The sequence below is a fragment of the Microcebus murinus genome, chromosome 5 (genome assembly GCF_040939455.1).
Source record: "Microcebus murinus isolate Inina chromosome 5, M.murinus_Inina_mat1.0, whole genome shotgun sequence".
In the NCBI taxonomy this organism is placed as follows: domain Eukaryota; kingdom Metazoa; phylum Chordata; class Mammalia; order Primates; family Cheirogaleidae; genus Microcebus; species Microcebus murinus.
The window spans coordinates 78,572,711-78,703,182 of NC_134108.1; the positions used below are offsets into that span (position 1 = coordinate 78,572,711).

Below are 130,472 nucleotides of genomic sequence, written 5' to 3' on the forward strand. Positions count from 1 at the left end.
ATAGATTTGAGGCCAGGCTGGCGCGGTGGCTCACGCCTGTAATCGTAGCGCTTTGGAAACCGAGGCGGGAGGATTACTTGAGGTCTGGAGACCAGCCTGAGCAAGAGCGAGACCCCATCTCTATAAAGAGTAGAAAAAACAAAAAAAATTAGCCCTGCGTCGTGGCACGTGCCTGTAGTCTCAGGTACTCAGAAGGCTGAGGCGAGAGAATCGCTTAAGCCCCGGAGTTGGAGGTTGCCGTGAGTTATGATGACACCGCCACACTTTAGCCCATGCGACAGGGCGAGACCCTTTCTCAAAAATAAAATAAAATAATAAAGTAAATTAAAATAAAATGACTTGAGAGGAGTTCAAATATATTTGTGGATGAAAGATTCTTGAGGGTTATTTAGGAGAATTGGACGATTGGAGGTTAAGCACATTTGACTGGATAGTGTAACAGTGACAGTTTTATTGTCCTGATTATTAAAATTATCATGTAAGTAACAGTGGCAGTTTTATTGTCCTGATTGTTACAATTATCATGTACATAAATTTTGTTGTTATTACATTAGTAATAAACGTTCTTTACACACAATTTAAGCCTTACATAACAGGTTAACCCTCTAAAATAAATAAATAAATAAATATATATTTTACAGAAAAGAACCTATAACTTCCACCATGCCTTCCATCCCCACACCATCAGCAGCCGCATCTTGTTCCTAACACCTCCTGATTTTCTAACACTAATGCTACTATTATTTTGTATATATAATGCTGTGATTATACTGTTTTGCAATTTGCTTGTTTCCACACAATGTATTTTTTGATGGCTTTCCATGCCATGCCAGTATACATGAATCTCACTTTTTAATGTTATATAGTATTCAGTTGTATATGTGAACCATGATTTATTTAATCAACTACAATTAATGAGCATTTGGATTGTTTCTAATTTTTTGATACTAACATTCTTATACATCTTTTTAAATTTATGGAACTCTACAAGTGGAAATACTGGGTTAAGGAGCTTTTTTATTTTTTGCGACAGAGTCTCGCTTTGTTGCCCAGGCTAGAGTGAGTGCCGTGGCGTCAGCCTAGCTCACAGAAACCTCAAACTCCTGGGCTCAAGCAATCCTGCTGCCTCAGCCTCCCGAGTAGCTGGGACTACAGGCATGTGCCACCATGCCCGGCTAAATTTTTTTTCTATATATATGTTAGTTGGCCAATTAATTTCTTTCTATTTATAGTAGAGACGGGGTCTCACTCTTGCTCAGGCTGGTTTCGAACTCCTGACCTCGAGCAATCTGCCCACCTCGGCCTCCCAGAGGGCTAGGATTACAGGTGTGGGGCCCGGCTAAGGGGCTTTTCTTTAACTGATTATTTTTTATTGAGATGTAATTCACATACCACAAAGTACACCCTTTAAAGTCTTCAATTCAGTCACTTTTAGTACATTCACAAAATTGTGCATTGATCACCACTAATTGCTGTTTGACTGATTTATTACTTTAAAAAATGGAAAAACAGGCCGGGCGTGGTGGCTCACGCCTATAATCCTAGCTCTCTGGGAGGCCGAGGCAGGCAGATTGCTCAAGGTCAGGAGTTCGAAACCAGCCTGAGCAAGAGCAAGACCCCGGCTCTACTATAAATAGAAAGAAATTAATTGGCCAACTAATATATGAAGAAAAAAAAAATTAGCCGGGCCTGGTGGCGCATGCCTGTAGTCCCAGCTACTGGGGAGGCTGAGGCAGGAGGATTGCCTGAGCCCAGGAGTTTGAGGTTGCTGTGAGCTAGGCTGACGCCACGGCACTCACTCTAGCCTGGGCAACAAAGCGAGACTCTGTCTCAAAAAAAAAATGGAAAAACAGAAATGTAATTTTTGTCCAATAAATACCACTTGATCCTCATGCAGTTTTCTTGCAGAAAGCAAAGCCCATGATTTTAGAATGATGACAGGAATTTAATAATCAGTTTTCACACTATTTCAATAATTTCAGCAATTTCCTTGCATTGTCTGTAGGAATTCTGGAACTATGGAATTATCAATTCAAAGGACTTGTTCTTTATTTGGCCAGAATGATCTGCCACTTTTAGCATCACTGCAAGGGTTTGAACTCACAGCCACACCCAGTTTCCACTGCAAATCTACAAGCTGGTTGGTCAACTGGAACTTAGCATCTAGCAGTGGCTCAAGAACCCCTTCCATGACAAGCATCCAGGAATCCCACCGCTGACTAGAGAAGATGCCAAGAGGATTCTCAATGGTTAAATTTTTAATAAATTGCTAAATTACTTTCCAAAAACTTTGTATCAGGTTGCAATAACAGTGTATAAGATTATTTCCCCACACTGCAGCCAGTATTGGATATTGGATTTTTTTTTTTTTTTGAGACAGTCTCGCTCTGTCACCCAAACTGGAGTGCAGCGGTGATGTCATAGCTCACAGCAACCTCAAACTCCTGGGCTCAACAATCCTCCTGCCTCAGCCTCCTGAGTAGCTGGGACTGTAGGAGTGTGCCACCACACCCAGCTAATTTTTTCTGTTTTTAGTTGCCCACCTAAATTTTTTCTACTTTTTTTAGTAGAGACAGGGTCTTGCTCTTGCTCAATCCAGAACTTCTGACCTGAAGGGATCCTCCCACCTGGGCCTCCAAGAATACTAGGATTATAGGCATGAGCCACTGTGCCAGGCCAGTATTGGATTCTTTTTTTTTTTTTTCTTTCTTTTGAGACAGAGTCTTGCTTTGTTGCCCAGGCTAGAGTGAGTGCCCTGGTGTCAGCCTAGCTCACAGCAACCTCAAACTCCTGGGCTCAAGCAATCCTCCTGCCTCAGCCTCCCAAGTAGCTGGGACTATAGGCATGTGCCACCATGCCTGGCTAAGTTTTTCTATATTTTTGTTGGCCAATTAATTTCCTTCTATTTATAGTAGAGATGGGGTCTCACTCTTGCTCAGGCTGTTTTTGAACTCCTAACCTCGAGCAATCCTCCTGCCTCAGCCTTCCAGAGTGCTAGGATTACAGGCATGAGCCACCACGCCCGGCCTTTTTTTTTTTTTTTTGAGACAGAATCTCACTTTGTTGCCTAGGCTAGAGTGTCAGCCTAGCTCACAGCAACCTCAAACTCCTGGGCTCAAGCAGTCCTCCTGCCTCAGCCTCCCGAGTAGCTAGGACTACAGGCATTCGCCACCATGCCCAGCTAATTTTTTCTATATATTAGTTGGCCAATTAATTTATTTCTATTTATAGTAGAGATGGGCCTCAGTCTTGCTCATGCTGGTTTAGAATTCCTGATCTTGAGCAATCCTCCTGCCTCAGCCTCCCAGAGTGCTAGGATTACAGGCGTAAGCCACTGTGCCCGGCCCAGTATTGGATTCTTATTAAACTTTAAATATATTTTCTATTTTTTTTAATGAAAATGAGACCATACTATATATGTTGTTTTGTAATCTATTCTTTCACATAATAATTAATCATGGACATTTTCATATCCAATAAATACAGATCTATGTCACTTTCAGTTTGCTTCTTATACTATATTATTAATAAATATTTTTAAATCAATAGCTTGAGGCTTTAATTAGAGAAACACAAGCCTACATTTTGGATTTGAGAGCTATTCATTAATCCCTTCACATGATGTATATTCAAGTGAGATCCTTCTCTTTCCAATAGAGACATAAATCACAGACTCAAAGATAGAGTGTTTAGGCCGGGTGTGGTGGCTCACACCTGTAATCCTAGCACTCTGGGAGGCCGAGGTGGGCGGATTGCTCGAGGCTGGGAGTTCAAAACCAGCCTGAGCAAGACCCTGTCTCTACTAAAGATAGAAATAAATTAATTGACCAACTAAAAATATATATACAAAAAAATTAGCCGGGCATGGTGGCGCATGCCTGTAGACCCAGCTACTCAGGAGGCTAAGGCAGGAGGATCGCTTGAGCCCAGGAGTTTGAGGTTGCTGTGAGCAAGGCTGATGCCACGGTACTCACTCTAGCCTGGGCAACAGAGTGAGACTCTGCCTAAAAAAAAAAAAAAAGATAGGGTGTTTAGGCATAGTATAGGTATTAACCAGATTTTTGCTGTAAAAGAAGATAATGTAAGGTCTGGAAGGGAGACAGAGAGAGAGAGAGGAGGAGAAGAGAGAGACATGAAGCCTCATGGGTAGCAAAATGCTGTTTATTTTGAGCATCTGGGTGCAGATGGCTGGAGGCCGAAAAAGGCATCCATGAGAGAAAAGGGGAGAGCCCTGTGTTTTATAGAGGGGTTTTTCTGGGGGGAGTAAATTAATTCTTTTCAAACAACTGGGAGGGATAAGGAAAGTAAGTTCTCCCTTTGCATTCTATTTCTTCATCTCCATAGGGAACACCAGGAAGGATAAGTGTAGTCCTTATTAGGAGGGATAAGGAAAATAAGTTTCCCTTTGTTTTTGTTTTTGTTTGTTTGTTTGAGACAGAGTCTCACTCTGTTGCCCAGGCTAGAGTGCTGTGGTGTCAGCCTAGCTCACAGCAACCTCAAACTCCTGGGCTCAAGCAATCCTCCTGCCTCAGCCTCCTGAGTAGCTGTGACTACAGGCATGCACCACCATGCCCGGCTAATTTTTTCTATATATTTTTAGTTGGCCAATTAATTTCTTTCTATGTTTAGTAGAGATGGGGTCTTGCTCTTGCTCAGACTGGTTTCGAACTCCTGACCTTGAGCGATCCACTCGCCTTGGCCTCCCAAAATGGTAGGATTACAGCTGTGAGCCACCGCGCCCAGCCTATTCCTTTTGTCTTGATGTTAAATGTTACTTTGTTTAATGTGGAAATTTTAATCCATAACATTTATATATTAAGTATACCACTATGTATGGTTTGCAATATTAACTGACTTATGGAGTGGCTTTTTTTTTTTTTTTTTTTGAGACAGAGTCTCACTTTGTTGTTCAGGCTAGAGTGAGTGCCGTGGCGCCAGCCTAGCTCACAGCAACCTCAAACTCCTGGGCTCAAGCAATCCTCCTGCCTCAGCCTCCCGAGTAGCTGAGACTACAGGCATGTGACACCATGCCCAGCTAATTTTTCCTATATTTATCAGTTGGCCAATTAATTTCTTTCTATTTATGGTAGAGACGGGGTCTCGCTCTTGCTCAGGCTGGTTTCGAACTCCTGACCTAGAGCAATCCTCCCGCCTCAGCCTCCCACAGAGCTAGGATTACAGGCGTGAGCCACCGCGCCCGGCCTTGTGGAGTGGCTTGAGCCTGTGTATTAGCAACTCTGACTACTGAGCGAATGGACAATATTAAAGAGAACTGCCTCCTTAGGGACTCCACATAGCTAGTGGCTTTTATGATTGACATGTTATCAGTAGAAGTCTGACATTAAGTAGGGAGCAGTGGTTCACCCCTGAAATCCTAGCACTCTGGGAGACAGCAGCGAGAGGATCGCTTGAGGCCAGGAGTTCCAGACCAGCCTGAGCAGGAGCCAGACCCCGTCTCTACTAAAAATAGAAAAATTAGCTGGGTATGGTGGTACACATCAGGTAGTCCCAGCTACTCAGGAGGGTGAGGCAGGAGGATCGCTTGAGCCCAAGGAGTTTGAGGTTGCTGTGAGCTATGGTGAGGCCACTGCACTCTAGCCAGGATAACAGACCAAGACTGTCTCAAAACAAAAAAAGTCTGATATTGTGGGAGTCTGCTTGCTCAAGGCTTCTTGGGCATGGCTTCAGGTAAAAAAAAAAAAAGTCTGACATTGTGGAAAGACACAAACGTGTGAACTTGATGATCTCTGACCTCGCCCCACTCAGGAGTGAGTTATTTGTACATATGTACATGTGGTAAAGAGCTCCAGTTTTGCAAGATGAAAAGAGTTCTGGTGATGGATGGTGGTGATGGTTGCACAACAACGTGGATGTGTATCATGTCACTAAAATGCTCAAGATGGTTTAACGAAAGTAACGAAGGCATTCTTAACCCAAGAGGCTCCGGTCTGATACGTATTTCTATAAAGAGGGAAGATTGACTTTAGAAATGGATATTTGAAAGCCTGTATTGAAATACTCTGGAATCACAACAGCTGAAGCAGTACGGATGATTTAAATTAAGTGCTGTTTTTTGACAGGCATTTTATTTTATTTTTTTGAGACAGAATCTCACTCTCTTGCCTGGGCAAGAGTGTCATGGTGTCACCCTAACTCACAGCAACCTCAAACTCCTGGGCTCAAGGGATCCTCCTGCCTCAGCCTCCCAGGTAGCTGGGACTACAGGCATGGTAGGGCTAATTTTTTCTATTTTTAGTTGTTTGGCTAATTTCTTTCTATTTGAAGTAGAGATGGGGTCTTGCTCTTGGTCAGACTGGTCTTGAACTCCTGAGCTCAAGCAATCCTCCTGTCTCAGCCTCCCAGAGTGCTAAAATTACAGGCATGAGCCACCGCTCTGGCCTTTATTTGTTTAATTGTCAGATGGTGGGGTGATTTAAAGTCCCATGTGGTGACCATAGTTCTCTGCTGTCCAGCTTGTACTGTGGCCAGGTGGTTGTGCAGAATAAGATCAAACATTAGAGCATCTGCATCAAACTTGTCCCAGTTTGAGGGAAAAGGTGGAGGAAAGAAAACAGGAGCAACTGGGGTCAGTCAGAGCTGGGTCTCCCCAGGTGAGGATCTGGACCACACGGCCAAGGTGCAAACAGGGAAAAGGGGAGAGGCTATACCCACTGGGGTCTGTTAGAGCTGGGGGTCCCCGGGGTAACAGCCCAGGCCATGTGGCCGAAGTACCAGTCCAGATGTCTCTTTTCCGAGTGGTCGGAAGAGGGCATGTGCACAACCCCTCAAACCTAGGAGTCTCTCATTATTAAGCACCAGAACAACGATATCTGTTGGTATAATGACTTGGTTTGTTTGTAAAAGCACCAGTGATTGGGTGGCCAGCCACAACAAGGAAGGCACTTCCTGGGACAGAGGGAAAGAAGCTGCTAGAGGGTGACGGAGAAAGACCCAGTAAGACCAGGGGTGTGGTCTCCCACTGGGAGAGACACCGTAGGGACAGGCACAGAAGAGATGCCTCAGTGTAACCCAGGCCTGTTCATGTACAGGCCTATCCACGGGCTGTATAAAAATCCTCAGGGTCCTAAATGGCACTAAGTCCTGCTGTACTTATTACTGGGCGTACAAGTTCGCTCTGAGCGAGTGAGTCAGGAACTAAATGACTTAGTGCCATCAAACCAGGGAGAGGACGGTTTAGCTTTAATATGGGAAGGGGCCACATGTACCCCATCATCGGAAAGAAAAATGCTTTACCAAAACCAATGCAAAGCCTGGAAACACAAAACTTACAGCACAAGCCCTCTTCTCTAAAGAGAAACAAAACGAAAGACCTCTCCCCTACCACAACGGACACATTCCCAAACTCCTTATCACACACCTGAGTTTAGCCAAGAACTCAATCATGCAGTCTGAGAAATGGTGAGGGTCAAAAAGCAAAAGCAAAGGCAGGAAAATCCAAAACAAAGCACGAGAGAAAGGTGAGCTGGTTTGCCCAAGGAGAAACATACAAGTCACGGAAATGGCAAGGGTGGAAAAGCGAAAGCAAGGGTAGGAAAAGCGAAAGCAAGGGCATCATGGAGAAAGGGTTGCCGAGGCAGAAAGATCCCAGTTGCGAAATGGCGGGGGTGGACAAGAACAAAAGGCAGGAAGGTGCAGAGCAAGGCTTGCTCAGAGAGAAACATCTGAGTCACGGCACCAAATATGTCAGTTTTTAGTCTGAAATGTCAGTTCTTAGTGCCCTCATGGCAGACGCGCCAGACATGGCCAGACACGCCAAAGTAAGGCAAACACGAGAATGAAGTTTATTGAGGAGAGAAAACTAGGATTATAAGGCAAGTGCCAGATATAGGTTTACAGAGCATGATACATACGCAGAGATGATGACTGGACCCATTGTCACAGCAAAGGGAGAGCAAAAGGAAGGGTGCAAAAAGGGACTTTGATGGGCTTTAAAGAACCAACTGATAAAGCTCATGGATACTTTACACTTCTTTAAGCTTTTGTGTGCTTTTTAATTTTTATTAATTAATTTATTTTTTGAGACAGAGTCTCACTACCTTGTCAGCGTTAGAGTGCCATGGGATCAGCCTGGCTCACAGCAACCTCAAACTCCTGGGCTCAAGCAATCCTCCTGCCTCAGCCTCCCGAGTAGCTGGGACTACAGGCATGTGCCACCATGCCCAACTCATATATATATATATATATATATATATATATATATATATATATATATTTTAGTTGGCCAATTAATTTCTGTCTATTTTTAGTAGAGAGGGAGTCTTGCTCTTGCTCAGGCTGGTCTGGAATTCCACCTAGGCCTCCCAGAATGCTAGGATTACAGGCATGAGCTGCCATGCCCGGTCTTGTGTGCTTTTTTTTTTTTTTTTTTTGAGACAGAGTCTCGCTTTGTTGCCTAGGCTAGAGTGAGTGCCATGGCGTCAGCCTAGCTCACAGCAACCTCAAACTCCTGGGCTCAAGCGATCCTTCTGTCTCAGCCTCCCAAGTAGCTGGGACTACAGGCATGAGCCACCATGCCCGGCTAATTTTTTCTATATATATTAGTTGGCCAATTAGTTTCTTTCTATTTATAGTAGAGACGGGGTCTCGCTCTTGCTCAGGCTGGTTTCGAACTCCCGACCTCGAGCAATCCACCCGCCTCGGCTTGTGTGCTTTTTTAAAAAGTCAAATAAAATGAAATATTCATTCCAATTTCAGTTAATCCTCATCATGTTCCATCTTGTAAAACTTCAATATTTTCTCTTTCTTTTCTTTCTTTTCTGTAGAGATAGTGTTACCATCCAACCAGGTTCATTGCCTACTGCTCAAGGGCAAGCCAATACTCTGAGGCAGCAGGGTTTACAGCAGAGAAAGCATTTAATATTGCAGGTGCCATGGAAAGAGATGGTAGGAATTTCTCAAATCCATCTCCTCGAAAGTTTGGGAGGAAGGTTTTTAAAGACAGTTTGGTAGGCAAAAGGCCAGGGAATTCGGTCTGCTAATTGGCTGGCTTGGGTGGAACCATAGGGGTGTAGCAATTGTCTTCTTTGCTGAGTTAGCTCGTGGGTGGAGCTCAACACCAGTTGAGTCTGTTCCGTGGTATGGGCCACTGGTCTGGGTGAGCCATCCCTTCTACAGGAATGCGAGGCCTGGAAGATATCCCCCAAACTAGCCTTAGGTTTCACAAGGATGATGTTACCTATGGAGAAAATTAAGAATCTTTACGATCACCAGCTATGTGACTCTAGAGGAGCAATTATATTGAAGCAAACATGGAGACAGTGGCTGTTTACTATTCAGATTTTTAGCTAGGCCTGTGCCTTCACAGAGTTTTAGGCCTTTACCACACAGTACTCACCTTGCACCCCTTTACTGATTTGTAAAGTGCGATTTCAAGGTGGTCTTGCTATGCTGCCCATGCTGGTCTGGAACTCCTGGCCTCAAGCGATCCTCCCACCTCAGTCTTCCAAAGTGCTGGGATTAGAGGTATGAGCCACCACCCCTGGCCTAATTTATCAATAAGAAAAAAAAAAGCCCTTATCGAAACCTATATTGAGAAAGGCTCTCTGTCAACCACAAATGTGGGAGAAGGTATAAATAGTTTTTCAACACAGTTTTAGGTGGCACAACATCAAACGCGTTTGGCGACCAAGGTTCTCGAGAGCGTTTCCTGTGTCTACAGCTGGCCCAGCCAGCTCGCGCCGGAGCGTGAGAAAATCAGCGACTCTGAGGGCGCCGGGGGTGGCCGTCGCCACCCGGCGGGGGCGTGGCCGCCAGTGACTTCCCAGCCTGGACTTCCTCTTGGGGGCCAGCTCCGGCGACGCGGGAGCCGCTAAGTTCCCGCCAGATTTTTAAGTTTCGTTTCCAACCGCCTCAGCTGGTTCTTCCTCTCGCGGCCTTTCTCCAAAGCTTATTCTTCTTTCGGGGAACAGAGAGCGCCAGCCATGGACCCTCGGCGCGGAAGGGCGACGCGGACAGCTTCCAAGGCCGGAGCCTCGGCCCCCGGGGTTTCGGCGCGGAGCTCGAGGGGCGCCCCGCCGGAACCCACGGAGTCCCCGGCGGACCCCTCGACCGCCCAGCCGGGCGCGGGCAGGCGCGGCTCCGCCAGGAAGTCGGGATCCCAGCAGCAGAAGAGCGCGCCGGGCTCCGGGGACGGCACGCGGGTCCGCGCGCCCGGGGCCCGCGCCAAGAAGGCGCCTCTGCGCGCCGAGGACCCGGGCGGCGCGGCCCTGGCGGGGGAGCAGGCGGTTCCGGCGGAGAGGCCGGCACCTCCCGCGGTCTCCGCGCCGCCCCTGCCCAGGGCCGGATCTCGCCGCCAGGGGGGTGCGCGCGGCTCCGGGGAGCAGAGACCCCCGCCCAGGTCCGCGAAGGTTCCCAGCGCCGACGCACCTGTTCCGGCCGCCAGCCTCGCCTGCCGGGATGCCGCCGCGCCTCGGGGCTGCAAGCTGCGGGCGGTGCTGGATAAGTTGAGGTTGAGCCGCCCGGACACCTCCGCGGCGGCCGAGGTAGTGAACAGGGTCGTGGACCACCTGCTGCGGAGACTGCAGACCTGCGAGTCCGAGTTCAAAGGCGTCGCGCTGCTGCGCACCGGGAGCTACTACGAGCATGTGAAGGTGAGCTGCACCGCGCCTGCTCTCCGCATCCTGCCTCGGCCCCTCCGTAGTCGGCCCAGTAATCCTCACCTCGCCCCCTAGCCTCCCCAGTAATCCTCACCCCACTCCCTAGCCTCCCCAATAATCCTCACCATACTCCCCTAGCCGCCCCAGTAATCCTCACCCCTCTCCATAGCCTCCCCAGTAATCCTCACCCCTCTCCATAGCCTCCCCAGTAATCCTCACCCCTCTCCATAGCCTCCCCAGTAATCCTCACCCCTCTCCATAGCCTCCCCAGTAATCCTCACCCCTCTCCATAGCCTCCCCAGTAATCCTCACCCTGTTCCCTGGCCTCCCCAGTAATCCTCACCTCGCCCCCTAGCCTCCCCAATAATCCTCACCCCACTCCCTAGCCTCCCCAATAATCCTCACCATACTCCCCTAGTCACCCCAGTAATCCTCACCCCTCTCCATAGCCTCCCCAGTAATCCTCACCCCTCTCCCTATCCTCCCCAGTAATCTTCACCCTGTTCCCTGGCCTCCCCAGTAATCCTCCCCAGTAATCCTCATACTCCCCTATCTTCCCCAGTAATCCTCACCCTGTTCCCTGGCCTCCCCAGTAATCCTCACCATACTCCCCTAGACTCCCCAGTAATCCTCACCCCTCTCCATAGCCTCCCCAGTAATCCTCACCCCATTCTCTAGCCTCCCCAGTAATCCTCACCCCATTCCCTAGCCTCCCCAGTAATCCTCACCCCATTCCCTAGCCTCCCCAGTAATCCTCACCCCTCTCCCTATTCTCCCCAGTAATCCTTACGCCGCTCCCTAGCCTCCCCAGTAATCATCACCCCGCTCCCTGGCCTCCCCAATAATCCTCACCATACTCCCTAGCCTCCCAGTAATCCTCCCTCTCCTGGGTCACAGTCCCTCACTCCCTTCGAAAGTATCTCAGACTCTTGCTAGTTCTCGTGGTGTGCGACACAGTTCTAAGTAAAACAACAAATAGTTCATTTATTCATCCATACATCCAACAATCATACAAGCAACTGACATTGATTACCAGCTACTCTTAAGACACGGCTATTGGGGGAAATCAAATGTATGGATTCATTCATGTAAGCAGGTATGTGTCGAGTTTCCGTAACAGTGCTGTGTGGTTGGTAGTGTTTACTTGAGATCTCAAGTCAGATTCTGACTTGTATAATTTAAAGTGGTCTGTGAAAAATTCCACATTAGTGTTAATGTATCTAACATTAATGTGGACCTTTTCCTATGAGGAGATCTGTACTCCATAGGAAAAATATCTGGAGTCCTTCATCCCCCTCCCCTGTCTCCTGCTAGCCTCCTTTCCCCAATTTCTTATACAGATATCATGGGGATCATAGATATCACTGTGATCATAGCTCACAGTGTAATGCTAAAAAAAAAAAAGAAGAGAAAATTTCCCTACAGATACTGAAAGTATGCTTCCTAAGTACACATCCCATATAATTGGTTATAAGTGTGTATGTATTCCATAGCTCCATTTGTTTGTGGATGATTGAGTCATTAATCATTCCAAACCTTCTAAATTGAAGGTTTAGAAGCAGGTTCCTGACTGGAGTTTATTTGCTGACCAGTGACACATTTCTTTGGTTCTGTTTTTTGCCTTCTCTGTCAGTTTTCTGAATGCTGAGCTGTGCGCCTCTTTAACTCCATGTAAGATCTTGTGTGTAGCAGGAACAGAAATAGAGACTGATAGCATATATTTATTAAGTAATCAATATATTTTAGAGTTACATATTGGCTTTATTCAACTGACTGCTCTCTTCCTGAAGGTGGATGATTGTAAAACTTGAGATTTAGAGTTTTAGGTTTATAAACTTTTAAGAGAACAGGCAAATATTGTGCGTCTTTGCATTTCTAAGCCTTAACACATAGCAAGCATTCAAGGCAACAAATGAATGAATGGGCTCAAGAAAAAAGGATGGGTGATTTCACTGAAGACTCATGCCTTTTCAGGGCAGCAAATTCAGATTTAATTCCATAATAAGAGTTTAATCTGGAATAGAAATTAACTTTTCATAAATTTTTTTTGGCTTCCCACCAGGATTGTAAGCTCCATTGTAACAGTGTTTTATACAACTCTGTGTACTCTACAGCTACTCATTCTACTGGTGTGGATTCAGTGGTATTTATTGTCCAAAAAGGCAGTGTATGTATGGTCTTTGGATCTTAAACTCTTTCAGCACTGAAGACCACTCATAAATAATTCTGTCTAAACGTTTCTTGAAAGCTAAGTAAGCAAAATCTTCATCAGAATGTGTCTTGAGCATGATTCTTATTCCATAAATCTCAATTCACCTCAATTACCGTATAGGAGAGTCGAAGGGAAAAAGAAAGTCATCAGTTAGGCAGTGTGTGGTGGCTCACACCTATATTCCCAGCACTCTGAGAGGCTGAGGCAGGAGGATACTTGAGCCCAGGAATTCAAGGTTATGGTAAGCTATGATCACACCACTGTGTTCTAGCCTGGATGACAGAGAAAAACTCTGTCTCTTAAAAAAATATATTTGTTAGAATTAGAGAACAGTAAGATATTTCAAGAATAGTCTCCAATCAGAATCAGTCTCTTTAAAAATTATGCTGGTAGAAAGAAATTCAATGAAATTCGTTTTGCCTAAAACATTTATTTTTACTCATTATAGAAGGTATATGTGTTCATTGTGGAGTTGACCCACTGCTCGTCCTCCAGCAGGCTTCCATGATGGCCCATCAGCTCCTTCCTTCTTACCCCTCTTCTTAGCCTCTCCCATATTCACCCCTGTCCCATGTGATATCCCTAGAAAAGTCAGAAAAGCATACCAAATAATATTACTCCTATTTTATTCAATGTTATCATTTTGATATACTTTCTTCCTTTACATATATCCTTGGATTTGTTATGCATACACTTGGATTTCAAAATTTTTATAATTCCAAGCTATTTATAATTAGTTAAAAGATAGATAAAATATACTTCTCAGTAACTTTTTTTTTGGAGACAGAGTCTTACTTTGTCACCTAGGCTGGAGTGCAGTTGTATGATCATAGCTCATTGCAGCCTTGAATTCCTGGGCTTCCTTGATCCTCCTGCTTCAGCCTCCCAAGTAGTTGGGGCTACAAGGCACATCACCATGACCAGCTAATTTTTAAATTTTTTTTTTTAAAGACGGGGGTCTCACTATGTTGCCCAGGCTGTTCTCGAACTCCTTGCCACAAGCCATCCTCCTGCTTTGGCCTCCTAAAGGGCTGGGATTATAGGTGTGTCCAGAAACAGACCACATATCATATAATTCAACATAGTACACAAAATGTGCAGCAATGTAATTCAGTGGAGGAAAGGATGGTTTTTAAAAAATACATGGATGGCCCGGCGCGATGGCTCACGCCTGTAATCCTAGCACTCTGGGAGGCCGAGGCGGATTGCTCAAGGTCAGGAGTTCAAAACCAGCCTGAGCAAGAGCGAGACCCCGTCTCTACTATAAATAGAAAGAAATTAATTGGCTAACTAATATATATAGAAAAAATTAGCCAGGCATGGTGGTGCATGCCTATAGTCCCAGCTACTCGGAAGTCTGAGGCAGGAGGAGTGCTTGAGCCCAGGAGTTTGAGGTTGCTGTGAGCTAGGCTGACACCACGGCACTCACTCTAACCTGGGCAAGAAAGTGAGACTCTGTCTCAAAAAAAAAGATAGAGAAGGCTAGGTGAGGTGTAATCCTAGCACTCTGGCAGGCCGAAGCAGGAGCATAACTTTAGGTCAGAAGTTCAAGAATGGCCTGAGTAAGAGCGAGACCCCGTCTCTACTAAAAATAGAAAAAATTAGCCAGGCATGGTGGCGCATGCCTGTAGTCCCAGCTACTTGGAAGGCTGAGGCAGGAGGATCACTTGAACCCAGGAGATTGAGGTTGCTGTGAGCGAGGCTGATGCCACGACACTCTAGCCTGGGTGACAGAGCAAGGCTCTGTCTCCAAAAAAAAAAGAAAGAGATAGAGAAGTTGGATTTCATTAGAATTAAGAACTTCTGTTCATCAAAAGACACCACTGAGAGAGTGAAAACACAAGACACAAACTGAGAGAAGATATTTACAATATGTATATTTGATATGACTTATATCAACCAATTTAAAATTGGGCAAAGACTTGAACAAACAAGCTAGTTCTGCAATCCAAATAGCAATAAACATGTGAAAGGTGCTCAACATCATTAATCATCAGGAAAATGCAAGATTAGGCCCTCATGAGATTATACTACACATGTGTTCACTAGAATTTAAAATTCAGAATTTTATCCTGCAGCTAAAAAATAATAATAAAATTAAATTTAAAAATACACCTTACCTCCTGCAGTTAAAAAAATAAAATTCAGCCGGGCATGGTGGCTCACGCCTGTAATCCCATAACTCTGGAAGGCCGAGGCAGGCGGATTGCTCAAGGTCAGGAGTTCGAAACCAGCCTGAGGGAGACCCCGTCTCTACTATAAAAAAATAGAAAGAAATTAATTGGCCAACTAATATATACATATTAAAAAAACTAGCCGGGCATGGTGGTGCATGCCTGTAGTCCCAGCTACTCGGGAGGCTGAGGCAGGAGGATTGCTTGAGCCAGGAGTTTGAGGTTGCTGTGAGCGAGGCTGATGCCACGGCACTCACTCTAGCCTGGGCAACAAAGCAAGACTCTGTCTCAAAAAAAATAAAATAAAATAAAAAAGTAAATAAAATAAAATTCAGAATTTTAGAAACTTTAAAAAACATACTTGACAATCTCAAGTGTTGGTGAAGACGTGGAGCAACAGAAACTTTCTTACACTGATGATGGGAGAATAAATTGCTACTACCTCTTTAGAAAATGGATAATTTAGGCCGGGCTCGGTGGCTCTCGCCTGTAACCTAGCACTCTGGGAGGCCAAGCCCGGTGGATTGCTCAAGGTCAGGAGTCGCTCAAGGTCAACCAGCCTGAGCAAGAGCGAGACCCTGTCTCTACTATAAATAGAAAGAAATTAATTGGCCAACTACAAAAAATATATATATAGAAAAAATTAGCCTGGCATGGTGGTGCATGCCTGTAATCCCGACTACTCGGGAGGCTGAGGCAAAAGGATCACTTGAGCCCAGGACTTTGAGGTTGCTGTGAGCTAGGCTGACACCAAGGCACTCTAGCCAGGGCAACAGAGTGAGACTCTGTCTTAAAAACAACAACAAAAAAAGAAAATGGATAATTTCTTGTCAAGTTAAAGATATGCTTGTCCGATATTCAGCAATTCCCCTCCTGGGTGTATATACAACTGCTTATATCCATGGAAAGGTGTATACAAGAATGCTCAAAATAGCATTATTTGAAATATTAGTTAAAAAGTGAAATAACCCATATCCATCAATAGAATTGTAAGGGTGTGAAGTCTGTGTGGGGGGGGGGAGAAAGAATTCTCAGTGATTAGGTTATACAGAAGTAAAAGTTTATTTTTCCTGAGAAAGGAGGGAAGGAAGAAAGAAAGAGGGAGGGAAGGAAGAGAAAGAAAGAAAGAAAAGATATATATATATATAGAGAGAGAGAGAGAGAGAGAGAGAGAAAGAAAGAGAGAGGCAACGACACAGAGGAAGGGTCAGGCCTGGAGGAAAGTTTCTTGGTGCTTTTAAAGGGTAGAAATGGCTTTTGCTTTTTCCTCTGCTTTAGGGGACTGATAAAAACAGCTGTGAAGCTGCTGTATTGGCTTTTTTCTGTTTCCCACAAAGCGATTGATAGCAGAAATTAGTTTCTTCTTTCCTCTTGATAGTGGGAGGCGCCTGGTACTTTGTCTTTCTAGGAAGCAGGGGAAGCTCGCAGTCCTGCCCTCTGCTCAGGAACTTTTTCAAGGCTGAGAAAGAACTCAGAGATAACAAGTTAGGCCACACGTGTTTTAATTAAACAAAGGATAGTTGTGAGTTTATTTCTCTCACTTTCTCTTTGATAGTTTATTTTCTTCTGTTAGATAGGTTATTAGTAAGACCAACTTTCAGGAATGAGTGAATATATTTGATATATTCTATTAACTCAAGGCAATACTACATAGAATGAAAAAGAACAAACTATCGATATACACGATATGGATGAATGGAAGTGATCAGATGTAAAAGACTGCATGCCATGTGATGCCAGTTGCATGACATCCCTAAGCAGGCAGAGCTGCTGTGGTGTTAGAAGTCAGAATAGCAGCTACCTGCAGCAGAGCAGTTCCCACTCTCTCTACTAACAGCGTGGGAACGTGAAGCTTTTATGGTGCTGTGGGTGAATTTGGAATGCCAAGAAAACTCACTGTTCTTACTGGGCTTCTGCTGCTCTCTCTCTCTCTCTTTCTCTCTCTTTCTTCCTTCCCTTCCTTCCTTCCCTTCCTTCCTTCCCTTCCTTCCCTTCCTTCCTTCCCTTCCTTCCTTCCCTTCCTTCCTTCCTTCCTTCCTTCCCTTCCTTCCTTCCCTTCCTTCCTTCCCTTTCTTTCTTTCTTTTTTTTTTTTTTTTGAGACAGAGTCTCGCTTTGTTGTCCAGGCTAGAGTGAGTGCCGTGGCGTCAGCCTAGCTCACAGCAACCTCAAACTCCTGGGCTCGAGCAATCCTACTGCCTCAGCCTCCCAAGTAGCTGGGACTACAGGCATGCGCCACCATGCCCGGCTAATTTTTTATATATATATATATATCAGTTGGCCAATTAATTTCTTTCTATTTATAGTAGAGACGGGGTCTCGCTCTTGCTCAGGCTGGTTTTGAACTCCTGACCTTGAGCAATCCGCCCGCCTCTGCCTCCCAAGAGCTAGGATTACAGGCGTGAGCCACCGCGCCCAGCCTCTTTTTTTTTTTTGAGACAGAATCTCACTTTGTTGCCCAGGCTAGAGTGAGTGCCATGGCGTCAGCCTAGCTCACAGCAACCTCAATCTCCTGGGCTCAAGCAATCCTGCTGCCTCAGCCTCCTGAGTAGCTGGGACTACAGGCATGCGCCACCATGCCCGGCTAATTTTTTCTATATATATTAGTTGGCGAATTAATTTCTTTCTATTTATAGTAGAGATGGGGTCTCGCTCTTGCTCAGGTTGATTTCGAACTCCTGAGCTCAAACGATCTGCCCACCTCAGCCTCCCAGACAGTTAGGATTACAGGCGTGAACCACTGCACCTGGCCTGTTTTTCTTGAATAAATTCTGCTTGGATTGTTGCAAGCCTTTAGTTAATTTGCAGAATTCTGAAAAAGTTGAATTTGATGATTTCTGCCTATATTCTTGTTGCTTTTGTGGAAGAGCAGATTTTTGGAGCCTCCTTACCTGGCCATTCCCACCATGTCCCTTCAAGTGTTTGCTTCACTCTCATAGTATGTCTTACTCAGCTCAGATTGCCATAAAAAAAATACTATTTAGACTGGGTCGTTTAAACAACAGCAATTTATTTTCTCACAGTTCTGGATACTGGAAGTCATAGATTGCAGTGCCAGCATGACAGGTTCTGGTAAAGGCTCTCTTCCTGGTTTGTAAAAATCACCTTCTCACTGCATGTTTGCATGGCTCACATGGATTAGTGTCCTACCCGTATGACCTTATTTAACCTTAATTACCTCCTAAAAGCCCTATCTCCAAATACAGTGACATTGAGGGTTAGGGTTTCAACATATGAATTTGGGGAGAGGACACAATTTGGTCTATGACAGAGCATATCTCAATTTGGATTGACTGCATAGACATGTGTGGCTAGACTGTACCGTATTGAACAGTGTCTTCCAATAGCTGCACTTAGAACATACTCCTAAGTAATGTAAGACTTGTGGAACTTTTACTATAGAAAAAATAAATATTTATTATAATGGCTATAATTATTGTGAGGATGAAAAAGAAGAATCTTTGAAGCTCTTAACAAATGCTGTGCTTGGCCGGGCGCGGTGGCTCACGCCTGTAATCCTAGCTCTTGGGAGGCCGAGGCGGGCGGATTGCTCAAGGTCAGGAGTTCAAAAACAAATGCTGTGCTTCAGAGACACTAATGTAGTGCATGACTTGGAGCTCCCACTCGCTTGGATAGCTGGGTGCCATAAGAGCCAGCTCTGGATCAGCTGGCCAGGTCGTGACTACACACATTTTTGAGACTGTTGTGACAGCAGGGTGGCTGCAGCATATATTGGTGACATAAAAAGTAATAATCTAAAGGTGTTTAATTTTATTGAACTTTAAACTCAGGAAACAACTGGTATAGATTTTGAGAGCTTATATCATATCATTTAAAGTTATTTTTAATTAAAAATTAATGCTTAAGTCAGGCTCAGTGGCTCACCCCTGTAATCCCAGAGACTTGGGAGGCTAAGGCGGGAAGATCATTGGAGGCCAGGAGCTCCAGGCTGCAGTAAGCTATGATCGTGCCACTGCACTTTAGTGTGGGCAATAGAGTGATACTCTATCTCTAAAAACAATAATAATACTTCTTGGTCATTGTTAAAAATAAATTGAGTGTAGAACCTACAAACTAAAACCAGTAATACTCTTGTACCTCCTCCCGGTTTTACTGGTCCCATTTCCAAAGCATATAAGTATAAGGAATCTGGATGTTTTCTCCTTTTTTGGGACAGGATCTTGGTCTGTTCCCCAGGCTAGAGTGCAGTGAGGTCATCATAGCTCACAGCAACCTCAAACTCCTGGGCTCAGGCTATCCTTCTGCCTCAGCCTCCAGAGTAGGTGGGACTACAGGCTTGCACCACCACGTCCTCCTGATTTTTCTATTTTTTGTAGAGACTGGGTCTTGCTATGTTGCTTAGGCTGGTCTCTGACTCTTAGCCTCAAGTTATCCTCCCACCTGTGCCTCCCAAGGAATCTTGCTTTTTAAAGTATGGTTATAGTGGAAATTCAAGAAAAAAATGCAATTATTAGGAAAATATTCATAAGCAAACATTTCAGTGCTGTTTTTGCTATTTCTTAGATTTCTGCGCCCAATGAATTTGATGTCATGTTTAAACTGGAAGTCCCCAGAATTGCACTAGAAGAATATCACAACAGTGGTGCCTATTACTTTGTGAAGTTCAAAAGAAATCCGAAAGGAAATCCTCTGAGTCAATTTTTAGAAGGGGAAATATTATCAGCTTCTAAGATGCTGTTGAAGTTTAGGAAAATCATTAAGGAGGAAATTAAAAATATCGAAGGTAAAATTTTTGTCTTTTGATTTTTAAAGGTCTAATCATATCTACTAACTGGCAATGCGTGCTCCTCTCTTGATCTTTCTTGACCTCGCTGCAGCAGACTACTGACTACTACCTACGTCCGGAGACTCTTTGCTCTTGATTTAAGTTTGCTGCAGCTTCTTGGTATTCTTCTGCAACGTTGACTGGCTCTATTTCAGTCTTCAATGAATATTCATTGATCTGCTGCCTGTGCCACTGGGCATAACCCGTATGTGCTTGGATAAATCAGTGGGATCCCCTCTTTAAGCTCATAATCTATTATGATAGGAAGACAGAGTGTAAATAACATGTAACACAAATTGCAGTGGGTGCTCTGAAGGGAGAAGTGATAGCAATTAGGGTGGCCTGGGTCAGTGGAACCAGGCCCTGAGGCAAAAGAGCTTGGTCAGCTCCGGGAACAAAAACCAGGCCCATATGGACAAGGGAAAGAATGACATGGAATGCAGTTGAAAAGGCATTCGTGGACTAGATTCTAGTAAGGACTTGTGGATCCTGGAAAGGAATTCAGATTTTATTCTGTGTTCATTGAGAAGCCAGGTTTTAATCAGGGAGTAATGATTGGCTTTGTAGGGTTTTTTTTTTGTTTGTTTGTTTGTTTTGAGACAGAGTCTTACTCTGTTGCCCAGGCTAGAGTACCATGGCATCACCCTAGCTCACAGCAACCTCAAACTCCTGGGCTTAAGCAATCCTACTGCCTCAGCCTCCCGAGTAGCTGGGACTACAGGCATGTGCCACCATGCCCGGATAATTTATTTTCTATATACATTAGTTGGCCAATTAACTTCTTTCTATTTATAGTAGAGATGGGGTCTCGCTCTTGCTCAGGCTGGTTTTGAACTCCTGACCTCGAGAAATCCGCCCGCCTCGGCCTCCCAGAGTGCTAGGATTACAGGCGTGAGCCACTGTGCCTGGCCAATTTCTTTCCATTTATCGTAGAGATGGGGTCTCGCTCTTGCTCAGGCTGGTTTTGAACTCCTGACCTCGAGCAATCCTCCCGCTTCGGCCCCCCAGAGTGCTAGGATTACAGGCGTGAGCCTCCATGCCCCGCCTGGATTTGTAGTTTTAAAAATTAAACTCTGATCCACCTCACTGTCATGTTAAAAAAAAAAAAAAAAAAAAAAAAAATTAAACTCTGGTCCAGGCGGTGGCTCTCGCCTGTAATCCTAGCACTCTGAGAAGCCCAGGCGGGAGGATCACTCAAGGTCAGGAATTCGAAACCAGCCTGAGCAAGAGCAAGACCCCGCCTCTACTAAAAAAAATAGAAAGAAGTTAATTGGCTAACTAAAAATATATAGAGGCCGGGCGCTGTGGCTCACGCCTGTAATCCTAGCTCTTGGGAGGCCGAGGCGGGCGGATTGCTCAAGGTCAGGAGTTCAAAACCAGCCTGAGCAAGAGCGAGACCCCGTCTCTACTATAAATAGAAAGAAATTAATTGGCCAACTGATATATATATAAAAAAAAAATTAGCCGGGCATGGTGGCACATGCCTGTAGTCCCAGCTACTCGGGAGGCTGAGGCAGGAGGATCGCTTGAGCCCAGGAGTTTGAGGTTGCTGTGAGCTAGGCTGACGCCACGGCACTCACTCTAGCCTGGACAACAAAGTGAGACTCTGTCTCAAAAAAAAAAAAAAAAAAAAAAAAAAATATATATATATAGAAAAAATTAGCCAGGCATGGTGACACATGCCTGTAGTCCCAGCTACTCGGGAGGCTGAGGCAGAAGAATCGCTTGAGCCCAGGAGTTTGAGGTTGCTGTGAGCTAGGCTGACGCCACAGCACTCACTAGCTGGCTTCTATGGAGATATTAAGAAGCAAATAGGGAGATTAGAAAGGAAAACAGACCCCGTCTCTACTATAAATAGAAAGAAATTAGCCAAACAACTAAAATATATGGAAAAAAATTAGCTGGGCATGGTGGCGTATGCCTGTAGTCCCAGCTACTCGGGAGGCTGAGGCAGAACGATAGCTTGAGCACAGGAGTTTGAGGTTGCTGTGAGCTAGGCTGATGCCATGCCACGGCATTCTAGACTGGGCAACAAAGTGAGACTCTGTCTGGGGAAAAAAAAAAAATAGAAAGGAAAATATTGTAATAGTTCAGTGAAAGATACATTGTAACCCTTTTTACATGGTGGCTCACGCCTGAAATCCTAGCACTCTGGGAGGCCCAGGCGGGAGGATTGTTTGAGCTCAGGAGTTCGAGACCAGCCTGAGCAAGAGCAAGACCCCGTCTCTACTAAAAATAGAAAGAAATTAGCTGGACAACTAAAATATATAGAAAAAAATTAGCCAGGCATGGTGGCACATGCCTGTAGTTCCAGCTACTCGGGAGGCTGAGGCTGGAGGATCGCTTGAGCCCAGGAGTTTGAGGTTGCTGTGAGCTAGGCTGATGCCATGGCACTCTAGCCCGGGCAACAGAGTGAAACTCTGTCTAAAAAAAAAAAAGAACAATTCAGTAGGGAGAGAGATGGTTCATGGAGGAGAAGGAATAATTGAAGAGCAAGGTGCTTGTGAAGGTGAGAGGAAAGAGATCCAGAGAACATGTGGATATGTGTTCTTTGAAAGGTGGAAGGACACTTCCTTAGTGGTAACAGGAGAGAATAAAGATGCAATGGGTAAGGGGTGGACAGGTTTGCAAATTTCTTTAGCATTTTCTCCTTTGTTACTTCCTCACTGTGGTCCCTCCTAGAAATCTTTTTCTTTTTTTTTTTGTTTAAAACAGAGTCTCACTCTGTTGCCCTGGCTAGAGTGAATGCCGTGGCATCACCCTAGCTCACAGCAACCTCAAACTCCTGGGCTCAAGCACTCCTCCTGCCTCAGCCTCCTGAGTAGCTGGAACTATAGGCACGTGCCATGAGGCCTGGCTAATTTATCTATTTTTAGTAGAGATGGTGTCTCGCACTTGCTCAGGCTGGTCTTGAACTCCTGAGCTCAGGCCATCCTCCTGCCTCGGCCTCCCAGAATGCCAGGATTGCAGACACAAGCCACCGAGCCTGGCCTAGGAGTAGTGTTTACTGCTCAACACCAGCTCCCAAAGCCACCTGAACTTCTGACCTGCTCAATGGCCATCTCCACTTGTTTGTCTCACAGACACCTAGAGTTCATTGTGTCTAATGAAGTTCAAGTCAGCCCAATTTTTCTTCTTCAGGAAGAAAGAAATTCTATTTTAGGGAATGGAATCAACATCAATCATTTCCCAGACCAAACTCCTCGAATGGCATCCCAGGCTTGTAGTTTCGTGCTCAGGTCACAGACTCAATCTGTCCACCAGTTTTGTTGATCTGAACCTCGCGCTTCTGCCTGTGCCTTTTTTTTTTTTTTTGAGACAGAATCTCGATCTGTCACCTGGACTAGAGTGCCATGGTGTCAACCTAGCTCACAGCAACCTCAAACTCCTGGGCTCAAGTGATCCTCTTGCCTCAGCCTCCCAAGTAGCTGGGATTACAGGCGCATGCCACCACACGCAGCTAATTTTTTCTATTTTTAGTAGAAACGGGGAAGGGGGGGGTTTCGCTCTTGCTCAGGCTGGTCTCGAACTCCTGACCTCAAGCAATCCTCCTGCCTCGGCTTCCCAGAGTGCTGGGATTACAGCGCGAGCCACCATGCCCTGCCCTGCCCTGGGTCTTGATGCTCATTGCCTCTGTGCTACCATGGTACCCGACCTCTGCACTGGGCTGTTGCTGTGGTCTTCTCACTGCCTCTGTCTTCCCTGCACTCGTCTGACCTCTTCTCCAGGCTTCCCTCCAAACTGCCATCCATAATTCTAAAAAAAAAACTTAACCATAGGACTCCCAAACCTCAAGGTCTTCAGGGAACCCTCATCATATATGCCAAACACAATCTTACCAATGCCTCCCCATGGTAGGTATCAATACATATTGGTTAAATGAGTAAAACCTTTGTCTAGTGGAGCCAATTTCCATTTTAGAACTAATGTTCACCTTATACTTAGCACTTCAGAGATCTTCAGTCATAGTTTCCCACATATTTCCAGAGAAAATTGGATTGATAAACTTTCTTTACTTTCTTATGTTTAAACAGATGCAGATATCATTGTGGAGAGGAAGAAAAGAGGGAGTCCTGCTGTAACACTTCTCATTAGAAAACCTGAAGCAATATCTGTGGATATAATCCTGGCTTTGGAATCAAAAAGTAGCTGGCCTGCTAGCACCCAAGAAGGCATGCCCATCAATAATTGGCTTGGAGCAAAAGTTAAGACCAAACTAAGACGACAGCCATTTTACCTTGTACCCAAGCATGCTAAGGAAGGAAATGGTTTTCAAGGTATTTTGAATGTTATAGTTAACTTAAAGACATAAAAGAGTTGTTACTGTTATATGCTAGGGCAGTATAAGAACAACAGCTGGCCAGGCGTGGTGGCTCACACCTGTAATCCTAGCACTCCCGGAGGCCGAGGCTGGTGGATCCTTGGAGCTCAGGAGTTTGAGACCAGCCTGAAGAAGAGCGAGACCCTGTCTCTACTAAAAACATAGAAATTAGCTGGACAACTAAAAAAAAATATATCTATATCTATATCTATCTATCTATCTATCTATCTATCTATCTATCTATCTATCTATCTATAAAATATTAGCCAGGCATGGTGGTGCATGCCTGTAGTCCCAGCTACTCAAGAGGCTGAGGCAGTAGGATTGCTTAAGCCCAGGAGTTTGAGGTTGCTGTGAGCTAGGGTGATGCCATGGTACTCTAGCCTGGGCAACAGAGTAAGACTCTGTCTCAAAAAAACCCAAAAAATTAAATATTCAATTTTAAAATATCTAGTAACCTGCATTTGAATTATTTCTTTTTTTAAAAAAAATAAAGAGGCCGGGCGCGGTGGCTCACGCCTGTAATCCTAGCTCTCTGGGAGGCCGAGGCGGGCGGATTGCTCAAGGTCAGGAGTTCAAAACCAGCCTGAGCAAGAGCGAGACCCCGTCTCTACTATAAATAGAAAGAAACTAATTGGCCAACTGATATATATATAAAAAAAATTAGCCGGGCATGGTGGCTCATGCCTGTAGTCCCAGCTACTCGGGAGGCTGGGACAGAAGGATCGCTCGAGCCCAGGAGTTTGAGGTTGCTGTGAGCCAGGCTGACACCACGGCACTCACTCTAGCCTGGGCAACAAAGTGAGACTCTGTCTCAAAAAAAAAAAAAAAAATAAAGAGAGACAGTATTGGTTTTGGAGTCAGACTGCTCTGGTTCTGATTCCTGAGACCTCTTCTATTACTAACTGTAATCTTGGGCTAGTTATGAAGCCTTCTAAACTTGTTTTCTCATCTGTACGCTAAGTTAATCAAAGGTACTTGAAAAATTCTGGGAAGATTAATAAGTCAGTACATGTGAAGTCCCTGGTTCCATTCATGGTGGTCATACATTATTATGTATTATCATCAGAGCCTAGACTCTCTATTCTCCATCCTGTTTCTCTTTTTCCTCCATCTTCCCATCCCACTGTTCCCATGTACCTAGCAGACCTTTCCAACTTCAGCTGTGGTTGGGTACAGTGGTTTTTCACCTGTGTGTCTCAGCCTCACAGATCAGGATGGGTTTTCAGGCTATCCTTATAGGTAACACTCAAATTCTAAGAACCACACTGAGGTGGTCCATAACTAAAACTGAATAATGATGATTTTTTTTTGAGGTGGCAGAAAGAAAGTAGATGATTATTTTCATTTTCTCTTATAAATTTACATAGGACTTTTGGCACCTACTACTGGTAGAATTCAGGGAAATTGGAAGAGACCACAAAACAAATGAGCCAAGTTATACATGAGTATTGCTAGAAAAAAAGCCCCCAAATAGTCAATCCTACTTAGTTTGATGGTTTGCATTTTTGCAGACACACATCATAACTTTTGGTATTGCATGCATATAGGAGTCATTTTCTGCAAGAAAAAATAGTTTGTAAAGGGGAAGTACGTAAGTCATTATTCACAGTTCCACGAAAGGAGCATAGCTTTCTGCAAAAAGAGGCTGCACCCCTGAGCAATTTTTTACAATGGTTGTCCCAAGAAACCCTCATTGATGTGATAGGGGAATCTCGGCAGGATCCCAAAAGTCCCCTTGCTGGCTCCCTGTCACCCTGAGGAAGACTGGAAGACAAATCAGCTTAGGGATGAGAAAGAGTCCTTCAGTGGTCCTGAGGCCTTTATGGTTGGGTAGTTCCTCACATCTTTGCATTAAGGTGAAAGTAAGTGGAGGCTTGTGATGGGTACTCAACTTCACCTCTGCTCTCTGTTACCCTTGGCTGTTCTCACATCTCCCATCATTCCAAATTATCTATATTCATTTTTTTTTGTTTTATATATTTTTTTTTCTCCTTTTCAAGTTGTTCTCTTTAGGGTATAAATTATCTATATTCAGACAAAACCCTGCCTCTCTGGTGTGTGTGTATGCATGCGTGTGTATTTGAGTGACTGAACAGAGGGACTCATTAACAGTGAAAATACTTGTACCAGATTGGAGGCATTTGTAACACCTGCTTTAGCTTTTCTCTTTCCAAACATTTCACAAGGAATTCCCTGGTTTCTGCTAGGTGCAGTGGCTCATGCCTATAATCCTAGTACTCAGGGAAGCTGAGACAGGAGGATCACTTGAGCTCAGGAGTTCAAGACCAGCCTGAGCAAGAATGAGACCCTGTCTCCACTAAAAACAGAAAATAAATTAGCTGGGCGTGGTGGCATGTGCCCATAGTCCGAGCTACTCGGGAGGCTGAGGCAGAAGAATCGCTTGAGCCCAGGAGTTTGAGGTTGCTGTGAGCTAGGCTGATGCCACAGTACTCTAGCCCAGGCAACAGAGCAAGACTCTGTCTCAAAAAAAAAAAAAAAAAAAATTCCCTGGTCTCACAAGCTATATATTTTAAAATGTTATTTGTTTAAGCTGGAGTGCAATGGCGTGATCCTAGCTCACTGTAGCCTGCAGCCTTTTTTAACTTAATCTAACTCTATAGCTCTGTATAGAGATAATAACATTCCTTTTCAAAGTCTAATTTTATAGCTGGTCAAAGAGTAAGTCTGTATGTAATTTTGATAGATATTGCCAAAATCCCCTCCATAGGCATTATTCCAATTTGCATTTCTACAGCAACATTAGAGTACCTGTTTCACCCTTGACCTCATTGACTTGTTACACTTTTTGCCAATTGAAATTTTTGTCAGTAATCTAAAAAATGAGGAATAATATTTTTTTTTTTTTTGAGACAGAGTCTCGCTTTGTTGCCCAGGCTAGAGTGAGTGCCGTGGCGTCAGCCTGGCTCACAGCAACCTCAATCTCCTGGGCTCAGCGATCCTCCTGCCTCAGCCTCCCGAGTAGCTGGGACTACAGGCATACGCCACCATGCCCGGCTAATTTTTTGTATATATATTTTTAGTTGGTCAATTAATTTCTTTCTATTTTTGGTAGAGACGGGGTCTCGCTCAGGCTGGTTTCGAACTCCTGACCTTGAGCGATCCGCCCACCTCGGCCTCCCAAAGTGCTAGGATTACAGGCGTGAGCCACCGCGCCCGGCCTCAATGTAGGTTTTTAAAACATAAACTTTTTATTTTAGAATAGTTTTAGGTTTACAGAAAAATTGCAAAGACAGTACAGAGAGTTCCCATGTGCCCTATACCCATTTCCCTATTTTGGGGTGTGGTGGGGTCTTGCTCTGTGGCTGGCCTCAAACTCCTGGGCTCAAGTGATTCTCTCACCTTAGCCTCCTGAGTAGCTGGGATCATTTGTGCATGCCATCATGCTCTCATTTCCTGTTAGTTACATCTCACATTAATATGATACATTTGTCACAATTAACATACTGACTGCCACACTAGAAAAAAAATTTGTCCAGCAGGCACGGTGGCTCACGCTTGTAATCCTAGCACTCTGGGAGGCCGAGGCAGGTGGATTGCCCCAGGTCAGGAGTTCAAAACCAGCCTGAGCAAGAGCAAGATCCCGTTTCTACTATAAATAGAAAGAAATTAATTGCCCAACTAATATATATAGAAATAGCCAGGCATGGTGTGCGTGCCTGTAGTCCCAGCTACTTGGAGGCTGAGGCAGCAGGATTGCTTGAGCCCAGGAGTTTGAGGTTGCTGTGAACTAGGCTGACTACACAGCACTCACTCTAGCCTGGGCAACAAAGTGAGACTCTGTCTCAAAAAAAAAAAAATTTGTCCTTGGGGCTATGGTGTTTTTTTTTTTTTTTTTTTTTTGAGGCTGGTTTCAAACTTCTTGACCTTGAGCAATCCACTGGCCTGGACCTCCCAGAGTGCTAGGATTATAGGCGTGAGCCACCGCACCAGCCTGCCGTCATTATTGACATGATAGAATTGCATAGATAGAAAATACAAAAGAATCTACAAATAAATTCACAAAATTGATAGAGTCACCAAGATTGTGGATATGAAAATCAAATGCATTTTGATACGTGGCAACATTACTGGTATAAAACCCACTAGGTAATAGGGGGATCAGAGCCTAAAAGAGCTAGCCATGGTAAGCCTTGGGGAGAAATAATTCTATTTTTACACAAACTGTTACAAAAAATTTTTTAAATTTATTTTTCATATTTTTAAATTTATATATATATATATATATATATATATATATATATATATATATACATTTTTTTTTTTTTTTTTGAGACAGAGTCTCACTTTGTTGCCCAGGCTAGAGTGAGTGCCATGGCATCAGCCTAGCTCATAGCAACCTCAAACTCCTGGGCTCAAGCAATCCTTCTGCCTCAGCCTCCCGAGTAGCTGGGACTACAGGCATGCACCGCCATGCCCAGCTAATTTTTTCTATATATTTTTAGTTGGCCAATTAATTTCTTTCTATTTTTTTAGTAGAGGTGGGGTCTTGCTCTTGCTCAGGCTGGTTTCGAACTCCTGACCTTGAGCTATCCTCCCGCCTTGGCCTCCCAGAGTGCTAGGATGACAGGCGTGAGCCACCGCGCCTGGCCTGTTCACTTCTTTTTATCTGTCTTACTCTAGAATTTTTTTTAGAATGATATTTTAATGAAGGGAATCAGTTAAATAATTGTGTTGTTTAGCTATGGATGCTTTTGGTAAAATCCTATTCTATTTTTCTTGTTGAAATTAAGAAGAAACATGGCGGATATCCTTCTCTCATATTGAAAAGGACATTTTGAGCAATCATGGAGAAGATAAAAAATGTTGTGAAAAAGGAGGAATGAAATGCTGCAGGTAACATCCTTATTTTATTAAAGGGCAAATTATCTATGGTATGGTTAATTCTTTGTTCTCTATAATTCTCCATAACCCAAACCTGAAGATGATCATTGCTGGGCTGGGTGTGTAGGGCAGGGCAGGGTTGAGTTGACCTAGAGAGAGTGTGAGTATGACACCTGAGAAACTAGATCCAAGGGACCAAGGAAAGATATTGTTAGAAGGCAAGACCAGCGAGCAGTTGTCCTGAACCCTGGGTCAGACAGATGTATAAGTAGGATGGAGTGAGAGGGTATGAACAGTAGCCATGACAATTTGATGAGTCTTAGTATTCTGGTTGCTTAAAGGTAATGAATATTAATATTAATGTCATGTAATTGGAGGAGGCCAAAGGATCTCTTTTATTGAATATAGGTACTTGCTTTGGAATGGCTGCATCACAGGCTAGGGACTGACTGGCTAGACTTAAAACAACACTAAGTGGATAATTATTTTTCTCAACAGCATACACACTGTAAAGAACTGAGATTGAAAAGGGGCCAGGTGCGGTGGCTCATGCCTGTAATCCTAGCACTCTGGGAGGCCGAGGTGGGAGGATTGCTCGAGGTCAGGAGTTGGAAACCAGCCTGAGCAAGAGTGAGACCCCGTCTCTACTATAAATAGAAAGAAAGTAATTGGACAACTAATATATATATAGAAAAAATTAGCCAGGCATGGTAGTGTATGCCTGTAGTACCAGCTACTGGGGAAGCTGAGACAGGAGGATCGATTGAGCCCAGGAGTGTGAGTTTGCTGTGAGCTAGGCTGATGCCACGGCACTCTAGCCCAGGCAACAGTGTGAGACTCTGTCTAAAAATAAATAAATAGGTTTTTCCTGTAAAATGCCTAAAGTCCTTTGTTGAATGAAACAGGTTGCCAACAAGTGAAAATAAATGGTTTTCTTTTTTATTCAACAGGAAAGATTGCTTAAAACTAATGAAATACCTTTTAGAACAGCTGAAAAAAAAGTTTGAGAACCGAAAAGAACTGGATAAATTCTGTTCTTACCATGTGAAAACTGCCTTCTTCCACATCTGTACCCGGGACCCTGATGACAGTCAGTGGTGCTCCAAAGATCTGGAATTACGCTTTGATGACTGTGTGACGTACTTTCTTCAGTGCCTCAGGACAGAACAACTTGTGCATTATTTTATACCTGGATTCAATCTATTCTCTCAAGACCAAATTGACAAAACAAGTAAAGAATTTCTGTCAAAGCAAATTGAATATGAAAGAAACAATGGATTTCCAGTTTTTGATGAATTTTGAGATTTTGTTTTTAAAAATAGTCAACAATAATAGTGTTTGAAATTTGTCATAGCGATGGTTGACTAAAGTGACTGTAACTAATTATTCAGTTCTCAGTTTGTTGTAATAAACTCTAATCAGTATTCTAGGAAAGATAGTAGTCAAGGAATAAGAAGCAAAAGGAGTATGTGACATCTAAAAACATTACCAGATAGGAATGAAAAAAGGATAAAATACATATCACCTTAATGAAATTTACTGAATACTTATTGAACAGCAGTTCTTACCTAGCACAGGTGTATGGAAGGCTGTGAGAAACAGTATTAGAAATGATCCTTGGGAGGCTGAGGCCGGAGGATGGCTCAAGATCAGGAGTTTGCAACCAGCCTGAGCAAGAGCAAGACCTTGTCTCTACTAAAATAGAAAGAAATTAATTGGTCAACTAAAACATATATAGAAAAAATTAGGCAGGCATGGTGGCAGACTATAAATAGAAAGAAATTAGCCAAACAACTAAAATATATGGAAAAAATTAGCCAGGCATAGTGGCGCATGCCTGTAGTCCCAGCTACTTGGGAGGCTGAGGCAGGAGAATTGCTTGAACCCAGGAGTTTGAGGTTGCTATGAGCTAGGCTGACGCCATGGCACTCTAGCCTCGGCAACAGAGTGAGACTCTGTCTCAAAAGAAAAAGAAATGATCCTTGCCTCCATAAAACTGCTAAGCTTTATTCAACATACAACTATATTTGGAAGCAATGTCCTGTCCTATGTTAGGATAGGAAGGAAGGAATTGAAAAAGTTCTACAGTGACTCTGCATGTCTCAGGAATGACATGATCCTATAGGAAAATATAAGGTACTTTAATACATGTGACTAAATATAAAATACAAGTTATTTTCTTTTATTTATTTTTATTTTCAGTAAATTTTTTTATGTGTTTCTGAAAAGATGATACATACACATGGTGCCAAACTCAGAGAAATAGGTATAAAGTAAAACATGACTCCCTCTCTCCTCTCTGCTCAGGCAGCATTCAACCTAGAAGCAACTGCTGTTTGTTAAATTTTTCCTGTTCGTATGTTCTGCACATTTTCTTGTTGGTTAGTTTAATGCTTTCCTTATTGTTTTGTACAAGTTCTTAATATATTTTGGGTACTTACCCTTTGTTTGTTGTCTATGTAACAAATAACTTCTACCATGGGGGTTGTCATCACCTTTTTTGGTATCTTTTACAAGGCTTTAAAATTTTAATAGAGTTGAATCCGTTAGTCTTTTTTATGGTTCTTGCTTTTATACATCTTGTCTAACAACCTACTATGTTTAAACATACCAAGAGAAAAGTTAGATATTTAGAGATGTGATTTAGGGACAATTAATGATAAATAAAAACTAAAATAATCCAAGCTATTCTTAACTCTATTAAAATAGCGTGCAAAAAATGTAGTTGTAGTCTGATTTGAGAATATTACTCAGAATATTACAAAGTCATAGTAATATAACCATTGACTATTAACCTTATCAAAATTATTATCAACTATGGGGAGGATAGGACAACAGGCCAAGTGCCTGTGTGGTAGTAGTGGTTGTAGAGGGCTTGGAGATTATGTTTCCTACTGCTGTATAACAATTAACCACAAATGTAGTGGCTTAAAACAACACACATTTATGATCTCACATTTTCTATGGGTCAGGATTTTGTGCCTGGCTCCACTCAGGATCTCACAGGGCCATAATGAAGATGTTAGGCTGTGGTCTCATCTGAAGCTGGACTGGAGAAGGCTCTACTTTTGTTGGCAGAATTTAGTTCCTTATATTTGTAGGACAGGGGGATTCCGTTTCTTGCCATCTGTTGGCCAGAGGTTGCCTTTAGCTCCTTACTGCCTTCAGTTCCTTACCAGGTGAGCCTCCCAAAATAGGCACCCCACAGCAGTAGCTCCAGGGAAGCACTCCAGCGAGAGCGGTGCTGCAATCTTACTTAACACAAGCATACACACATAAAGTACATCCCATTGCCTTTACCATTTTGTGTTGTTGGAAGCAGGTCACAAGTCTCCAGGGGAGAAGAATCACTCAAGGATTTTGTGTTATTTAATAGTTTAGCCAGGCCAGGTGTGATGGCTCACGCCTGTAATGCTAGCACTCTGGGAGGCCAAGGCGGGTGGATCACTCAAGGTCAGGAGTTCAAAACCAGCCTGGGCAAGACCCTGTGTCTACTAAAAATAGAAAGAAATTAATTGGCCAACTACAAATATATAGAAAAAATTAGCCAGGCATGGTGGCACATGCCTGTAGTCCCAGCTACTTGGGAGGCTGAGGCAGAAGGATTGCTTGAGCCGAGGAATTTGAAGTTGCTGTGAGCTAGGCTGACGCCACGGCACTGTAGCCTAGGCAATACAGTGAGACTCTGTCTCAGAAAAAAACAAAAACAAAAACAACAAAAAATAGTTTAGCTGACTGTATAGTTAGGGGGAAAACAGTCCCCACAAGACCATCCTCACTTCTGACTGTCGTGGCCCATTTGCAGGACAAGATGAACACAGAACATAAAACACAAATGCAGAACACAAAGAAAAATGCAGACACACTAATGGTTGACTCAAGTAATAATACACAGGGTCTGTTTTATTTTTATACTCTAAAAGATTAAAGTTAGTTCCTTGTACTTAACCACCCAGGCGTGGCAGTGATAGCCATAAATTCCGGAATAGCCTTAGGGAAGCAGATATCCCTTGACTCAGAATTTCAAGGTGGTTGCTCTAGGCACTAGGCATAGATAAAGGACCAAGATTAGCAAGGATCCGCAAGGTGAGCCACAGGGGGCATTTTTCATCCCCAGCTTCTCTTAGGGTGACCCCCTAAGATCTTCCGCTGAACCCCAGCGGCTGTGCCTGGCTTATGTTGCCCCTCCCTTGAGGGGGTCTTACCCCTCATTGACTAACCAGCCATCTTATGGGTTGTACGCAGCAATCACAGGAACAATATGTTTATCACGTGGCTTCCAGACCCCCAATGCCGTGGGGCGGGGCTGCTCTTGCTAGTTGCAGCTCAGGTCCTTTGTTATGCCTAGATCTAGGCAACACCTTTGTTTATCACAGGGAGCCGGTCAGGAACAGATTACTTTCAAACGCTCTGGGCAGGACACGTACAATACTCACTAACTTTAATTCTTTTTTTTTTGAGACAGTCTCACTTTGTTGCCCAGGCAAGAGTGAGTGCTGTGTAGTCAGCCTAGCTCACAGCAACCTCAAACTCCTGGGCTAAGCAATCCTGCTGCCTCAGCCTCCTGAGTAGCTGGGACTACAAGCATGCACCACCATGCCTGGCTAATTTTTTCTATATATATTAGTTGGGCAATTAATTTCTTTCTATTTGTAGTAGAGATGGGGTCTCGCTCTTGCTCAGGCTGGTTTTGAACTCCTGACCTTGAGCAATCCACCTGCCTGGGCCTCCCAGAGTGCTAGGATTACAGGCGTGAGCCCCCGCGCCCGGCCACAGCAACCTCAAACTCCTGGGCTCAAGCAATCCTTCTACCTCAGCCTCCCGAGTAGCTGGGACTACAGGCATGTGCCACCAATGCCCAGCTAATTTTTTCTATATATATTAGTTGGCCAATTAATTTCTTTCTCTTTTTAGTAGAAACGGGGTCTTGCTCTTGCTCAGGCTGGTTTCGAACTCCTGACCTTGAGCAATCCGCCCGCCTCAGCCTCCCAGAGTGCTAGGATTACAGGCGTGAGCCACCGTGCTGGCCTCACTTTAATTCTTAAACTAGGAAAATATATGTCAGTCCCCTACATCTGATACCAGCTGCAATTTTTCTTTTCTTTTTTTTTTGAGACAGAGTCTCGCTTTGTTGCCCAGGCTAGAGTGAGTGCTGTGGTGTCAGCCTAGCTCACAGCAACCTCAAACTTCTGGGCTCTAGCAATCCTGCTGCCTCAGCTTCCCGAGTAGCTGGGACTACAGGCATGTGCCACCATGCCCGGCTAATTTTTTCTATATATATTAGTTGGCCAATTAATTTCTTTCTATTTATAGTAGAGACAGGGTCTCGCTCTTGCTCAGGCTGGTTTCGAACTCCTGATCTCGAGCAATCCGGCCCGCCTCAGCCTCTCAGAGTGCTAGGATTACAGGTGTGAGCCACCGTGCCCAGCCTTTTTTTTCTTTTTTTCATTTGTTAAAGCAGGAACCCAGTTACAATTTTAAGGAATTCCTAAAACCACCTCCTGTTTGATAATTCTCCAGAAAGACCCAGAGAACCCACTGAAACCATTATAGTCACAGCTGCAGTTTATTACATGGTAAGGATTCAGCTTTAAGTCAACCACAGGAAGAAGTGTATAGGACAGAGTTCAGGAGGGTAAACATGAAGCTTCTGTTGTCTTTTCTCCATGGAGTCATGGATGCAATATCCTCTTGGGATCAATGTCTGACAATACACAGGGAATATTGTCCACCAGGGAAACTCTCCTGACCCTAGTGTCCAGAGTTTTTACTGGGACTCAGTGGCTCACTGCCCATGTCTAACCTTAGTCTCCAGCTCCTCTAGAGGTCAAGTAGTATGAGTTGATATTATGTGGCCCAAAGCCCCCACTATAAATCACATTGTTATAGTTTCTGGCACATTCCAAGACCTTAGTCATTATCTCCCAGAAGCCAAGGAAGGGCAAAGGAAAGGCCTTTCTTTGGGTTAGGTTAAATTCTTTTCTACAAAGATGTGAACCTCAGGAAGTGGAGTGGGGTGGTCACAGGACCACCCTAAGAGTCTGACTATCACAGATATGAAAAAACTGAATTATCTTTCTTATAGAAAGTCAGTAGATAATATCAAATGTGAAAAACCAAGAAATGTCAATATAAGCAAGTTATTTAGAAATGGCTAAAAGATGAAATAGTTATGTCTTGAGAGTGGAAAATGAGGGCGGGAGGCTATGTTTGTTTGTTTTTTAACACCATAAAGCAAAGGCGAATGGAGACTACTTTTTATTTATTTTATTTTGAGATAAGGGCTCCCTCTGTCACCCAGGCTGGAGTGCAGTGGTGTCATCATGGCTCACTACAGTCTCAAATTCCTGGGCTCAAGGGATCCTCCTGCCTCAGCCTTCCAAGCAGCTAGGACTACAGGCACGAATCAGCACACCTGGGTAATTTTTTCTATTTTTAGTAGAAATGGGGGTCTCGTTCTTGCTCAGGCTGGTCTCAAACTCATGACTTCAAGCAATCCTCCCACTTCAGCCTCCCTGAGTGGTAGGATTACAGGTGTGAGCCACTGTGCCTGGCCAAAACTAGTTTTTAAGTCTCATAGAAACATTTGCCTCTATACAGTGCATGAAAAAATTTAAAAGTAATATATGTTCAATGTGAAAAATTCAGATGTTTACATTAAGATGTAAAGAAGGAAGTGAAAATTACTTGTAATTCCACTACACAGAGAGAGAGCATTATTAATCTAACATTTTTCTCTGGCTGATTAGGATTTTTGTCTTTAGTATTCTGGAATTTTATTATGAGATATCTGTATCTATTTATCCTGAATGGTAGTCATTGAACTTCTTGATTCTGTGGATATTTTTCATAGGTTCTGGAAAATTCTCAGCCATTTATCTCTTCAAATATTTGCCTGGCCCCAATCTCTTCCTCTTCTCTGGGACTTCTATTAAATGTATGTCAGAACATCTAATTAAATTTTCTAAATTATCTTACCCACTTTTGTATTTTCACATCTTTTTTTTCTTTCCTTGCTGCAGTCTGGATTCTGACCTATCTTCCATTTCTTATTTACTCTTCAATTATATCTAATCTGCTGATAAAAATCATTCTTAAAATCTTTTATTATGAAAATATTCATATTTCATAATACAAATTCTTCTTTGAATATGAAAATCTTACAACAGTAAAGAGGACAATATCATATTCATCTGGCTTCAACAATATCATTCCACTTTTCTGATTTCATTTGTGATCACTGTGTGAAATTTTTTATTATATATATTTCTTTCATTTCTAGAAGTTTTATCTGGTTCTTTTTCTCATCTGCTATGCCACTTTTTAGAGTTTCCTATTTCTGGCAGGTAATCTGAAGCTTGTATTTCATCATATTAAGCATAGTTGTTTTATAATCTCATAATTAATATTTGTAGTCTGCTTCTGCTGTTTCCATTGTTTCTTCCAATTCTCATTCGTGGTGCTTGGTTAATTTTTTACCAAATTAACCTTTAAAAATGATTTGTGGGGGCTAGGCGTGGTGGCTCACGCCTGTAATCCTAGCACTCTGGGAGGCTGAGGCGGGCGGATTGCTCGAGGTCAGGAGTTCGAAATCAGCCTGGGCAAGAGCGAGACCCCGTCTCTACTATAAATAGAAATTAATTGGCCAACTAATATATATATATATATATATAGAAAAAATTAGCTGGGCATGGTGGCGTATGCCTGTAGTCCCAGCTACTCGGGAGGCTGAGGCAGGAGGATTGCTTGAGCCCAGGAGATTGAGGTTGCTGTGAGCGAGGCTGATGCCATGGCACTCACTCTAGCCTGGGCAATAAAGCGAGACTCTGTCTCAAAAAAAAAAAAAAAATGATTTGTGGGGACACTTTTTAGCCAGTATGATGGTATCCTCCTTGAGAAAGGATTTGCTCACATTTGCCAGGCTACTGGGAACATTAGCAGTCAGCGAAGCACCTCAAATGAAGGTTACTTCTTGAGGCTTCCTGGGCCAAACTAGGCAGTGTGAACCTGGGCTTCACATTTATGTAACCTGAGTCTGTAAGTTCTCAATGATATTTTGACTTTTCCTTTTGACCTGCTGTTCTCAGTACCAGAGCAAACTTGCTTGCACTAAATTAGTTGGAAGTCGGTTTACTTTTGGTTCACCATTAACTTAAGGTTATATCTCCACTCCAAATGACTTCACTAAAAAAAAAAAAAAAAAAAAAAAAAAGGTTATACCCCTTGGAGTTCCTAGTTTAATGTGAAGAGGGTTTTATTTAAATTCTCTCCTAGGAGTAGACTCTAAGCCTTGTTTGTCACCAAAGCCAAAATTCAAATTTTCTGTATGGGAAGCCATAGTTTCCCCAAGTGTGGGAATGTCGGCATGTCTCTTACAGGGATGTGTGAAACTATGCCTGTGAAGTTGTTGCAAACAAGACTGGCTCATTTGGACCATGGGGCTCCAATTAAATGTATATGTAAGGTGAACATTCATTCCCAACAAGGTAGATCTGGTGTCTTGCCCCTGAATGGTCATCTGAGAGTACCAATGAGAACAGCTCCAGGATGGTTATATAAGAATTGTAAGGGCTACTCCCAGAAACACCCAATACCAATCCTCTGGCAAACCGAGTTTCCTGTCTCATATGCTCCTGCGTGTATCGGCTGCCAACCATGGCCTCTGGCCTCTGAGTCTGAAGGTTTACCACCCAACCCCTCGGTCCCCTTGGCCTGACGGAGCAGGATCATCAAACATCCTCATATCCAAAAGTGGCTTAGAGTTGCCTGTGCTGTTTTGCTCTGGAGTCTCACTCACCCTTAGATTTTGAGCTACTAGTTTCTTACTTCTTATTGCTGACTCTTCTTTTAAGCAGACTTTTTAGTAACAGCTTTGAGATATAATGCACATGGCATGCAATTCACTCATTTAAAGTGTATAATTTAATGGTTTTTAATATATTCACAGATCATTTCATCATCTCAAAAAGAAACCTTATGCTTAAGACCTTTGTATATTTAATTCTGCATTGTTTCCAAAAGGTTAGTCACCTAGCCTAGCTCACTTTCACTGAAAACCTAAGTCTACAACATATATGTTGGTTTATGTTTTTCAACACTCAGGCACCCATTTATCTTCCCAGAAGCAATACATAACCATTGTTATGTACCCTTCTATGAATATGCTTATATATATACATATAATCTAATAAAATATTTTTCACTTCAGCTTTATAGAGTGAATGGAAAAACTTTTTGAGACAGAGTCTCACTCTGTTTCCCGGGCTACAGTGCCATGGCGTCAGCCTAGCTCACAGCAACCTCAAACTCGTGGGCTCAATCAACCCTCCTGCCTCAGCCTCCCCAGTAGCTGGGACTATAGGCATGTGTCACCATGCCTGGCTAATTTTTTCTATATATTTTTAGTTGGCCAATTAATTTCTTTCTATTTTTAGTAGAGATGGGGTCTCACTCTTGCTCAGGCTTGGTTTCCAACTCCTGACCTTGAGTGATCCTCCCACCTCATTCTCCCAGAGTGCTAGGATTACAGGCCTAGCCACCTTGCCCAGCCAAAACTTATCTTTTTAAATGTTCTGGCACACAGGAACTTATCCTCTTGTTGAAGGCCGATGAGATTACTTTTCATGTTGCTTCTATGTTTTGTCTATACAACTAAACTACCTAACTGTGGTAATGTAGGAAAATATAAAGTGGTCAATTTTGTGAATTTTCAGATTTGCTGGCAAACTTATACAGTGTTTATTTTTTAATACCTCCATATCCCCAACTTCCCACTTCCAGACTTAAAATATTCATCTCACTTTTGCTTTTATGGAAGTATAAAATTGAATTCTACATTTTTAAACACTATTATTTTTAAGAATCAGTCAAGTCTCTTCATAATTGCCAGTATGGTCCAGTATTTCCATCCATATCTAGAAACATTTATCTGATTGGTCTTATAAAATCAGCTGTTGGTTTTCATTGAACTCTATGATTTATTCATTTCTGCTTTTACCTTTATTTCCTTTCTTCTATTAGGTTCTCTTGTTAAGTTTATGGGTAATGAGGAAACTATTATATGAATGAAAAAGGCAAGATGATATGAAAGCCTAAACTAATTATAGGCAAGTATACTACAGTAGACAAATTCTAAAAATTAATATATAACAAAATTAAAATGCTATATACAGAAAAAAATCAACTTGTCTTTATCACATAAATTAACATTTATTTTGTTAATGGCATCTTTTTCACTGCCATGACATCTGAACAAGCATTAAACTTTTTACAGACTGACTTTAGTACAGCAATATTATAAGAGATAATTTAAAATTTTTTTAAAATAGAAAAAGTTTTAAGTAAAAGAAAACCTCTACATGTTATATTCCTTAACAAATATCTAGAAAAAATTTAACTCACATTTAAATACTTTTCATTTTGTTGAAGTATAAAATATTGAATTCTACATTTTTAAACACTATTATTTTAAGAATCCGGAAAGTCTCTTTATAACTGCCAATATGTTCCAGTACTTCCATATCCAGTATTTCTACAATACCTTGAATTCTGAAAAATAAGTAGGAAAAAAATGTAAATTGGTGTTCACAACAGTTTTTAATAAGTTTAGTTGTGATGAAATATACAACTAAATTCACCATCTTAACCACTTTTAAGTGCACAGATCAGTAGTATAAAGTATATTTGCATTGTTGTGCAACCAATCTCCAGAATTTTTCTTGTGAAATTGAAACTCTGTACTCACTTTTGCTTGTGTTGCCCATGCTGTTATAGCCAAGAAATCATTGCCAAATCCAGTGTCATGAAGCTTTTCCTGTAGGTTTTCTTCTAAGAGTTTTATAGTTTAGCGCCTCAAATTTAGATCCAGTTCATTTTGTGCTAATTTTTATGTCATAAGGGTCCAACTTCATTCTTTTGCAATGTGGATATCCAATTTTTCCAGCATCATGAAGAAATTGTTCTTTTCCCCTTTGTTAAAATCATTTGATTGTATATGCAACAGTCTTTTAGGGTTCTCTATTTTATTCCATTGATCTATGTCTTTCTTTAAGGCAGCACCAGTTTTGATTTACAAAACAGTAGCTTTATACTATGTTTTGAAATCAGGAATGAGTCCTCTAACCATGTTCATTTTTCAAAATTGTTTGGTCCCTTGAGGTTCCCTATAAACTTCAGCATGAAATTTTTTCTATTTCTGCAAAAAAACGCCATTGGAATTTTCATAGAAATTGCATCAAATGTAGATCACCTTGGGTACTATCACCATCTTAACAATTAAGTCTTCCAATACATGAAAATAGATTGTCTTTCCATAATTTCTGTCACAAATATTTTATAATTTTTAGTGAAGTCTTTTTTATTCTTTAAGTTTATTCCTAAGTATTTTATTCTTTGTGATGCTACTCTAAATGGAACTGTTTTTCAAATTTCTTGTCCGATTGTTCATTGTCACTATATAGAAATGCAAGAAATATGTGATTTTCTATCCTGCAACTTCGTTGAATTTTTGTGCAATCTTCAGGGTTTCCTACATATAAGATCTTGTCCTCTGCTGTCTTAGTCTGTTTTGTGTTGTTGTAACAGAATACCATAGATGGCTATGTGTGGTGGCTCTTGCCTGTAATCCCAGCACTTTGGGAGGGGGAAGTGAGAGGACTCCTTTTAACTTCTGGCCTGAAGTAATCCTCCCATCTCACCTCCCAAAGCACTAGGATTACAGGTGAGCCATTGCACCTCACCTTAATTTTTGACTACAAACTAAAAATTAGATTTTATGTTTTAAACTTCCCAAGCATATTTATTAAAGCCCCTTTTGGTTTACTTTATCATCTCTGTAAATCCTTGGTCATGATATAGTTGTTCATACTCTATCTTTCATGGGTGGAATAGTCAATTTGCATTTTACCTGTTCATTGACAGGTTTTTTTTGTTGTTGTTGTTGAGACAGGGTCTCGCTTTGTTGCCTAGGCTAGAGTGAGTGCCGTGGTGTCAGCCTAGCTCACAGCAACCTCAAACTCCTGGGCTCAAGCGATCCTCCTGCCTCAGTCTCCCAAGTAGCTGGGACTACAGGCATGTGCCACCATGCCCAGCTAATTTTTTCTATGTATTTTTAGTTGACCAATTAATTTCTTTCTATTTATAGTAGAGACAGGGTCTGGCTCTTGCTCAGGCTGGTTTTGAACTCCTGACCTCAAGCAATCCGCCCGCCTCAGCCTCCCAGAGTGCTAGGATTACAGGCGTGAGCCACCATGCCTGGCCCTCATTGACAGTTTTAAAATTAATTTTTCAGCATGAGCCTGCACAGGTCTGGATTTAGTCTTCACAGAGTTTTGGCAGTTCACTCTTCCATCCTAAAGACCTCTAGCCCAGGATAAATTTTGCTAAAGTGCTGGATCATTGAGTTAGTAAATACGGACTTTTAATTATGAAAATGTTTTATTACAGAAAATTATTTAAACATATACATAAAATAAAGCCTTATCCATAACCCAGCTTTGGGAACATTTAAAAAAATACCCTATCCAGCATTTCTATTGAGTTTGAAACGTGATGTTTGTTTTAACTCAGTCTAGCATCCTAGTGGAAAATTTTTTGCTTTCAACACAGAAGATATCTTAAAGATGGTTCACATGTTCTTCAACAGCTGTGCAAAATATACCGATGTACTGTAGTCTATTCGTCTAGTTCCCCTACTATATTACCAAGTTATACCAAATTATGTCTACCAATTCCATTGTAGTCTTAATAATCTTTCTGTATAACTTTAAAAAGTTTTTAACTCTATAGTGCTCCTAAAGATATATTCATTACACTTTAGCTATTAGGTAAAAGTGACACCTAATAATGTTACACTCCTGAAGATAGTGCTGATTGCAATAAACATTTATAAAGCCTAGTTGCAGACAGGCGTATGAAAGTCCATTTGTTATTTATGTTTTACCTCCAGCACTTTTCAATGAGGCATTAATAAAACTTCTTGGGCTTTCTCTGTGGTCTTCCCACTTTTCTTTCCATTTGTTTTTTCAGCTGATAGGCCTTATATCTTTCTGACATTCCCTTAAGCTCCTCCGGGACAGTCTGAAATTATTAATAATGTTGTTAAGAGTCTTTTTCTGTTGTACAATATGCTAAAATGCTTCCAAATCATTTCAGATAATCTGTACAACTTGTTACATGGCATCTTCCAAACAGAAATTTTATTTCTCTGCCTATTAAACTCTAACTCCATCTTCAGGCTATAAAACTAAGTAAAATTAAAAACACCCATTATTATGCTACTGTTTCCCAGTGCCCTTAACATGCCCTTATCTGCTATTACTTTCTACACATCCTTTTTCTCACCTCTGCACTTGAACATGTTCCCCCTCCTGGGACTTTACCCCATCCTCTAACTCTTCCCCACTGGTTTCTTCCTCAGCAGGGCTTTCACTGCTGACCCATTAGATTAGGTTCCCCAATTATAAGCTTCCAGAGCTCCTTTGTCATGTTACAGCCCTCATAACAATTACAAACTCATTTGTATCTGTCTTTCCTGATAGCTGGCAAGCCCCACTCTAGTACCCAGCATAAATGACTTCAACACTGGAGAAGTTATGATAAGAGGTACATTACTAATGAGTTACATATTCTCACCTGATTTGCTCTTTTCAGTATATCGATTAATTCTGTTGCAATTCTCCAGTCACTCCTGGTGACAAGAGTTATTGCAATACCTGTTCTCCTGTGTGTGGGGGGAGAGAAACTCATGTAATTTCATTTATAATATGTATTCATGATTCAGTTAATATAGAATAAACCAGAAAATAAAAGCAGGAAGACAAATTTTTCACAAGCCCAAGTATGTATTGAGATTTAGCATCATTCAAACAGATTTAGAATTTGAATCTATAGTTATTTAAACAGCATAAGGGGGTATATGCATAATATTTCTGATAAGAGAAAAGGTCCTCTCATACCCATGCCAATTGTGGGCTATTTGTCAACAATGTTCAGAGAGTAAGTGCTGGGTACAGAGCTTAGTGTCATTATGATACTAGAGATAGAACAAGGAGTAGAATCAGAACAGTTTTATGAAGTGAATCATGAGGTATCTGGTTGAATCTGTAACAGGCCAAATGGACAGAGATAAAGTAGCCAGGCAGATTCTGGGGAGGAGCTGAAACTTATAGGCAAGAGACCAAAAAGTGGTTTACTAGGCAACAAGAAAACTCCCCTCTTTGAGGGGAGTAATGAGAATACAGAATTGGCCTCTTTCAGGGTGGGCTATGCTTTCTTACCCTGCTCTTCCAGTCCGTCCTATTCTGTGGACATATTCTTCGATGTTCCTTGGGAAGTCGTAGTTGTATACGTGAGTAATGTCGTGAACGTCCAGACCTCGGGACGCTAAGTCCGTGGCAATTAGTATTCTTACTTTTCCTAAAGAGTCAAGCCAGATAAATATTGAACAATTCTGGCATAAATCAACCCAAGACATAAAATGAAATGTGTATTTGCCCTTATTTAACTGCATTAATTATTACATTAATAATACTTAGTAGGCCGGGCGCGGTGGCTCACGCCTGTAATCCTAGCACTTTGGGAGGCCGAGGCGGGCGGATCGCTCAAGGTCAGGAGTTCGAAACCAGCCTGAGCGAGACCCCGTCTCTACCAAAAATAGAAAGAAATTAATTGACCAACTAAAAATATATATACAAAAAATTAGCCGGGCATGGTGGCACATGCCTGTAGTCCCAGCTACTCGGGAGGCTGAGGCAGTAGGATCGCTGAGCCCAGGAGATTGAGGTTGCTGTGAGCCAGGCTGACGCCACGGCACTCACTCTAGCCTGGGCAACAAAGTGAGACTCTGTCTCAAAAAAAAAAAAAAAAAAAAAAAAAAAAAATAATACTTAGTAAATATGAAAAAGCCATTTTTCTTTAACTGCTGGCAAATTACAATACCATGGTTCAGCAAACTGTCCCTGAACCCTCTGAACCATGCCAGAAAGATACATGCTTTTCAGGTAAATTAAGATGTATCTCCCTTTGCAAATTAGTATCTTGTTATCCCGGTTTAAAAACAGTCTTTTTAGAGTTTAGCTCGGATAGTTCTTGGAGGTGGGTTTATACTTAGAGCTCTAAACAAGTATAGTTCTGTTATACAGAAGCTGAGAACAGACTTTAGAAATGGGTTCCATGAAAAGATGTTATCATTCTGCCAAGCCCAGGCATTGGACTTATTTTAAACTGCAAAAATACTAATTATATAAAAGTACCTGTTTTAAAATCTCTTAAAGCCTTTTCTCTGTCCCCCTGTTCTCTGTTGCCATGTAATGATTCCACTGATATATGTCGGAGAATCAGGTCACTAGATAAATGATCTGCACTGAAGGAAAAGATAAAGTCAACATTCCTAAGTGCTCAGTCTATTACCACCATCAATTCACCACTTTTACTTCTATTACCAAAAGTCTGTAATAACATAATGTAGCACCTACCCCTCCCATTTTTACATATATAAGTGGAAATAATCCTAATCCATTTGACTAATTATAATGGAAGTGCAAGAAAAAATACTTACACGGCTTTTCGGCAAACAAAGACAATGACTTTATCATTGGGCGACAAATGCTCTAGAAATGTTTGGATGTGACCTCGTTTTTCTTCTTCTGTTGTGACAATTACACTTTGTTCTACTGTGCTCACAGCCTAAAGGATTGAAAAGAACACAGTACATCAACATTGAAGGGGAGACCCCATATAAGCTCAAAAATCCATCTTATTTCTATCATTGGTTAATGTTTTGATAATCTAAGATAAAGACAGCAATCCTAGTAAAATTACCTGTGCTTCTACTCAAGATGTTCAGCTTTAGCCTTTCACTTTCATCATTTATTCACCTATAAGTTGGGAATACTTGAATGTTTGGCAGAGTGTGCTGAAAGCAATTGGTTGCCATTGTAGGAAAAGAACATATGCATGAGGTGAGGCCAAGCTAACAAAGTCTATCATCCTGAATTTTGGGTATTGCCCTTACACAAGAATCTGAGTATTCTGACAATGTAATACAAAATCTCAATACTACTGGCACCATTCTTTGGCCCACGAAGAGATATCATTTTATACAATAAGTTTTATTTTATTAGCATTTGTAATCTCTAATGAAATAGGTGATGACCCAATTTCACTTATTAATGATTAAGTAAAAGGCCAACAGAGGGCACAGTGGCACCTGGCTGTAATTCCAGCTACTGGGGAGGCTGAGGCAGGAAGATCACCTGAGACCAGGAGTTCAAAGCTATAGTACACCAAGATTGCCTGTGAACAGCCACTGCTCTTTAGCTTGGGCAACATAGAGACCTCTGTCTCTAACTTAAAATAAGAAAAAAAGCCAACAGAGAACTTTATAATGGAGAGGTCCAACTAACAATATATGAACCCAACAATCAATTTCATAAAAATGGAATAGGCTCACATTTAGGCACATATAGAGATGAGTGTTTAGACCCTGATTCTACCAAGTTTAACAGGTCATTGAAATTTTAAATGAGAAATTGGTACTACAGTTATGTTAAAATTAATCTTAGAAATATTTATGGATATAGTTATATGCACCTGGGATTTACTCTAAAATTGGGCAGATGCTGTGCCAAAATTACCCACATTTAAAATGTCTATAAGAAATGCATAAAACAGTAATAAAAAGCAAAGCTTACTACAAGGTCCAACGTTCCAACATAGACAATCATTGGTGTTTTCAAATAAGACTGTGCGAGTCGTCTAACAGCACATGGCCAAGTTGCACTGGAAATACAAGATACACAAACATTAAAGATTTATTGTAAATTAACATTACTATGTTTCCTTGAGTATGCCATGAATCAAGTTATTCACAAAAGACAAATTTAGGTACTTTGTCTTTTTCAATAAGGCAGATTCAACAGTTAAGATTCCCTAAAAATCGCTCAATAGTAAAGCTACTGGATAAAAAAACTTAATAGGTTTAATAGGTTTTTATAAACCAAAGGTGAAGACGACCTACATCCCTTCAACAAAATCCTAGCCTAGAAAAAGGTAAAGGGAATTACTGTTAGTTTAGTTCTCTTGGCCCTTATAAAAGACAAAAAGTCCCAAAAAAGTTTTTTCGAGTATTACTAGGCAAAACCACGTGCTTATGCCAAATAAATCTCTTTAAATAACCTGATCAAAGCATATACCAATTTTAATGTTTCTTCAACCATTTATAAAATATATGAAAGTTACCACTTTTCATGCCTTCATAATTATAATGAAATCCAACTTTGCTTTTCTTGAAATGGGAAGATTTGTAAGAAGCAAGTAGGGGAGACTTAGTATATTTCCTCCATTATATACTATTATTGACAAAGGATATAAGACCAGGAGAAGTCAGTCTTTACAGATCACTCTGGATTCAAACAAACATTACTTTCTCAGTTTTGTCTTGGGAGAAAGTATTCATTAAATTTCTAAGGAGAGGTAAATGATCCTTTATTCCAATGTGAGACCTTTGAATAAGTAAATGTTTTTTAATAGAAATCTCCATCTATAAATGTTAGGAAACCCAAGTCATGAATGCAATAGTCTGTTACAGTTATGCTTTGTCGCTAAACTAAGTGATGAAATATTTGACCTAAAGTTCTCAAAAAATACTTTCAATTAATGCCCTAAAACATTGTTTGGAAATTAACCAAACAGAATGGGATTCGATTCCACTAATTTCTGTTTTACACAGTAATTAGGCATATACCTACCTTGTCATAATAGTCTGCCTATCTGGGCGCACATCTAACAAAATCTTCATAATCTGGGGTTCAAATCCCATATCAAGCATTTTGTCTGCTTCATCCAAAACCTACATTAACAACAAAGAATGTGGCTAGATTAGATATTGGAGGCAGCCAGAATGTATGCTTTGTTTAGGAATAGAACACTTAGCATTCTCATTTCCCTTATTACCCACTTTATTATTTTAATTTCTCCACAGTGGTCAAAATAACTAAGCCATCTGTAGTTACAAGTATTGTGGACTGATTTTACTTGACTTTCCAATTGGTTCTAAATCTATTTAATGAAAAAAATTTAGGTCTAAAATATCCAAGTTGGCCTCTTTTGTTACAACAGAGGGATTCATTCGCCATTCTGTGGCAAGCATATCTTGCACTTACTCTGTAAACCTATTTTGCCCCTCCTCAATAAAAATTTCATTCTATGCTTGCCTTTAAAATATCCAAGTAGATTAATTTTTTTGTACTTATCTGCATTTTCATAGATTGATAAAATAAACATGTATATAATTTAAATATAATTGTCTTAAATATCCTTATTTTAACATGCCAAAGGGAACTGGGAATTTTCCTAGAACCTAAAACCATTATGAAATAAATTGTACACCATTCAAAAAATATATTTTAATAAAAGTTCATGAGCCAGGTATGGTGACATGAACATGTAGTCCCAGCTACTTGGGAGGCTGAGGTAGGATCACCTGACCCCAGGAGTTTGAGGCCACCGTGAGCTGTGACTGTTCCACTACACTCCATCCTGGGCAACAGAGCAAGACTCTGTCTCAAAAAAAATGTCAGTTCCTTTTCTTCCTAGCATCCCAAAGCCCTCCTCCATCCATGATTACCAAGTAAGTTATGCTTTTCAAGTTGACAAAGTTATTCATTTGCAGATCATTCAACCTTCCAGGTGTTGCAATGACGATATCTACACCTTTTCTAAGATCTTCTATTTGTTGGTCTCTATTTCCACCGCCATATATACAAACACTTACAAAGAAAAATCCAGAAGTTTATGTTCAGGCAAAGAATATCTCATCACAACTCAAAATCCCAACCTACATAGGCATTTTGGGTATACAATAAGATAAGAAAAAACAAGACATATAAAAATCAAAGAGTATCATACCTTTAGTAGAATCTGCCCCTTTATAAGAACTATGCACACCCAACCTACAGTGGTGTGTCCTAAAGAGCCATGCCTTGTACCATTACTTGTCCCTACTGTCCAGGCTGTAATTAAATTGGGGGCTAATTCCTATCCCTCTAAATGGGGGAAAATAATGGGAAAAGATAACAAGGTACTTACCTCTTAAGTCCTTTATATGAATATTTAGAACATTCAAATTCCACTTGAATAGCTAATTCACGAGTGGGCGTGAGAACTAACATACCGGGTCTTCCTCTTTTTCCTCTAACTCTTTGGAGAGAAAACAGATTAACATTAGATTACCTATCTCGGATGCATGGTACATTAATTCAGTGCTTTCAAGATTTATAGCAAGGAGTATTGACACCAGACATAATCAGACATATTTATACCTTTTCTGAGAAGGTGTATGATTAAATGTTCCCACAGTATACTACAGACTGTAGTTTACTAATAATCATCATCCACACACCTAACAAAATAGCTGATACTATGCAGAAATGCCAAAATACTTCCCTGTAAGAACATTTTCAAAGAGTTAAAATTATTTTATTTAGTTTTGTGGTAAGTTTTTATAAACTTTTTCTGATTACAAAATCAATACACATTTACCAAAAGTGGGAAATAAAAAAACCCACACACAAAACCCTATTTCCCAATACCATGTCATTTACCATAGTCTTTTTTTTTTTTTTTTTTTTTTTTGGAGACAGAGTCTCGCTTTGTTGCCTAGGCTAGAGTGAGTGCCGTGGCGTCAGCCTAGCTCACAGCAACCTCAAACTCCTGGGCTCAAGCGATCCTTCTGTCTCAGCCTCCCAAGTAGCTGGGACTACAGGCATGAGCCACCATGCCCGGCTAATTTTTTCTATATATATTAGTTGGCCAATTAGTTTCTTTCTATTTATAGTAGAGACGAGGTCTCGCTCTTGCTCAGGCTGGTTTCGAACTCCCGACCTCGAGCAATCCACCCGCCTCGGCCTCCCAGAGAGCTAGGATTACAGGCGTGAGCCACCGCGCCCAGCCTCATAGTCTTTTTTTTGAGACACAGTCTTGCTTTGTTGCCCAGGCTAGAGTGAGTGCCATGGCGTCAGACTGACTCACAGCAACCTCAAACTCCTGGGCTCAAGTAATCCTGCTGCCTCAGCTACCTGAGTAGCTGGGACTACAGGCATGCACCACCATGCCTGTTTTCTATATATATTAGTTGGCCAATTAATTTCTATTTATAGTAGAGATGGGGTTTCACTCTTGCTCAGGCTGGTTTTGAACTCCTGACCTTGAGCAACCCACCTGCCTTGGCCTCCCAGAGTGCTAGGATTACAGGTATGAGCCACCACGCCCAGCCTATAGTCATTTCACTAATATTTAAAATGCCAAGCCTTTTCTTACCAAACAAGGAACATAATTTAAAGCAGTTTGTTTCAAATGTTGTCACTATTAAGGCTTTTAAGTAGATATTACTAGAAGTGTCACTATCCCAAAGGGAAAAAAAGGAAGATTTTTAAAAATATTTTTTCTAAAAAAAAAAAAAAGTAGGTATTACCTATTACCTCCTAAAAATGTTTTGCCAATTTATACTTTCAGCAGTACAATGTGACTATCTACTTCCTTACATCCTCTCAGAAGCTAGGCATTACCTTTTGAACAATGCAATAGATAAAAGAAACTTTAATACGGACACTTTGGGTGTTGCTATCTGTTAAATCCCCATAAAGAGAACCCAGCCATAGAAATTCTTACTTTGGTTGACCGTCTAGATGAATAAATCCAGGCATTAAATAGGACAATGTCTTTCCTGTTCCTGTTTGGGCTATTCCTATAAGGTCTATTCCTTGTAGAACTATTGGCCACGATTGTGACTGAAACAGAATTATAAACATTAAAACAAAAATTATCTTTTTGCCAACAGTTCCTCCTCTCCCTGCTCCAATCTTTCAAAGATTTTTTTTTTTTTTTTGGAGACAGAGTCTCGCTTTGTTGTCCAGGCTAGAGTGAGTGCCATGGCATCAGCCTAGCTCACAGCAACCTCAAACTCCTGGGCTCGAGCGATCCTTCTGCCTCAGCCTCCCGAGTAGCTGGGACTACAGGCATGCGCCACCATGCCCGGCTAATTTTTTTTTTTTTATATATATATATATATATATATCAGTTGGCCAATTAATTTCTTTCTATTTATAGTAGAGATAGGGTCCCGCTCTTGCTCAGGCTGGTTTTGAACTCCTGACCTTGAGCAATCCCCTCCCTCCCCCCCCTCAGCCTCCCAGAGAGCTAGGATTACAGGCGTGAGCCACCGCGCCCGGCCTAACAAAGATTTCTTGAGTGCTCAATGGGAGGTGCTGGGAGAATGCTACTAAGAGTTTCTCCCTGGTAATTTAACGAATAAGATAACACTGTTTTGGGGGAAAACAACATTCAGTGAAAAATTAGAATTATGGAAAGCATACCTGAATAGGTGTTGGCTTTTGAAAACCTGCCTTTTTAATGGTTTCTAAAATTTCAGGGTAACATTGAAAGGCATCAGCAAAGGTACACGTGGGATTAGGGATTGGACGTTTTTCACCATCTTTCAAGTCATCACACATTATATTAAAATTTTCCTTTCTTTAAAGAAAAAACAGAACAAAGATTAGTGGCTTTGGTCACTTCACTCCAAGAATATTTTCCAAAATCCGTTCAGGTCCTATCTAAAAATTCTGCTGTAACTGATAAAACCCTAACTGTAAGGTAGTTATGGCAAAATGTACTGAGAACTGCAGGGAGAAGGAAGAAAAATCTGAATATATGCATCAAATGGGCCAATGATTGTCTCATGGATGAAAAATTACAATGAGTAAAGCCTGAAAATAAGCTTAATTCAAAACCAGATTTGGCAAACACTTGAGAGCCTATACAATTTCCTATACATTTCTTTCATGAATCCACAATCCTGTGAAGCAGGAATTATTCTCATTTGACAAATGATCATACAATTAACTAGTTACCCAGGGTCTGAGCCTCATCTTAACCCCCTTTCTGCTATTCTGCACAATCTTAGTTTTCTATCGGACTTTAATAGTAAAACAGTTGCCATTAAAACATTCCAATTTCAGGCACTCTAGCCAGGGTGACAGAACTGAGACTCTGTCTCTGGAAATAAAAAAAAAAAAAAAGGAAAAGTTGAATGGAACTTGGATAAACCTCCAAGTAAAACATTCCAATTGCAGATAACAAGGATAGAGGAGTGTCAGAAATTACTCTAATACAGATATCAGATCAATTTCTTTTTCATTTTTTATGTGTTAGAGAAACAATTCTCTAAAACTGCTGTCCAATACAGCAGGCACTAGCCACATGTGGCTAAATTTAGAAATAAATATTCAGTTGCTCAGCTATAATAGCCATATTTTCAAGTGCTCAATAGCTGCATATGGCTACTCCATTAGACACAAATATAGACCATTTTTCATCATCGCAAAAAATTTTACTTGATAGCAATGCTCTATATGTATCATGTAGGATGCAAACATTTTTTCGTTTGATTATGGAAGGTGTGGATCTCTAAATGCAATCACTTTACATCTTTGCCTAAAATACTAACAACTATACAAAAACTCAATTCAGCAAGGTAATAAAGCTACTCACCTCCAATTGTCTACTTCCGCCTGTGTCATTGAGCTTGTTGTTGTTGACTCTTTGTAAAAGTTTTTCTCAATGGGAGGTAAGTCTGGGATCAACATAGAATCCATTTTTTGATAATGAGTATCTACATTTACATTTCATTAACACTTATATAGTCAAAGCTATAGAAATCAAACTAAAACATATGTTTACCATGAATACAGTTTTAGACAATTTTATTCTTTGCCAGTCAGGCTTTGTGCCAATCTGAAAGATCTCCCCTTTTGGTTTGTGTTTCAATTACATTTTACACCCAAGAGAGGGATCTCTGCCTTACAAGACATAAAAGCACCATAACTGACGAACCTGCTATCAATCTCAGTACATGATTTTGTCTTTTATTTCAAAGTCCATCCCATCACTTTTCTTTTTTATATTTTTTAGCCAGTCAAATTTAGCAGTAGGGAGTTGAATACCCATCCCATTACTTTTTAGGAGTTAAATTTATATTTTTGGTCTACTTTTTGAAGCTACATTTCTTTTGTTTTTTTTTGAGATAGTCTTACTCTGTTGCTCAGGCTAGAGTGCCGTGGCATCAGCCCTAGCTCACAGCAACCTCAAACTCCTGGGCTCAAGCGATCCTCCTGCCTCAGCCTCCCAAGTAGCTGGGACTACAGGCATGCGCCACCATGCCCAGCTAATTTTTGTATATATATTTTTAGTTGGTCAATTAATTTCTTTCTATTTTTAGTAGAGACGGGGTCTCGCTCTTGCTCAGGCTGGTTTGGAACTCCTGACCTCGAGCAATCCTCTCGCCTTGGCCTCCCAGAGTGCTAGGAATACAGAAGTGAGCCACCACGCCTGACTGGAAGCTACATTTTTTTTTTTTTTTTTTGAGACAGAGTCTCACTTTTGTTGCCCAGGCTAGAGTGAGTGCCGTGGCGTCAGCCTAGCTCACAGCAACCTCAAACTCCTGGGCTCAAGCGATCCTCCTGCCTCAGCCTCCCAAGTAGCTGGGACTACAGGCATGCACCACCATGCCCGGCTAATTTTTTTGTATATATACTTTTAGTTGGTCAATTAATTTCTTATTTTTAGTAGAGACGGGGTCTCGCTCAGGCTGGTTTCGAACTCCCGACCTCGAGCAATCCGCCCGCCTCAGCCTCCCAGAGTGCTAGGATTACAGGCGTGAGCCACCGCGCCCGGCCTACATTTTTTTTTTTTTTAAATGTCTATGATAGCTGTTCCAAACTTCAAATCCTTTTCCTGGTCCTCCATCCCAAACCTCCAACACATAGATTGTCAAGGTAGCACTGGAAACTTAAAACACATGCAGAGATATTAACCAACCCAGTGGCCTTAATCACTGTTAATATTTTGCTCACAATAGTGCATTGGTTTTTTAATTTTAAATAAAAGATGCTATATTCCTGCCCCATTCTGATAGCCAAGGTTAGGGCTTGAATTTACCTTGAAACATTATCCCCCATGTATAATGTCCTAAGTGAGAAATTTCATTTAAAATACAAATAAACATTCTGATGCTAAGTCTGACAAAAAACTTAAGAGAAAAAAAAGCTTGAAAAATTTTATTTTATTTTTTGAGACAGAGTCTCGCTTTGTTGCCCAGGCTAGAGTGAGTGCTGTGGTGTCAGCCTAGCTCACAGCAACCTCAAACTCCTGGCTCAAGCAATCCTCCTGCCTCAGCCTCCCAAGTAGCTGGGACTACAGGCATGTGCCACCATGCCCGGCTAATTTTTTGTATATATTAGTTGGCCAATTAATTTCTTTCTATTTATAGTAGAGACGGGGTCTCGCTCTTGCTCAGGCTGGTTTTGAACTCCTGACCTCGAGCAATCCGCCCGCCTCGGCCTCCCAGAGAGCTAGGATTACAGGCGTGAGCCACCGCGCCCGGCCAGCTTGAAAAATTTTAAAAAGAAATGAAATTCAAACAAAAAGAGCCCTGTCTCAAAAACTGTTATGCTTCTTGTGATTTAATAATTTATGTTTATTTCCTTTACATTTTTCCCTTGGGCCTGATTTTTTAATTTATTAACCCTCTATCAACCTTTTGCAGTGATTTACCTCAAATAAGCATAAATAAATAATCTTCCACTTACAGCATAAATCACAGCAGGTAACTCTCATGAAGTAGGGAATCACATCATTTTAAATTACTATTTTTCATATAGATTTCATTACTAAAAATAAGGCACAGATCTTTTACAGAGGACAAAAACTGCAGTTTCTAGCTGGTCTAGGTAGGATGAAAAAGAAAAATCCAAAACTAAAAACAAAACAAAACTGCAGTTCTAAGAAATAATACATGTAAATGTTAGGATGCAGCACTGACCTGCCCACTTTTTTTTTTCCCATTTCAAACCTTCCTCTCTAATTTGATCCCAGTCTATCAAAGGCCGATCTTCCGCAGCAACATTGTCATCTGTGCCTCGACCTCTTCCAACAGAAGGTTGGAAGGCAACAATATCTGTTGAGAGTATTTTACTGGATTAGTTTTCTATTGTTTCCTAGTAACCAGATGATAATATTTAAAATACCAAATTGGGGGTTTCCAAACTCAGGTGCCCATCAATATATGAGTAGATTAATAAAATGTGGTGTATATATACCATGGAATATTACTCAACCATAAAAAACAATGGGAATCTAGCACCTCTTTTATTATCCTAGATAGAGCTTGAGCCCATCTTTTGAAGTACTTCTTTTGAAGTACCACAAAGATGGAAAAACATGCACCACATGTACTTGCCATCAAATTGGTACTAACTCATCAACACTAACGTGCTCACATGGCAGTAATACTCACTGGGGGCTAGTCAGGTGGCTTGGGTGAGGCAAATGCATTACATGTAACCAAAATGTCTGTACCCCCATAATCTGAATTTTTTTAAAAAAGTATTTTTTTTAAAGTGTAGTATGCTACAGTACAATATTTAACTTATGAAAAATTTAATTTATTGGAGAGGGGAAGGAAAATGGCAAGAGTCTAGTGTGTGCTAAAATACTGTCATACACATTACTTAATTCTTACAGTAGTCCTGTGATGCAAATATTACCTCAGGTTAACAGATGAAGAAATAGGGTCTTAGACATTTTCCCTAAGAAACACTACGGGGCATTGCTGCCATCTGAACCCATATCTTTCTGGTTTACTTCCATGTTGCTTCTAGATATGATTCAATGGCTTTCTCTTCTAGCTATAGCTGAGATTTTTAAAATAGCAGACACCTAAGCAGTTTTCAAAGTCAGTCATGGATGGGGGATGAGTTAGGACCCAGGACCAATCTTTACCATTAATATTACAGTGGGCACATATTAAAAGGTTATTTCATTTTTACTCACCTGTGGCTAAAAGTAAAACTGCTAAGCTTATCCAGAGATTAAGTAGTTTTAATTTGAGGGAAAAAGTATTCTGGAATTTCATAGAAAAGATTTATAAGACTAGATTTATGGCAATCTAATAATGCTTTCTACAATGCAAGGAAATCAGGTATAATGGCTTATGATACCAAAGGAAATTTAAAAATTTTGAAGGGCTTCATTTGGTAAACATTACTTACCAACTTTGCGTTCTGAATAATAATTTTCTTCTTGTTTCTTAACAAAATTATCTATCACTGCTTTTGCTTTTGTTTGCATCGCCGTGGTGCCAAATATTTTCACTAATGATACTGGATATCCTTTTATTATCTAGATACAAGGGGGAAAAGGTGAGACCTAAGTCCCCTCATTCCCCCCCCCCACCCCAGCAACAACCACTCATCTTCAAAAAGTATAAAAATATAAAGTAAAAATAGTTTTGTTATCAACCAATGTCTAAAGTTCTAATCTGATGGAAATGCTACTTATGTCCACTCTGGGATCGATCTCCTATTTAGATGGGGAGGAGCAGGACAATCTGTAAATTAAAAAACTGACAGCTAGGCCTGTAACCCGAGCACTCTGGGAGGCCCAGGCAGGAGGATCGCTCAAGGTCAGGAGTTCGAAACCAGCCTGAGCAAGAGGGAGACCCCCCTACCTACTAAAAATACAAAATAATTAGCCTGGCAACTAAAAACAGAAACAATTAGCCAGGCATGGTGGCGCATGCCTGTAGTCCCAGCAACTCAGGAGGCTGAGGTAAGAGGATCGTTTGAGCCCAGGAGTTTGAGGTTGCTGTGAGCTAGGCTGATGCCATGGCACTCTAGCCCAGGCAGCACAGTGAGACTCTGTCTCAAAAAACAAAAAAGCCAAAGAAATCCTGACAGCTAGGGAATAAATTCAGCAAATAGCATACAGGGCAAAATTAAGGCATTAATCCGACTGGTGATACTGTGGGTCTGAGCTCTCCCTCCTATAAAATGGTGATATTTCTTTGGCTAATCTCACTGAATTGTATGGCTTACATGCATTAACCTATATGCTAGATAGGGTACCAGTTTATTGAACTGTCTGGTACTGACGTAAATTTTTAACTTGATGGATTCTAGACTTACACATGTATACTGTTATGGAGTTTACAGGGCTGACATGTCATTTTTTTTTGAGACAGAGTCTCACTCTGTTGTCCAGAGTGAGTGCCGTGGCGTCAGCCCAGCTCACGGCAAACTCAGACTCCTGGGCTCAAGCAATCCTCCTGCCTCAGTCTTCTGGGTAGCTTGGACTACAGGCATGCGCCACCATGCGCAGCTAATGTTTTCTATATATATATTAGTTGGCCAATTAATTTCTTTCTATTTATAGTAGAGACGGGGTCTCACTCTTTCTCAGGCTGGTTTTGAACTCCTGACCTTGAGCAATCCGCCCACCTCGGCCTCCCAGAATGCTAGGATTACAGGCGTGAGCCACTGCCCCCAGCCTGACATGTCATTTCGTGGATAGAATCTATAAGCAACACCTTCAAACATGCATAATTTCAGATACCCTCCCCTCATTGATTGAATATTTTTGAAGAGATGACTCTGATAGCATAGTGCCAGAAAATGGGTGGAATACTCAAAAAGGAGTAAAGGAGGAGAATGGACAGTCAACAGACCAGATCAAGACAACCATGCTAAGGAGCATGGCCTTAAGGGCTTGAGATAATATGAAAGGATTTTATGTGGCAAATGGAAATGAACACAAAATTTGTGGGTTTTTTAATTTTTAATTTTTTTTGAGACATAGTCTGGCTCTGTTGCCCAGGCTAGAGTGAGGTGGCGTCAGCCTAGGTCACAGCAGCCTCAAACTCCTGAGCTCAAGCAATCCTTCTGCCTCAGCCTCTTGAGTAGTTGGGACTACAGGCATGCACCACCATGCCCAGCTAATTTTTTCTATATATATTAGTTGGCCAATTAATCTTTCTATTTATAGTAGAGATGGGGTCTTGCTCTTGCTCCAGATGGTTTGGAACTTCTGACCTTGAGCAATCCCGCTCACCTTGGCCTCCCACAGTGCTAGGATTATAGGCCTGAGCCACCACACCCACCCCATAATTTGTGTTTTAAAAAGACTATTCTGGGCCAGGCTCATTGTTACTTGGAGATTGCAAAGATTTTTACATCCAAGAGTCACAAAAGCTTCACCTGGAACTACTACAGCTCAGGTGGGTTTTTGGAGTAGCTCCTTGAAGAGCTCCTTGAAGAGCTTTGGCAGCTTATTTAATTTACCCCAGGATGTTAATAACTGAGCAGAAATTAGAGTAGGTTCTTCCTTAGGAATGAACTATGTTCTTTTAAGAACACAATGACTTACCTGTATCTTGGTACTTGTTGTTCTCTGGATATCTTTTATATTTGACCCACCATGACCTGTTTTTAAAAAAGGAATGTATGATTGTAATTTGGAATCAGTTAACAGGGATTTACCTATTTCCTCAAAGAAACTTCTCTAGTTCCTCCCCCAAATCATTCAAGGGCTCCTGGGATCCAATAATCATTTTTTGTTTGGAAAGAGGGAAGAGATTTCTATTCTAAATTTTGGTGGTATTAGGAGGCTCCTTTTGCAGAGAGAACTGTGGGTAAAGAATTCTGTATCAGCTCACACAAAAATTGGATCAAAAGTGCTGGAGATGGCCGGCTCGGTGGCTCATGCCTGTAATCCTAGCACTCTGGGAGGCTGAGGTGGGCAGATTGCTCGAGGTCAGGAGTTTGAAACCAGCCTGAGCAAGAGCAAGACCCCATCTCTACTATAAATAGAAAGAAATTAATTGGCCAACTAATATATATAGAAAAAATTAGCTGGGCATGGTGGTGCATGCCTGTAGTCCCAGCTACTCGGGAGGCTGAGGCAGCAGGATTGCTTGAGCCCAGGAGTTTGAGGTTGCTGTGAGCTAGGCTGACGCCATGGCACCCACTCTAGCCTGGGCAACAAAGTGAGACTCTGTCTCAAAAAAAAAAAAAAAAAAAAAAGTGCTGGAGAGGATATGAAGAAATAGGAAACATTTTTTCACCTTGCAAAGGACTTGAATAGAAATTTTTCCAATGACATACAAATGTCCAACAGGTATAAGGTGTTCAAATGTGAATCAAAATCACAAGGAGATAGCACCTCACACTTGTTAGGATGACCATTATCAAAACCAAAATATAACTAGTGTTGGTGAGGATAAGGAGAAAATAGAACTCTTGTGCACTGGTGGTGAGACTGTAAAATGGTACTGCCATTATGGAAAACAGTATGAAGTTGCCTCAGAAAAATTAAAAATTGAACTACCAGATGATCTGGCAGTCCCACTTCAGGGTATACATGCAAAAGAACACAAATAGATATCTGCACTTCCATGGTCATAGCAGCACTATTCAATAGTCTAAAGGTATAAGTAACCCATGTGTCCATCATCTGATAAATGGATAAACAGTCAGGTATATAGATAACAATGAATATCATTGAGCCTTAAAGAAAATCCTATCCCTTGCTATAAAATGGATTAAGGTGGGCCAAGGTGCGGTGGCTCAGGCCTGTAATCCTAGCATTCTGGGAGGCCAAGGAGGGTGGATCGCTCAAGGTCAGGAGTTCAAAACCAGCCAGAGCAAGAGCGAGACCCCGTCTCTACTATAAAAAGAAATTAATTGGCCAACTAATATATAGGAAAAATTAGCGGGACATGGTGGCGCATATGCCTGTAGTCCCAGCTGCTTGGGAGGCTGAGGCAGGATTGCATGAGCCCAGGAGTTTGAGGTTGCTGTGAGCTAGGCAGATGCCATGGCACTCACTCTAGCCTGGGCAACAAAGTGAGACTCTGTCTCAAAAAAAAAAAAAAAAAAAAAGGATTAACCTGGAGGACATTATGTTAAGTGAAATAAGCCAATCACAAAACAATTACTACATGATTCTACTTATATGGGCAAGGTAAAAAACAAATGGTTTGCTGGAATAGGGGCAGTGGGAAATGGGGAGTTATTGAATAGAGTTTTAGTTGTACAAGTTCTAGAGATGTGGGGTACAACATTGTGATTATTAATACTGTACTGTATGCTTAACAAGATAAACAAGGATAAATTGTTTTTTTTGAGATAGTCTCTGTTGCCCAGGCTAGAGTGCCGTGGTGTCAGCCTAGCTCACAGCAACCTCAAACTCCTGGGCTCAAGCAATCCTGCTGCCTCAAGCCTCCCGAGAAGCTGGGACTACAGGCATGCGCCGCCATGCCCGGCTAAATTTTTTCTATATATATTTTTAGTTGTCCAACTAATTTCTATTTTTTAGTAGAGACAGGGTCTCGTTCTTGCTCAGGCTGGACTCGAACTCCTGAGCTCAAAGGATCTGCCCGCCTCAGCCTCCCAGAGTGCTAGGATTACAGGCATGAGCCACCGCGCCTAGCCGGCCCTGACCTTTTAAGCCTTCCTCTTCATCCCTAAGATTTAATAAATTTTCTACAAATCTCCCCAAAACATTGTCTCCGTAACAGATGAATTAAATGACACCATTCTAGCACCAGAAGGTCTTAGAAATAGCTCAGGTAGACCCGAATCAACTGATTGGAGGCGAATGGGAAGGGAGCGCCCTTGCTCAGGCTCCGCCACTGACCCCACTCAGGATCCTTCCCCGCCCCTGCCCACCACATCCCTTCTTTTGCTCACCGATCACCAGACCGACGAAGTCTTTCTCTAATCCAAAACAAAGGGGTGGATCCTGGAGACCAGTGTCTCTCCTGCCGCCACCTCTGCCGCCCCTACTTGCCCCGGGACCTGTACGCTGCGCTTCCTCCGCTAGCCTCCTCTCTGGAGCGCGCGACGCTGTGGAGCTTCGCCGGGAAGCAACGACCCAACTGGAGGCGTTGGTTCCTGTTTTTTGCCCAGACATGATTCTAAGAACAGGTGCGTCCGCCGTCGTTCCAATCCGCCCCCCTGCACCCCCACGCGCGGCTGCAGGACCACTGTGCCCAGGCAGCTTCGCAGCCGCTACTTAAGGCGCCCGCACGAGCTCGCCCCGCCCCTGCTCCCGCCACACAGACTCTCCCCTGAGCGTTGTGGGCAGGACCTTCCCGGTCTCACCAACCCGCTCTCTTAATCAGGGGCGTGTGCTTTAAACTGATCAATGCGCCTGACTTTACGTTGCTTTTCGGGCTTGCGGTTTCTCCCCAGTCCCACTTTGCGCTTCGCCCTACCAGACACCCACGTAAGGTACCCGCATCTCAGTGCCACAGAAACGTTTTTAACTGTGACTCCAATGCAAGGCACTTTTACAATATGACCCAATTCCACACATAGCAAACTTGAAACAAAAGGTTGACAAAACATTTACCCTTGCTACGTTAGCAGCTTTTTAATATATTTAAGCCTATTGCAGTTTTTTTAAATGATCGTAATCCACAAAATTTACTTAATGATCCACAGTTTAAAAATCACTGACTCGGAGGCCAGGTGCAGTGGCTCATGCCTGTAATCCTAGCACTTTGGGAGGCCAAGGCAAGAGGATCCTAAGAGGCCATGAGTTGGAGACCAGCCTGGGCAACTTAGCAAGACCCCATCTCTTAAGAAATGAACAAAATTAACTGGATGTAGCGGTGCGCCTGTATTCCCACTACTGGGGTAGTTAAGGCAGGAGAATCACTTGAGCCAAGGAGTTTAAGGGTGCAGTGAGCTATGATCCTGTGAGTAAAAAAAAAAAAAAGAAAAAAGAAGCCACTGGCTTGAGAGACATTGTTCAACTGTTCAACGCATCACACACTGTGACCTGAACGTTTGCTATGATTTTAGAGCTAAAGGAAATAAATTGCATAAATGCCTGAAACACTTCCATGATTGCAGCCTAGCTCTGTGCCTGGACATACTACTCCAGGGCTGCAAGCCAGCCGAGAGTGTCTTGTTAATTAGGATTTTCCAATTGTCGAAACAAATCTCAGTTCAATTATCTGTCAGACAGAGTGGACACCTATTATAATCTAGGCAATGTAGTCAGTACCATGGACTTTTTTTTTTTTTTAAAGTACAAGACCTCCTCCATCCTGGGTTGAATTGATTAACCTACATCCAATTTACTGTATTAACTCTTCGAACTCCTGACCTTGAGCGATCTGCCCATCTCAGCCTCCCAGAGTGCTAGGATTACAGGTGTGAACCACCACGCCTGGCCTGTGTTAACTCTTAATGCTAGCATCTCTGGAGAAATATGAATAAAAAGCTGTTGGAATACCTAGGAAATATATAAAAATAAGTGTTAAGTATTTACTCTCTAATCTTTAATCTGAAATGGATAGTATTAACAATGTTTAGAGAGGAATTGTGTTGGATTCAATTTGCTAATATTTTGTTGAGGATATTTGCATCTATGTTCATAAGAGATATTGGTCTGTATTTTGCAGAATCTCTTACAGAAAACAGAAGAAGAGGGAATACCTTTTTGTTTGTGTTTGTTTGTTTTTTTTGAGATGAGGTCTCACTCTGTTGCTCAAACTAGGGCTAGAGTTAGAGTGCAGAGGCAACAACAAAGCTCACTGCAAACTCAGGGCTCCAGTGCTCCTCCCACTTCTGCATCCATCAGCCTGGAGTGGGGAGGGAATACTTCCTAACACAGAGAGTGAACCCAAATATAAACCCTAATATAAACTAGGGATTTTCAGTGATAATGATGTGTTAATGTAGGTTCATCCATTGTAACAAATGTACCAGTGGTAAGGGATCTCTGGTGCGGGATACTGATTGTGGGGCAGGCTGTGAGTGTATGTTTGGGGAGGGATAGGGAGTAAATGGGAAATTTCTACACAGTTAGCCCTCCTTACCCCTGGTTTCACATACCTGGATTCAACCTACCACAGATGGAAAAAATAGATAAGTAAAAATAACAATACAGCAATACAAAATAATACAAACTTTTAAAGATACATTTTTTCATGGCAATCAGCTGCTTCAAGATGAAGTTGAATCTCTCTTTCCAAGCCACTAGCTGCTAGAAACTCACTGAAGTGGACGAGAAACACAGACTTATGCTTTTTATGAGAGGCCATAGAAGTTGATGCTGAAGCTCCAGATGAAGAATGGAAGGGTTATGTGGTTGGAATCAGAGGTGGGAAGGATAGTTTCCCCATCGAAGCAGGGTGTTTTTGACCCCTGTCCATATTTGCCTGCTACTGAGTAAGGGATTTCCTGTTATAGACCAAGGAGAACTGGAAAAAGAAAACTCAAGTCTGCTCAGGGTTGCATTGTGGATGTGAATCTGAGTGTTCTCAAATCGGTTATTATTTTAAAAAGAAAAAGAAAAGAATATTTATGGACTGACTGAAACTATGGTGCCTTATGCTGAAATTAAAAAAAGAGTTGTGGCCGGGCGTGGTGGCTCACGCCTGTAATCCTAGCACTCTGGAAGGCCGAGGCGGGTGGATTGCTCGAGGTGAGGAGTTCAAAACCAGCCTGAGGGCCGGGCGCTGTGGCTCACGCCTGTAATCCTAGCTCTTGGGAGGCCGAGGCGGGCGGATTGCTCAAGGCCAGGAGTTCAAAACCAGCCTGAGCAAGAGCGAGACCCCGTCTCTACTATAAATAGAAAGAAATTAATTGGCCAACTGATATATATATAAAAAATTAGCCGGGCATGGTGGCACATGCCTGTAGTCCAGCTACTCGGGAGGCTGAGGCAGCAGGATCGCTTGAGCCCAGGAGTTTGAGGTTGCTGTGAGCTAGGCTGATGCCATGGCACTCACTCTAGCCTGGGCAACAAAGCGAGACTCTGTCTCAAAAAATAAATAAATAATCTCTTCTGTGTGGACTCCCTAAAAATAAATAAATAAATAAATAAATATATAAATAAATAAAATTAAATTTAAAAAGAGTTGTAAGTAATCCTCAAAGCAAAAAAAATTAAAAAGGAAACTATGGTGCCTTGTCATGTAGGGCCCAAAAGAACTAGCAGAATACACAAACTGTTTAATCTCTAAAGAAGAGAATGTCTGCTAAAATGTTTTAAGAAAGCCCTTAAACAAAGGTAAGACATCTAGGACCAAAGCCACCCAAGATTCAGAGTCTTATTCCTCCCTACGTCCTGCAACACAAACGCCTGGAGTATTGCTCTTAAGAAACAGTTTACCAAGAAAAAAAACAAAGAGGCCACAGAATATGATAAACTTTTGGCCAAGAGAATGAAGGAGGCCACAAATGCCAGAAACAAACTGACAAGAGACACAGGCTGGCTGTCCTCTCTGAGAGCTTCTAGTTCTGAGTCCACTCAAAAATAAACTTTTTTTTTTAGTAACAAATAAATCAGACTTCAAAATAGCAAACAGAAGAGCCAAAGTAAGTGATACAATAGAACAACTACTCACATATCATTTACATTGTCTTAGGTATTGTAAGCAATCTATAGATGATTTAAAGCATATGGGAAGATCTGCATAGGTTGTATGCAAATACTATATTATTTTATGTAAGGAACTTGAGCATTCCGGTGGGTCCTGGAACCAATATACCCCTCACCTCCAATGCCAAAGGATAACTACTTTCCTGCTCAGTTTTGCTGTTAACCTAAAATTGTTCTTTAAAATAGTCTCCTTAGAAAACTTTTCTAAGACTTTAGTGTCTCAAACTTTTCATTTATTTATTTATTTTTGAGAAAGGGTCTCGCTCTGTTACCCAGGCTGGAGTGCAGTGGCCTTATCATAGCGAGGCAACCTCAAACTCCTGGCCTCAAGCGATCCTCCCTCCTTGCCCACCCAAAGGGCTAGGATTACAGGTGTGAGCCACCCCGCCCGCCCTGGCTGTTTTGTTTTTAATTGGATCAGCTGATTCCTTGAGTTTGCGCAGATGATTAGCAAATGACACTGATTCTTTCTCAAGTTGTTAGGGGTGGTGAGGAAAGGCATATCTAAACCGGTAATTAAAAAAAAACGACACTGTTGATGTAGTGTAATTAAAAAAAAGAAAAAAAACAATGGTGATTTCAGATTCCTTGTACTTTTGTGTATTTTGACTTTTTCATAAAATAGAGCAAAATGTATTATTTCCTAGAAGATAAGTCTTTTGGGATAAAAAGCGAAGGAATTAGGGTTTAGAAGGGCATTCACTAGGCAAGCAGAAACTAGGTATGAATGTGGGGATTTTAGGTCCGATCTACCTCCCACTTTTCCCCTCCAGTCACAGAAAAGGATAGTCTTAGAAGGGCGAAGTTCCAGCCCGATTTTGACCTGAGGGTTCCTTTAGGCTTTTTGTCTACAGGCAGAAAGATTTCCACTCGTATGCATTTTTGCCTCAGGTGTGGTCTGAAAGGGGCTGACCACCAGTTCCTGACCAGAAGGGGACTGTTCTCGCTTTACCCTCTTAATCTCGGAAGGCAACCGGCCTTTCTCCTCTGCCTACTGGGCGGCTTTTTCTGATTCTCTGCCTTCCTCAAAGCTCCCGCGTCCGAACTGACTAGGGAGCCGAGTGACCCGCCTTCTCCGCACAACTCCCCCTGGACTGCAAGGCGCCGGACGCAGTCTCCCTTGCATTTGCACAGTAGCGGGATTCCCGGGCGAGACCCCTCCCTGCGCCCCCGCTCCCGCCACCCCCTGTTGACTTGGCTGGGGTGGAAGAGGGAGGGTCCCGCCGCCTTCGAACTTATTCCTCCGACCCTGCTAGGCAAGGAGCCACTTTCCCACAAGGGGGCAGCAAATAGCGCGCTCTTGGCTCTCAGAGCTGGGGAATGTGCAACTTCCACTTGAGTTTAGGCAGGCACCCATGTGAGCTCAGTGGGAAGCCTGATTTTGGAAAGTACGCCCCATGAGGTTTAATTTACCACCTGGACCAGAGTGGGTGGCACTATCATTATGTTGAACACTTACAACCTGCCAGGCTCTCTTCTTATTTAATTCTTAGAAAACTGTGATGTGGGTGTGGATATCCCCATTATATCGATGAAGAAACTGAGGTCTGAGAAGACCTGCACTTGGGAACACAGGTAGATATGATGCAAAAGCTGGGTATTTTCTGTCGTGTCATTTTGTCTCAAAAAATAAAAAAAGAAAATAAATAAATAAAAATAAAAAAAAAACGCCTATTTTAGAGTAGCCAGGTAAGGAGTTGGACATATTCGATGAATTTTGTATTTCATGATTTTTTTTTTTTGAGACAGTCTCACTTTGTTGCCCAGGCTAGAGTGAGTGCCATGGCATCAGCCTAGCTCACAGCAACCTCAAACTCCTGGGCTCAAGCAATCCTGCTGCCTCAGCCTCCCAAGTAGCTGGGACTACAGGCATGGGCCACCATGCCCGGCTAATTTTTTCTATATGTATTAGTTGGCCAATTAATTTCTTTCTATTTATAGTAGAGACGAGGTCTCGTTCTTGCTCAGGCTGGTTTCGAACTCCTGACCTCGAGCAATCCGCCCGCCTTGGCCTCTTCATGATTCTTTGTACTCTGATACAAATAAAATTGCAAGAGAAAAAAAATGCACTCTCTAAAGGAATAAAATATGCTTGCGATTGTTAGGCTTAAAGAATTTGCCCTCAGCTGGGCGTAGTGGTTTATGCCTGTAATCCTAGCACTCTGGGAGGCAGAGGCGGACTGATCGGTTGAGCTCCGGAGTTCTGAGACCTGCCTGAGCAAGAGCAAGATCCTGTCTCTACTCAAAATAGAAAAAAAATTAGCTGGGCATGGTGGCGCACGTCTGTAGTCCCAGCTACTTGGGAGGCTGAGGCAGGAGGATCGCTTGAGCCCAGCAGTTTGAGGTTGCAGTGAGCTATGATGCCGGCACTGCACTCTATCCAGGGCTTACTCTGTCTTAGAAAACAAAACAAAAAAATTCCGCCCTGTCTCAGTATCTCAGCAAGCGTGCACAGAATGAGTTGATCATTTAGCTCTCTGAGATCCAAAAGAGAGAGTATGAGCGCAGTTTCACATTAGTCAAGGTTGGGAGTGCTTTTCTGGCTTCCGTGGGCTGAGGGAAACGAAGAATTCGCAAGCTGCCCCGACTTTCCACAGGACTGTCTCCGGCTGCTCACGCCCGTCTTTGTCGCCAGGATCTGCGCTCTCAGGACGGCTCTTCAGGGTCGCTGCGCACGCTGCGTCGCCTTGGCGAAGCCTTCGCCTTCGAGCATCAAGCGCCGGCGAAAGTGCAGATGCCTTGGCTCGCCCGCCGGGGGTCTGGCCTGCGCACTGGGGAAGCCCGGGAAAACTGCCCACGCCTGAGGGGCCTAAAATGCGCCTGGAGCTACTTAGAGGTCTTTCCAGGTTCGAGCGGGCTAAGGCATCCCACTTTGACCAAGAAATGCCTGCGACCTCTCTTGAGAAGGGCGGGGGAAGATTTAACGGTGCTCACAAGCCCCGGACGCATCGATTTGCACATTCTTCCCAAGAGGAGCACCTGGAAAACCCAGTGGTGTTTGACCTACCCCGTAGAACAGATGGAAAAGATCTTTGGTGAGTGTTTCGATGGGTCTGTCGTCTGCCAGGCCTTCTCAAACTCTCTCCAGCTGCACCCAGCGGCCCACATACAGTCACCGGCTGGCACCTTGCCCGGTTCTGGGCCGCCCCCCTCCCCCCCCCCGTGCCGCCCCTGCAGCCGCGCTCCCAACTCCGGAACAAAAGGGCCGCTCTGCCCGCCGCATTTTCAGCAACTGACCGAGATCCTACAATAAACAAATTCTGGACCCCAGGGAGCTTCAGACTCCCGGAAAGAGAGGGCAAAGCCCACGAGGAGCTGCCCTCCGCAAGCTGGAGAGCCAGGAAAGCCAATGGTGTAATCCAATCTGAGTCCCAAGGCTGGAGAACCAAGAGCTCCCAATTCCAAGAGCAGGAGATGTACCAGCTCAGAGAGAGTGAATTAGTTCTGCCCCTGCCTTTTGCTCTATCAGGCACTTATATACAGAAAAACCCAACTCCTTCCTGAGGTTAGGAAGGACCTCTGGGGGCTCCAGACTCTGGGTGGGGATTGTACTGTGTAAGTACCGGTGCTGTGACCTGGCCGAATACGGAAATGTGAGTATGGGTCCCCACAAGGGCCACAGCACAGGTACTTGCTTAGTCCTACCCCCACGCAGGGAGCTCCAGCTTATCTGAAACTTTGCAACTGAGCTGTTTCTGCTTCTCTGTAACAAAGTGCCTTAGGTCCTCTAGGAAAAAAAAAAAAATGGGATGTTTTGTTGTTACTAATATATAAATTCAACAGCAAAGTTTCTGATAGTCTGTAATTTTAGAGAACAAAGTTTCTTAGCAGCAATCTTTGGACCGTGATCTCAACCGGATTCAAGGGAGAGTTCACGTCTAGCACGAACCAAGTTCCGGTCACTTTTCTTGATTGCTCAGACCTGCCTGTCTGTGTACAAGAATGACTTGGGGATAAGAGGAAAATTTGGCGGCGGGGCGCCAGCTGGGCTGAGGAGGGAGCAGTAAGATTCTCAGGTGGGCATCACCAAAATCCATTTCGGTGGATTGGTTTCTGCGTTGAAGTGCAGACGTGGATTAAAGTCAGACACGCTCAGGCCTGAGTGAGCAACCAAAGCCCAGTTCGCCAAGGGTGAGCGCAACAAAGTCCTGAAAAAAGCCTACCGCGGAATTTCGGAACTCGGAGAGCCCCACCCCTAGTCGCTCACCGGCCTCCAGGACCCGACCAGGCGGGGCCATCCAATTCCACAGCCCGAGGGCGCACCGCCTCCGTCCGTCCCGGCACACCCTCCGCAGTTAGCTAGTGGATGGACGAAGCGTTTAGCGAGCAGGTGAAGAATCTCAGCACACTGCTAGGTCGTCAAGGATCCCTACTTGAAAAGTGGCTGTTAGTAGGGAGATGGCGGAGCGGCCGCGAAAGGAGGCGCGGCGGGCGCAAGCGGCGGCGCGGGCCGCTGGTCTCGGAGTCAGAACTGACTCGGAGGGGCTCCAGTCCCGGCAAAGAAAAAAAAGAAAGAACAATCCAGCCCCAAAGTTTACAAAGGGTTTTCACGTCCCCATTAGTTCGGTCCTAACTCGACCTGGGTGGGACAGTCTCTGAAAGCGCAGAGATGGCCGCGATGAGATGCAGTCCTGTGCTCGCAAGGCTCAGAAGCCAAAGCTTGTAGAGCCCGGGGGCAGGGGCAGGTAGCATGGGCTGCCTAGGTGTGAGTGCTTGGACTTCGCACCTACGAAGCTAATCCTGCGCTCCCGGAACCGGCTGTTCCTTGCTAAGGCAAGCTCTGCCCCACACTCAGACAACCTAGCCCTTGACTCCACTCCCTTGTCACGTTTCTCCCTTGCTCTGGCGTCCCCAGACATCTACGCTGTCCAGTAAGTACCAGAGCCCGTAGGCACGAGTGACTGTTGAGTACTCAATATAAAACTGGGGTCATGCTGTTCAAATTCTAAACTTGTTCTTTTCACGCAACAATAGATCAAAGTGAATTCTTCTGGGTCATTCCATTCAGTTTATTTTATTATTTTTAACACAATGTACTGTATTACATGTATTATGTGATTCAAATACTTGTTCCCCATTTTTAAGCATTTTCTTTTTTTAATCATTCGTTCAACAATTTTCAGCCAGGAACAGTGGCTCATGCCTGTAATCTCAGCACTTTGGGAGGCTGATAAGGGAGGATGGCTTGAGGTCAGGAGTTCAGACCAATCTGAGCAAGAGCAAGACCCTGTCTCTACAAAAAATAGAAAAATTAGGCGGGTGTAGTGGAGCACACCTGTAGTCTCAGCTACTGTGGAAGCTGAGGCAGGATGTTCACTTGAGCCTAGGAGTTTGAGGTTGCAGTTAGCTATGATAACTACTGCACTCTAGCCCAGGCCACAGAGACCCTATCCCCCACCACAAAAAATAAATTAAATAAATATAGTCAGCCTTTGGTATCTGTGGATTCAACAGTACATTCCAGGGGAGAAAATGGTCGGATCTGTACTGAACTTGCACAGATTTTTCCTTGTCATCATTCCCTACGCAATATGGTATAACAACAATTTACATAGCAATTTACATTGTATTAGGTATTACAAATAATCTAAAGATGATTTAAAGTATATGAGAGGTTATATGCAAACAGGTTATATGCAAATACTATGGTTATATGCAAATACTATGACTTTTTATCTAAGGGACTTGAACATCTCAGGATTTTGTTTTTCCTGCAACCAAACCCCAATGGGTACCGAGGGTTGAGACTGTAATTTATTATATGTGATAGGTCAAATCTGGGAGTTCATAATATCCCTAGGGAACAAATGTGTAGGGAAACAAGAGAGCTAAGGGATGGGAGCTTCAGAACACCAAGCTTTCAAAGGAAAGCAGTGGAGAAGTCAGGACTAGTAATAGAGGAAAGAAGAGAACAAAAAGAGGAATACTCAAAAACCAACACAGAAAAGAGAATCCTCCTGTAATCCCAGCACTTTGGGATGCAGAAGAGAGAGGATCACTTGAGGCCAGAAGTTCAAGATCAGTCTGAGCAACATGGCAGGATCCTATCTCTACAAAAAATAATTTAAAAAATATTAGTCAGGCATGTGGCATATGCCTCCCAGCTACTCAGGAGGCTGAGGCAGGAGGATCACTTGAGCCCAGGAGTTTGAAGTTTCAGTGAGCTATTATGAAGCCACTGCACTCTAGCAGCCCTGAACAACAGAGTGAGACCCTGTATCAGAAAGAAAAGAAGGAAATGAAAGAAGAGAAAAAAGAAAACAAAGAAAAACATGAAGCAGAGTTCAAGGAGAGTAAGGATGTAAATAATAATAATGTCATTGGACAGAGGTCACTGGAGACTAAGGATTCACAATTCTCAAGGTTTCTGAATAGTATCATTGTGACTTGTGACCTAGTTCTTATAATTTTGTCTAAGGTTAAATCAAAGAAACCAATTTTTAATTTTCTACTTCCATATTATGTATTGTTCTTGTTCATGTTTTTGAGCTACGTATGTTTGCACCCATAAAGACCTATAGTATTCTTTTACATGTTTTAAAATCTTACAGTTGTGTTATACTATACATACCCATTTGTAATTTGCTTTCCTGTTATATGAATGTACTGCTCATTATCCTTTGCTCACTTTTAAAAAATTGTATTCTATTGTATTCTCTGTATTTTTCCAGTTAACTTTCAGTTTTTCATGAATTCTGGATATTGTTTATTAGTTTATATGTAATGAAAATAATTTCTCCTATTCTGCTTTCTGCCTTTCTTATCTTTTTAATGATGTTTTAGTCCTATAGAAGACGTTATTTTAAAAACAGTCAAATCCACTAATGTTTTCCTTTACAGTCTGCTTTTTGTGTCTTAAGAAATCATTCTCTGCTGCGGTAATAAAGATATTCTATATTTTCTGCTAAAAGATATAAGTTGAGCTTTTCATGTTTTGTTCTTTTTCTAGAATTTTCCATTTTTTGTGGTGTAAGGTAGGATTCTAATTTTATTGTTTTTCTATATAGAGTGCCAATTGGGACCATGACTTTGAAAATGCCATGCCTTTCCTTTATTGGTTTTTAGGGCTATAGCAGGCATAGGCCAAGTTGTAATAAATGCAGGGATCTTATTTTAGCTTTTTTGTTATAATACTTTAGTCTATTTGTGTGTGTGTATACATATATATGTATATGGTTTGTGGTTTTTTTCTAGGAGACAGGGTCTCACTGCATCATCCAGGCTCAAGTGCAGTGGTAATGTCATAGCTCACTGCAACGTCAAATTCCTGGGTGAAAGGGATCCTCCCACTTTGGCCTCCCAAAGTGCTGGGATGACAGGCATGAATCACTGCTCCACCCTTGGCTCGTACATGATTTTTAAGCTCAGTATATAAAATTCCATGAAAACCACTGTCAGAGTTTTAAAAACACTCATTACAGAAAATTTTCAAAATTCACAAAAGTACAGAAACTAGAAGAATTTTCTCCATGTACCCATAACCCAATTTCAACTATTATCAATGTTTTTCCAATCTTTTTTCATCTAATCCCCTACTTTTTATTTTATTTAATGGAGTATTTTACATAAGTCCTAGACATTCTTTTTTTTTTGAGACAGAGTCTCACTTTGTTGCCCAGACTAGAGTGAGTGCCGTGGCATCAACCTAGCTCACAGCAACCTCAATCTCCTGGGCTCAAGCAATCCTTCTGCCTCAGCCTCCCGAGTAGCTGGGACTACAGGCATGTGCCACCATGCCCGGCTAATTTTTTCTATATATATTAGTTGGCCAATTAATTTCTTTCTATTTATAGTAGAGACGGGGTCTCGATCTTGCTCAGGTTGGTTTTGAACTCCTGAGCTCAAACAATCCGCCCGCCTCGGCCTCCCAGAGAGCTAGGATTACAGGCGTGAGCCACTGCGTCCAGCCTAGTCCTAGACATTCTTTACCTTGCTATGTATCTCTTAACAGATATAGAAACTTTTCAATCATAACTTTATTTTTTTCTCTTTTCTTTCTTTGATTAGTTTTTTTTTTTTTTTTTGAGACACAGTCTCGTTTTGTTGCCCAGGCTAGAGTGAGTGACGTGGCTTCAGCCTAGCTCACAGCAACCTCAAACTCCTGGGCTCAAGCAATCCTGCTGCCTCAGCCTCCCAAGTAGCTGGGACTACAGGCATGCGCCACCATGCCCAGCTAATTTTTTGTATATATATTAGTTGGCCAATTAATTTGTTTCTATTTATAGTAGAGACGGGGTCTCGCTCTTGCTCAGGCTGGTTTCGAACTCCTGACCTCGAACAATCCGCCCGCCTCGGCCTCCCAGAGTGCTAGGATTACAGGCGTGAGCCACCACGCCCGGCCTTCTTTGATTAGTTTTATGTGTCAATCAACCATGACTTTAATGCCATTATAACAGCAGCCCATTAATATATCATACCTAGGCTCTGTTCAAATTTTACAGTCCAGATTTAAATAAGATCCACTTATCACACTCAACTGAGATCTTTTTTTTTTTTTTTTGAGACAGGATCTCACTCTATTACCCAGGCTAGAGTGCAGTGGTGTAATCATAGCTCCCTGCAACCTTAAACTCCTGGGCTCAAGTGATCCTCCTGCCTCAGCCTCCCAAGTAGCTAAGACTACACTTGCCACCACGCCTGGCTAATTTTTTCTATTTTAGTAGAGATGGGGTCTCACTCTCATTCAGGCTGGTCTCTAACTCCTGACCTCAAGTGATCCTCCTGCCTTGGCCTCCCAGAGTATCAGGATTACAGGCATGAGCCACCACACCCAACCTAGATACTTTATATTTTTTACTTATTATTTTAATGGGATTTTAAATTATTATATTTTCTGTTTATTGCTGCCTACTAGTGCACTATTGATTTTTGTATGTTCTTTTATCTAGTAAACTTGGTATGCTCTTTCATTAGCTGCAATCGTTTTTAAAATTTCTCTTTAACAATCATATCATCTGCTAATAATAACAGGTATTTCCCCTTTCATATCAGGGTTTGACTTGACACCATTGTGGGAGCTGGTTAAGTCTTTGTAAGGCTTTTCTTTCTTTAACTATCAGCTCTTGATGAAATACAAATTTTCAGCTATTTAAAATTCCATTTGTGTAAGTTACTTATGCTTTGTTTCACTCTGGTGAAACAAAGGTGGGTAGTTGGTCTTTTTCTATGGAGATGTGTTTGACTTCATGGCCCATTTATTTCCTCAGATTTTTAAAAACTGAAAGCATTTAACATAAGACTTTAGAATGCAAATTTGGACATAAATTATTAGTTTTATACATAAAATATTATTTAAACCTTATATTCTATATCCAAACTATCATGTATGAAGGAAGATTAAAAATGTTGTTAAATCCTCAAACTTCTTAAACGGGAAGAAAGAAAGATGAAATAAAAAAAAATATATATATAAAAAAAAAATGTTGTTAAAAATGAAAAGCCTCAAAAAATGGCAGATTGAAACACACAGCAGTTTTCAGGCATCCTGCCAAAACCCCTCTAAAATGACAGTAAAGATTTTTTTTAAATATTTGTTAATTGTTCATTTATCAAGAGAAACTATTCCTCAGCCCACATATTCATAGCTCAGGAACACAGGTCAGTCACATACTTCTATGTAAATCAACCTAAAGAAATTTTTTTTTTTTGGCTCAAGACATCCTCCTGCCTCAGCCTCCTGAGTAGCTGGGACTATAGGCACAAAGCTAATTTTTTCCTATTTTTAGTAGAGACAGGGTCTGGCTCTTGCTCAGGCTGGTCTCCAACTTCTGACCTCAAGTGATCTTCCTGCCTCGGCCTCCTAGAGTGCTAGGATTACAGGTGTGAGCCACGTGCCTGCCAAGAAATTCTATTTTTTTTTTTTTTGAGACAGAGTCTCACTTTGTTGCCCAGGCTAGAGTGAGTGCCATGGCGTCAGCCTAGCTCACAGCAACCTCAAACTCCTGGGCTCAAGCGATCCTCCTGCCTCAGCCTCCCGAGTAGCTGGGACTACAGGCATGTGCCACCATGCCCGGCTAATTTTTTATATATATATCAGTTGGCCAATTAATTTCTTTCTATTTATAGTAGAGACGGGGTCTCGCTCTTGCTCAGGCTGGTTTTGAACTCCTGACCTTGAGCAATCCGCCCGCCTCGGCCTCCCAAGAGCTAGGATTACAGGCGTGAGCCACAGCGCCCGGCCAAGAAATTCTTTTATATTCCAAAATCACTTTGTATCTGAAAGATGCCAGCTGTCCTCATCTCCTCAAAATCTTTCATAGAATCATAATTTCTGTAGAAATGCATATGCATATGCCTTCTTTCTTGGTTCAGACACACCAAACTTATACAAAGCTGCAACCCCTAGGGATACAATGAATGCTCCAACAATATGAAACCGTAGACACCTGCCCAGGAGGTCATGCATCTGAGGTTTCGTCAAAGCACTTGGAAGCCATGGTAGTTACTGTCCTTGATGGGTATGCCAACCTCAACATGTCCTTCCTGGATGATGGAGAAATGAACTGCCAGTAAATATATTTTCAAAATACATAAATGCACAAGGATAAAGAATGGGCAGGAATAAGGCAGCAATAAAATATTGGAAATTAGAAACAGATGAAAGTAGTATTTCATTAAGACCAGAGACAGATGAAATGTAAGCCTTGAAGAAGACTGTTCTATAGAAACCCAATCTGCCTCAGAAATGAGAGGTATCAAGTACCTCTGAAAATGGGGGAAAAGGTAGGAGAATAATTAGGTGAAAATCTATATAAGAGGTAGAAAGACCTCTCCCCAACAATTCTGTCCTCATCCTGATAGACAACCTATCTGGAAAAGATAGGAAGAGCCAGAAAAATCCTAGACTCTGGGCCAACTGATGCTGTAAAAGCAGGATGCTTCAAAAGTCTGTTCTCTGAAAAATACACAAGAAAAATATAAAAAATAAAATTTAAAAAAAGCAGGATGCCTAGCACTCTGGAGGCCGAGGCAGGCGGATTGCTCAAGGTCAGGAGTTCGAAACCAGCCTGAGCAAGAGCGAGACCCTGTCTCTACTATAAATAGAAAGAAATTAATTGGCCAACTAATACATATAGGAAAAATTAGCCGGGCGTGGTGGTGCATGCCTGTAGTCCCAGCTACTCAGGAGGCTGAGGCAGAAGGATTGCTTGAGCCCAGGAGTCTGAGGTTGCTGTGAGCTAGGCTGACGCCATGGCACTCACTCTAGCCTGGGCAACAAAGCAAGACTCTGTCTCAAAAAAAAAAAGGCATGATGCAGAATGGGCGCGGTGGCTCACGCCTGTAATCCTAGCACTCTGTGAGGCCGAGGCAGGTGGATTGCTCGAGGTCAGGAGTTTGAAACCAGCCTGAGTGAGACCCCATCTCTACCAAAAATAGAAAGAAATTAATTGACCAACTAAAAATATATATACAAAAAATTAGCCGGGCATGGTGGTGCACACCTGTAGTCCTAGCTACTCAGGAGGCTGTGGCAGTAGGATCGCTTGAGTCCAGGAGATTGAGGTTGCTGTGAGCCAGGCTGACACCATGGCACTCACTCTAGCCTGGGCAACAAAGTGAGACTCTATCTCAAAAAAATAAATAAAGCAGGATGCTATAATGAAAACAGGATTAATACAACCACACTGTCACCACTGACTCACTGAATCCTGAGACACAGATTTATATCTTCCAGTAAGACAAGTGGATAAGTTCTCTAAGGTGAAATTGATTAATTCAAGAAAAAAAAACAAAACAAAACTTCTCATAGTGACACCCCTGCTACTGACATTGGGAGGAAGAGTTTCCTAGGTGATAGCAAACCTTAGGAACCAGGCCCCACCCTTGAGAAGGGAAGCATGGTTGGTTTTAGCAAACTATGTTTTACTATGCTCTCCAGGTGATTTTCCTACAGCCAAAGTTTACAAACCTCTGAGACAGATTATTTTGCAATGAAGACTGTCAGTCAACAACATTAAACATATGGCCCAAAGCTGTCAATCAAGTTTTTTAGAGATCAACTCTTAAATAGGAACAAATATATTTAATGAGCAGATATTACAAGAAAATCTCTAACATAAAAGAAACAAAACAAACAGAAAAAAAGAAACCTGTGAAATTAAAAACAATGTAATGAACAGAAGAAAACTTCCAAACGCTCATTCATAAGGCTGGGCACAGTGGCACAGTCCTATAATTCCAGCCCTTTGAAGGGCCAAGGCGGGAGAATCCTTTGAGGCCAGGAGTTCAAGACTAGCTTGGGCACGATAATGAGACCCTGTCTCTATAAAAAATTTTAAAAATGAGCCATGCATGCAGTGTGTGTGTTTAAAGTCCTAACTACTTGGGAGGCTGAGGCAGGAGGATCGCCTGAGCCCAAAAGTTTGAGGTTGCAGTGAGCTATGATAACACTACTTACTGTACTCTAGCTGGGGCTACAGAGTGAGACCCAGTCTCAACAACAAAAAAAAGGCTTATTCATATCTTTTAAAGATAAGATACTACATTCATGAAATAAGAACCACAGATTATAAAAACATATTCAAAGACTAAAAAGAGAGATTTATAAAATTGGAAAGAAAAAATATGCAAAAAGGTAGGTATGGTGGCATGTGCCTGTAGTTTGAGCTACTCGGGAGGCTGAGGTGGGAGGATTGCTTGAGGCTAAGAGTATACTAGGTGCCTGTGAATAGCCACTGCTATCTAGCCTGGACAACATATAGACCTGGTCTCTAAAAAAAAAAAAAAAAAAAAAAAAGGAAAGAACAGAGAGAACATTCTCTTTCCAATTGGATTGTTAGATCAAAAGATCCAATATAATAATCAATTAACAGAGATTTCAGAAAATAAGAACAGAAAAAATGCTGAGGAGAAAATTACCAAGGAGATAATTCAAGAAATTTCCCAGAATGAAAAGTCTGTGTTTTCACACAACAACCAACCTAGTGGCTAAAAGAAAATTACAATGATACTTCATCAAAATGCTAAAGGACAAAGAAAAAGTCCAAAACACTTACAGAGCCTGGTGCAGTGGCTTACGCAGCTACTCTGGAGGTTGAGGCAGGAGGATTGCTTGAAGCCAGGAGTTCGAGGCTATAGTGTACTATGATCACGCCTGTGAATAGCCACAGGGCAACCCAGTGATATTCCTGTCTCTAAAACAAAAAAAACAAAAACACAGAGGCAGAATAAGAAAATGACACATAAAAAGGATATGTGGATACATGTTATTATACATTTGTTAAAACTCATAGAATGTGCAACACCAAGAGTGAACCCTAAAGTAAATTATGGATTTGGGGCTGGGCGCGGTAGCTCACGCCTGTAATCCTAGCACTTTGGGAGGCCGAGGCGGGCGGATTGCTCAAGGTCAGGAGTTCGAAACCAGCCTGAGCGAGACCCGTCTCTACCAAAAATAGAAAGAAATTAATTGACCAACTAAAAAAATATATACAAAAAATTAGCCGGGCATGGTAGCACATGCCTGTAATCCCAGCTACTTGGGAGGCTGAGGCAGTAGGATCGCTGAGCCCAGGAGATTGAGGTTGCTATGAGCCAGGCTGACACCACAGTGCTCACTCTAGCCTGGGCAACAAAGTGAGACTCTGTCTCAAAAAAAAAAAAAAAAAAATTATGGATTTGGGGTGTCAATGTAGGTTCATCAATTGTATTTTTTTTTTAAGAGACAGGCTCTTGTTCTGCTGCCCAGGCTGGAGTACAGTGGCACAATCCTAACTCACTGTAACCTTGAACTCCTGGTCTCAAACAATCCTCCTTGGCTGGGTACGATGGCTCACACCTGTAATCCTAGCACTCTGGGAGGCTGAGGCAGGCAGTTTGCTCGGGGTCAGGAATTCAAAACCAGCCTGAGGAAGAGTGAGACCCCGTCTCTACTATAAATAGAAAGAAATTAATTGGCCAACTAATATATATAGAACAAAACTAGCCGGGCATGGGGGCAAATGCCTGTAGTCCCAACTACTCAGGAGGCTGAGGCAGGAGGATTGCTTGAGCCCAGGAGTTTGAGGTTGCTGTGAGCTAGGCTGACGCCATGGCACTCACTCTAGCCTGGGCAACAAAAGTGAGACTCCGTCTCAAAAAAAAAAAAAAAAACAACAATTCTCCCCTCTCAGCCTCCCAAAATGCTGAGGTTGCAGGCCTGAGCCACCATCCCAAGCCATTCACTGATTGTTAGCAAATGTACCACTCTGCTGCCCTATGTTGACAGTGAGGCAGGCTGTTGCCTATATGAAGACCAGAGGTATATGGGAACTGTGGTTCTCACTTCTGCTGGTAAAGGTAAAACTGCTCTAAAAAATAAAGTCTTGGGCCGGGCGCGGTGGCTCACGCCTGTAATCCTAGCACTCTGGGAGGCCGAGGTGGGCGGATTGCTCGAGGTCAGGAGTTCAAAACCAGCCTGAGCAACAGTGAGACCCTGTCTCTACTATAAATAGAAAGAAATTAATTGGCCAACTAATACATATAGAAAAAATTAGCCAGGCATGGTGGCACATGCCTGTAGTCCCAGCTACTTGGGAGGCTGAGGCAGCAGGATTGCTTGAGCCCAGGAGTTTGAGGTTGCTGTGAGCTAGGCTGATGCCATGGCACTCACTCTAGCCTGGGCAACAAAGTGAGACTCTGTCTCAAAAAAAAAAAAAAAAAAAAAAAGAAAGTCTTGGCTGGGTGCTGTGGTGGTTCACACTTGTAATCCTAGCACTCTGGGAGGCCCAGGTGGGAGGATGGCTCAAGGTTAGGAGTTCGAAACCAGACTGAGCAAGAGTGAGACGCCTGTCTCAGCTGAAAATAGAAATGAATTAATTGGCCAACTAAAAATATATAGACAAAAAATTAGCCGGCCATGATGGTGCATGCCTATAGTCCCAGCTACTTGGGAGGCTGAGGCAGAAGGATTGCTTGAGCCCAGGAGCTTGAGGTTGCTGTGAGCTAGGCTGATGCCACAGCACTTTAGCTTGGGGAACAGAGTGAGACTCTGTCTCAAAAAAAAAAAAAACCCCAAAAAACGGAAAGGAAAGGAAGAAAGAAAGAATCTGAAGGAAAATTATTTAAAACTCAGGATAATATAAATGTCAACATATTTATCTCCCAGGAAAAGGACAATATATTCTACCAAATAAGTAAGCTGTTGAAAGACTTGGTACAGAGTCAATGCATTGCTGACTCTGAAGAGAGGTGCAGTAAAGGACTCAGCTGCCCTGGCTAGTTGTACTCTTTCATATACAGTCGTCCCTCAGTATCCACAGGACATTGGTTCCAGGCCCACGCACACACACCCACACACACACACACACCCACACACAGCAATAACAAAATCCAGGGATGCTCAAATCTCTTATACAAAATGGTGTAGTATTTGCATAACTTACGGCACATCCTCCCCTATGCTTTGTCATCTCTAGATTACTTATAATACCTAATACAATGTAAATGGTATGAAAATAGTTATTATACTGTATTGTTTTAAAAGTTATATTATTTTAATTGTTGTATTCTTACTTTTGTTCTTATTTTTAAAATATTTTGATCTGCAATTGGTTCAATCTGTGCATGCAAGTCCAGTTCATTCCTAGGCTCTTTATCTGGGGGCCTTGTACAGAGGTTGTCTTCAGGAACCTCTGCTGAGCATCCATAGGGGAGGCAGTGGAGGGGAAAAAGAAGGGGAAGTACTGAAGATACTTCTCCCCTGTCTGACTTAGAACCCAGGGTTCATAAAACTGCTCCCTTAACTATGAGATGACCCTAATGTGGTGCACTGTTCCATGGGAGGAAATAGAGCTGGGTGGGAGTGGGGGCGGGGAGCAGCACTTCTCCAGTTTTAGCTTCTTGCTTATTACCATGGCAATAAGTGATTAAAGGCTTAACTTTTTTTTTTTTTTTGCTTTAATTAGCTACTCTGACACCTACTGTAAGTTGAGTTTTGACTCCTGTCGGCCTCCTTCCCTAGGCATTTCTATCAAAAAGCCATTTCATCTAATTGAATGATTAGAAAAACTGTGTTTGAATGATTTAGAAAAACTCTTGGGGTTTTAAACTCAATTACATGGGAACCACCAAAAATCCATTACTTATTATAACCTTACCCTGGCCCCAGTTGCAAAGACTTATCTCCCTTGTCTTAATGCTGCAGCTGCCCCTGTAAAATTTGCCGGTGCTTCTGCTGAACTATTAAACAGTTTTAGGCTCCCACTTGACTTCATGGTTCCTTATGTAGTACAGACATTGATTGAGAACACAACATTTTTCGAAAAGCCTTTTAATCTCTTATGAGATCTGTCACTTTCTCATTACTACTTACCACTGCAATATCCTAAATCCTGGCACTGCCAGAAGATGGGGAATATCATGATTGTCTTACCTCAGAGAACATTCTGTACCTTGCTCAGATTTACTAGAGACTGTAATTAAGAACCCTGACCTCACATTTGTTGATGGATCATACCTCACAACTGAAAGTGGAGGTTACCAAGCAGAATATGCTATCACTAATTTAAGGCTCTACTTTAGAATATGGTCCTCTGGGGTAAAATCAGCTGAGATGGCAAAACTTATTGCACTTACTAGAGCTTGCCAAGTAGCCAAAGACCAGAGAGTAAAAATATATACAACTAGAAGGTATGCTTTTGTTTTTTTTTATTTTTTAGAAGGTATGCTTTTGGAATAGTATATGACTCTGAGATGATTCAGAAAAAAAAAAGGTTCTCATCTCTGCCATAACACCCATAAAAAATGGACAGGTTAAGGAACTTTTAGATGCACTCCTACTTCCCTGTAAGGTGGCTATTTTAAAGTTTGAGGCCTATGTAAAAAAAGATAATATAGAAGATTAAGGAAATGCTCTAGGAGACCATTATGCTAAAGAAGTCACTTTAACCAAGGCTGTGATCCCATCTAAACCCTCAAAAAATAAATCTCTAGAGTGATTAAAGAAGCCATTATAAAATGTCAACATTTAGCCCCTGATTTTGAAAAGGGTAAATAGAAAAAATCTGATTGTACCCACCACTCAGGTAATTTCTGGCACTTCTAAAATAACTACTTAGTAGCACCAGATGATTTTGAATGGATATTAGCTAAATTTCTCCATGAAACTACACACCATGGAAGAGACAAATTGGTTATTGTCTAAAATTGATGGAGAAATTTTAGAGAGATAGCTGAGGGTGTCTTTGGGTCATGTATCACCTGTCAACAATATAATCCTAGAAAAACTGTAAAGGTGGGACATGACCAGGAACCAAAACCTCAAGGCCCTTGGCCAGGCATGGTGGCTCACGCCTGTAATCCCAGCACTCTATCTAGGAGGCTGAGATGGGAGGATCACTTGAGGTCAGGAGTTCGAGACCAGCCTGAACAAGAGTGAGACCCTGTCTCCACTAAAAATAGAAAGAAATTAGCCAGACAGCTAAAAATATATGGAAAAATTAACCAGGCATAGCGGTACATACCTGTAGTCTCAGCTACTAGGGAGGCTGAGGCAGGAGGAGTGCCTGAGCCGGGGAATTTGAGGTTGTCTTGAAAAAAAAAAAAAAAAAAACCACAAGGCCCTTTGAACATCTTCAAATGGACTATCCAGCTTCTACCCTCCAAGGGATTTGAATATGTTTTTATTGTTATAGCTGCATTTTTTTTTTTTTTTTTTTTTTAGACAGAGTCTCACTCTGTTGCCCAGGCTAGAGTGAGTGCCATGGCATCAGCCTAGCTCACAGCAACCTCAAACTCCTGGGCTCAAGCAATCCTTCTGCCTCAGCCTCCCGAGTAGCTGGGACTACAGGCATGCGCCACTATGTCCGGCTGATTTTTTCTATATATATATTAGTTGGCCAATTAATTTCTTTTCTATTTATAGTAGAGACGGGGTCTCACTCTTGCTCAGGCTGGTTTTGAACTCCTGACCTGGAGCAATCCGCCCGCCTCGGCCTCCCAGAGTGCTAGGATTACAGGCGTGAGCCACCACGCCCAGCCTATAGGTGCATTTTTAGGATGGGTTAAGGTACTTCCATGACAAAAAGCTATAGCCTTTATAGTCACTAAAAGGCTGTTTGATTTTGTATTTCCAACCTGGGACATCTCAAATTCTTTTATATCAAGTGATTGAGGCACATTTTTTTTTTTTTTTAGGGAACTACAAAATACAGTGAATGAGGCACATATTTTACAGGAACCATTATAAAAAAATTCTGTAAGGATTAACCCCTTGCTCAAAAACTACACTATCCTTACCATGCACAATCTTCTGTGGAGGGTTAAGAGACCAACAACATCCTTAAATAGCAAAACTTTCAGGAACCCGAGGTTCCTTGGTCAGAGGTACTCTCTTTAGCCCTCTTGGCCATAACAGTTCACTCCTTTGGGGACAAATTGACTATCCCCCTGTGAATTAGTAACTGGAAGGCTCATGCTTTTTTTTTTTTTTTGACACAGAGTTCACTTTGTTGCCCAGGCTAGAGTGCCCTGGCATCAGCCTAGCTCACAGCAACCTCAAACTCCTGGGCTCAAGCAATCCTTCTGCCTCAGCCTCTCAAGTAGCTGGGACTACAGCCGTGGGTGATGGCTCACACCTATAATCCTAGCACTCTGGGAGGCTGACATGAGTGGATCCTTTGAGCTCAGGAGTTCAAGACTAGTCTAAAAAAGAATGAGACCTCATCGCTACTAAAAAAATAGAAAGAAATTAGCTGGACAACTAAAAAATATATACATATAAAAAAATTAGCTAGGCATGGTGGCGCATGTTTGTAGTCCCAGCCACTTGGGAGGCTGAGGCTAGTAGGATCACTTGAGCCCAGGAGTTTTTTTTTTGTTTTTTTTTTTTTTTTATTTATTTATTTATTTTCTTTTTTAATAGAGACGGGGTCTCGCTCTTGCTCAGGCTGGTTTTGAACTCCTGATCTTGAGCAATCCGCCCGCCTCGGCCTCCCAAGAGCTAGGATTACAGGCGTGAGCCACCGCGCCCGGCCTGAGCCCAGGAGTTTGAGGTTGCTGTGAGCTAGGCTGACGCCACGGTACTCCAGCCTAGGCAACAGAGTGAGACTCTGTCTCAAAAAATAATAATAAAATAAAAATAAAATGGGTTCATAGGAAAGTTACTTTTAGGATAAAATAACACTTATGATAACGAGGACATTGATAATCAAATATTTTGGGAATTTGAACTTACCACTCCTCAAGTTGTACTACCAGAAGAAAATGAATGGCAAGATGAGCAATTAGATATTATAAATCATCAGTTAATTACAGTTCTGAATGAAGCCAGTCAAAGATATAAAATGCAAATACAAACAAATGAAAAGAGAAGGAAAATTATCCGATTGGTTACAGACTATCAAAATGTATGTTCAGTATTCTTTTCTATGATAGACTGTTTCTTTTCTTCATTATCTTTGCCTCAATTTTCACTGTTTTGTTGATTATCTTTCTAAAATTTCTATATTACAATTGTTACAAATGTTGCAGAAATTGCAAATGTTACTGAAAAAATAGAACTCCAACTAAAATTATGTTAGTTCATCAACTGAACTAGCAGCCATAGAATGTATGTAAGGGAGTCTTCTATTGCCCTTTTGTCCAACACATTCCCTTACTTCTGACTGAGGATTTACCGTTTTAACTTTTTTTTTTGAGCCCTAAAGGCTTATAAAAGACATCAAATTGGATATTCTTCCATGCAACTCCTCAAGGCCTTTCACCAGTATGACTTACTGTGCATATGTGCCTCATCACGTCTGAGAAACAGCTCCTAAAGAAATAACCCCAATTGCAATGATCATGTCATTTCTCTGTGAGATGAGGAAACATTAGCATAGAACAAGAGCTTTTCCCATCCCAATAGGAAAAATACGAGCCTTTGTACCCTCATTGACAAACCAGATAAAAACACTTTATATAAGGATGAAGAGTAGAACAAGGGCATTCAGAATTTCGATTTGATCCCTTATATCCTATAATTCTAAACAAACAGGTCCTGACCTTATCAAATCCCTCAAATTATATTATTTGGTCTTCAAAGTCCTCCTTTGGAAGATTTCAACCAAAAGGTGAAAACTGTCCAGAAAAAAGGAAAATCTGAAAGAAACTTTTTTTAAAAAAGCAACCCAAAATAGCTGTAGGTTGGTCATATAGGTAATAGAACCTATGCCTATGAACTAAGCTGAACTCTCATCTGTGAGCCTGGAGTTTGTCAAATATGTACCAATTTTAACTTTTCCTATCAGATGAAGTATAAAGGCAGGACAAAATCGATCATTTCTCTCTAGACCCCAAGAAACCTATGCCTTTGTTAACCTTTTACCCTATGTACATCCATCACATTTTTTTTAATCTTATATATAATGCCACTTAGCACTAAAACCTATAAATAATGTGCCTCACATAAACCACTACAGGATGCATTCTCAGTTTGTGCTGAGTCTGTGTTCTTAGGCTACAGTCCTCAAACCTGGCTCAGAATAAAATTAACTTTGATTTCTTTAAGTCCATAATATCTGTTGTTTTAACCTTTTGGGTTGACATACATAATGAGATATTTAGGAATAGAAGCCAAGTCTAATCATGAAATTTATGTTTCATATACACCTTATACACATAGCCTGAGGAAATTTTATATAAACTTTATTTTATTTTTTTAATTTTATTTTTCTTTTCACTTTTAATATTTTAATTCTATTTTCTTTTTTTTCAACAGTCTATACATTTTTAACAAATTTTAAATAATTTTGTGCATGAAACAATGTTTTGACTGCATTTTGACTTTTACCCATCACAAAGTAAGGAATTTTCTACTTCTGATGAAAATTTCCAACTCTGGAGTTTCAGATTTTTTGATTAGGGATGCTCAACCTGTACTAGAAAGACTGATAAATCTGACTATATCAAAATTAAGAATTTGGCTGGGTGAGGTGGCTCATGCCTATAATCCTAGCACTCTGGAAGGCTGAGGCGGGAAGATAGCTTGAGCCCAGGAGTTGGAGACCAGCCTGAGCAAGAGTGAGACCCCCCTCTACTAAAAATAGAAACAAAATTAGCTGAGAGTGGTGGTACATGCCTGTAGTCCCAGCTACTCGGGAGGCTGAGGCAGGAGGATCGCTTGAGCCCAGGAGTTTGAGGTTGCTGTGAGTTAGGCCGATGTCACCGTACTTGCCTAGGAAAGAGGGTGAGACTCTGTCTCAAAAAAAAAAAAATGAAGAATTTGTTTATCAAAACACACCTTAAAGAAAGTAAAAAGACAATTTAAACTGGAAGGAGATATTTACAATATATATATAATTAAAAAAGAGACTAAGGGAGACTATGTAAAAGAGAGAACTTTCACATATTTATATCTTCAAGACTTTGTTTTACAATGTGCATATATTACATTGATTTTAAAAATTAAACAGAAGTAAAAAATCCACTAAAATTAGATTCAGTACCTCCTCATAGATATTATCTACTGATAACTATTGACGCCTAGATGATGTGGATGACGGACTTTGATATATTAATAGTATCCTGCTTTAAATAAAGGATTGAAATTATCCATTAAAAAGATTTTTAAAACAAACACATAGCTAATTGTAAGAGCAAAAAAGTATGTACACCAGACGCTATCTATTCTAAAACAACTACCAAACAACATTTCTAGAAATGTAGTAGAGAAAACATGTAAGAACACACATGGGTATAATATACACCAGCCCCAGGCTTGCTGTCCCAGCTACTTAGGAGGCTGAGGCAAGAGGATGAAATAAGCCCAGGAGATTGAGGTTGCAGCGAGCTATGACCATGCCACTGAACACCAGCCCAGGCAACAGAGGGAAACCCTCAAAAAAAAAAAAAAAAAAAAAGAACTGAGGCAAATGTGGGAAAATAGCAACATCTGTTATTTAAATTAGGGGAGGGTCATGATTGTATTTCATTACTTTTTTGGATGTGTGGTATCTTTCATAATTTAAATTTTTAATTAAAATTACAAACACTGGGAAGAAATGCGTGTTGACACTGGTTGTCTTAGGGCAGTGAAAATAAAGGAAAGTTGCAACATGTTCTACGACCACCTCTGCCGTTTTGTTTAAAACATGACACGGTTGCTTGTCTGATTTCAAAACGGTAGCCATCCAGAGAGTCAGAAGATAACAAGGAGCTGAAGAGGGAAAATTTACAGACTCCATGAGCCTGACCTAGGCCTGGTCCTATCTACCTGTCTTTGGAAGGTAACTTGGAAACCTTAACCTAGACAATGAAGATGATTCCCAGTCAACAGCGTGGCCAACGAGAGCTCACCCTGCGAATGAGTTACGAATGAGTTACGTGCCAGGACAAGGGCCTTTCAGGCCAAGTGATACCTTAGGAGGCAGAGATGACGACAGACAGCGTTGGAGACCCAAAAAGAGCTCAGTGAATACTAACTAGTTCAAGGCCGAAGAGGAAGTCCCGGCAACAGTGGGGGAGCAGGAAGCGCCAGGTGATGGCCCAGTTTCCACCAGGCCCTCCCACCCCAGGGGGCGAGGCGGTGTCGGAAAGGTGGGGCCGGCCGGATGCAGTTAAAGACAGCCGGGCTTCGCGCCTGGGTCTGGAGGAAGCCCAGCGGCTCCGAGTGATTTCTGCGGCACCTGGTCCCAATATGGCGGAGGCTGGCCCCAATATGGCGGACGACGCTGGCGCGGCTGAGTCCCAGCAGGAAGAACTGTATCCGTCTAGCATCCTGGAGAGACTGCTTCGGTCACCACTTCCGCCACCGCAGATTCGCATCCGGCCCTGGTGGTTTCCGGTGCAGGAACTGAGGAACCCTTTGGTGTTCTACCTGGAGGCATGGCTGGCAGACGCGATTTTTGGTGAGCAACCCCTGGCGTGCTAGTGGGCTATCCTGCTCCAGTCAGAAAGAAGCCTGGCGGAGCAACTCTCTACAGCCTCTTTCCCGGATTTGCAGGCCAAATGGGTTGCTGTGGTGCTCAGCTTCCAGCTGTTCCCTTCCCCGGCAAACATTCCCTTCAAATCTAGCTCCTCCTGACCCGAGACCATGCGGACCCTCAGAGTCTTGCCTTACCTGTTTAGGCCCAGACCGAGCCAGAATTCCAGAAATGGAGTGGATGAGCCAGGCCCTGCTGACGGTGAACATAGTGGACTCTGGGAACTTAGTTGAAATCACTGTCTTTGGACGGCCCAGTGTCCAGTGCCGCATGAAGAGCCTGCTCCTAGGCCTGGCGTGTTTTCATCGAGAAAATCGTGCCCGAGGTGAGAGTCTTTGAGAACCTGCTTGAGGAGGGAGCCAGAGGTGCCCTACTGGCCTTACTCGGCTTCCTTCCATTCTCCCTTAACCTTCTTAAAACTTATCGCGGTTTATAACCCACAGGAAGCTGCTGGCAGTTTCTGGGGAACCCCTGAGTAAGACCTTGAGAAAGTAAGCTAAGATCTGATGACAATAGGTCCATCATTGCCCAAGTCAGCCTCAGCTGGGCTACGGCAGTATTCTCAGGTCCCAGGTTCAGAGCCTCCATCCTGAGAAACAATGTTAACAGATCCTCCTCTCCTCCCCTCTCTCTTCACCCCCCCCCCATCATGGAGTAGTTTGAAACAGCGAACGTTTTTCTTTCTCCATGGTTGGTATCAATTTGCTTCTCTTCCAGCTGAGAAGATGAAGCACCTTGAGGAGATCTTGAAGGCCCGTGCATCAGGTTCCCACACTCCCCAGCGTCCTAATGCTTAAGGCAACATACTTGTCAGGGGCATTATGACAACAGTCCTGTTTCTACTAAAGATGAAGAGAAGCAAGTACAGTATTTCTATCTCTGCATTCCTTTTTCCTGTGTCTTGATGGATACTGGTTTATTTTGTTGCAAAAACGAATTTGTAAAAAAGAAATGGATTTCTGTTTCGTCCAATGGCAAAGAAATTTGCTCACTTAAAATAAAGCAAATTTATAAAATATTATTCATTCTTGTCTTGATGTGAGGGGTTGGATAGAAGGCTGGTATGTAGTGGTTTTGTTTTTTTCTTAGTTTCTACCATTTGGAAACTCCTAATCCTTTTATGACTTTATGGTCAGTCAGACCCTCAAGCACAGAGGTCAGAGATGCAGGGGCAGATAATCTCACAAACGGTGATCTGTTTTGTTTTTACATGTTTGGTTCTCAAACTTTATCCCTTTGCACTCGGATGTCGAGTGTGACTCAACACAGTTAGCAAAAATTATAGAGATTAAAATTACCCTTTGAATGTATCAATAATTTGAAATATAAAAAAATCCAAATCAAGTTTGTATGAAAAAAAACTCCAGTTTTTTATTCTACTGCTGCGTTTTGTAAAATCTGGGGTATTTAAAAAATTAAATCCCGAGTAGAATAAAGGAATCGAGAAAAAAAGCAAGTGAGTGCAAAGGGTTAAAGCTTGTACAAAGTCACCTTGAGAACTTGTTAAAATAATTTCCTACACCCCTTTCCCAGTGATTCTGATTCAGTGCATTGGGTTGGACCCATCATTTGCATTTCTCATGGGCTCACAGGTGCTGCCAAATCGACTCCTTTAAGGCTCTCACTTTGAAGCTGGTAGTTTGGCCCTGTGGAGCCCTGGATGTTTTCTTCTTGGAATTGAGCCTCCTACATGCACAACTGTGGCATTCCAACTTTATAGCCAAGGTAGTTAGCATTCATTATGCTGGGGCTGCTGTTCACTGAGGAAGAGCCTGGATCCCAGGCACTTTGGCTTGTGGAGAACATCCTGCCTCAGAGCCAGCTGTCTCCTTTTCCATGAGGCCGCACAGGTGTCCATCATGGGCCTGGATTTTCCATGACGTATTACACAAAGATAACCACTCTGTGCAAAACAGCTCCTACCCTTGCCACTGCCAATTTCAGGAAGCAGAGTTCATGGGACAAAGAGTGTCAAGAAGTCTGTCGTTTCAGGCTAAGTTGGGATTGGTTTGATTCTTATGCGATTTCTTCACCCCTTGGCAGTAAAGGGTGCTAGCGGTTTGCAAGAGTTTTATTTTCCTTAATGAGATGGTCTGGATATGTTGCCCAGGCTGGTCTGGAACCCCTGGGCTCAAGTGATCCTCCTGCCTTAGCCTCCACAGTAGCTGGGACTATAGGTACACTCCAGGGCAACTGGCTTGCAAGAGTTTTAAACTCACAAATCTCTTATATTGTGCTCCTTTGATTACAGGCAATATTGAACACTTTCTTACTTTGATTCAGTTTTATATTTTTTTATTCCTATAATGACTTCTTTCAGCTCTGAAGATAAGGATTTTTATTTATCTCTATAAATAGGTTTGTAACAGTGGTCCCTTATTACCAATATATTCCATCCTTTTGTGTCTCAAATTTTTGCATATGAAAGATTTTTATTTTATGTAATTAAATTATTTCCTCTGTGATGTCCCTGCATCCCCAGTTTTGCTCTTAAGCTTAAAAACTCCTGATTTCATGCCAATAAAAATTTGATATTCCTTCAAGTTTTTCCTGGTGGGATTTTTACAAAATCATTGAACATTTTTGGTAGGTTTAGTTTTTATTTCATAATCATAAATTCTGCAATCCAGCTAGATGTGGAAGGAAATAAGGAAAATATGGAACCCAAGAACAGCAAGAGCGCAAAGATTACAGGATATTGGGAACAGATGGGGTGGAGGAGTGAAGGAATAGTGTGGTAGTTAAGATAAAACACAAATCAAACTTATTAGAGTTGTCCACAGTCCATAATGGTGATCTTCTTGCTGGTCTTGCCAGTCCTGGACTCAAAGCACTCCATGGCTTCCATGATATTCATGCCCTCCTTTACCTTACCAACGATGCATGCTTGTCATCCAAACCCTCAGTCTTGGCAGTGCAGATGAAAAACTAGGAACCATTGTGTTGGGTCCAGCATTTGCCATGGACAGGATGCCAGGGCCTGTGTGCTTCTTCAGGATGAAGTTCTTATCAAATTTCTTCCTGTAGATGGACTTGCCTCCAGTGCCATTATAGCATGTGAAGTAACCACCAACCATGGCACATAAATCTTGGCATAATTCTGTCAAAGCAGGAACACTTATGACCAAATCCTTACTCTCCAGTGTTAAAAGCACAAAAGTTTTCTGCTGTCTTTGGAACTTTGTCTACAAACAGCTCAAAGGAGATGTGGCCCAAGGTCTTGCTGTCTACAGAGGTGATATTGAAGAACACGGTGGGGTTGACCATGGCTGGTGGCAGGTGGCTTTGGTCAGCATTGGTATCTGCAAAGCTATTCAACATTTCTGACTATTTGGGGGGAAAAGGGGTAAGTTTAAAACTTATTCCAATTTTTCAAAAGTTACTGGAGAATCCTGTACTCCTTCTATCCTTTGTTCACATTAACATATTGAAGTCCTAGCCCCCAGTACCTCAGAATGTGACTATTTGGAGATAGGGCTTTTTTTTTTTTTTTTTTTTTTTGAGACAGAGTCTCACTCTGTTGCCCAGGCTAGAGTGAGTACCATGGCATCAGCCTAGCTCACAGCAACCTCAATCTCCTGGGCTCAAGCAATCCTTCTGCCTCAGCCTCCCAAATAGCTGGGACTACAGGCATGCGCCACCATGCCCGGCTAATTTTTCCTATATATATTAGTTGGCCAATTTCTATTTATAGTAGAGACAGGGTCTCGCTCTTGCTCAGGCTGGCCTCGAACTCCTGAATTCGAGAGCAATCCACCCACCTGGGCCTCCCAGAGTGCTAGGATTACAGGCATGAGCCACCACACCCGGCCTTTTTTTTTTTTTTTTTTTTTTTTTTTTTTGAGACAGTCTCACTCTGCTGCCTGGGCTAGAGTGCCATGGCATCAGCCTAGCTCACAGCAACCTCAAACTCCTGGGCTCAAGCTATCCTCCGGCCTCAGCCTCCCGGGTAGCTGGGGACTACAGGCATGTGCCACTGTGCCCAGCTAATTTTTTCTATTTTTAATTGTTTGGCTAATTTCTTTCTATTTATAGTAAAGACAGGGTTTAGATCTTGCTCAGGCTGGTCTTGAACTCCTGAGATCAAGCAATCCTCCTCCCTGCCTCAGCCTCCCAGGGTGCTGGAGATAGGGCTTTTAAAGAAGTAATTAAGGTAAAATTGAGATCATATAGGCAGTTCCTTTTCCAATATGACTGGTGTCCTTATACAAAGGAATTTAGACACAGATATGTGTAAGCACAGAAAAACCATGTGAGGGCACAGAAGGCAGCCATCCACAAACACCTTATCTTAGACTTCTAGCCTCCAGAATTGTGAGAAAATAAATTTGTTGTTTAAGCCACCCAATCTGTGGTATTTTGTTGACAGCCCTAGAAAACTAATACAAAATTTAATTTTGTATTTCTCTGTGTTCCTTTTCATCCATGTGCCAATATTATACTATTATTAATAGGTTCATAACCTCTTAATGTCTAAAAGGGATAGTTGCTCTGTCATTATACCTTTCAGAATTTGGAGATATTATCTACCTATATATTTATTAGAGCTTGTACCAAATACCAGGCTCTGTGCCAAGCATCTAAATAGGATGCTTGGAGCACAAGTAACTTGCCTAGGTCACAGAGCCAGGACAGCAGGAGGAGAGTGGGTAAGATTTGAACCAAAACATTAATTCTAGGATTCAAACTCTTACCTCTGCACCATACTTTCCTGTTTGTTTTTATTTCTCTCCCCAGCTGAATTTAAACGTATTTTTCATTTTTTTATATACAGAAAGAAATTAGAATAAACCTTAATTTGTGAAGAATCCACAGTATTCTATTGAGGCACATGAATATTTTTATAACAGGTTGCTGATACAGATATTTACTAGTACCATATCCAAAATAAAAGTAGCATTATGGATTTTATGATAAACATATCTACATGATCAATATTAAAGATAGGCAATATAGAAAGTATTAAAAGAATTACTCAAAAATATCTCCTGCCTTTACCTTTAAGTAGTTTCCCATTACTGCCAGTATTTTCTGTTAATTTTTTTAACATTTTACTGATTCATTCAAAACTTGTACATCCTAAGTGTGAAAAGATTTATCAAACAAATACAAGGAAAACACAGCCCATTTAGCCAGCACCCAGAGAATAAATGACTATGGGCAGGGAGTGGTGATCATGTCTGATATCCTAGCACTGTGGGAGGCTGAGGTGGGAGGAATGCTTGAGGTTAGGAGTTTGAGGTTGCAGTGAGCTCTGCACTCGACCTGGGGCAACAGTGAGATTCTGCCTCAAAAATAAAAAGAACATTACCAGCACTCCAGAAGCTCCCGTTTTATATTCCCACCCACCTCCAGGGATAACTACTATTTTGAATTAAATGGAGTCATACAGTATTTACTCTTTTAGGTCTGGCTTCTTTCACTGAACATTGAGATTTATCCATGTTGCATGTAGTTATATAGTTTTTTTTTTTTTTTGAGACAGAGTCTCACTCTGTTGCCTGGGCTAGAGTGCCCGTAGCTGTCAGCCTAGTTCACAGCAACCTCAAACTCCTGGGCTCAAGCGATCCTCCTGCCTCAGCCTCCCAAGTAGCTGGGACTATAGGCATGTGCCACCATGCACGGCTAATTTTTTCTATATGTTTTTAGTTGGCCAATTTCTATTTTTAGTAGAAATGGAGGTCTCGCTCTTGCTCAAGCTGGTGTCAAACTCCTGACCTTGAGCAATCCTCCTGCCTTGGCCTCCCACAGTGCTAGGATTACAGGCATGAGTCACCATGCCCGGCTTTGCCCCTTCCTTGTCCTGAACAGAATTGACAAAGGCCTCAGCCCACAGTTCCCAAACAGAGATGATACAGGCATAGAATGACATAGATTGTATCTTCCCATCTCTAATACCCTCTTTTTTTAATTGGTAAAATATCTTGCATATATATATTCTTTAAACTATGGGTACATTTTTTTTAGTATGCTTTTTTTTTATTTTGGCATATTATGAGGGTACAGATTTTAAGGTTTCAATAAATGCCCTTTCCCCCCCTACCCCCATAAACTATGGGTACATTATAATGAGCACTAGTGTACCTTGCTTAAGAAATAGAAAAAACCAGTATCTTTGAAAGCCATCTCTGTATATCTTTTTTTTTTTTTGTGAGACAGAGTCTCGCTTTGTTGCCCAGGCTAGAGTGAGTGCCATGGCGTCAGCCTAGCTCACAACAACCTCAAACTCCTGGGCTCAAGCAATCCTCCTGCCTCAGCCTCCTGAGTAGCTGGGACTACAGGCATGCGCCACCATGCCTGGCTAATTTTTTCTATATATATTAGTTGGCCAATTAATTTGTTTCTATTTATAGTAGAGACAGGGTCTCGCTCTTGCTCAGGGTAGTTTGGAACTCCTGACCTTGAGCAATCCACCCGCCTCGGCCTCCCAGAGTGCTAGGATTACAGGCGTCAGCCACCGCGCCCGGCCTCTATATACCTTTTTACTCAACCAATTTTCTATGTATTTAAATAGTTTTGGCCGGGGCCAGGTGTGGTGGCTCACGCCTGTAATACTAGCACTCTGGGAGGCAAAGGCAAGAGGATTACTCAAGGTCAGGAGTTGGAAACCAGCCTGAGCAAGAAGTGAGACCCTGTCTCTACTAAAAATAGGAATTGGCAAACTAAAAATATATAAAAAAGATAATAGTTTCATATAGAAATGACCAAGACTGGGCCCAGCACGGTGGCTCACACCTGTAATTCTAGCACTCTGGGAGGCCGAGGCAGAAGGATCACTCAAGGTCAGGAGTTGGAAACCAGCCTGAGCAAGAGCAAGACCTTGTCTCTACTAAAATTAGAAAGAAAATTAATTGGCCAACTAAAATACATAGAAAAAATTAGCTGGGCATGGTGGTGCATGCCTATAGTCCCAGCTACTGGGGAGGCTGAGGCAGGAAGATTGCTTGAGCCCAGGAGTTCGAGATTGCTGTGAGCTAGGCTGATGCCATGGCACTCTAGCCCAGGCATCAGAGTGAGACTCTGTCTCAAAAAAAAAAGAAAAAAAAAAAAAGGGAGAGTAGACTTGCCCTTTCAAATACTAAAATATTCTATAAAGCTACATAGTTAAGATGAGGGTTAAATATTGAAAAAAAGTATAAAAGTCACACATGGACATAAAATAGATTGGTTACATTTAGTTTGGGTGAGTATAGGGGAAACAGCTTGTAAAATAACCTGACATTCTGGTTATGTGGGCATTTCATAGAACAGTGGTCCCCAACCTTTTGGCACCAGGGACCAGTTTCATGGAAGACAATTTTTCCACAGTTGGGGTGGTGGGGATTGGTGGGATGGGAGGGCAGAGCTCAGGTGGTGATGCAAGTGTTGGGGAGCCACTAAATACAGATGAATCTTCCCTCATCTACTTCTCACCTTCTGTGTGGCCCTGTTTCCTAAGTTTCATTACTTAGGACATCTTTCATGACATCTTTCTATAGATGGAGGGGGGTGTCCCCATGAGGGATGGGGGTCAGCTCAGGTGGTGATGCAGAGTCTGATTCCTAACAGGCCATGCACTGGGGTTGGGGACCACAGACAGAAGAAAACAAACATACACATTGAGTTTTAGTTCTGCTGTGATGTAGCCTCACTTGGAATTTTGATTCTGCATTGATTTGGATTTAAAATGTCTCAAGTTCATTTCACCTACACTTTTTACCTTCTAAAAGTAAAGTCAGTGGCCCTGGAGCAGTGTTCACACCTATAACCCCAGTGCTTTGGGAGGCAAATGCAGTTGAATCCCTTGAGGATAGGAGTTCAAGGACCAGCCTGGACAACATAGCAAGACTCATTCTCTATTGGGGAAAAAATCAGCTGGGCCTGGTGGGTGAGTGCTTGTAGTCCCAGCTACTCAGAAGGCTGAGATTCAAGGATCTCCCTGGGAGACAGGGTGAGACCCTGCCTCTAAAAGAAACATTAAAAAGAAAAATAGGTCAACTATTTTAATACATTTTTTGTTAAAAAATAGTTAACCTATTGTAAATTCAGCTTTACATTAATTCCATTATAAAAATGCTTATTTAAAACTGGAGTGATCATCTATTAGAGGTGACAAAAGGGTCTGTGATAGACATACCATTCCCCTGGTATCTAAAGTTAGGTTTATGGCTGATATGTGGCTCCCACCTATTGTAATCACAGCACTTTGGGAGGCCAGGAGGTCAAGACCAGCCTGGGCAACATAGGGAGATACTTTCTCTAACTCCTGAGCTCAATCAATCCTCCTGCCTCAGCCTCTCAGAGTGCTAGGATTACAGACATGAGCCACAGGCACCGGGCCCAGGAGGCTCTTTCTCTACCAAAAAAAAAAAAAAAAAAATTAGTCAGTGTGGTGGTGCACACTTATGATTCCAGGGACTCCAGGAAGCTGAGGCAGGAAGTTCGAGGTTGTAGTGAACTATGATCTCACCACTGTACTCTAGCCTGGGTAATAAAGCAAGACTTTGTGTCAAAATCATAAAGTTAGGTTTACTTGAATTTTTTTTTTTTTTTTTTTGAGACAGAGTCTCGCTTGTTGCCCAGGCTAGAGTGAGTGCCGTGGCATCAGCCTAGCTCACAGCAACCTCAAACTCCTGGGCTCAAGCAATCCTGCTGCCTCAGCCTCCCGAGTAGCTGGGACTACAGGCATGCGCCACCATGCCCGGCTAATTTTATATATATATTAGTTGGCCAATTAATTTCTATTTATAGTAGAGACGGGGTCTCGCTCTTGCTCAGGCTGGTTTCGAACTCCTGACCTTGAGCAATCCGCACGCCTCAGCCTCCCAGAGTGCTAGGATTACAGGCGTGAGCCACCGCACCCGGCTTACTTGAATTTTTAGATGAAAAATGTCATAATCCTAAAGTTACTGCATGTTATTGTTTAATCCCAGCACCCAGCTATTAGCTTGCATCCAGATTCACACTCAGGCTTGGAGACCTACATCCAAGTGCCCAGACTAGCGCTAGAACCAGAGAGGAAAGCCAAAGGGGATAAGCAGCCATCTTTGGGGCTTCTTGCCGCCATAGTAATGGAGGAAAGAGTCCCTAGCACTGTACTTCGCTGTGTCAAACTTGCTAGAAGGTTGGTGATCCCAACAAGACTTGAAGATGTCAGCAATGCACCTGCAGAGTGCAGCTCCAGCCTGGGCTCTCTCCCAGTTCCTCACCTCCATGCCAACAGTAAAGGGGGCAGTGGTTCACACCTGTAATCCTAGCACTCTGGGAGGCTGAGGCGGGAGGATCATTTGAGACTAGTCTGAGCAAGAGCGAGACCCGTCTCTACTGAAAAATAGAAATTAGCTGGACAACTAAAAATATATAGAAAAAATTAGCTGGGCATGGTGGCACATGCCTGTAGTCCCAGCTACCCGGGAGGCTGAGGCAGAAGGATCGCTTGAGCCCAGGAGTTGGAGGTTGCTGTGAGCTAAGCTGAAGCCACAGCACTCTAGCCCAGGCAACAGAAACTCTGCCCACCCCCCCCAAAAAAAAAAGCGGCTGGTGGCTGTGCTGCAGTATACCCAGATGGTCCTTCCAAATCCAGCTGGGTCCCTGTCACAACCAGATTTTGGTATCCTAAATCACCTGGAGTAGAACCACCATGAGCTTGGAGAGGTTTTCGACTTGGTGGGCCCAAGAGGCCTCTCACCTAGCAAAGCCAGATGTGCACAGTTAAGGACCATAAGGGGCACACCTGACTGCAGCCGGGGAAGAAATCCAAAAGGTCCCACCTGCTTTGGTAGACAGCGACATAGGGCCAGAACTTGGCTGCTGGAGGAATGCGCCTTTCCCTTCCCCCTCTACCTTCCAATTAACAGACATTAGAGAAATGCAATTGTTTATTACAACTCTAAATACATGTTTGCAAACATTTAACAGAAGGGGAAAACAAAGACAATCCACGCCATTCTCCCCCCAGCATCTGTGGCAGAAATAGGGCCTAGAAGAACCATGCTTTCAGGACCTGAGATGCTTTTATAACTTGGTAACTGGGTCCCAGGCAGCCTCGGGAGACCTCTGTGTCACGGCCTCGCCTGTAGCCTCCGGAGACTGCTGGGTCCCCGGCCTTCCGGACCTAGACCTGAGTCCAATGGGTCCCACCTTCCCGGACCTTCACCGGAGGCCACTGGGTCCCGGCCTCCCGGACTTGGACCAGAGATCGCTGGATCCCAGCCTCCCTGTTAGCTTCAGAAGACTGCTGGGTCCTGACCTCCCGGACAGCCTTCGGAAACTGCTGAGTCTTGGTTTCCTCAGTAGGGGCCTCCTTTGAGCCTGGAAAAAGAGCAGTGTGCAGAGGCCACACCGGTATCCCCATACCCTCTCCACAAAAGCATAGTCTCCGTGCGGGCTGCGGCAGTAGGGGCCCGAATCCCAGAACGCGAGTTCAACTTGGCCTTCTAGATCCCTTGCAAGGAGAAAACCCTCTCCGGAGCCGACTGGGAGGGTGGCATGGTTGCCCACGCAGCCAGGAAACATCAAGATCACTCCTAAGGGGCCAGAGTTTGCTCTGGGTAGCCCTCCCGGTTCCCAGCACCGGCAGTACCTTGCGCCCGGAGCTGGCGGTGATGGTCAGCCAAGTTCATGACTAATTTGGCTGTGTCCTTCTGGTAATAAGGCCGCCCGAATATCAGGATCTCAGCCTCGCCGTCCGGGTCCCACCGATTCACGTGAAGCAGGATGTGGGACGTACACTCGATGTCCGGAATGTGCTCTCCGTCCGGGCCTGCTCCGGGGGCAGAGACGCTATGAGGGGCGGGCTGGCTCCCGGGGCCTTGGGAGGCGAAGGTGGAGGGAGGAGGCCGCACAGGGCAGTGGCTACTGCGCAGGCTGGCCCTGGGACGCGGCCAGAGCGCCAGGGCCGTGGGTAGGGGTGGGGTGAGGACACCGCATTCGCCGCCCCTCCCTGGCCCGCTTACCGAAGATTGCTTCCACCAACCAAGACTCGAGGCGAACTGCCTTCGGATTCTTCAGGAACTCGTGGTGGAACCAGTAGGGTATTTTGTTGAGGCTTCCGAGCACCTCGAAGAGCATCCCTTCTCGCTGCTGCAGTTGCACCAGTGTTGGAAACCGCTTGGGAGTGGCCATGCCGCTGCAAACCCGAAGGCCGCGCAGGAGAAAGGCGTTAGCGACTGCGGCCCAGCCTGGGCCCTATTTGAAAGGCGTTTAGCCAGCTCCGCCCCACCTGCGCCCTTCTCATTGGATCCCAGGCCTCGTCTCCCCGGCAGCCGGGCTTCTTCCGCCGCCGCGCACGTGCACTGGTGCCCCGGCTGCTCTCTGCGCGTCCTGTCCCTGCGGACCAGCCCTTTGCCTAGCGCGCACGGAGGGCGAGGCTAGACTCGGGATGTGAGTGAGGTATCCGCTGGGAAGCCTTGGGGGTCACATAACCGTGGGCTCAGGAAAGTGTGGAAGGGGAGCTCCAATATCAGGACAGTATCTCCCACAGAGGAAAGAACTGATACTTTTGGGACTCAAAACTTCCTAGGTCTGGCCGGGCGCAGCGGCTCACGCCTGTAATCCTAGCACTCTGGGAGGCTGAGGCGGGCGGATTGCTCGAGGTCAGGAGTTCGAAACCAGCCTGAGCAAGAGCGAAACCCCCGTCTCTACTACAAATAGAAAGAAATTAATTGGCCAACTAATATATATAGAAAAAGTACAGGCATGGTGGCGCATGCCTGTAGTCCCAGCTACTCGGGAGGCTGAGGCAGCAGGATTGCTTGAGCCCAGGAGTTCGAGGTTGCTGTGAGCTAGGCTGATGCCATGGCACTCACTCTAGCCTGGGCAACAAAGCAAGACTCTGTCTCAAAAACAAAACAAAACAGGTCCACAACGTCCTCCTGAACCTCAGCTACTAACTTCCCTCCCTCTGAATATCACGTTTTCAGACTCTTCTCTCATCTGTTACCTGTTAAAGACAGCTGAGCACAGTCAAAAGTAAGTGAGGTGTTTTTTTTTTCTTTTTAAGTTTTGGGATCTCCCGTTGTTGCCCAGGCTAGCCTGGAATTCCTGGGCTCAAACAATCCCCCCCACCCCCACCCCAGCCTTCCCAGTACCTGGGAGTACAGATGTGCACACTTCTAATTAATGCAGCCATGAACACACCCAACTACAAATGGTCCACGTGGTTTGGGCACCAAAGGAAATCCTTTGGAACTCTTTTGACGATTCTATTGTATTTCTTTTTCTTGCCTTTTTATTCTGCTTGAAACACTGTCTATTAAATGCTACTTAGGAAGGTGAAGCTACAGTTCCGGACATCAGTAGGTGGGACTTCATCAACAAGCTCATCAGGGAGTGATTCCCGAATTCAGTCAGCCTGGCGCTTGTGCTCTCTCTGGGAGTTCTATAGGCCACGGAAGTACATGAGAAATTGAAAGTGTCAGACAAGGTCAAAGGCCTTAAGACCTAAGCAGAATATGAATTAAGAGCCATAGAGAGGGCCTGGGCGTGGTGGCTCACACCTATAATCCTAGTACTCTGGGAGGCCGAGGAGGATTGCTCAAGGTCAGGAGTTCAAAACCAGCCCAACTACCAAAGATATGTGCACAAGGAAAAAAGAAAAGAAAAAATTAAGAATTTAAGGTTAATTTTATCAAAACAAAACAAAAACCAGCCCAAGTAAGAGTGAGACCCCGTCTCTACCAAAAAAATAGAAAGAAATTAGTTGGACAACTAAAATATAAAAGTATATTTATAAAATTAGCTGGGCATGGTGGCACATGCCTATAGTCCCAGCTACTTGGGAGGCTGAGGCAGCAAGATTGCTTAAGCCCAGGAGTTTGAGGTTGTTGTGAGCTAGGCTAACGCCATGGCACTGTAGCCCAGGCAACAGAGTGAGACTCTGTCTCAAAAATAATAATGATAATAATAATAAAATAAAAGACAAGGTGTCAACGGAAAAAAGCCAAGTCTGCAAAATAATTTTAAAGAGATTTATTCTGAGCCAAATTTGAGGACTATGACCCGGAGCCACTGCCAAGAGGCCTTGGGCAAGTGGACTTGCTGTGGCTGGGTTACAGTTTGGTTTTTATACAGTTTAGAGACAAGGGTTATGGGTAAAGCCATCAATCAATGTGTGGGAGGCATACATTGTTTTGGCCCAAAAAGGAGGGCCATCTCCAAGGGGGGAGGGGGCTTACAGGTTATAGGTGGGTTTAAAGATTCTTTAGATTGTAATTGGCTAAAGACATGAAGCTTTGTCTAAAGACGAGGAATGTTTTAACATAAACTGTTTACCAGAGATAAGCCACCATTTGTTGCAAATTGAGGGCCTGCAGGTTTGTCTTGCATACCCTTAGGCCTGTTAATGGGTTACAAAGGAAGTCTCCAAGAAGGGAGGGGGGCATGATAAGGCCTGTCTGACCTCCCTCCTCCTGGCAGGCAACTTTGCCCTTGAATATTCCTCTGGCCACGAGGGGGTCCATTCAGTCAGCTGGTAGGGGTTGAGCATTTTAGTTCACAAAGGTCTTACTCTGTTGCCAAGGCTAGAGTACAGTGGTGGGATCATAGCTCACAGCAACCTCAAACTCTTGGGCTCAAGTGATCCTACTGCCTCAACCTCCCTAATAGCTAGTACTACAGGGGCACACCATCACATCCAGCTAATTTTTAATTTTTTTGTAGAAATTGGGTCTCCTTATTTTGCCTAGGCTAGTCTTGAACTCTTGGCCTCAAACAATCCTCTCATCTTGACTTCCAAAAAGTGCTGGGATTACAGGAGTGAGTCACCATGCTGGGCCCTGAACCTGCATTTTAACAAGATCCCCAAGTGATTCTTTTATATGTTGAAGTGTGAGAAGCTCTTATCTCTAATACTTCAGGGTGAGTTACTAAAAACCCAGCGAACAACAAATTCTAGTTGATTGAAGTAAAAATACCACTTTACTTTTAACATCTAGTATGAAAGTCCAAAATTCCAGCATCCAATCAAATCATTTTCTCTACAAATGTTCAAGGAACAATTTTGGAAAAAAAATAATAGGTTGATACATAGAGTATTAAAAATTCTTATTTCATCTATAGTTCTCTGGGCATCCATTGTATATAAAGAAATACTGCCAAATATGGTTAATGATTCAATGTGTTCTGATTATTTTTTTATTTTTATTTTTTTGAGACAGTTTTGCTTTGTTGCCCAGGCTAGAGTGAGTGCGGTGGCGTCAGCCTGGCTCACAGCAACCTCAATCTCCTGGGCTCAAGCAATCCTGCTGCCTCAGCCTCCCAGTAGCTGGCATTACAAGCATGCGCCACCATGCCCGGCTAATTTTTTCTATTTATATTAGTTGGCCAATTAATTTCTTTCTATTTATAGTAGGGACAGGGTCTTGCTCTTGCTCAGGCTGGTTTGAAACTCCTGAGCTCAAACGATCCGCCCGCCTCGGCCTCCCAGAGTGGTAGGATTACAGGCGTGAGCCACCGCACCCGGCCTCTTCTGATTATTTAAAGCAGTTTATAGATAGAAGCCTGAAAAAATCCCTAGTAAACTTGAATTGAATATCATGGAGCCACAATAAAAGCTACTTAGGCCAGGTACGGTGGCTCACACCTGTGTTCCTAGCACTCTGGGAGGCCGAGGTGGGAGGATTGTTTGAGCTCAGGATTTCAAGAACAGCCTGAGCAACAGCGAAACTCTGCCTCCTAAAAATAGAAAGAAATTAGCCAAAAAACTAAAAATGGAAAAAAATTAGCCAGGCACAAGTGGTGCCTGTAGCTAGTCCCAGCTACTGGGGAGGCTGAGGCAGGAGGATCGCTTGAGCCCAGGAGTTTGAGGTTGCTGTGAGCTAGGCTGATGCCATGGCACTCTAGCCCAGGCAACAGAGTGAGACTCTGTCTCAAAAAAAAAAAAAAAAAAAAGAAGCTATTTAAAACTTTTGGAGAAATAAACTAAATTGGTAGAGTACAGTCTATACTAGTGGAAAATTGTCTCGCTATACCCACTCCCTTGTCCTAGCTGCCACCCACTGTTGGCAACGTTCAAGATGTGGACATGGTCCCCAGGCTAGGGGCTCAGAATGCCTGGACAAGCAGACCTTAGCCTACAGCAGTGAATCAGTCAGTGATTATCATTGCTCTGGTGTAAACAAGTGGTGGGGTTGGAGTGTCTGGTCAGGCTAGACTTCTGGGGAAGGAGCCCAGTTCACTCTGAGAACATTGGTCTTGTAGGCCTGGGTCCCAGCCAGTTATAGGTTTTCTCTGACCTATGCGAAAAGTTTGCCTTTTATCTGATCACTGCCGTTCCCCCACCACCACCACCCCCAAGCTAAGGAGCTGCAAGTTGAAATGGCAGTACACTTCCTTTGGAAGTGGATCAGCATCCTGGGCTCCTGCGTGGAGGAACTCCAGGAGCCTGATGGTGGCTGCATCCAGTACATTTTGCAGAGTCCTCTGGTGATGCACATCAAAGGTGTTTTGGGAGCCCATCTTCCATTGAGCGAGTTGGCCTGGGGTTTCCTTCTTGTTCCACCTTAGCAGTGAGCCTCAAGTGTGCACATCTCGCTGCGCTCCTTTCCTGGAATCCCACGCTGTTCTTAGGGCCTGGCTTAAACTGGCTCCATTCCACACGGTCTAATCCAGACCAGCGACCCTCCTCGCTCTGGCACCCTAGGGGGACAGTGTAGGGCCCGCCCAGCTCCTGGCCCTGCCTCCACCCTTCCCAGGCCTCAGCATTGTGCTGTGGCTCTTCAGGAGGGTAAAAGAGTTGTTTCTGGACTTGAAAGTAGTAGGTTGCCATCACTGACGGCCCAAGGCACAGGAAGCTGGCGGAGTGGCTGCTGCAGGTCACAGCCAGAAGGTGCCGCCATTGCCATTTCCGAGATGGGCTGGCAACTTGGGGACTTCCCAATCCTTAACCCCGCTGCTCCTCCCAGCCCAAGAGTCTCCACCGGCAATGGCCGGAACACTGTCCCCTAAATGGAAGCACTTCCAGACACAGCCACCCTGGCGGGGTCGTAGGAATTTGCTTTTAGCGCGGTCCCTCTTCCCTAATCCAGAGTAGTGGGTTCCCTGACCAGATCATGGGGGCCTGTGCTCCCCCAGTGCTTTGGTCTCCTTATGAGCGACAAGGTGCGGACGCTCGAGGAAGCCATGAGTGCGCTAGAAGTGCACCTGGAGATGGGAGAAAACTGCGAGCGTGGAGATTGAGTTTAAATGGTTCTGATAAAGCAGTTAATTTCTCCAGGCCTGTGTGGCGACTTCTTGATTGCAGCCAAAGAGACCGAATGGATGGACCAAAGGCCGGTTCTGGTACTTGTGGTTGTGTTTCTAAACGCAAGCACGCAGGTCACCAGGATTTTCACCAGATTTCCCGCCGTCACGGAGGTGCGGGACACAGAGTTTACCGGCGCCCACTGGCTCAACCCGGGAACGCAACGCAACCCTAGGAAAGACACAAGATGATCTCAGTGCATGGAGAGAAGGGATAGGGGAAGAGGAACCTGTCAAGGGTATCTGGGCTTCTGTGACTGCGCTAGGCATGGGAAATCACTTCTGTGAAACCCCAGTGAAATTGTGCGCCCAGTGCCTTGCAGGGGCTTCTTGGCCACAGAGCCAATGTTGCTTTTGATGGAATCCTTTTCCTGAGAAAAAGGCAAGGGGTTGCATGAGTTTTGTCAGGACGGCCTTTCCTATTTGCAGCATCCCCTCAAATTCTGTAGCTTCCTTTTTTTGTTTGTTTTTTGAGACAGTCTCACTCGGTCGCCCTGGCCAGAGTGTAGTGCCATCATTGTAGTTTATTGCCACCTCAAACTCCAGGGTTCAAGTGATCCTCTTGCCTCAGCCTCCCAAGCAGCTGTGACTACAGGTGTGCACCACGACACTGGGCTGATTTTTCCATTTTTAGTAGAGACGGGTCTCGCTCTGGTTCAGACTGATCTGAAACTGTCAGGTTTCAATCTGAAATGTTTATTCTCGGCGCGCTCATGCCAGAAGAATGACCAGACATGCTAAAGTTAGGCAAGAACGAAAATGAGGTTTACTAAGAGAAAGATAGGATTACAGGGAAGAGCAAGATATAGGTTTACAGAGCATGGTACATATACCACAGATGGTGACCTGACCCATTGTTGCAGCTAGAGGACAGCCAAAGGAAGGACGCAAAGAGAGATAGGCTATCCTCTGCCTCTTATTTTATAATGCCCTGATAGGGACCTCTCTCCTGGTTCAGAGGTCACCATGGAACCACTTTGATTGGACAGTTGAGAGTCACATGACCTAAGCCTTAACTACACATGGGGTAGGTCACTTCCTGTACTTTATGATACCCATGCTGGTTGGCCGTGGGCTAGAGAGTCCTCTGCATTCTTTTGCAGCTTGTGTACCAAGTTCTGATTGGTGGATTCAAAGGGTATTTCCCTCCTTCCCCAGGTATGGGGAATTCGGGTGAGGCAGGACCAAGATGGGGGTGACAGCACCCACTTTTGTCCCTAGGAGACCGGGAATCCCTCACTATCCACCTAATAGAACTTCTAAACTCAAGCAATCCTCCTGCCTTGGCCTCCCAGGGTGCTAGGATGACAGGCATGAGCCACTGTGACTGGTCAATTCTGTACCTTTCTCTCAGTTCAGGCCCTGAGTGAGGGGCATTTTGGACAAGGCAGAGGCGTCCTGCAGCTATTCCTAGCTGGTGGTCCTGACAAAAGGCCTCTCTGTGACCCCCAGATTGGAGGGCATGAGCCCCTGAGGGCTGAACCCAGCCACTGCTCTGGCATTTACTCGAACCCACACTGCCACACCTAGTGTTGGGGTAGTTGGAAGCCTTTGGATCCTGGTCCAGATGAAGCTGACTGTGTCCGGTGGCAGGTCTCTAGAGAGCACTCAAGGGTGCCCAGGAGCCAGCTCCTGGTGCTTCATCAGCCTTTGGCACCTCTGGTCCAGCACATCTGGTGTTTACTTGCTTGGCATCTGAGGCCCAAAGTGGGGGTGATCCAGGTGCTCCCAGCAGACCACCCACAATTTCACCTACTGCCATCCAGTTGCCCAAAGCACTCAGAGTGGGAAAGGAGGCTAAGGTGGGTGTAATGGCACTGCAGCCTGTAGGTGGGGTTCTCAGCCCCTTCAAATAAAATAGTAGCTGCAGGCTGGTAATAGCTGAGATTGAGAGTGAATTTTTCAGTGCTCAGGGCCAGGCTCACAATCTAACGGCTTGCCTCGAAATATGTAAGCAATTGCTGCATACAACATTAAGAGCAAACATGAAGGAGATGATGACACCATTTTTTGAGGGGGAAAGAGGGAGAGGGACTCTCATTCCTTTTAGTAAATCAGGCCACCCTCCAACTAGTATTCCCAGCCAGCAATTTGTGAATCTGTTTCTAGATTCAAAATATGTAAATGAAAAATAATCCTAGTGGCAAGGCAAACATAATTGAGAGAAATTGCTGATGAGGAAACTGGCTACTTAAATGGCTGATGTGACGTACTTGTACTGATGTAACCCTAAATGAATTCTTTAGAAGAGATGTTGGTCATTTCTATTCAGTGTTTTTGGTGGTCATATTTTTTGAGCCAGCAGTTTAAGTCCTGGTTGTTACCTAAAGAAAGAAGTGTATACAATTATGCAGGTATGTCTCTAATATCCTTAAGTTGGAGACAACTCTAGTGCTCCTCTCTGTGCTGCTCTTTTTTTTTTTGAGACAGAGTCTCACGCTGTTGCCCAGACTAGAGTGAGTGCCGTGGCATCAGCCTAGCTCACAGCAACCTCAAACTCCTGGGCTCAAGCAATCCTGCTGCCTCAGCCTCCCGAGTAGCTGGGACTACATGCCCGGCTAATCTCTGTGCTTATTTAATGGTATTGAAATGTGGGAGGGGAGTGTTTAGAAAGTGTGATCAGTCCTCACTTTGAGATAGGTTACACTTTTCCCCCCCAGAAAAAAAATTTTAAAGCCCAGCATGACCTGTTCCCATCATCTTCTCTCCCCCCCCGCCCCTCTCACTCTGTCCCTGGCTCACTCCTCACTCTGTTCCAGCAACACTGGCCTCCTCACCATTTCTCAGGGTTTTTTTTTTTTTTTTTTTTTTACAGTGATATTTTATTCTGTATATTTCTCAGGGTTTTTGCATAGATTGGTTCTCCTCCACAGGGAGCTCTCTTCTCCCAGACATTCTCATAGCTTTTTTTTTTCCCTCTACCTAAACATCACCTCCGGCTAGCTTTCCTTGACTGTTGGTCTAAAGTAGCATCCAACTCACCACCTCACCCCCTTGGCTTTATTTTCTTTTCTTTTCTTTTCTTTTGCATTTATGGACTTCTGAAATGATCCACTGTATCCATTTATCTTTGTTTTCTCCACCAGATCTTACAGCGCAAAAAGCTGAGTCGCGTCCTCCCTGGCCCACCACTGTATCCCAGTGTTCCCTAACTGAATGGATCTTCACCGCAGTCAGGAATGTCAGGATTTGTATCAACCTGATTTCACACAGTGGGAAACTGAGAGGAAACTTGGGGTCAGAGAGGTGGAGCCTCCCCCCATAACCTGCAGGTGTTCCAAGAATGTCTATGGCCTGGATGTGTGCCCTGAAATTCTGTCGGAGGAACCCATGTGTCTCTGGCACAGTTGGGCAAGCCGAGGTGTGTGTTGACTGAGAGTGGGGACTTCTGTCCATACTGCCTTGGGGACACTATGAGTGTGTATGGGGGGAGCTGGTTAATAAAAGAGCCTATGGAAGGTTGTAGGCTCTTAATTTAGCTGGGGGGAGGGGACCCTCTCATTCCCCTTCTGCTCATGCCCCCCCACCCCAAGCCTGGCCTCTGCGTGGTCAGGCATGGGAACCCTAGTGGCTGGGCAACATGGAAGGAATAGGAGTGACACGCTTCTAAGATCCATTCACAGCCCTGAAGATACTGCAAATTCCCCAATTCACGTGCTTCTCCCCCCTTCCCCTCCTCTCTCCTCTCCTTCCCTCCTCACCACCAGATCTTCCTTGATGATCCCTGCAACCCCCTCCCAGGTCTTGGGGAGCCAGGGCCCAGCTTTTGCCACCAGAAGCCTCCAGCCAATGGCTGTACTGCCTGATGAGGTAATGAACCCCTTTCCAGGTCCCTTAGCTGTCCTGGAGCCTGTTCCCTTGTGGCCCCCAGGAAGCGGAAACTACATGGGGCTCCGGTGGGGATCCAGCATCCTCCAAGGTGCTAGCCAGCCCAGGGCCCAGAGTGGCACCTGGGCACCTGTGCCTGCCCCTACCCTACTTACTGTAGGACCCCAACCTGCCCCTGTCCCTCTTTGTGCTCAGGTACTAGCAAAGAGTGGCGGGGCTGGACCTAGAGACCCAGCCCGCTACCTCCTGCTTTTAGGGACATCCTAATCCTCCAGTGTGCAGAAAGGACCAAAGACATCCTCACACTGCCAGCAAAGACCCTCGAGCTGCTCATTCCAGACAATTTCATGTATTGAGCACCCACTGTGTGCCAGCCTATGAGCCACTGGGGATACAGGGGTGGTGAAATCAGACCTGGGTCCCTGCCTTCACAGGGCTGACAGAATAATGGGGAAGAGAGGAAGAAAGGGAGGGAAGGAAGGAAGACAAAGAAACAAAGGAAAGAAAGTAAAGTTTATTTTGATTAGCTACCTGACATGTCATATTTCTTCTCCTTTTTATTAAAAATTCAAGACTATAGAAACATTGAAAGAATATAGAAATAATTTTGTCCTTGATCTAGAACTGTTCTGGTTTGTTGTAAAATTAAACAAAAAGAAAAGCTCTAGAACCAACTGTTGGCATTTGCCACATTGGCTCTCTTCACACACACACACACACACACACACACACACACACAATGTGAGTGTGTGTGTGTATAATGCTGAGGTTTGGGGGGGAAAGGGGCTGGACTATATGTAAGTAAGTTTCAGATATAACAATCCACTGTACATTAGCATATTTCTCCTGAGAACAAGGACCTTCTCTTCATAATTGAAATACACTTATCCTGGCCAGGCATGGTGGCTCACGTCTGTAAATCCTAGCACTCTGGGAGGCTGAGGCGGGAGAATTGCTTGAGGCCAGGAGTTCAAGACCAGCCTGAGCAAGAGCAAAACCCGTGTCCACAAAAAATAGAAAGAAATTGGCTGGGTGTGGTGGCTCAGGCCTGTAATCCTAGCACTTTGGGAGGTGGAGGAGGAGGATCGCTCAAGGTCAGGAGTTCCAAACCAGCCTGAGCAAGAGTGAGACCCCATCTCTACTAAAAATAGAAAGAAACTAATTGGCCAACTAAAAATATATAGAAAAAATTAGCCGAGCATGGTGGAGCATGCCTGTAGTCCCAGCTACTCAGGAGGCTGAGGCAAAAGGATCCCTTGAGCCCAAGAGTTTGAGGTTGCTGTGAGCTAGGCTGATGCCCTGGCACTCTAGCAATGGAATGAGACTCTGTCTCAAAAAAAAAAAAAAAAGAAAGAAAGAAGAAATACCCTTATCCCACTCTAGAAGTTTTTTAAACATTAAAGAAACAATACTTTGCAGTATAAGGCATATTAAAATTTCCTCCATTGTCCTGAAATGTACCCCACTACTTTGAGTCAGGATTATTTGAATCATGCACACAGCATTTTTTTTTTTTTTTTTTTGAGACAGTCTTGCTCTGTTGCTCGGGCTAGAGTGCAGTCGTGTCATCATAGCTCACTACATCCTCAAACTCCTGGGCTCAGGTGATCCTCCTGCCTCAGTTTCTGAAGTAGCTGAGACTACAGGCACCTGCCACAATGCCACCTAATTTTTCTATTTTTAGTAGAGATGGGACTTGCTCTTGCTCAAGCTGGTTTATAACTCCTGAGCTCAAGGGATCCTTCCGCCCTGGCCTCCAGAGTGATAGGATTACAGGAGTGAGCCTCCTTGTCTGGCCCCCACAGCATTTTTAGTCAATTAGACAAATATTCCTCCAAGTTTTTGTTTTCATGACATTGACAAACCAGAAGTCTATTTGTCCTCTTATTGGTGATGCTAACTTTTGCTTTTGGTTAAGGTGTAAAGGAAAGTTTTCTCCTCTGTAATTCATAATCTGTGGGCTGGGACATCCAGACCTTGTGAATGTATAGTTCCCCAATAACCTTCATCTGATAGGTTTTTGGGTTTTTTTTGCTTCATTGCTGAGGCCAGGGTGCCACTACGCACTAGGGTGCCTCAGCCTAGCTCACAGCAACCTCAGACTCTTGGGCTCAAGCGATCCTACTGCCTCAGCCTCCTGAGTAGCTGGGACTACAGGCATGTGCCACCATGCCCGGCTAATTTTTTCTGTATATTTTTAGTTGTCCAGCTAATTTCTCCCTATTTTTAGTAGAGACGTGGGTCTCACTCTTGCTCAGGCTGGTCTCAAACTCCTGAGCTCAAGCCATCCTCCCTCCACTGCCTCCCAGAGTGTTAGGATTACAGGCGCGAGCCACCACAACAGGCCCCATGTGATAGTTTTAGCCATGGATGATCATTTCCAAATTGACTACACTGGCTGTGAAAGAACCCACAGTTTTCTGATTGAATGTGAAGAGGTCTGCCTCAAGAAGCCATCATAATAAGCCAGCTGAGGGGATATTAGATGTTACCTACCAGAACTGGGCTTGGGAAAAGCCAGCTTCATCTCCATCTGTAAAGCCACAAAACATTGAAATCACACCCTCATGGAGTGAATCCAGTGCATCGCTTCGAGCAATGTATATTAAAAATGAACAAACCAAATTTATTATATTTAGAGGGAAGCCAGAAGCCTGCACCCGTTTGAGAGTGGCTAGGCAGAGCACACATGAGCTTTGAAATCCGGTCAGTTCAAAAGCTCCAGAGCCAGGGGCTTCGATGACCGCTAACCGTGGGGGCACTTGAGAGCCCTCGTCTCATCCCTTCAAGTAAGATAATGAATATCTGAATTCCAGTTTCTTCTTTATTAAATGACAAATTATTCTTTTTTTGATACAGAGTCTCACTCTGTTACCCAGGCTAGAGTGCTGTGGCGTCAGCCTAGCTCACAGCAACCTCAAACTCCTGGGCCCAAGCGATCCTCCTGCCTCAGCCTCCCGAGTAGCTGGGACTATAGGCATGCACCACCATGCCCGGCTAATTTTTTTTTTTTTTTTACATATATATATTTTTTAGTTGCCCAGCTAATTTTTTTTTTCTTTTTTTTTTTTTTTTTTTTTTTTTAGTAGAGACAGGGTCTCGCTCTTGCTCAGGCTCGAACTCCTGAGCTCAAACTATCCTCCCGCCTCGGCCTCCCAGAGTCCTAGGATTACAGGCGCGAGCCACCACGCCCGGCCGACAAATTATTCTTGAGCTCCCCGATGTTGTCCAAGTCGCCCTCAAAGTGAAACCGGCCCTTGGTTCTGCCCCTTTGGCCCGAGGGAGAACTGACCCTCCCTTGGAACGTGTGAAACAAGAAGTCGACCTGGCAGCTTCTGGGTTAGTCCTCGCATTCCTCAAACCTGGATCCCCGATTTTCAGGGTTCAGACCCAACCAGTTGTTTCCCAGAGGGTAAGAGTCGGCAGCGCCCTCCCCTCACCCACTCCCCAGCGGGACTCGTGCCGCAGACACGAGTCAATGCAGGTGGAAACCCTAGTTAACTTGGAGGCAGCTGGGCGCGGGGGCACGCTCTCGGAGGTGGCGCGAAGCCCGGGAGATGGTAGGCCCGGGTGATCCGCGGGGCGAGCGGGGCAGGGCTGGGGCGGGCGGGCGGAGCGGGGCCAACCTGGAATCGGGCCCGGGCCGGGGGCGGGGCCTGGCCGGGGCGGGGCCGTCCAGGTGCTAGACCTCGCGCGCGCTGCGGCCCGGCAGCGCACGGTTAGGCCTCGCTTCCGCTGTAAGGTGTTAGGATTTGAGGGCCCCGAGATGGGAACACTCCCGCAGCGTAAGGATATCCCACCGTGGGTGAAAGTTCCCGAAGACCTGAAAGACCCAGCGGTGTTTCAGGTCCAGACGCGGCTGCTGGGAGCCATGTTTGGTGAGCGTGCCCAGACTGGCCTGGGGGCCCCGGCCCCGGCGGGCGTTTCAGTCCCCCGGGCTCGGAGTTCTCATCCCCTTCCCCCAACAGGCCCAGACGGATCTCGCATCCCCTACATCGAACAAGTGAGCAAGGCCATGCTCCAGCTGAAAGCTCTGGAATCCTCGGACCTCACCGAGGTCGCGGTCTATGGCTCCTACTTGTACAAGCTCCGGACCAAGTGGATGCTCCAGTCCATGGCCGAGTGGCACCGCCAGCGGGAGGAGCGAGGTGAGAGGCTCGGGGATGAGGGCCTGTGAACAGAGGCCCGTGGGGGCGGCTTCTCTCCCTCTTCTCCTAGCTTCTTTCACCTCCTCACTGCCTGCAACCACCACCACACCTCGGGCATCCATCACCAAGGGCGCCCTTTGCGTCTGGGCAGTCTCCAAGACTCCTTTGGGAGTCTGCTGGGGCCTAGGGCGCGGGCCGTTGCTCCTAGGGACCCAGGGGTGAGACCCATTGGGTGGGATTATGTGTGATCTCTCCACCTTCTTCCCGCTCGCCCAGCTTCCTGGAGGATGTTGGAATGGGCCCAGTGGTTCCACGTTCCGAGGTTCCCAGGAATCTCAGGCCCAGAATGCGTGGCTCAGAGGCTCCTAGAAATGAATCCTGAAAGAGGCAGAGAACAGTTGTGGTCTGACCCTCCCCCACCATACTCACCCCGCTGTTGCTCTTTCTGGTGCAGGGATGCTCAAACTTGAGGAAGCCATGAATACCCTCCAACTAGGCCCGTGGATGAAGTGAAGCCCGTTTCCAGACAATGTGTTACTGAGGCCAGGATGTCACAAGATTAGGTTGCAGTCAGAGCTGGAGTGGTTTCAGCTTGATTTAAACTCTGCTCCAGCCTGATGAGTTAAGGAAAAACCATCTGTTTTTTTTTTTTGTCTCTGCCCTGAGTCCTGATGTAGTTGTTAGTTAAAGAATAAAGTTTTAAATAAGTAAATAGCTCCTTGACATTGTGGTTGATGGACTGGAGGTAATACCTTAAATATCTCTCAAGTGCTGCTGAGGTGTGGCTGTTGAGCTTAACCCTTTATTGAAACTCCCCCAAACTGAAAAGAGGGGTCCAAGGGCACACTTGGCTAGGGTGAAAAAGGGTCTAGGAGTCACGACCTGAGATGCACCACTGAACAAAATCCTACAGGTGATGTGATTGATACAGTCTGGAACTGACCTGTACTCTCATTTAAAAACAACCCTATAGGGCTGGGCACGGTGGCTCACGCCTGTAATCCTAGCACTCTGGGAGGCTGAGGCGTGCGGATTGCTCAAGGTCAGGAGTTCAAAACCAGCCTGATCAAGAGTGAGACCCCGTCTCTACCAAAAATAGAAATTAGCTGGACAACTAAAAATATATGAAAAGTAGCCAGGCACGGTGGCTTGTGCCTGTAGTCCCAGCTACTTGGGAGGCTGAGGCAGGAGGATTGCTTGAGCCCAGGAATTTGAAGTTGCTGTGAGCTAGGCTAATAATGCCACAGCACTCTAGCCTGGGCAACAGAGTAAGACTCTGTCTCAAAAAAATAAAAAATAAAAACAATCCTATAATAGATTGATAGAACGTATACAAAATTGGCTGGACGTCGTGGCTCACGCCTATAATAATCCTAGCCGAAGTGGGAGGATCTTTTGAGCTCAGGAGTTTGAGACCAGCCTGAGCAAGAGTGAGAACCCGTCTCTACTAAAAATAGAAATTAGCTGGACAACTAAAAATATATGAAAATTATCCAGGCATGGTGGCTCCTGCCTGTAGTCCCAACTACTCGGGAGGCCGAGGCAGAAGGATTGCTTGAGCCCAGGAGTTTGAGGTTGCTGTGAGCTAGGCTGACGCCACAGCACTCTACCCTGGGCAACAGAGTGAGACTCTGTCTCAAAAAAAAAAAAAAGCAGCAGCATATGTTTTCCAAAACAAAAATATGGAAAGTACCAAGACCCCATGACCTTAGGCAAACTGTTTAACTCCCACAGTTTCCCAGTCTCTGAGGATAACAGCATATGACCCCATATGAAATTATGAGATTAACTGTTAATATATGTAGGCCACTTAAGACAGGCATCATATGTAGTAGCAAGTGTTGACTATTTCTTGGCTATGTTTATCAGTAATGGAAGAGAAAACTAACAGCTATATTCTGCAAGAGACGAATCTGGCATGTCCACCAATCTACTGCTCTCCCGTTTAGCTTTCAGTAAGTGAACAGCACCACCATTTTGGACCAATGGTTCAGGCCAAAAATTAGGAGCCTGCCTTGATGCCTCACCCCCAATGTGAAATCCATGAGGAAGTCCAGTCAATTTGGCCTTTTAACCCCCGCATGAGACCATCCTGCACCTGCTGAATTAAAGAAAGACCTTCTGAGTCCTGATGTGAATATCTTTTTCCAAGCTTGCTAATTAAAGAATGAAGTTTTAAATAAATATAGCTCCTTGACATTGTGGTGCCTTCATGGATTGGAGGTAATACCTTAGGTATCTCCAGTCCCATCCTTTCTTGCTAGGACTCCTGAAAGAGACTCCTAACAGGTCTCGATTTCTTTTGTTCATCTGAGGGCCTGTTCTTTAGCAGGCAGACTTAATTTTTAAAATGTAAATCATATGGCCTCTCCTCCAAAAGGGACCCTACAATTTGCCATCCAATTTAAAAACCGAAACTCCTTTTTGCTGAGCTAGAAGGCCCTGTGGAACCTGACCTCAGCCTAAGGGGAACTCATTTTTTTTGCCCTCTGCTCTAGCTTATCCTTATGTTGCCTCCCCAAACTCACTATGTATGTTCCCACTTACAGGCTTTTGTTTTTGCTGGTTTGGGCCTGCAAATTTCAGATTTTCAAGCGGTTTTGCTCTCTTCTCTCAGGTGGTCTATACTCACCTCTAGGGAAGTCCTCCAGAGTCTCTTCTTATCTGCTTTATTTTTATTCATGGCATTTATAAACTTGACTGATAGTGTTAGCAGCTCATTTTCTTCCTCTCCCCTACTAAAATGTAAACTCCAACAAGGAAGGGATTTTGATTTTTTTTAAAGGGGCAATATGGTATAGAGTGGTTAAGAACAGTGTTACAAGACACACCAACGAGACTGCCTGGGTTTGAATATTGGCTCAGCCACTTTCTAGCTTGGAAATCATGAACATGTTAGCCTTTGTCCTTCAATTCTCCATCTATAAATATGGAGATAATATCTATCTCATGGGGTGGCAGTGAGGTTTAAAAGAATTAAGACTGTCCTAAACCTCTGTGAAGTCTTAGAACAATGTCTGACACAATGGGCATTCAATAAGTAGTTCTTGGCTGGGCGTGGTGGCTCACACCTGTATTCCTAGCACTATGGGAGGCTGAGGTGGGTGGATCGCTTGAGGTCAGGAGTTCAAGACCAGCCTGAGCAAGAGCAACACCCCATCTCTACTAAAAATATAAAGAAATTAATTAGGCCGGGCGCTGTGGCTCACGCCTGTAATCCTAGCTCTTGGGAGGCCGAGGCGGGCGTATTGCTCAAGGTCAGGAGTTCAAAACCAGCCTGAGCAAGAGCGAGACCCCGTCTCTACTATAAATAGAAAGAAATTAATTGGCCAACTGATATATATATAAAAAATTAGCCGGGCATGGTGGCGCATGCCTGTAGTCCCAGCTACTCGGGAGGCTGAGGCAGAAGGATAGCTTGAGCCCAGGAGTATGAGGTTGCTATGAGCTAGACTGATGCCATGGCACTCTAGCCCAGGCAACAAAGTGAGACTCTGTCTCAAAAATAAATAAATAGTTCTTGAATGCATGAATAAGAAGTACTCTTGCTGCAAGGCAGGACTGTAGCTAGACTCCTCCCCTCCCAGGTCTTAGGGAGCAGGGACTCCAACTTCCAGCCCTGTTCTCCTAAGGGTCTCATCATTGAAGACTCAGAGAAAGCCATGAAAGTCCTTTGTAAAGGCACTGTTTTCCTACCCCGTGGAAGTACAGAGCACAGGTGCAGTTTTCTGGGGTCATTAGATTCCACATAACCTGCGGGTCACTGGGAGGACAAAGGTACATTTGGAATGCTGTTGAGGTTTATTTGGAGTGAAGAGCAAGAGACTAGTCATGTACCCTATTGGTGACAACTCTGGCCTGAAGGTCCTAGACTACTCAGCCTGGCACCTGCTCAAGATTTTGGAGGAAAATTAGTCTCACCTTTCCCAAGGAAACAATAATTGTTAAAACACTTCCATCTAAGGATACCCTAAATCACACACACACATACACACACACACACACACAAAACACTTCCACCCCTGACTTTGAAGAACTAAACACGGATGCATGCATTTCCTCTGTTTTGGAGTGTTAGGAGGGAAACTTAGCTCTATGTGGTAAGAAGCCACAGATACTAAAAAGGATGGTCTGCCTTACAGAATTGTTCTTCCCAGACAGGAAGGTCTTAGGGCCTCTCAGTTATTGCTTGCCAGGGCCAGAAGTAGTACCAGGGTCCAAGTGTCCACAGATTGGGGAAAGGCTAATATTGGGCTGAGTTGGGCTGTGGGAAGGTGCATCTCAGTTTCCAGGGACAAGACTGCCCATGGACCCTAGTCACCTTGAGATGGTTCCCAGTAGCTTTGGGCACATTTTGAATAGAATGGCATCGAGCAGGATATTTCTGGAGATGTGTCAACAGTTGCCATATGAGATAGAACAGAAAAGAGAGAATACTGGTTGTTGCTACATTAAAAAACATTTTCTTGGCCAGGCATGGTGGCTCATGCCTATAATCCTAGCACTACGGGGAGCTGAGGTGGGAGGGTCGTTTGAGCTCAGAAGTTCAAGACCAGCCTGAGCAAGAGTGAGACCCTGTCTCTAATAAAAATAGAAAGAAATTAGCTGGACAACTAAAAATATATAGAAAAAATTAGCCAGGCATGGTGGCACATGCCTGTACTTCCAGCTACTCAGGAGGCTGAGGCAGAAGGATTGCTTGAGCCCAGGAGTTTGAGGTTGCTGTGAGGTAGGCTGACATCACGGCACTCTAGCCCAGGCAACAGAGTGAGACTCAAAAAAACCCAAAACAAACATTTTCTTAAATAGCACACCAATTTAATATTTAAATATTTAAGTTTATTTAAATTTGTTGGTCAATATGGTGGCTCACACTTGTAATCCTGGCACTCTGGGAGGCCAAGGCAGAAGGATTGCTCAAGGTAAGGAGTTCAAAACCAGCCTGAGGAAGAGTGAGACCCTGTCTATACTAAAAGTAGAAAGAAATTAATTAGCCAACTAAAAATATATAGAAAAAATTAGCTGGGCATGGTGGCGCATGCCTGTAGTCCCAGCTACTTGGGAGGCTGAGGCAGAAGAATTGCTTGAGCTCAGGAGTTTGAAGTTGCCATGAGCTAGGCTGAGGCCATGGAACTCTAGCCTGAGTAACAGAGTGAGACTCTGTCTCCAAAAAAAAAAATTTACTTAAATTTGTTATAAAAAGATACTAGTCACATGGATCAAAATCCTAAAATGATAGACAAATCTTCCTCGTAGCTCATTTTATATTCCTTCATTTCCTACCCCCTAACAAGAAAAAGCTGTATTGTCCTTTCTAGAGTTGTTTTTTTTTTAAATGCAAACACAAGCCATTATAAATATAGATTATTTTTTCTCCTTATTGATGGGTATTGTTCTATTTAATTCTCTACAAAAGGACTTTTGGGGTTATTTTGAAACTTTTGCTTTTACAAAGGTGCCATGAATACATTGAGAGCCATTGTTTTGCAAGTAGTATGTCTGTAGGCTAAATTCTCACAAGGAAAATTGCTGGTCCAAAAGGCAAAAACAATTTTGCTAGATATGACCAATTTGTCTTCCATAGGTGTTGAAACAACTTCACTCCCAGCAGCAGTGTATGAGATTGCCTCTTTCCCCATTGCATAACTGTTTTTTGCTGATCTGACAGGTGAAGTCTCCTTGTCTTCCGTAACTTCTAGCTTGGTTTGCTGTAGGGACTAACAGTTGTGGCAGCTTCAAGTTATCCCCAGGTAGTGCACCCTTGGAAGAATCTGTTAGTAATGAATGAATGTGTATGTAGGAATGTAACTGGATACTTTTGAACCCCAATTCTGCAGTGTGAATAAAGACTAAAGCACAGAAAAACTGCCCCTAGACCTTTAAGTCAAAAATTTCATCTTGGCCAGGTGTGGTGGCTCACGCCTGTAATTCTAGCACTCTGGGAGGCCGAGGCAGGCAGATCACTCAAGGTCAGGAGTTCGAAACCAGCCTGAGCAAGAGCAAGACCCTGTCTCTGCTAAAAATAGAAAGAAATTAATTGGCCAACTAAAAATATATAGAAAAAATTAGCCGGGCATGGTGGTGCATGCCTATAGTCGCAGTTACTTGGGAGGCTGAGGCAGAAGGATTGCTTGAGCCCATGAGTGTGAGGTTGCTGTGAGCTAGGCTGATGCCAGGGCACTCTAGCCTGGACTACAGAGTGACATTCTGTCTCAAAAAAAAAAAAAAAAATTCTATCTTAAGGGCAGAGCTTCTAAATATAAAAAAACCTTATGCAAATTGATGCCAATTATGGTAGGAAAAGAGAAAAATTTGAGAATCTGACATAAGTTCCATGCATATCAAGAACTAAAGGTTTTTCAGTCCTAAAAAGCCCCCAAAACAGCAACAAAAATACTTTAAGGACATTGATAGGAAAAATTGTGGAAGTAACTGTCTGAAGGTTAAAAACATGTTTGTCTTGGAGTGGTTTACTTTTTTTTGAGTTTCAAGCTCTCAACCAGCTTTCTATCAAGGGTAAGCCAACAATTATGGGAAACAACGAGCTTTCATTGTTATGGAGATGAAGGGGTCCCTCCTAAGGAAGGTCAGACAATGGGACTGATGGGTTTTGGTAAGAAAGTAAAAGAAGGGCATAGTCCAGGAAAGCCTTAATTGAAATCCTTTGACCCCAAAGTGGCTAATAATAATGACAATAGCCTATGCTGATTGAGAGCCTGCCACAGGCTGGGATCTCCCCTGGCTCTTCCATTCTTAACTCAATCCTCAATAAAACTCCCATTGTGTAGTTAAGGAAACCAAGGCCCCAGGAGTCGCACCACCTTTTCAGGATTTATATATTCACAATTACATTTTACTATTCGGGTGGGCTGGGTACCAGTGGGAGACCGACTGGTTCCCAGAAAAGCTCCGGGCCGGCACTGCTAGTGGGGACGGGGTACTGAAGCCGCCTGCAGGGTGGTCCGGAGCCAGTTCTCAAAATCTGCGGACAGGTGGGCCCCGCTTGGCAAGAGCTTCGATGGTTGGGAGCTTCAGGGATGTAAGAAGCCGTGAAATTAACGGTGGTACTTGGGAGGCTGAGACATGGGGGACGGGACCAGGGCAGGAAGGTCAGGAAAGGTCCCCCGAGGAAGTCACCTCTGGGTGAGGCCTGAGTGACCGGCAGCAGTGAGGCAGGCGAGGAGGAAGGGAAGCGCGTTCTGCAGAGACCTGGCACGGCGGGGGCAAGGCCGGGAGGGAGGAGGCGGCAGGTGCGCTCAGGGCCTGGCTAACCGGGAGGTGACTTGTGTGACCACCCAGAACCACTCAGAGCAGATTAGTTGCCTTCTCCCCTCCCGCTAGGAGCTCGGTGTGGGTCCTGATTCTTCTCTAATCCCTCTGCCCTGCCTCCCCACTGCTTCCACCCACTCATTTATTGGTTACATTTGCCTAGTGCCGCCTGCTCCGGAATGGTGTTTAGGGAGAAAACGGAAATTAAAATGTGGCCGGGGAACATTTTCGGGATTTCAGAGAGAATGTTTTCAGAAAACAAGCATCTTAAAACTTTGTTTTAAAGCATTAATTGGGGTTAAAAAAAATTAAAAAAAAAAAAAAGAAATGAGAAAAGAAGTAAAAAGAAAGAAAGAAAGAAAGAAAAAAACAAGCGTCTGGAATGTTATTTACATGGAAGAAATTTGAAACATTGAATTATATGATAACAGGGTGGGCGCGGTGGCTCCCGCCTGTAATCCTAGCACTCTGGGAGGCCGAGGCAGGAGGATTGCTCCAGGTCAGGAGTTCAAAACCAGCCTGAGCAAGGAGACCATGTCTCTACTAAAAATAGAAACAAATTAATTGGCCACCTAATATATATAGAAAAAATTAGCCCGGCATGGTGTGCATGCCTGTAGTCCCAGCTACTCGGGAGGCTGAGGCAGAAGGATACCTTGAGCCCAGGAGTTTGAGGTTGCTGTGAGCTAGGCTGACGCCAGGGCACTCAATCTAGACTGGACAACAAAGTGAGACTCTGTTTAAAAAAAAAAAAATTATATGATAACGAATCAGGGGGAAGAATTTTTTTTGAGGAGGGTTATCTGTGTTAGCTGAATATGGGAGTTGGAATTTGACTAGAGAGGTTGCTGAACCAGGTCTTGTAGCCTTCAGTAATCTCTGCTGTGGAAATGGCAGCACCAGGTTATCCCAAGTAGATTTCAATCATCAAAAGCTGGACCTAATTTCATGGGATTTCTCATTTCTTTCTAGCTTTAAAGGAAGAAAGTATGGTTATTGCTGCCTTGGGGATATATAAGATTTATCTTTATTAAAATGCCAAATTGGGGCCAGGTGCGGTGGCTCACGCCTGTAATCCTAGCACTCTGGGAGGCCAAGGCAGGCGGATTGCTTGAGGTCAGGAGTTCGAAACCAGCCTGAGCAAGAGTGAGACCCCGTCTCTACTATAAATAGAAAGAAATTAATTGGCCAACTAATATAGATAGAAAAAATTAGCCGGGCATGGTGGTGCATGCCTGTAGTCCCAGCTACTTGGGAGGCTGAGGCAGGAGGATTGCTTGAGCCCAGGAGTTTGAAGTTGCTGTGAGCGAGGCTGACGCCATGGCACTCACTCTAGCCTGGGCAACATAGTGAGACTCTGTCTCCAAAAAAAAAGGGCAAATTGAATCCTATCAGCCCCTTGTATCTGCCCTTCTGAATCCATGGATTCAACCAGTCTCCAATGGAAAATATTCGGAAAATAAAAGAGAAAACAATAAAAAATAACAATACAACAATAAAGAAACACCAATAATATGATACAATATAACAACTATTCACATAGCATTTACATTGTACTAGGTATTGTAAGTCCTCTAGAGATGATTTAAAGCATAAGGGAGGATGTTCATGGGTCATATGCAAACAAGTCATTTTATATAAGGGATTCAAGCATCCTTGGATTTCGGTATGGGAGAGGTGGTCTTGGAACAAATCCCTCCCTGATACCAAGAAACAACTGTAATCAGTTCTGTCTCTTAAATGGGAGAAGAAAAAGTGTAGAGTGTGGTGGCCTGTAATCTCAGTACTTTTAGTAGGCTGAGGTGATTTACATTTTAAAAATTAAGTCTGCCTGCTAAAGAACAGGCCCTGAGGTGGGGGGATTGCTTGAGGCCCTGAGGTGGGGGGATTGCTTGAGGCCAGGAGTTGGAGATCTTGGTGAGACCCCCTGGTCTCCACAAAAAAATAAAAAATAAAAATAAAAAAAAGAAGAAGAAAAAGAAAATATCTAACACTTGGGCTCCTAGCCTGAGTTTCTGTCATAGGCATGGGATTTTAATGGAGACAAGCAGGGTGAAAGAAACAGGGCTTGGGGGTCTGTGGAAGGGGAGAGAACCAAGAGGAGGAACAGATGGACAATTTCTCTCTTTTTAAAGCTTTAGTAAAGGCTTGGTCAGGAGGTATTCTCAGTATCCATTCAAGATGATGGTTTTGGAAGGTGGTGGGGGTGCGGGGTGGGTGGGAGTAGGCCAGCAGAGGTGGCCAACATGCAACATCCCGGTGATAAAACTTGAATTGCTAGGATTGAATTCCTCAACCAAGTTACTTAACATGGCTTTCCAAGATTAATAGTTACTTTGGATTATTTGTTTTTTCCCCCCCAGGTTCCTGTTTAGAATACAAATTGTGATACTTTTCCACACTGGGTGATATTTTATAGCCCTGGAAAAATGTCATCTAAATCCATTTAATCATTTTACTTCCATTTGTTAGGAGGATTCTAGTATATGAAAATTATATGTGTCTGTGTGAAATAAAGTCCAAGATATACTGGGGGAAAGTAAATTGCGAAACACTAGAGGATGATCACATTTTCATTTAGTATATATTCATTGGAAATATGTAATGAGGAATATGGACCAACTGTTAAGGGTAAACTATGGGAAGGTTTTTAATAACTGATTCACTATTTAAGAGAGAAACAAAGGTAGCATTCTACCTTATTACTTGGAACAAGATGAATATAGATTCATTAAAATTTAACTGTAAGAATTCATATGAGAAAAAATAAAAACATGTTTAAATCATTACATAATCCTAGAAAGCCTTCTAGAAACCCAACAGCAAAGGCAGAAATCATAAGTGAAAATAATGCTAGATCAGATAGCATAAAAATTGAAAAGTTCCACTCTTTTAAAAATGTCAAAATGGGCTGGGATGAAGAGGTTGTTGGCGATATAAGGACCAAAAAATGACTCATATGTGAATAGTTACATATTTCTCATAAATCAGTAAGTAAAGCATATCCTTATAGAACAATCAACAAATGAAGAAACACAAATAACCCACATGCTTCTGAGAGAAAGTATGCAGCCTTACTCAGAAATTCACACACACAATTAAATAAGTTTTTTACCTGTGAGGTTGGCAAACATTATTTTCAAATATAATGCCTTATTGGGAAAAGTTTTCCTAACAGTCTGTATCTCAATACTACAATTCAAAGTAACTTCTAGGAACTGTCCTATAGAACTATTTACACGTTGTTATACAGGAATGTCCTTTGTAGTGTTATTTGTAATGGTTCTCATATTTTGGTTTTGAATCTTTTCCCCTGGAACTGCTAAAGCTAGAGCCAGTCTTCACCCCACATTTCTGAAGATCCCCTTTCTGGTCTCTAAAGTGACTCCTTCTTGTTCAAATACTTGGATGGCTGAGTTGTGCTAGATGTGAAGGAAAAAAAAATGTGTAGTTCACAGATCTTAGAGCTAAAGGGATTTTTTTTTTGAGGTAGTCCTTGTTTATTTAATTTTTACTCCAATGGGAAACTTATTAGTCTTTTGAATTCAGATATGGTTGTCTACCAACAAGTCACCATTTATCTTTAGAGTAATATAAATAAAACTAAGTGGCCATGTCCTTCATGCAAAAACTTCAGTATTTCTTGGAGGAGGGGAATTAGTTATTTTCTTTAACTAAAAGGAACCTTCCTCATTCTGAATTATTTTTTTCAACAGTAAGAATAATTTTTAGATGATGTCATAAGATGAATAAAAAGGGATTTATGTGGGTTGGGAGAAGATAGCTGTCTAAAATCATGAAGGCTTGTTATTAACATAAGATGAATATGAATTATTCTGTGATATCTTAGAAGCCAAAACAAGTTCCAGTGTTTTGAAGTTTGCGAAATTAGATTCTGGGTTAATGTGGACAATTTTTTAACAGAGTTTAACAAATGTAATCCTGTGTGCAGGATGTAAAGGGAGATAAAATGTATTTGCATCTTGAAGGGGGTTTAGTTTAAAGGTGCCAGGGCAAAAGTATGGTGAGTACAAAATTATTCATGATTCCTCAAGGACAGTGTCTATTAAAAAATAAATAAGTAAAAATTAAAAGAAATTACTTATGATTACTCATTTCTGTAAAAGTTGAATATGATATGGATTAATTTGTTTGCATTTAGTGCCTAGGTTTTGGAATAATATATTTCTTTAACATTTAGTCCAGTGGGATAGTCATACTTTGAGTAGATGAAAGAAATTCTCATTTACTAATGTTGGGATAAATTAAATTTGTATACAGTGCAACTCCAGTGTGTGCATGTGAGTGTGTGTGTGAAACATTTTTATTCTCGGCAGGACATACAAGAAGGCTTATTACGCTGGCTGACTGGATGGGAGTGTAGCATACGAAGGTATTCTTTCCTTTACTCCATTATTGATATTGAGTCTCTTGTCACTCCCATGTATTTGAACATGGAGTACTGTGGTAAAGTCTGAAAGATTAAAACAATTTCCCATAGCTCCCATAAATTTTTTTTTTTTTTTTTTTGAGACAGAGTCTCACTCTGTTGCCCAGGCTAGAGTGCCATGGCATCAGCCTAGCTCACAGCAACCTCAAACTCCTGGGCTTGAGCGATCCTTCTGCCTCAGCCTCCCGGGTAGCTGGGACTACAGGCATGCGCCACCATGCCCGGCTAATTTTTTATATATATATATCAGTTGGCCAATTAATTTATTTCTATTTATAGTAGAGACGGGGTCTCGCTCTTGCTCAGGCTGGTTTTGAACTCCTGACCTTGAGCCATCCGCCTGCGCCAGCCTCCCAGAGTGGAAATATTAATAATAGGAATTGCTAACAGTGTTCCCCTAGTGCTGAACAATTAATAATTGTTTAATTGTTTAATTAAATTGTTTAATTAATTGTTTAATTAAACTCTTCCTTGTTTCTATTACAATGTTGTAATGCCCATTTTATCAATGAAGAACCTAAAGTAGAGGAAGGTTAAGAGTCCTAATACTGTCTTTCTCAAAGTGGTCTCTGGACCACCATCATCTGGGAACTTCTTAGAAATGCAAATTCTCAGGTCCACCCCAGACCTACTGAATCAGAAATTCTGGGGTGGCGCCCTCCAGGTGATTCTGATGCATATTAAAGCTTGAGAGCCACTGGCTTAAATTAGATTAACTCAGTTAATTTTTTTTTTTTTTTTTTTTTTTGAGACAGAGTCTCGCTTTGTTGCCCAGGCTAGAGTGAGTGCCGTGGCGTCAGCCTAGCTCACAGCAACCTCAAACTCCTGGGCTTGAGCGATCCTTCTGCCTCAGCCTCCCGGGTAGCTGGGACTACAGGCATGCGCCACCATGCCCGGCTAATTTTTTATATATATATATCAGTTGGCCAATTAATTTATTTCTATTTATAGTAGAGACGGGGTCTCGCTCTTGCTCAGGCTGGTTTTGAACTCCTGACCTTGAGCAATCCGCCCGCCTTGGCCTCCCAAGAGCTAGGATTACAGGCGTGAGCCACCGTGCCCGGCCAAACTCAGTTAATTTGACTCTAGCTTCATTTCTATCTCAGAAGTTGAGAGAAAAGAAGTGTTCTCAACGCATCAGCACAGGTCGTGTTTAAATGATTCAAACATGAATCTAATAAAGAAAACATGCTGTCTGGGGGATGGGCACGCTGGTTGGGTGGTGCAAAGGCAATTCATGCAATCAAAGCGTTTGTATCCCCATGATACTCTGAAATAAAAAAATCAAAATAAAAAAAATAAAATAGGGAAGGAGGGAAGGAGGGAAAGGAAGGAAGGAAGGATCTAAATTTAGCTACATGCCCATCTTTTTTTTTTTTTTTTTTAAGTATTTGCTTACTTATGGCACTACAAGATGTTCCAGAAGCACCTTGTACCTTCCCTTCTCTAGCCCTGACCACTGCTCTTGCCCTGGAATCAATCATTTCTCCAAGGACTCCTGTTAACTTTTAATAGGGAATACTATTTAGAAACCAAGATCTGGATACTAGGTATGATTGTTGCTACTGGTGTGTTTGTGTGTGTGTTTGTGTGCATTCTTTCTTTCTTTCTTTCCTTCTTTTTTTGAGACGGAGTCTCACTCTGTTGCCCGGGCTAGAGTGCCATGGCATCAGTCAGGCTCACAGCAACCTCAAACTCCTGGGCTCAGGCGATCCTACTGCCTCAGCCTCCTGAGTAGCTGGGACTACAGGCATGCGCCACCATGCCCGGCTAATTTTTTCTATATATTTTTAGTTGACCAATTAATTTCTTTCTAGTTTTAGTAGAGACAGGGTCTCGCTCTTACTCAGGCTTGAGGTCGAACTCCTGACTCCAAGCGATCCGCCCACCTTGGCTTCCCAGAGTGCTAGGATTACAGGTGTGAGCCACTGTGCCCGGCCTATTTATTTTATTTTTATTATTAATTTATTTATTTTGAGACAGAGTCTTGCTCTGTTGCCCCAGCTAGAGCACTGTGGCATCAGCCTAGCTCACAGCAATGTCAAACTCCTGAGCTTAAGAGATCCTCCTGCCCCAGCCTCCCAAGTAGCTGGGACTATAGGTTTGCGCCACTATGCTCAGCTAATTTTTTCTATTTTTAGTTGCCTGGCTAATTTTTTTCTATTTTTCTATTTAAAAAAATTATTTTGATATGGAGTCTCATTCTGTTGCCTGGGCTAGAGGGCTATGGTATCAGCCTAGCTCATAGTAACCTCAAATTCCTGGGCTTAAGCAATCCTTCTGCCTCAGCCTCCCGAGTAGCTGAGACTACAGGCTTGTACCACCAATACCTGGCTAATTTTTTTTTTTTCTGTTTTTAGTTGTCTGGTTCATTTCTTCCTATTTTTAGTAGAGCACCCCTGGGGTCTCACTCTTGCCCAGGCTGGTCTCTAACTTCTGAGCTCATGAGATTCTCCCACCTGGGTCTCCCAGGGTGCTGGGATTATAGGTGTGAGCCACCTCGTCTGGCAGAAGTTACTAATTTTAATGAAGTCCAGCTTATCAATTATTTCTTTCATGGATTATGCTTTTGGTGTTATATCTAAAAAGTCATTGCCAAACCCAAGGTCATCTAGATTTTTTCCTATGTTATCTTCTAGAAATTTTATAGTTTTTCATTTTATATTTGGGTCTGGAATCTATTTCAAGTTAATTTTTGTGACATACCAGGGCTGTCTGGGAAAGTATCTTGCCATTGTTACTATAAACAGGATGGTTACATGGCTGGATATTTTCCAGATAGCCCTTGTATGTAAAGTCTGTGTAGATTTTTTTTTTTTCATGTAGGTATCTAGTTGTTCCAGCACCATTTGTTGAAAAGAGAATCTTTGTCCATTGTGTTGCTTTTCCTGTTTTGTCAAAGATCAGTTGATGATATTTTTATGAGTCTATTTCTGGACTCTGTATTCTCTTTCATCATTGATTTATTCATCTGGTTCTTTTTTTTTTTGAGACAGAGTCTCACTCTGTTGCCCGGGCTAGAGTGCCGTGGCATCAGCCTAGTTCACAGCAACCTCAAACTCCTGGGCTCAAGTGATCCTACTGCCTCAGCCTCCCAAGTAGCTGGGATTGTAGGCATGCGCCACCATGCCCAGCTAATTTTTTCTATATATTTTTAGTTGGCCAATTAATTTCTTTCTATTTTTAGTAGAGACAGGGTCTTGCTCTTGCTCAGGCTGGTTTTGAACTCCTGACCTTGAGCTATCCTCCCGCCTCGGCCTCCCAGAGTGGTAGGATTACAGGTGTGAGCCACCACTCCCAGCCTATTCAGCTGTTCTTTCACCATTACTGCACTGTCTTGATTGCTGTAGCTGTATAGTCTTGAAGTTGGATAGTGTCAGTCCTCTAACTTTTTCTGTATCTTATTGTCTTAACATGCATTTCCCAACAGTTAGGTAGATCATCTGATGTACTTATAAGTCATTTGTTTTGCCTTTTTGTGAATTGCCTAATTCATGCTCTTTGTCCATTTTCCTATGGAGATCCCCATCCTGTTTTTATTTGTAAGGATTCCTTACATGGTCTACATATTAATGTCTTATTGTTAGTTCTTCTTTGGTGTTACAAGTACTTCTTCAAATTTGTCATCCATCTGTTAACTTTGTGATATCACTTGTTGAAAAGAAATCTGTAAGTTTTAGGTATTTGGGATATACTTATATAATTTAACTGAGCATCTGGTATTTTATCTCGCATCCCTAGCTATAAGGTTTTCCTGCTATCCCAGGTTCTCCTCTTTCCAAGGGTTTCTTATGAAGAATTGTTTCTGTTGATATGCTTGTACATGTTTTAAGTAGCCAACTCTGTCTTTACTTTTAGTTAGGGACTAAGTCTACAGTAGAGAGATAATCAGTCAGTTCTCCTTGGTCAGCTTTTAAGAGCATAGCTGAAAAACACAAGCACTGCCAAAGAGTGAGGATTTGAACATGCATGTTTTAACTTAGTGTCTGCCCTTTTAACTTAACATTACTCTTCCTCACTACCCCCTACCCTTTTTCTGTTAAGAAGCATCATGTCTTTGTGAATTTGGCAAATTCCTAGCTTCAGGAGTTAATGCCACTGTTGGCCACCAGGTAGAGCTAGAATCTTATTTATGGGGATTCTTACATTTGCTGTTTTTGGTCATCTCATTTAAGAGGGGAAAGAAGCCATTGTCTTGGAATTTTTAGGACATCTTTTCAAATCAGTCTTCATCATAAAATTCTTCAGAGATCATCAAAGACATAAAAGGAAAAAAGAAAAGGGAAGAACTTCCAAATTCATTTACCAATCGTGTTTCAGCATAATAACCACCATTACGTGAGGACAAGTCCCACAAATGTTCTTTTTTGGTCTCACAAGAACACGAGTGTGTGTACAATCATCCTTCTTCTGCAATTGGTCTAAGATGTTTTATTGGACTTATTGTCAAAGGTCAAGAATACTTCTATTCCTTTATCAGGGCCTAAACTGATTGCTTATTTTGAAATAGCAATGAGTGTAAGATTTTAGTGTTTAAGTGAGAACTTTATAGACAGATATTATTCAATAGTACTTTGGGGCCGGGTGCGATGGCTCACACCTATAATCCTAGCACTCTAGGAGGCCGAGGCGGGAGGATTGCTTGAGGTCAGGAGTTCGAAATAGTACTTTGGTGAAAGCCTTTTTTTTCCTCTGCTACTCAAGATATTAAATAATAATCAGATATGACTCACAGTGATTTCTCTGCCCTCTGCTAGTGAGGTGTTTTTTTAAATTGAGTCAGATTGTTTATGCATTTAGAAAGTAGGAGACTCTGTCCCTTCCTTGGGGAGGCAGATCTGCAGGAGGAGAGAGAGGTTGGTTGATGGTCGTGATCCAAGGACGTGGCCTGGTCACAGATCTCTTGGGGATGAGTAGATTGCTTCCCTTTTTCATACCTGTATTTCATACCTGAGATAATTTACGGTTGTAACAATTTATCTCTTATTCACGGCATTACTATATTACTTTTTTTTTTTTTTTTGAGACAGAGTCTTGCTTTGTTGTCCAGGCTAGAGTGAGTGCCGTGGTGTCAGTCTAGCTCACAGCAACCTCAAACTCCTGGGCTCAAGCGATCCTACTGCCTCAGCCTCCCGAGTAGCTGGGACTACAGGCATGTGCCACCATGTCCGGCTAATTTTATATATATATCAGTTGGCCAATTAATTTCTTTCTATTTATAGTAGAGACGGGGTCTTGCTCTTGCTCAGGCTGGTTTTGAACTCCTGACCTTGAGCAATCCGCCCGCCTCGGCCTCCCAGAGAGCTAGGATTACAGGCGTGAGCCACCGCGCCCGGCCTATATTACTTTTTTAAAAATGCTTTTATAAAACTTTAAAAGGGGCCAGCCGTATCATGATATAGAACAAGATGAAGATTTGGAACAACATTTCATTTCTTCATTTTATCTACTTTGGTCCTGTGACATTTAAGTTGCATACATTCTCTTTTGGAAGGGAATGGCTCAAGAGATGAGTGCCATGCTCTCCCAGTCACCATTTATCAAATCCTTTTTCTCATATATATGAGGACTTGTCACATGGGGGACGGCCTCAAGGCAGCCTGCTGAGTCTGGTTGGTCCTAGGGCTTCCTGACACACTGAACCCAGCTGCTCCACCAGAACCCCAGCTCTGTGGGAGAGGAGCAGTTACCTCTGCAGTCTGATGCAGTTGCAGACAAAACTGAAGCAAGAAGAGAACAACATCAACAACGACTAGCAATAACAGACAAACAAAACAAAACAACCCACACTTATCTGGTATTTTTATTGTCCTGAGCACTTTCATTCTCTGTTAAGTGTGTATCTGTTGAGCTTTTTCAGTTATTGAAATATCTTCCAAGATTTCATTACCACCTTCACGGATTCTAGTTTATGAAGCAGTAAGTTAGGCTGAGTTTGAGACCAGCCTGAGCAAGAGTGAGACCTCGTCTCTGCTAAGAATAGAAAAAATTAGCCAGGCGTGGTTTCATGGGCTGGTAGTCCCAGCTACGGGGTAGGCTGAGGCAGGAAAATTGCTTGAGCTCAGGAGTTGAGGTTGCTGTGAGCTAGGCTGATGCCACGGCACTCTAGCCGGGACAACAGAGTGAGACTGTCTCAAAAAAAAAAAAAAAAAAAAGTATAACTATTGTCTTATCAGAGACAAAATCTTGAAAGGGACCCAGTTGCAACTTTGAAGTCTTTAGCCAGCCTGCCTACCAGCCCAACCCATAAACCAGCACAGGTAATTGGCTGCCTGTGGGCCCTTCCAGAGCCTCAGCCCAGCTACGAGTCTGAGGTTCCAAGGAGGCCTGTGTGTATAAACCACAGACTCAGCTATCTGTTGTGTACTTACCTGGAATACACCCCCTCAAGACAGTCCCAACCCCAGGCAGCAGGCCAGCGGCAACCTGTCATTGTGGAGGGCAGCTGCTCCTTCCTGCAGGAGGGCCAGAGCTGCCCTCCTGTGGCTTCAGGTATCTGGATGGATTGGTCCATGGCGTGGTAGAGCAGGGTCAGGGACAACTTTCTGACCATGTGCTGATGGATCACAAATGAGGATGATAGGGTGATGACATTTCTGGCTGTGGCTTGAATCTCCATGATCTCTTTGTTGTCTTTCAGACTAATGACCTCCACCCATTTGCCTCGCATACTTAGTAGTTGGTGAGGAACCCATTGTGGGCAGAACTCCCCCTGACCCTGCCCTTCTTGATAAAGCTGACATGGCCCATACTCTCCCTGTGCATGGTGGCAGTCTGCTGGAATGGCCTGTCCTGAACAGCCATAACAATCTTCTTAGCTGATGCCCTCTTCACCACTGGATGAGTTTTGTCCGTGCTCCACCAGGCAAAGTGGCACCCATTGATTGCAGGATCTGGTTCCCAAAGCACAGTGCCACGAGGGATGCAGAGGTGTTAGCCTGGACCAACTGTACTAAGAGCCCCTTGCTGATGGTCCACAGCTGCAGCCTGGTCTTGTCACGCTTGTCCTTGCACAGGCGGATCTTGTGCACTCCAGGCTTGATCTCCCGCTCTAGGCCCAGGCTGATCCTGGACACCGGTGCTGATACCTGGCAGGGCCAGGGGCCTAAGACCACTGTTCAGATATCAGGGGAGTGCGGATCCCCCTGGCCATTGGTGTGTGGTGCCTCAGGGGTCACCAGGGTGGGGGTAGAAATGGGGAAAGAAGGATGGAACAGTCCCTGGGACCTACCCCATGCTCAGGCCACACACTTCTAAGATTTTTAGACTTATAGAAAAATTGAGCTGATAATTAGAATTTCATACTATATTCTCTCTATGTAGTAGAGAGAAGACATATTTCTGGCCCAGTCCTAGAAGAAGCCATCTATCCAAAGAGCTTTGAATGGAGAATTACAAACCAATATCTGGGTGCTAGGTGTGCTTATTGCTACCTGGGTGTTATTTCTTTCTTTTTGGGGGGGGGGAGGGGACAGAGTCTCACTTTGTTGCCCAGGCTAGAGTGAGTGCCATGGCGTCAGCCTAGTCACAGCAACCTCAATCTCCTGGGCTCAAGCAATCTGCTGCCTCAGCCTCCCAAGTAGCTGGGACTACAAGAATGCGCCACCATGCCTGGCTAATTTTTTTCTATATATATTAGTTGGCCAATTAATTTCTTTGTATTTATAGTAGAGACGGGGTCTCATTCTTGCTCAGGTTGGTTTCAAACTCCTGAGCTCAAAGGATCCACCCGCCTCAGCCTCCCAAAGAGCTAGGGTTACAGGCGTGAGCCACCACACACAGCTAGTTAATTTATTTTTAAAATTCAGAATGTCCACCTCCAAGGTCAAAATATAAATTATTTAAAATTAAGTAAAATTAAAAATTCAATTCTTGATAGCCTTAGTCACATTTCAAGTGCTCAATAGCCACATGTGGCTAATGGCTATCAGATTAGACAACACAAATACACATTTCTATCATTGCAGAAAAATCTATTGAACAGCACTGCCTTAGAGAATTTGTTGAAAGCTATATATGCACATTTGACAGACATTTGCAGATTCCATGAAACTAGTATGGGTCTCAGGGTATATTCCTCATTCTAGCTAGTATGCCCTATCTTGTTTTGTGGTCAGTATTTGACTTTGAAATAACTGAAAACACTTGAGTCTATAAAATTCTGTGATTGCCCTGAACCTTGAATTCTAGATCCACTAATTCATGTAATATCAAGCAGCTATGGTAGGAAAAGAGTCAGTCTTTAAAAGTATGGTTCAGGCTGGGCGCGGTGTCTCACTCCTGTAATCCTAGCTCTCTGGGAGGCCCAGGCGGGCGGATCACTCAAGGTCAGGAGTTCAAAACCAGCCTGAGCAAGAGTGAGACCTGTCTCTACTATAAATAGAAAGAAATTAATTGGCCACCTAAAAAAAATATGTAGAAATTAGCCAGGCATGGT

The 130,472-nt window shown here is 43.1% G+C and overlaps 5 protein-coding genes and 2 pseudogenes across 6 annotated transcripts; 3 read left to right on the plus strand and 4 right to left on the minus strand.

Annotated features, from left to right (window-relative positions):
* Window positions 1–1,959: 1,959 nt before the first annotated feature.
* On the minus strand, window positions 1,960–2,191 carry LOC142870960 (COMM domain-containing protein 6 pseudogene; annotated as a pseudogene).
* Window positions 2,192–9,808: 7,617 nt separating this feature from the next.
* CGAS (cyclic GMP-AMP synthase) lies at window positions 9,809–32,388 on the plus strand. The gene is made up of 5 exons (XM_076003187.1): window positions 9,809–10,610; window positions 19,525–19,744; window positions 23,821–24,063; window positions 28,862–28,964; window positions 29,903–32,388. The coding sequence occupies exons 1-5, from the start codon at window positions 9,942–9,944 to the stop codon at window positions 30,252–30,254; spliced, it is 1,587 nt and encodes a 528-aa protein (XP_075859302.1). The 5' UTR covers window positions 9,809–9,941; the 3' UTR covers window positions 30,255–32,388.
* A 9,527-nt stretch (window positions 32,389–41,915) lies between these two features.
* On the minus strand, window positions 41,916–76,313 carry DDX43 (DEAD-box helicase 43). Of its 2 annotated transcripts, none has more exons than XM_012788769.2 (16): window positions 76,238–76,313; window positions 57,210–57,265; window positions 55,058–55,187; window positions 53,830–53,964; window positions 51,501–51,582; window positions 50,324–50,480; window positions 49,620–49,738; window positions 48,039–48,149; window positions 47,578–47,719; window positions 46,700–46,800; window positions 45,644–45,731; window positions 44,509–44,636; window positions 44,204–44,313; window positions 43,229–43,367; window positions 42,585–42,672; window positions 41,916–42,029 (listed from the first exon to the last, which is right to left on the minus strand). In XM_012788769.2, exons 3-16 carry the CDS (start codon window positions 55,134–55,136, stop codon window positions 41,916–41,918), a joined length of 1,593 nt encoding a protein of 530 aa, XP_012644223.1. In that variant the 5' UTR covers window positions 55,137–55,187; window positions 57,210–57,265; window positions 76,238–76,313. The 2 variants fall into 2 exon arrangements, with proteins under 2 accessions (XP_012644223.1, XP_012644222.1); XM_012788768.2 differs by lacking the exon at window positions 76,238–76,313 and adding an exon at window positions 59,534–59,756.
* Window positions 76,314–85,857: 9,544 nt separating this feature from the next.
* Window positions 85,858–87,140, plus strand: OOEP (oocyte expressed protein). The gene is made up of 3 exons (XM_012788767.3): window positions 85,858–86,047; window positions 86,268–86,447; window positions 86,840–87,140. Exons 1-3 carry the CDS (start codon window positions 85,858–85,860, stop codon window positions 86,917–86,919), a joined length of 450 nt encoding a protein of 149 aa, XP_012644221.3. The 3' UTR covers window positions 86,920–87,140.
* Window positions 87,141–88,889: 1,749 nt separating this feature from the next.
* LOC105884654 (peptidyl-prolyl cis-trans isomerase A pseudogene) lies at window positions 88,890–89,389 on the minus strand (annotated as a pseudogene).
* Window positions 89,390–96,215: 6,826 nt separating this feature from the next.
* KHDC3L (KH domain containing 3 like, subcortical maternal complex member) lies at window positions 96,216–97,225 on the minus strand. Its single transcript, XM_020287347.2, has 4 exons — window positions 97,057–97,225; window positions 96,679–96,863; window positions 96,530–96,562; window positions 96,216–96,389 (listed from the first exon to the last, which is right to left on the minus strand). The coding sequence occupies exons 1-4, from the start codon at window positions 97,223–97,225 to the stop codon at window positions 96,216–96,218; spliced, it is 561 nt and encodes a 186-aa protein (XP_020142936.1).
* Window positions 97,226–109,934: 12,709 nt separating this feature from the next.
* On the plus strand, window positions 109,935–110,961 carry DPPA5 (developmental pluripotency associated 5). Its single transcript, XM_012788762.2, has 3 exons — window positions 109,935–110,046; window positions 110,137–110,316; window positions 110,771–110,961. Exons 1-3 carry the CDS (start codon window positions 109,935–109,937, stop codon window positions 110,827–110,829), a joined length of 351 nt encoding a protein of 116 aa, XP_012644216.2. The 3' UTR covers window positions 110,830–110,961.
* Window positions 110,962–130,472: the final 19,511 nt, after the last annotated feature.

Excerpts from the sequence above, each read along its gene's own strand:
- CGAS (XM_076003187.1), top strand. The coding sequence starts at position 9,942 with ATGGACCCTCGGCGCGGAAGGGCGACGCGGACAGCTTCCAAGGCCGGA. Across the intron at positions 10,611-19,524 it reads GCTACTACGAGCATGTGAAG|ATTTCTGCGCCCAATGAATT; the intron begins GTGAGCTGCACC and ends GCTATTTCTTAG. Across the intron at positions 24,064-28,861 it reads GGAAGGAAATGGTTTTCAAG|AAGAAACATGGCGGATATCC; the intron begins GTATTTTGAATG and ends GTTGAAATTAAG.
- DDX43 (XM_012788768.2), bottom strand. The coding sequence starts at position 59,756 with ATGTCTGGGCAAAAAACAGGAACCAACGCCTCCAGTTGGGTCGTTGCT. Across the intron at positions 55,188-57,209 it reads CAACAAGTACCAAGATACAG|ATAATAAAAGGATATCCAGT; the intron begins GTAAGTCATTGT and ends CCTTGTATCTAG. Across the intron at positions 42,673-43,228 it reads GGACGGACTGGAAGAGCAGG|GAGAACAGGTATTGCAATAA; the intron begins GTAAGAAAGCAT and ends CCCCACACACAG.
- OOEP (XM_012788767.3), top strand. The coding sequence starts at position 85,858 with ATGGCGGACGACGCTGGCGCGGCTGAGTCCCAGCAGGAAGAACTGTAT. Across the intron at positions 86,048-86,267 it reads GCTGGCAGACGCGATTTTTG|GCCCAGACCGAGCCAGAATT; the intron begins GTGAGCAACCCC and ends TTACCTGTTTAG. Across the intron at positions 86,448-86,839 it reads TCGAGAAAATCGTGCCCGAG|CTGAGAAGATGAAGCACCTT; the intron begins GTGAGAGTCTTT and ends CTTCTCTTCCAG.
- KHDC3L (XM_020287347.2), bottom strand. The coding sequence starts at position 97,225 with ATGGCCACTCCCAAGCGGTTTCCAACACTGGTGCAACTGCAGCAGCGA. Across the intron at positions 96,864-97,056 it reads GTTGGTGGAAGCAATCTTCG|GCCCGGACGGAGAGCACATT; the intron begins GTAAGCGGGCCA and ends CCCCCGGAGCAG. Across the intron at positions 96,390-96,529 it reads CAAGGGATCTAGAAGGCCAA|GAAACCAAGACTCAGCAGTT; the intron begins GTTGAACTCGCG and ends GCCCCTACTGAG.
- DPPA5 (XM_012788762.2), top strand. The coding sequence starts at position 109,935 with ATGGGAACACTCCCGCAGCGTAAGGATATCCCACCGTGGGTGAAAGTT. Across the intron at positions 110,047-110,136 it reads GCTGCTGGGAGCCATGTTTG|GCCCAGACGGATCTCGCATC; the intron begins GTGAGCGTGCCC and ends TTCCCCCAACAG. Across the intron at positions 110,317-110,770 it reads CCGCCAGCGGGAGGAGCGAG|GGATGCTCAAACTTGAGGAA; the intron begins GTGAGAGGCTCG and ends TTTCTGGTGCAG.